The following is a 123464-nucleotide window of genomic DNA, read 5'->3' as shown; positions in this document are numbered from 1 at the left end:
GGACATAAAATTTTAAAACTAAAAAGATATTAATTTAGTTATTTTTTTAAAAAAAATTGGATGTAACTTTTTGTTAATTTTTGAAATAAAAAACTTGACATGCATTGTAAGTGAGTAGCAAATCATTTTTTCGTAATTATATGTATATCATATGAACTTAAAGTATGTGTAGTATCAATATAAATATTTTATATAAAATAAGAGATGTAAACTAAAAATATAAGGTTAATTATACATATGTTCGGTTATCTTCGGATATCCATTCGGGTTCGGGTATTATCCGTTCGGGTTCGGGTATCCAATCTCTCCTTATTCAATATCCGTTAGGATATTTTGCTATTTCGGTTCGGATTTCGATTCGGATTTTTCGGATCGGGTTCGGGTGCCACTTCGGATATCGGGTAAAGTGTCCACCCCTAGTAGGAAAGTGGGAGTGACAGGTTGGACTCCCAACTAAAAAGGCGACGGTTGGATTATTGTACCCACATATTTGAATTAGAAAAAGTTAATTTACGAAAATATAATATATGTTAATACATATAAATATATTTTCAACAGTTTAGCAAAAATATAGATGCATATGATCAGTTATGGAGTTAATTGAGAAAAGTATTCATAGATAATATTACAAAGGCAGGACTCTGGAGTGATGGCATTTTAATCGTTTTCTTGCTATTATATTATGTTATATATAAAAGTTGTAACCCTACAAACACTGTTCTTATCATATGTCTGTTGATGGGATATTTGTGCTTCAACATTAATAATGATGTCTTATTTCCCTAAATTCTATGCTTAATCATGCTTTTCGGTAGATAATTGATGGATTAACTAATATCACATAATGATTATACCATATTTGACCTCCCTATCTTTCACTTTTTCATTTATTTAATCTAATTGTAATCGAGTTGAATGTGAAGTTTCACCTCGTAATTTGTTCCTACACTAGTATTGAGCTGCCAATTTGGTCACTGTCTTTTGTTAAATCACTTCCCATGTTCACATGTATGTTTTTATTGAAAAAAGAGTTTAGAAATAGTTTACAGTTACATGGTTATTAAATTGCAATAAGGATAAATAAACTAAATATCCATGTTAGACCAAAAAAAGCTAAATATCCATGATAATGCTAAAGCTTTAACATTAGTATTGACAACAACAAAAAGAAGAAGGTCAATGTTGGTTCTGGTTGTCGTTTAACCGGTTTGGTTCACGTGATCGCTGTCTGACTTGGAAAAAAAAAGAAAAGAAAAGAAGTGTGCTCCTGAAACAAAATAAGTTCAAGCCAGTTTGATTTTCAATCATGGACGATCACTGTAGTCTGTGAATACTTTAAATAACAAGAATATTCGGCTCTTCCACGTATGGGAGTATTATAAATTACTCCATATCCAGTTGATTTATACAATTAAATTAAACTAGGTAATAATCTGCGCCATGTGCAGGACGAAGTAATTATTTGAAACTATATATTATATATTTGTTAAAATTATACATTACATATGCATATATTAAAAGAAAGGTTATTTTTCTTTAACATACCACAATTCTTCCATTGTTTTTTACCATCAATTATATCAAATATACGATTGATAGAAGATGAAATTTGAGCTTAACGCTCCAATATAAATTTTTTCCCTAATTTGATATATCTAAAAAAAATAAAATACAGTTTGAGCTAATAAAAAAAGGCTGAAACATTTGTATGGTACCGTACGTAATGGACAAGACATGTTTAAGGCAAACATTTACTAATTATTATCACTAAACTAGTGGTACATTAGACATTTATAATTTCCTCAAAACAAACTCGATTCAAATATAGGGGCCACATATATATAAAACAGTAAATCACTGTAATAAATCGATGGCTATAATTAAGAAATTTGCATATCTATCTATTTTTAATTCACCCATTGACATAGCAAAATAATACATGGAAAGAACAATTAATAAGATGAATCTTTTTGATATTAGCTTAGACACCACAAACACGAAAGTCAATCATTCCGAAAATATTTGATTGACTCAAATTTTATTAATCTTTTGAATTGGAGCATTCAATATTTGACACCGAGATTTACTCCATTAAGAAAATACAGCTTAATCAAGATCCAATGACAGCGTTTTTTTTCCAATTCACTTAAAATTATCATGGATTATATATTTTATTTTCCAGTGATATCTTCATATTGTATCTAAGTATTTATAATCAGAATAAAAATATGATTATATTGTTGATGTGATCGAGTATACACAACTATTATGCTAACATATTACTAGTAATAACTAACTAATATACAACAACATAGAGACAAACCGCACAATATTCTACTTGTTTCTGGTTTATTCAGCATAGTATATTATATAATATACATTTGAAAAATTATATAATATGATGGTCAATGACATAATATTATCTCGAGTTGATATGGATGTTAAAAAATATTGATATAACTTAACATGGCATATAAATTATATTATCCACATAGTTTACATTTTATACAATAGTATTGTGACATGGTTGTATAAAAAATTTCAATATTCTAAATTTAGTAAACACGTTCATGAAATGAGACTATATGTTTTTGGCAAGATGCTTAGAATAAATGCTTAGAATCAAGATGCATAAAATGAAACATATACTATATGTTTTTGGCAATGACATGACATGTAATTAGTCTATGCCAAAAAGAATTATTTAAAAAAGGTTATAAGGTGGAATGTGGTGTTGACACCTAGGAAATGACAAAGTTGTGAATCACACATGAGATAAAGGTTCATTTATAAAAGTTCTCCTCAGATAATAAGAAGAGGATGTAATGAACTTATGGTTATAATTGCATTTGGTGCGAGTGGTGAGCCAAAAAGTGAGACCTATATACTGTCCATTTAAATAAGGTTTTGAAAAGAAATTAGTGCTTAATTAATTGATTAGCCAAAGGCCCATAGTCAATAGTTAATAAGTGAAACTGCATTGTTGGTCTGGTGAAGCATAGGGAAATTTGCATGTCAAGCAATTCCAACAAGAGCATGTTGTCATGTACCATTACTCACACTGACGTAATTAACCACTTTCTGATTTATTGGAGTTACGTAGTTATTGGATATTTTTATATACATATCATGCACACTACGCGCCATGGATAAAAATAGCATTTTTATGATACAAACCCGTTATCCAACAAAATAAGACTACACGAGGGAATGGAAAGACACATCTAGACAAATCTAATTTATAGGGACGAAAAAAAAGAACATGAATCTGTTTTTTTTTTTTTTTTTTTGCATTAAGTTTTAGATGCACTTGGTTGGAGAATGAAAAGTATGATATGTCGTTTTATTTGTCATATTTTTGAATCGGATTGCAAAAACGTGTTTCTTACCTATGATTGAGGTACCACAAGGTAGAAACACTACAAGATTTCAGTCATTCAAGATTTTCCACAATCTTCGGGCTCATAATGCAGTTGCTTATTCATTAGGTAGAACTGTACAATCTTTTCATAGAAATCTTTGTGTGTTGGTTGTTCTGTTTCGGTTTGGCTTTCCAGACCACCTCTTGTTTCAGTGATATAATTTTTTTTATGTCGAAAAAGACTATACATGGAATATTTTGCATCTTCTATTTGAATAGAAAGAGACCTCCACATGTAGTTTCAATGTATGATTTATGAGTAATCAAATTATTTGGTTTGGATTGGATTGGATTGGATTGATATTAATGTTTTGTTGCTAGTTAAACTCGGATTTTTTTAAACGCTATGTAATGTAATCGACTGGAATAATAATAATTACTGAAATAATAACTTTTAAGAAATATCGTAAATTAAATTTATACTCTTTATCGAATTAATATTTTTGGCCATAAAACAATTTTTTTAAAATTTTTTTGTAAATTAAATAATTTGTTTACTCATGAGCTGATCTCATTTTTAAAACTATTTTAGGTCAAAAAATCACTTATCGCATAAGAAGTTAACGTTTAGGCCAAAAAATCTCAGGCCTACTATTTGGTTACAATGAAACTATGCCAACTCAGTCTTATATCATGATTTAGCAATTTAAAAGTTAATTATTGTTATAAGAAGTTTACGTTCACGTGTCAATTCTATCTATCTTCAATATTTTTCTCATTTTTGTGTCGTTTTTTTTATTTTGGTTATTGCTCAATATAAATATTTATTTTTGAGTTTATTCTCATTTTGTTATTTTTTTTTGGCCTGAGATTTAGAAAATATTTAAATTTTAAATTTATTAAAAAGATACATACTTAGGTTAAGATCCTCTTTTTTTGCATAATAAATATTTTTTATTTTTCTGCATATTATGAAATAATAAAATAATAATTATATATTAAATAACTAAGAAATCAATTACTATTATGTAATAAATTGAGAAGGTTACATAAAAAGACACATTTCGTCATTTCTTTGCAGTGAAAAACACATTATGGTTTTAGCACACTTTACTTGTACGGCTTGGTAGATTCGAGACCAAAATGCCCCTCTCTAAAAATTTAGAAGAAAGCAACGATTAAATTAGTTATTTTTTTTATATTAATAAATTAAACGGTGCGTTTTGCTAGGATATGGTGATTACAAAGTCGTGGATAGGAAATAGTGGTTACACATGTATGTTAGAAGGTATTGTTATTGTTGTTGACGTGATTGTTGTGGTTAGGGTACAAAATATACAAAGTTTCTAGCACATATAGTATGGATGTGATACAGTGAATATTTCAAATATCTTAACTTGATAAACATACATAATGTTTGATAATATAACAGACCTAGAAACCGCATATATTACAAAAGCATACATAATGTTTGGGAAGGAGATGTATGGACAAGCGTGATGTTTCCAAGTCAGTAACCACAAAATTCATATCCATAACCATACAACCTCATTTACGGTATCTATTGTCACCATAGTCTCCACCTTTGTATCCACTTTCGTATCCATCGCCTCTGTATCCATAACCACCATAACCTCCACTCCGGTGTCAACCACCATCTCCTCATCTCAAGCAACCACCTTAGTATCCACCATCTTCATATCCATAACCACCTTCCTAAGTCATCATAATTAATCTCATCGGAACTCAGATCTCCTCAGCGACTCAACCACAATCCCAGATCTCCGCTGAAGCTTCAAAAGCTCACTACTCTCAACTTCAGTCTCAATTCGAATCTTCTTGACAGATTAATTGCCTTAGTCACCGGAGTTGGATTTTGGAATTCACTCTCCTCTGTGACTTCATTAAACTCTCCAAATCTCCTCTGTTCAAGTCCATAAAGCTTGAATCTGCTTCTAGTAATAGCCATGGTATCTTATCCACGGTAAATCCCAAACTTATCACAATCGATTTATTTACAAGGTTTGTTTCATCACACTCATCAATTTGGATTAGGATCTGAACATTTGAGAAAGTAAAATGGAATGAGGAGAGAGGGTTACAAAAACAAAATTAGGAGAGATGATGAACTTTTGTAATGAATTAGAAAAGAAGAGAAAAGAAAAAGTAAAATTTGGTCTAAGGGTATTAGAGTCTTTAGACACATATAATGTGTGTAGAAAGTTCAATGTGTCTCCAAGTGTAATTGGAAACTCATAAAGTGTCCTTGGGTTGTAAAATTTTCTAATAAATTGGTGTGCGCATATAAATCAAACGACTGCTCTTGTTTATTCACAATCATTTTAGTGTAAATAAATCAAAATAATCAATCTTATTTATCGTATATGATATATAATTAAATTTAAATGATATTAACATAAATATATAGTATACTTTTAATATGGATATTTATTAAATGAGGTTTCTACTCATATGATTTTATGATTATTTGCATATTTGTGTAACAAATTTTACACCAACAATTTTTTTTAATGTGGAATATTTAGTGGTTTCAATAATTTATAATCATCTAAAAAAACAATCAAGATTCCAAAATTAAAATATTAAATTTCAAATATATGTTCAACGATATATCAAAATATAAGTATGTATTTTTATGTGATGCATAGTTTAATTTAAATGATATAATATATATTAACGTAAACACATATATATATATATATATATTTACATAAACACCTATTAAAATAAAATTATTTATCCATATGATTTTATAACCATTGTATCTTATTGTAGAAAATAAATTAAATCTTGATCATAAATGTTAATGTGAGGCTTTTAATAGTTTTAGTAATTTATACTCGTTTTGAAAAATTTAAAATATAACATATACAAGAAAAAATTAAATTTTTATTATATGATTAATTAATTTGTATAATTTATTTTAATAATAAATAATTAAACAAAAATGATAGAAAGTATACATATTGTTAGCAAATTTTTATTATTTAAAATCATTAATTGCTATATATATATATTAATCACATTAGGTAATTCCGTAGGTTTTATTTAAGGAAGGAATATATAATAATTTAAATTTGATAAATGAATGGTCCATAATGGACATACTATATAATATAACATTCTCTAGCAATTTAGTTTTGGACTAAAAAAATTATTAATTGATTCTCAAGCCGTCACATAAGTAAAATTAGCATTCTAATTAGGTGACAACTCAACATGGCAATTTTTAAATTAGTACAAACTACAGGTTATAACCTTTTAAATGTTTCTCTATTAATAAATAAGGGATTCTCTAGCAATTTAGTTTTGGACTAAGAAAATTCTCTATTAATTCTCAAGCCGCCACGTAAGCAAAATTAGCATTCTAATTAGGTGACAACTCAGCATAACATTTTTTTAATTAGTACAAACTACCAGTTATAATTTTTTAAATGTTTCTCTATTAATATATAGGGGATAAGTAATCAACTCATCATGCATGATAGGGTTAAATCCATCTTAATGAAACCAGCGGCTGATCAGTATGGAATGATCCATGGCTCCCATCCACTCTCCCGAGACCAGCTAACAAAAACCTTCATAATAGTTACCCGGAGCTCACAGTGGATTCTCTCATTAATTCGCCCGCACATGGAATTTACAGGCAATTAGGGATTTGGTGGATCCACACGATGCAAAAATAATCGAAAGTATACCATTGTGAAGAAATCGGATGGAAGATAGGAATGGATGGCATTTCACCAAGAATGGAAAATATACAGTACAATCAGGGTACAAAGTGGAAAGGATTTATCCTGATAAGGAAAAGCCACCAGAATTTTATGAGCCCAATGTTGATATACTTAAAGCTTCCTGCTGGAAAATGAGGTGTCCTCCAAAGTTAAAGCATTTTTTATGGCAGTTGATATCAGGGTGTATGGCAGTAACGAAAAATCTAAGGGCAAGAGGAATACAAAGAGATACGTGCTGTGCACGGTGTGGTGATCCTGAAGAATCAATAAACCATGTGTTTTTTGAATGTCCCCCAGCTCGTCAAGTCTGGGCACTATCTAAAATTCCATCAAATCCGAATATTTTTCCTATTGGCTCTCTTTTTGCTAATATGGACCATCTATTTTGGAGAGTTAATCCAAAGATGGAGGATCATCAGTTTGCATGGATACTATGGTACATTTGGAAGGGTCGAAACAATAAAGTATTCAGTAATCTTGATATTGATCCGAGGGAAACACTTCGATTAGCAGAAGTAGAATCAACACTGTGGACTGAGGCACAGGTTAGTAACAACAGGTGTGCACAAGAAGTACAAGTTAGGCCTAACGTAGGAACCACAGGAAGATGGTGTTTCACAGATGGTTCTTGGAAAGATAACGACCTATTTTCAGGACAAGGTTGGCTCAGTACATTATCAGAGTTTGATGGTTTACTAGGAGCAAGGAATGTAAGGGCTTGTCTTTTACCGCTTCATTCGGAGATGGAGGCATTAATTTGGGCAATGGAATGCATGAGAAACTTAAGACAGTTTCATGTTACGTTTGCAACGGATTGTTTTCAATTGATGAAGATGGTTTCGGAACCAGAGGAATGACCAGCATTTGAAAGCTACCTGGAAGATATTAAGCTGTTGAGAAGAAGTTTCATCAACTCAGATATTGTTCATGTACCTAGGACGGAGAATACAAGGGCGGATAGTTTGGCACGTAGTGCTCGGCAACAACCATCTTTCGTCGTACACATGGATTCAGAGTTACCACTTTGGTTTACAGAATCTATATGAGTCTGTAATATTTTTGCTGTCAAAAAAAAAAAGAAAAAAAAGAAACCAGCGGCTAAAATCACTCGAAAACATATCTTTCGTCGGATAGTACCTAGGACGGAGAATACAAGGGCGGATAGTTTGGCACGTAGTGCTCGGCAACAACCATCTTTCGTCGTACACATGGATTCAGAGTTACCACTTTGGTTTACAGGATCTATATGAGTCTGTAATATTTTTGCTGTCAAAAAAAAAAAAGAAAAAAAAGAAACCAGCGGCTAAAATCACTCGAAAACATATCATCTACGAAAATGAGCCAAAATATTGAGAGAATAACTTTGCATACGCCAAGTCAATTTATACAACAATACTTCGCAACAAACTTCAAGTAATTCTTCTCAGAAAATCAATGAAGCGATTTTTGCTCGGAAAAGAATTTATAAAAAACAATATTTTCTTAAAAGTATTTAACAAAAACACTAATAATTTTTACGAAACATCTTTCGTAAAATGAAACTAAATAGTTTTTAACAAAATAAACTTTAGTAAAAACAACTTTGGCAAATATTATGGAACATTTTCTTAAAACGAAACTAAATTATTTTACGAAACAAACTTATGTAAAACTAATTTTGACAATTTTTACGGAAGATCTTCCATAAAACAAAACTGAACAGTTTGTATGAAACAAACTTCTTAAAACTAACTTCAATAAGTCTTATTAACATCTTTTCTAAAAAGAAACTAAACATTTTTACGAAATAAACCTCCATAAAACTAATTTTAACATTTTTGTAAAATGACTTTCGTAAAACAACACAAAACAATCTTTGTTTCAACCATCCCCGAATGAATAATTACCCCTAACACGCCTTGAAGGCTCTTCAACTAAAAGAGCACCGTCACGGGATCACAGGTGGTAGAATCCTGCTTTGTTCACCACATGGGCAAAATAGTAGGAGTAAAGGATCTCATGAACTCCGACAGAGAATCCATGAAATTCTCCGAGCACTGGGACCGCCATTAAAGTCCTCCAGGTTAAGGGAGTAAGTTGAGAGGGACAGAAACCAAAGTAAGAGGACACCTCAGTTATAAGGGAAGGGTACTGCCCCGGAAGCCCGCCTCTAAATATGCCTAGTAGACAGCCACCTCATTCGCTCCCCTTCTGGGGCACACTCGAACTCTGAAGGACTCCTCATCCCCACTGAAGGATGAATCACTTACTTCCTCCAAATATCAGCAAGATCTCCCTTCTGGATCTCGGAACGAGGACCGTCATCAAAGAAACAGGAGCGAAGCTGTCTCAGGGGCCCCATTGGGACCGCTTCACTATCAATCTCCGGAACATCTCCCCAAGAAGGAATAGAAAGGGTTTATACACCAATCTATTGTAGTCTCTACTCTATGATTTAATAAAAATGTCTCTTCAAGTCTATTTCTCTATAATTCTCATAAAATACCAGGCTTGTCTATCGTTCCGTAGTACTCACAAATATCCTACACAAAAATCCCCTAACAACCAGCAGCGCTGCAATGAGAGGCATGGTCACAGCTCTTCTCCTGAAGAGAAACGACCAAGACAAGCTCACGAGTTTTCTCTCCTAACATGTGCAATCTAAACAACGAGAAATATTGCAATAATCCAATGCGGAACCACCAGAATTCAAGGTGTGAGTAGACTCGATTTCATGACTTCCCTAGACGGATTTTAAAGACGGAAAAACTTGTTGAAACAAAATCCCGACAAATTTACTTCGACTCTATGCAGCAAGACACTGACGAGCCCTACGTATCAATTGGAAGAGGGGGGAGGGGGGGGGGGGAGACTGATGCTGAACATATCAACTTGGAAATCAGCAACCAGTTCGACATCTTGAAGAATGTGCTGTCACTGACAACGAAAATCCAAGTAGAATGAGAAGCTGTTCAACTCGACTAAACTCCTCACTCACTCGATCCATGAAAAAAGAAGAAGAAAACATATATTGGGTGGAGCAGGAACAACTTTCCGAAGAGAAACAAATGACTCTTCGTAGCGCAAGACAGTAACCTTGGAAATTCAGTCCCGGAGAACTTGATGAAATTTACGATCTCTGTGTCTCTCTCGCTAAATATGCAGTGGAAGTGAAAGCTGTAAAGTTTTATATTCACCATGAGAGTACTGCAGCGCCCGAAATAGATTGACCACTGAAAGAAGTGCAAAAGACTCCTTTTACCGCTCGCATCACCCAAAAAAGGATCTCAGATCCTGGAAAATTTAAGATCCCATCATACAAACAACTGATCCCAAAGCGGAATTGTAATCATTTCGAATCGCAATGGGATGGGTCAGATTGAAAAAACATGGCCCACAATGATAGGCTCAAATCTTGGATATGATGAAAAATCAGAGAAAAATAGAAAGATAATAAAAATGAATCTATGGAAAATGGTCAAACTAAGGTGTTGTATACAAAAAATGCGAAACAGAAAGGGAGACAAAAACATTGCTACTGAAATTCTCTTCAAAAACTTAGGCTCTACTTTTCGTTAGTTTATGTACGAGCTGTGACTCACATTGGGTTTTTAGGCTGAGGTGGTAAGTCTAGAAAACTCATAGAGATCTACTACCTCTGCGTATTATTCTGATATAATCTCGTTTTCATAAAAACCTCGTTTACGGTTTGTCTCTTGAACGCTCATGTGTAAATCTTTTGTCTCATTCATCCCTTATCTTACCATATTTTTAACCACACATTTTTTCTTATTGCTTCTCGTTGGCTATCGTAGAAAATATAGTTCTCCAAAAAGTTATATTTTTCACTATAAATTTGGATTGTTGAGTTTTGGCTCCCACAACTCAATTCTCCCCATTTCGTTCTAAAAATGGAAGAATTTCTTCTTTTGCAGTAGCACCATCGGCGCAAACATAGAAGAAACGATTGGACCATGACCGGTCATTTTCCCTGAAATCCGCTATTATTCCACAAATATTTTTGGCTCAACATATCACATCAGGGCATTCGGCTTCCTATGGATGGTCTAAAACATCTGAAGATGGTGCAGGTCCAGTTCAATGTTGGATTCATAACAAGAAACCATGATCTTGACCAAGTGGCACAATTGTAAATCCATGTTTGCTCTGATAATGAACAAATAATGACAGTCAGAAACCACATAAATAAAGAAGAAAAATTAGGTTTCGAAAACATAAAGTAACACGATCCTCGATCCACGAAATCTTGAAAATAACTTACTCGGGAACATCGTAAAAAGCATGAGCGTTGTTAATCTATCTTGAGAAGTCCTAGTTAAGCCTCTCCGGATCGAAACGCATGCCCTTGACATCCTAGATATTTGTGAGAAATGAGGAGGCCTCATGACACCAGTCCTTCTCTCCCAATATTCGCTAGCCTCTCCAGGATCGACGTGCTCCAACCTTTTCAATTACATCGTGTGTGGACACTGATACTCTCATTGGTTCGACCAACATGCCTTGAAGCTGAGAGAGTAGTGGAACAACCCGATTCAAATCTCCTGCAAAACGTGGTTCATGAAACACTTCCATTTGAATAGCTCGAATCACTCGAAGAGAATGGAATAAACTTCTGAAATTAAGAAGAGAGCAAGTAAGTTTATTTTCCATAAGAAAATTCTTGAGAGATAAAAAAGTGTTACGAATGAGGGAAGCTCACACCTATTATAAGGGAGAAAAAAGTATGCACCATGTGTGACCACTCAAACTCTCCTAACTCAGCATGTTTCAGTCTTAGAATTAGTCGCAGAAACTGTCCAAGATCGGAAGGTGAAATTGAGCCATTGATAACATTTTAACGCTTATCTTCACCTCGTCAGAATCACATATAATTCTATCAGCCCGCTTTAAACTATATAAAATTTACCGAAACACAAAACAGCCCGCTTTAAACCATAAAAAAATAAGCTCAAATCAATTATTCATTATAGTACTTAAGGATCGAATCCCTAGGGACTAGGGATCACACAATATACTTTAGTTTCAAGCTAAGCTAAGCCATAAATATGAAAATAAGTAAATTAAGCAATAAAAAGATGCTTGTAAGCAATGGGTAAAAGCGCTAGATTTAGATATCAAACAGGCAATTAGAACTGAAATCAATAGATGATAAGGGTTTTAATAGGAACAATCCTAAAACTCGAATTCAATAATAAGTTATCCAACTCTCGCTGCGATAAACTATTAGCTGCTTAACTCTAATCAAATACACTCAAACAAACAGTCATTAATTTCCAGTTTGATCTTTTTTACTAAATTCTTAGACCAACAATCGCTGTAAATATATATTTAGCTCAACATGATTTAGTTCAGGTAATTGATTACACTCTTGTATTTTAAAACTATCCTAGGATCAAGTTTCTAGTTGGCAATTCTATAAAAAAAACAATAATAGCAATCCTGGTGAAGGATATAATAAGATTACCATATCAAATCTATCAATTAACAGTTCGTCAGAAACATTAGAAAATCCCTAAATATAACAAGTAGATTACTCAGACATGATCATGCAAAACCTAGTAATAATCTCAATAAACTACATAAATGAAACAAATAAGAAATATTGGAGTTCCACTCAATCTCTGAAAGAGTTTCTGATCTTCTCTCCAAATCTTTCTAAGTGTAAAAGAAAGCATACCTAAACAGTGACAAAAAAAAAAACTAAATATAGGTTAAAACATGTTTGTGGGCTTCTTTACAAATACTGGAAAATGCTTGGCCAAAGTTTAATTCTTGAGACTTGTGTCAGCTTGCTCGAACAGCATAAGTGTCAAGCAACACCAAAGGTAATGTCGTTCGACACTCCCTCCATAATAACGACTCCAACTTCAAAATTCGGCTTCAGTTTTTCAAATGCTCCAAATAGCTTATAATCTCACAATGCTCTAAAATGTACTTGAGCCTGTAAAGACCTTAAAACATACTCGAAACATAATATAAAGACTCAAAGTGGACTTATACCATGATTAAAATTCTTAAAAACCAAATGATGTCATTTATTTACTTGGAGAAGAATAACAAAGAAAGGCAAGCAAGAAAACTTCTGAACAAGATAGGCTCGAATCTTGGAAAAAAATTTGGAAGGAGGATAAATATGAATCTGCGAAAAATGGGAAGATAACCGGCCAAAGGAGGAGTGTATAAACAACGGTTGATACAGAACAAAGGACCAAAATTCTATGCAGTTTGAACATTAGTCTTTGTTTTTTGTCCGTTTACATAAGAGGTGCAACTCACATATGAACTTTAAGCTTAGGTGGTTATTCTAGCAAAACTAGATAGATTCACTACCTTTGCTTATTCAGTTGCGTTGTAGTCTCGCTTCTAGGTGAGCCTCATATACGGTCTTGTTTCTGGAATGCGCTTGCAAAAAAAATTCGAGCAAAGTCTTATTCGTTTTTTCATTCACTTTTATTAACATATTTTACCTGACATCTTTTTCTGATTACTTGTCTTTGACTAATGCTTAAAATCCGGTTCCCCGAAAAATTAAGGTTTTTCATTATAACTTTTGATTTTGCAAGTTTTGGTTCCCACCGGAAGGCACAAGATCATTCGAGTTTAATCAAATTAACTAATAACTGAGCACAAATAATGGTTTATATCATCGGACTACTGATGATATTCATAAATTTATGATAAAAAAATAACTGATACAAATAGAAGTGTTTGTTGATAATATAATAGTAACCTTGGGAAGATACGTAGAATCATTTCTTGAGAAATTTAGAGATTTGGAGAACACAACGAAGAGATTTTCCATCGCGAAGCAGCTGAAACGCATCGTTTATCTTCTCAAATGGAAGCTCATTCGTAATAAAAGGTTCTAATTTCACAACCTACAAATCAAAAAATCAAATTAATCTAGAAAGCAAAATTAATTCGATTTAAAGAATGTTATATAGTATATGGAATCTTTAGATGAAACTCAGACCCCTTTCATGCATTGTTGAGCAAAATTTGGAAGCTGAGATTTGGGCTTGAAACCACCGAATATAGAACCGGTGATTGTGCGGCCGTCGAAAAGTTCCATTGGATGAAGAGGCAATGTTTTTGGTGTCGGATAAATTCCTACAAGTACCGTCGATCCCCAACCCTATCAACGTATTAATTTGTCACATTTACTTGTTTCTTAAGTAACTAATTTAATTTTATCAAGTAAACAAATTAACTCGTTGATCTCAAGCGCTAGTATTTGTAAGGGAGTTACTGCTTGAGTGGATAAAAAGGCTTCGCGAAGAACATCGACGTTTCCTGTACATTCGAAGCTATAGTCCACGCCTCCACTCATTAGCTCTCGAATCCTCTTTTGTTTTCGGTATATATATTGATCCCATCACAATAGTTAAATTCATTTAATAATTAATACTAAGTTAATTTGTATCATTGATGATTTGTTGTAATATGAAATTTGATTGTACCTCATGTACTGGCTTTGTTAAGTCTTTAGGGTACGAAGTCTGTTATACCCATAAGTTTACCTGTAATAATGAATTGGAGTAATATGTTGGCTACGTTCATTACTACTGTAAACCGCATATAAAGTTAAAATTTATTGCAATGACGGCTTTAAAAAATGTAAAACTTATAACGAATAGCAACTTTAATATTTATTAATTTGGAGAGATATTATTTTATCGAAAATTATTAAGATTCCGAACTGGGAAATTCTGTTAATATATCGAAATCCAGTATTAATTAATTCATAAAGTTATAATGCATTTGCTTTACTTCGAGATCCATGTTGATTTTCTTCCGTCAAAACCAAAAATTAAAAATATATGTTAAAACGATTGAAACTAATTAATAATTTAATCCAGCATTGAATTGGACATTCCAATTGGACTTCAAACAATTCGTATGAAATCAAATTAAGGGACATTTGCTAAAACCAACCCAAATATTCAAGTCAAATGTAAAAGTGTACCCCACTTTCAGTCAAATGCAAAACCAACCTAAAGGAGTAGTAAAAGTACTATTTCACCCTTATGACCAAACAAAAAACATAAATGTATTTTACGTTTCTATCCTTTGGAAGTCTACACGTAATAAAAGAAGTCTACATATATATAGACTTCCTACGAAGTCTACTTTATAGACTTGTTTTGTAGTCTACACTCTAATTTGGTCTACTAATTTAATTTTGAAAATGTATAAAAATAATTATTGTGATATTTTTAATTAATCATCAATATAATGGAAAATATGAAGTAAATAAATTAAAATTTCATATAATCGAACAATTTTGAAGAATATATACTAATTTGGTTATCATGTGCTAGACTATGTTCATAGTTTAGAAACAAAAGGTTCTAACATGTTATGTCTTTTAGTAGTTGATTTCATAGGGTTAGATTTTAGATTTTGTTTTTTTTTTTGTTTTATTAACTTAAATCTGCATATTAATGTTTAGTAGTTTATATTTTGTATAAATGAGACTTTTTGATTATCAAGCAAAACATTTAGGGTTTGATATTTGTGGTTTAGGGTTTCGTAGACCTACAATAAAGTCTATTTATCTGAAGACGTCTTTTTCAGTCTATATTTTTCAATTTGTTTTACAAAAAATCATTATATTTAAACTAAGTTAAGTTCCTTAAGAATAAAAAAGTGAAATCATATACTATAACTATTAAAAAATAAAGAAATAAATTTAATAAATCATATATTAAAATTATTAAAATAATAAAGAATAAACAACAATAATTAAATTATTATAGTAGACTTCCAAAAAGGTCTACTATGTTATAGTAAGATCTACTCCAAAATTTTAATTTTAGTAGACTTCAAACGAAGTCTACAGTATCGTAAATTTTAACCTAGTTACATTTTTGTCTCCCTATATAAACAAAATTTATTCAATTTCTCTCTAAAGTGGCTGCACAAGTTCTTAAAACTCTCTCCCTTCTCTCTAAAACTTTCTCTCTTCTCTCTAAAATTCTCTCAATTGTTTCTAAATCTCTCTCATTATCTTCTTTCTATCTAAAATTTTCTCAAGTCTTTCTCACAATATTATCTTGTCATTTTAGATATTATGATTCATGGTTTTCATCTTCTCCTTTAAAAAATGTAAGTTTTAGATCTATAGATTTTAAATGTGTATTTTATGTTTATTTCTCACAATATTATCTTTTTTTGGTAGGTATTATCACTCATGGATTTCATCATCTCCTCTAAAAATGTAAGTTTTAGATTAATAGATTTTAAATATGTATTTACATGTTTATATTCAAATAAATTTATAGATCAAGCTCTATACATTAATTTGCTACTAGTTTACCTTATAAATTATATTATGTAAAGTATTTTCAGATTTAAAATTATTTTCACATTTCAAAATATATAGATTTTTTCAGATCTGAAAATTATCAGACAGTGTAGACTTCTAAAGAAGTTTACTAAAGCTTGCAGACTTCATATGAAGTTTACTAAACCATAAAGTTTAAGCAGACTTCATTGGAAGTCTACAAAAATATGACTTTAATTTTTTTCTATGTTTTTTAATAATTTTATCTTATTTTGCAGGTATTTTCTTCCATAGTTATTCTCTTCTCCTCCTAGAAATGTAAGGTTTACATCTATAGATTTAAAATATGTGTTCTAGTATTTATATTCAAATAAAGTTACATATTAAAATTCATATTAATATGTCTTTAATTTATAACTATTTTGTCAATTAAATCATATTTTTAAAAGTTTTTTAGATTTAAACTTATTTCATATTTTTAATGTATTATTTTTCAGATCTATTTTTTTTTATAGAGTAGACTTCATTTGAAATCTACTTAAAACTTACGGCTGGTAGACTTCAAATGAAGTCTACTAGCCTTGAATTTTAAGCAAATTTCATTAGAAGTTTACTCAAATATGATTTTAATTTTTATCTTATTTTTTAAAATTTTATTTTATTTTGCAGGTATTCTCTTCCAATATTTTCAAATCATCTTCCCAAAAATGTAAGCTTTCCATATATTCATTATAAGATATTTTGTGTTTATAATGAACTAAATTTATAGATTCATACATTATCTTTTTGCTTTGTTACAAGGATGACAAAAAACCATTTTTGAAATATTTTCCAGAACAAAGTATTTTCAAATTTTCTAAATGCACACTTTTAAATATGAAAATTTTCCATTAGTGTAGACTTCAACTAAAGTCTACTAAACAATAACTTTACGTAGACTTAATAAAAAGTCTACTAAAATATGATTTTATTTTTTATCTTATGTTTTTCTCATAATCTATCTTATTTGGCAGGTACTTTTTCCAAGACTTTATTTGAAGCATCAAGATTATGAAAAATCAAACATACTCAAGAATACTTTTTAATATATTGCTCTGTAATAACTTTCATAATAAAATATTAATTTTTAAATAATTTTTTAATGCATAATCTATAAACATTGTATTCATTTTTAGTTGTTTTCACTTGTATGATATTATTAATTTTTTGTTAGATATCAATTTTTTCACAAGATCTAACCAACCAAACAAGTAAAACCACCATAAGCTAAAATAATAACTAACACACATGTGAGAAGAAGAAAATCTATACAAAATTTTCCCAAAAATTTTCAAGAATAATACTAATCAAAACAATTTGCAATAAGTATCAAGTGTATAATTATAACACATTAAATTGTGAAATTCATCCAAGACCATTAAAATTTTACTAACATACACTGTAAAATAATTAAATCATGAAAAAATATGATGAATAATACACAAATACACTTTTAATAGAATTTACGACGTAGACTTCAACTGCAGTCTACATTTGTAGATTTACAAAAACGTCTACACTTATTATTTAACATATAGTCAATCCAATTTTTTTTAGTGTATTGGCGCAGGCTTGATACACAAAGGCGTACAAAGTGTGTCTTAGATAACTCGATCAAGTTTCGTACTTGTCGATTATTCGTGACAGGCATAAGAGGAGTATATTCCTATTCGGAGTCATTTGTTTTAAATGATGTTTGGTAAGGAATAGGTTAGCACCATCTTCTCAATTTTGTTGTCCAGATCATAATCTTCTTGTGTCATTTCAAGAAGTTTACCATGTGTACAGCCATCATGCACAAGGAACATTCTTCAACCTTTCCGATTCTTCATCTTTTTCGAATATTTTGTCACCCAAAATATCTTTGGCCCATACTTCACACTCGCTCTAAGTTTTCAACCACATCCTTGAACACGACACTTAGCCACATACGGAGTTTTTGTTGTCTTATATGCTGAAAATGTAAAATTATATTCCACAGTCACCGACTTCAGCTTTGAAACAAGCTCAGCCTTACTAGCAAAACTATAAACGAAGACTTAGAAATACGTCTACAATTATTAGCTAACAACATTGTCAAATCAAATGAATTATACCTTCATAATTATAAAAAAAAATTATTTTCAAAATCACTCAAACCCATTAGGATTAACTAACACACACTGTCAAACAAAAAAACTAGAAAAAATTTAATGAATAATACACAAATTCACATTTTTATAGATTTTTCTATGAAGACTTAATATTTAGTCTCTGAAGATGTTGACGTTCTTTTCAGTTTACAGACGTAGACTGTCAAATAGGTCTACTCTTTGGGTTGGTTTTTGCAATTGACCATTTGACGGGTTGCTTTCTATAGTTGAATAAAAGTTGTAATTTTGTACATGTAGACTTTCATTTCAGTCTACAATTTAAAAAGGTTACTTTTTGCAATTGACCAGAATTCATCCAAGATTTGACTTTGAGAACTAGACTTCATATGCAGTCTACATGTTTGAATTTTTTTGAAAGAGGTTAGTTTTGCAATTGACCAAGTTTGACTTCAAATCAGTAGATTAAAATGAACGTCTACGGGTGTGTAGACTTCTTGTGAAGTCTACTCTCAAATCCGACGGGTTGGTTTTGCATTTGACCAAAATAAAAAAGTAGACTTTATACGCAGTCTACATTTTTTTTTTTAAGATAAGAAGACTGCATATGAAGTCTACAATTTAATAAATTTTTGATTGCTTTTTAAACTTTTTGGTCAAACACAAAACTAACCTATTCCACGAAGTCAAAGTTTTGGTCAAATGCAAAACTGACCTTTTATAGACTTTGTTGGCAGTCTACATTTTGTAGACTTCCGTTGAAGTCTATTTTGAAAAGTCAAAAGTTCGGTCAAATGAAAAACTAACCTCTTTTAGGTAGACGTCTTAGTAAGTCTACCGAAAGTTTTATTTTTGTTGTCAAAGGTAAAGACGGAGACTACTGGGGAAGTCTGCGTTAGAAAAAAAATTTGTCTGCTCAATTGCAAAACTAACCCGTGCGTTGACAAATAGACTGCATCGTAAGTCTCCACGGAGGCGTAGACATACAAAACAGTCTACCGTCGCGACACAGATCTGAAAAAGAACGAAAACCATGTAAATAGTTACATTTTTCATGTGTAAAGCTTGTTTCCAACCTTTTCAACCGTCCAAACTCCAAATATGAGCAAAAAGAAGCATCTTTAACGATTCACTAATGAAGAAACTCGAAAATATGAAGTTTGTGATTATGAAAATGATAGTTATGAGAGTTTTTTAGATGGAAATGTAGAGGAGATGAGAGAAAATGAAGTTTTTTGGGTTATAATGAGAAAAAAAGTGGTTGAAAATTGAATTCTAGAGCTTTAGAGCTCAAAAATGGTGGTTCATGGTGGTTGGAAAAATTGATGATGATGGCATTTTTGTAAATAAGAAGAAATGGTTAGGGTGTATTTGATTTTTTGTTAATTTCGAAATTAATAAAAAAATAAATAAAAATGGCAATTTTGTGAATAATTCAAAAACATAAGGATAGTATGAAAATTTTATTGATGAATAGTATGGACAAAAAAAAAAGGGTTGGTTTTGGATTTGACTTGAAAATATGGGTTGGTTTTGAAAAACACCCTCAAATTAATGACATTTCAATCTTATTTAGTAGTTTATAAACCAAGAAAAAAGCATAATAAAACTGATTTAAAAGGATTCGAATAGAAAGTATACACCTTTCTCAAATTTGGAAGCATTAGCGTCAACACCAATGATCCTAGAAGCTCCTCTTGCTCTTGCACCTTCAGCAGCCTTCAGTTTGCATTCATAGAATTTATTTATAAATACATTATTTTGACTTTATACATATATGTATTGAAAATGAATAGGGTGCTTGAATGGATTTGTTAAATTAATCTTACAGCGAGACCAACAGAACCCAATCCAAAGACAGCAGTGGTTGTTCCTTCCTTCACATTGGCAGTGTTCCAAGCTGCTCCCACACCTACCTTATTTGAAAGAGACAACGAGAAATAAATGGTTTTTCTGAAAGAAAGGTCCTATCTCCTCTTGTGTTCCCTAGCTACTCCCAAAGCTCACTATATATATTAGATCCCTAATCGGAGATAATAATGACATTTGTATTAAAAAATCCCAAAAAGAAAATAAAAGAATCATCAATGCTTAAGAACATATGGACCCAATCCATGCTTCTAGTTTGCTATTTAAGAGATATAACTAACCAGTGGACACCCCACAGCTCAAGAGGCTCATTTGCTTGAGAGGAGCATTAGGATCGATCTTGACGACGCAAGCCGAGTCCAAGACGGTGTATTCAGTGAACGTGGATGTGTTAAGGAAGTGATAAACGCGTTGCTTCTGGCTCGAACCACCGTCTTTGTTTGTGGTGGTTGAGAATCTCGTCCCTCCATCGTTAACCATCAGTCTTTTCATTGGATCCACTTTATATCTCTCACAGAGATTACTTACTCCATTCGTACACACTCTACATTCACCACATTCTCCATTGAAAGTGGGAATCACATAGTCTCCTTCTTTCACATCTTTCACTCCTCCTACACTTTCAACTATCCTATTATACTCCCAAAACAAAACAAAACAAAAATTAGCGTCACGGGTAAGTTTTAAATACGACTGATATATCACGATTTGGATTGGCTATATACCGGACAGCTTCATGGCCAAGAATCCTTGGAAATGCTCGTTCACCTTCATTCTTAAATTAAAAAAAATGGTATTCTAATTAGATTACAATGTTAATCAAGAAGCATGATTTGAATCTAGGTGCATGCATTACCACTCCGGTCCAAGCTCCGAGATCGGTGTGACAAATGGAGGAGTAAAGGATTTTAACACGAACTTCCATTTTCTGAGGAGGATCTACGCATATTTCTTGTATTACAAGCGGCTCTTTTGGACCCCATGCCACAGCAGCTACATACATGCATCATTCTACCATAATCATCATCGTCATCACCATATCATAAGAAACAGTCACATTGGTGAGTACTTTACTTACCTTTGCAAGTGATGACCTTTCCTTGAGTCTCTGCCATGTTCTTGCTGTTATTTATTTGTTACTAAAGTTGTGTTTCTAGGATGCTTGTATCCATACTTTGTGATCTATATTTGTCTAAATATAGTGAGGATTGTATAAATATCCAAACCGAGTCAATAATCCCGAGAGGGGTGGGCTTAATCTCAATCCACATAATCTTTTGGGTAATTCTGGACCAGCTTTCTCTATTTTGTTTATGTTCCAACTAACTTTTATATATCATGCAAAAGTTTCAAAATTTATCTTCACATAAGATTTGTGAACTCGTTTTTCTTCCTTTACAAGTTACAACACCAAGCCTTAAACATTGATGACCGATTTGGTACGCCTCTTAATCAGCGTCATGTCAAATTAATTTACATTGTCATGTCTATTAATATATTAATAGACTTTCTGTGTGAAACCAAGAAAACAGGTGAATAAAATTGAGAGATAAAAGGGTTTCTGAGTGGAACAACGCATTTGTCGTGTGGTGCTTCTAACTAACTGTAGAGTAACGAAAATAATATGAGCTTCGGTTTCATGAGGGAAGCTGGGACTTTGTGGAATTCTAAAGACTATTAGTTTAAATCTGAATGATTTAAAAGGCAGAACCACTCCTCTAGATTTTGAGTACATTTTAGATTTTCAACACTCTACCTGTTTTTTTCATTACCAGATGTTGTCGGACTGAATAAATAAATTTAAAAATATTGATTTTTAACTATCTAAATAAAAATTTAAAAATATCTAGTTAAACGATTTAACTAATAATAAAACAGGCTTTTTTAATGAAGTATATCTTATATATTAAAAGACGAGCATTGCAATTAATGCGCTCACACCAATATTGACACGTGTCGTTTATAGAAACACTCTCACATATTTGTTTACTTATTTTCCATCTTTTGGAACATCTTGGCTTTTTTTTTGTGTGTAATCTTCTTAACGAGCTTTTAATTATAAACTAGCATGAGGATTGAAACACTTTCTAAATAGTTTGTGCTCTTTTTCACACCTTCGAGGTTTCAACATATCTCATCAGACATCAGGTGATGACAATTTTTATAGACAAAAAGAATTATAAATTGCAAACTGAGATGAAAAGAACTGTGTTTTAAGATAAAATAGAGAAATCCAACACATCCGTTAGTCTACTGAACATAGAAGTCTCCTCTTCCTTCTTCGCATGGCCTACACGACGATCCATCTAGGTTATTCTCGGCGAGGTTCTTGAGATGGGGACTTTAGTCGTGGACAAGCTTCATGCAAACTGAGATGAAAAGAACTGTGTTTCTCGATCGAACCTGCGAGAAATCCAACGCATCCGTTAGTCCATTGTTGAAGTCTTGAAGAGGAGAAGAGAACCTATAAGTTTTTGTTCATTAGATCGGCTTTGTGAGGCGACTTCTTTTGCATCTTTGTGCGTAGCTGTTGATTATTACTATCAAAAAGAGAACTCTTCTCCCATTGTTTCGTCAAGCTTAGAATTATCGTTATTACAAACTACTGCAGCTCACGAACTCTTCTCCCCTTTTTTCGTCAAGCTCACGAACACAAATGATAACATTTTTACATTGCCAATGATAATACTTTTACGTTTGCATGGCTGGCTAGCACACTCTTACCTACCATACGTTCTTTTAAGCATACTATTTATTCTTTATTATCACGTACAAATTAATGGAGGCGGTGCATTCGAAGGCAAAAATGGTCGAAGTCTTATGAGATCATGGAGATTCTGCAACAGAGTTGATAATAAGTACAGAATCTATAGGATAAATCCACAACTTTCAAGCTAAACTAGAAAAGTCTCTTTTTCTTTTTTTTCTTGTGTTGTGGAGTTTGATGTAGATGAAAGGCTAAGAGAGACACATAAAAACCAAAAAAAAGTTATATTCATACGCGACTGTTATTAGTTCCAAGTTGGAACTTCTGATTGTGGGTTTACCGAATCGAACCAATCGGTTCCGAGTTGGAACGTCTATTGAAATCAACGAAGATAAACCACACTTCATTTCGGTTATTTCAAGTTTACTATATGACGGTTGCCTATTTTGCTAATATGCGTGATTGAGTTAATTATGAATAGGGGATTTGCATATATTTCAAAAACTTAGTTTACGGCAATAGATTTAAATCATATTATCAGTTTTATCTTTATGCATCTTAATAAAATTGAGCTTTTTATTTATAAGACTTCTTCTACAATATTCTTCACCGTTAACCTCCAGCACTTTTGTGAATTCTCCAAACCAAAATAAATAAGACTTTTATATTTCAATGGAGTAAAATACAATAAAATCTAACATACAATCAAACCGATGTCTACATTTAACAGACTTTCTGTCTTTTTATCTTATAAATACCAAAAATCATAATCTCATTCGCGCAAAGCACGGGTTATCACCTAGTTTAATTTATTGATCAACTCTGAGGGTGGCCCTTTAGTTCCGTATACAAAACTGACCATTCTAAAGTGCATTGATTTATTTTTAACTTATTACTAGAGTTTGACCCGCGCACCCACGCTGATGTTTATTTTTATTTTTATAAATAATTATTTATTTGTATAAGCGATAATCTATATTTTAAAATTTGTCTGTTTAAATAATTGTCTAATATGACCTTGCTAAACATAATAATTTTATAGTTTATAATTTTATTTTATCTTATAAACCATCAATTGTATCAGTAGTATTTTTCGAATATGATCCGTATATCCGTACAAATGTATTTTTTTATGGATAAAATTTACTTTTATTTTTTAAAATATATGGTGCTATATATTTTATACTTCCAGCATTTATCATACTAAATTTACATTGGAATATTATTTATATGAAAATATATGTAACATAATATATTTATATATTGATCTATATATTATATAAATGGTTCTTTTTATGTGACTTTTATTTTAGTTATTACTTATATATAATAAAAATATAATTATATAGCTTTTTTAAAAATATTGTTCATTAACTATTTAAAGCTATGTAGATAATTAAAAGAAAAAAACCTAAAAGGTAAGTTAATTAATATGTATTTAATTATGATATATATATATATATAATTAATTATTTCCAAACACATATATATATATATATAATAAAATAGGAAACAAATAATACTAAAAGTTAGATTTATTAATTATTGTTTCTATGATTTTTTAGTTAGAAGTTGATTTTAGAAATGCATTAATTAAAGAAGAAAAGACAAAGAATCCTAAAAGGTAGGTTAATTAATAATTTCAGTGGCATGCCATTGTAAATAACTTGCAAAACTAAGGGGTAGTTTCAATTTGTACTCCTCTTTTAATAGATTAGATATTCTAATCCTTATCATTTTATTTATCTGTAAAGTACTTAACATAATTAAAATTATCAAGTTAACCATATTTATAATTTCAAAATTTAAAATTATTTTTATAATATGGTGATATCGAGTAAAAAAGCTTTACCAAAACCAAATGTTTGAAATTAAGTTAGGCTAACGCCTATACTCTCAAATAAAATTTCTAAGCTCAGAATAACAAAACTCAAAACCTGATTTTTGAGTCTGATTTTAAATCCAATTTGGATCAAATCCCCATGGTATTAAATTTGATTTGATTATAACATAAATATAATGATATTTATTTTTAGTTATGTGGATTAAAATTTAATGACTATATTTTAAAGAAAATCCTATAAAATTAAAATTGAGTGGTATCTCTTGTAAATAATACGTATGAGTAAGATTCTTTATAATTAATGCTCATGTTTTAGCAATGTAGATTAAATACTTTAATAACTAAATTAGTTAATATTATTGTATTTGATAAATAACTAAATTTCTGCTAAATAATTAAAGTAATCAATAATCTTTCTAATTATAATATTTAAATTTATTTAAAATCTGGACAAAAAATGAAAATTGTATTTCTCAAATTAAAAAAATATAAATAGGATAAATTTTATTATTTAAATTATTTAAGGCATATTAACAAAAAATAAGAATTATAAGGACTAAATTACAATAATTTAAAATAAAAAGTAGTCTAATTTGGCATGTAAGTGTAACTAGTTATATGTATGTTATGGCTATTTATGATGAGTTTAACTATTCAAATTCTTGTTTGGTTTACGAATGTTTTGGCACGTTAATTTTGTTTACATATGTATCTTCCCCGTCTTTGTAGTGTGGGCATGAATAAGCCGTTTTCATGTCTAAAGGGAGGAACCATTGTTTGTGCTCAGTTATAAATTTATCATAAATTTATCTATGTCATCAAAAGTCTGATGATAAACCATAATACATGCTCAGTTATAAATTTACCATAAATTTATGTATATCATCAAAAGTCTGATGATAAACCATAATACATGCTCAGTTATAATATAATTTGATTAAACTCAAATGATCTCGTTCATTGTGAGAACCGAGAAACTTGCATAACCAAAATTCGTAATGAAAAACAGTAATTTTTTAAGCTGAATTTTCTGCGATAGCTAACGACAAATAATTAGAAAAAGATGTCTTGTAAAATATGTTAATAAAAAGTGTGTAAAAACGAATAGACTTTAATCCAAACTAGATTTTGACCCGCGCTTTTGAAGCGCGGGATTTTTTGGATTACAAACAGATTTTTCATATGAGTTAGTATTTTGGGGTTGATGTACGTTATTATGTTACAAAGCCGTATTATGTCTAGGTAGGAATTTATTTAAAAAGTTATATAATTTATGAGTTAGTTTATTTGAGATTTTGTATGTACAGTCTTATTTAACTCTCTGTTGGGTCTGGACATTTTACTCGGATCTAAAAAATCAACCCGAAAATATATGATTGGTTCGGGTCTGAGTTCAGAAAAAATACTTATTAGGTGATTTCTTGGACCTACGGATCTTGTTTCGAGTCCGGATCCTACCCGAGACCCAATCATATATCCAAAGAAACTAAAATATTTTGTGATTATGTATATTTATTTCAGATATGTTTTCATTTTTACAAACATATTTCAAATTATGGGATTGTGTTTTTGGTTATAGTTTTGAGTTTTGGATAAAAAATTAAATTTTTGATGAAATTTTGGTTATTTTTTTTTTGTTTTTCGGGTCAAATTTTAAGTAAAATTTTGAGAGCTTTTAGGTATTTGAATATGTTCGGTTAATTGTTTTGGTTTTGGTATTTTTCATGTTCATTATTTTTTGGATTCTTCGATTTAGGTAAAATCATAACATAATTCATAGTTGAATTTAAACATTGCAGAACAATGATGTAGTTTGTAGTTTGTTCTTAACATAATTATTTCATATATTTATTTCATAGCTTTTCGTGAATGGAGATGATGAGATTGTAAACTATTTGTCGCTGTAAAATTATGCAAGTTTTGTTAACATCAATCTATTATAACAATAATCTCATGGTGCGCTTCATACAATATAAATTCTAATAATGATAGGTCGATGCTAAAAGCATAATTGTGTTTGAGGTTAAGGGCCCACCATATAGATTGTTGGACAAAAATCAGTTAGATCATTTTACGGGATTTATATAGTTTTTTTTTTGGTAGGAAGATGGGAGGAAGCCTCCCAATTTTATTTAAACTAAAACTTCAAATTACAATCGAACTTGTCGTGGCTGTAACAGTCCATCGACATCCTCTCGTATCAAACTAACAAACTCAAGCGGAACAACATCAAAGCGATGAAACCCAAAAGGAAGAGAAAACGCAAGGTTAGCTAACCCATCAGCTAATCGGTTAGCTTCCCTATACACATGAACAATTCAGACCAACCAGTCCCTCGTCAAGAAGCCATGGCACAATCGTACCAGGAAAGACAGTGGATGAGTATCTTCAATCCCTGTCGTAAGAAAACCCACCACCATTTTGGAATCAACTTCCACCTCCAGCCTCCTGATACCTTTCTCCCAAGCAATCACAAGACCATAATAGACTCCCCACAATTCCGCCAGAGGCGCCGAGCACCTCCCTATGTTGAGCGCAAATCCACCGCACCACTCACCCTCTCCATCACGCAACACCCCTCCAGCCGACGCCAGTCCCGGATTACCATGTGATGCTCCATCAGTATTCAGTTTCATCCACCCCCCTCGAGGAGGCGTCCATCCTACCATTATCTCCACCCGTTGGACACGAGCCCTGCTTTCCTCCTCTGTCTTCTTAGCACGCATCACTTCTCTAGCCAAGTTACGTAGAAATTTAACTCTATCCCTCCAAAGCCTATTATCTCCAAACACATTCCCACACCTCCACTTCCATCCCCACCACACGCCCAGAGCAAAAGTCGTGGCCCAAGGAATCTCATTTTGAGCATCATTATCATACAGGTTTCTGTATAGCCACTCAAGCAATGGCATCGAGAAGAAGGCCTGTCTCTTCGTACTTGGTACGAATCTACTCCAAATTCCCTCCATTGCAGGGCAGTCTCTAAGCACATGTAAGATCGTCTCAACCCCTCCTTTGCATACTTGGCACACATCAGTTCCACTGAGATGTCTCCTATATCTCTCTGCATTTGTCATTATTGCCTGATTCCCAACTAGCCAAAGGAACACTCTAACTCTCTCTGGAGCCACCACACGCCACATACTTTTAAACAAGTTTTCCATCTGCTGTCTTGGAGTATTATCCCTTGTTATTAAGTCATACGCCGTTTTAACTGTAAACTGTCCATTTGGAACTTCTCCCCACGCTAACCGATCTTTCACTCCACTCACAGTGTCCACAACAACTGCCACACGCTCAAGCCTTCTCTCGTCAGGTATATAGGGAGATATTCTGGAGAGATCCCACCCCCCACCATCAAGCCACAACTCCCTAGCTGTTATGTTTTCATATCCCTCTGGAAGATCTCCAAGCACTTCTCCCATAAGAGGTTGCCGTGAAAGCCACTTATCTGTCCAAAACTTGATTTCTCTTCCATTCCCAATAACCCAACTATGTCCCTTTGCAACCACCTCCCTGATTCCCATTACTACACTTCTCCATGTAGAAGACACGTTACTACCCGCAACCATCCAAGAAGAGTCGTGCATATCACCCACTGAGTACTTGCTTCGTAATACCCTAGCCCATAATCCCTCTTTATCATTCAGTAGACGCCATCCTACTTTCGCTAGCAACGCTTTATTCATATCTCTCGACACACGAATCCCAAGACCACCATCAGCTTTCGGTCGGCAGACTCTATCCCAAGAGATCAAATGTTGGCCACTACCCCATACAAAGCTTCTTGATAAGCTATCCAACTTGTCCAATGTACTCACTGGCATATGTATCGTGCTCATGGAGTGCACTGGTATGGATGATAAGACGGCTTTGGTCATGGTTACCCTTCCTGCTAAGCTTAGAGTTTGTTTCTTCCATCCTGATAAACGTGATGCTACCTTCTCTAGGACCTCTCCAAATGTCTCCTTGTTGATCCTTTTCTGTAAAATTGGCATCCCCAGGTACTTCCCCAGTTCCCTTGTTGATGAAATACCACTCTCTCGGCTTATTAATTCTCCTCTCTCTCGAGTAACGTTACCAGAGAAGAAGATTTTCGACTTTGGGAGACTGACTTTTTGACCTGAGGCTCTACAGAATGTCTCCAACACATCTCTTATCACTCGGACCTGCGACACTGAAGCCTCTGCAAAGAGGATTAAGTCATCTGCAAAACAGATATGAGTAAGTTGCGGTCCACCTCTAGACAACTTTATGGGTTTCCATTTTTTATCCATCACCGCTCTATCTATCATGTGACAGAGCCGCCCCATACACAGCACGAGCAAATACGGAGACAAAGGATCTCCCTGTCGAAGTCCTCGTGAGGGCTTGAACGAATCTGTTTTCTCACCATTCCACAATATGCTCATCGAGGGACCAGATACGCACTCCATAATCCTTCCAACCCAACCCTCAGGCAAGCCTGCTGCACGTAACGTATCCTCCAAGAAATCCCACCGCAACCTGTCATAAGCTTTCTCCAAATCCAGCTTGAGCAACATCCAACCTTTTTGACCCTTCTTCTTTCTCATCGAGTGAACAGCCTCTTGAACAACCACAATGTTATCTGCACTCAATCTGCCTGGGATGAAACTCGATTGAGCAGGACCTATCAGCTTTTTCATAACTCCCTTTAGTCTCCCAACCATAGCTTTCGTTATAATTTTAAACAACACATTGCAGAGGCTAATAGGACGAAATTGTGTAATACTTTCCGGTTTACTCACCTTCGGTATCAACACTACAAGAGCATCATTCGTATTTTCCGGCAACTTGTAACGCCCCCAATCCTGGAAAGGATTGTTGGGACAGCCATGGTTCGAGGAAACGTACTAGCCAGTCTTAGGACATCAAGGCAAGCGTTCCATGGTCGAGAAAGAAGGTTAAGGACATAAGGAAACTTAGACTTAACCTTATAAGAGCAAAGAGACAGCTAAGACGAGTAAGACGGTAGCTGGACGAGATAGAGAAGTAGCTCGACCAGCTTAACGAAGCTAAGTTGAGTTCACTCCAGCTCAGCCACTACTAAGTCAGCTCCACTAGCTGGACTACTAGCTCACTCAGCTGAGGCAGCTGGGAGTCAGCTCATCTCAGCTAGACGGACTGTTCGGGTTTTAGGCCGATGGTCCGGGTCCGGGTCAGTGGCGGGCTGTGAGGTCCGACCATGAGGCCATGGGCTGTTGGGTCCTTGGACAAGGCCGTGGGCTAAGTCCAGGAGTCTTGGGGCGTGGGTTGGGCTTATGACCGACCCCAAACCTAATCAGAAAGGGCGAAGGGATGCAAGTGGCCGAAAGGGGACAACCCTTGGCCGATGGTGCCCGTTCGCTAGCAAGTCGTGCCTGTTCGTGGGGCAAGACTTACCCCCTCGTTTTCTATAAATATGGGGCCTCTCCTGTCGATTTCATTATCCATTTCCAGAGTAAAATACTCAGAGAAAAACGTAGAGAGAAAGAAAGAGAGAAAGAGAGAGTTCCGGTCAAGAGAAAGGCCGATTGTGGTGGTGTTGTGTTCCGGCGACTCTGATCGTTTGAGAACTAACCCCGGTCAAGAATGGGAGATCATGACAAGGAGAAGAGCATGGAGAATCCAGACGTGGTTCACAAGGTATGTGATGGGCCGTGGCTCCATCAGACCGAACGGACGGTCCATGCGACTGCACCGCGGCTCTGGTCGGTTCCTAAGTCCCATCCGGCTCTCCTGATCTATTTCAATTCGCTTCTCTTCTCTTCTCTCTGGTTAAACACGAAGGGTTGTGTTGGTTGAGTCCAAGGGACACGTCCCTAGGCTTTGGCCGAACATAACTAGACCGCTAACCTTGACACGGGTCGGTTAGACGGATGATCCGATCGCACCAAGACTGGGCGGTTAGGACGAACGGTTGGAACATCTGAATGGGTGCGAGTTGCCAAGGGTCATGACTTGCCAAGAGGTACGTATGTCCAAAGGGTACTAGTTCCCAAAGGGTGTGAGTTCCAAACGGTGCCATTGGTTCAAGGCTTAGGCCGAACCAAGTGGACAGTCCGCGGCTGCATAGTCAAACGGACAGACGGTTAGTTAAACCGGAGTGTTGTGTCGCAAGGTCTGATTGGTTGCAAGGCAATCCGGTTTAGTCTTGGGCCTTACTCTGTGGTATGGATCCAGGCTTTGGGTCGGATCAGGTAAGAAGATCCGTGAGCCTTTGGGCCGGACTTATAACTGGCCGATCGCACCTAGATCTTAATCAGACGGTTAGACGGGACTATGGACAATCCGGCTATGGTTGGATGGTTCTAGCCGCAAAGGCTAAGTAGGATATCTTACAATCATCCTCGGGTTGGTGAGTAGGATAGGCGCCATATGCCTTATGTAGGGCGTAGACCCACATGATGGCAATGGAAGGCCGGTCATATCAGTGCATGCTAAGTGGACGATGGCTTATCAAGTCTAGTGGTCGGATCATGTTTCATGACGATGGTTCGATGGCCGAACACTAGTATGGATAGTCATGTTGCTGGAGTAAGAGTATTGGTGTGATGCTTCTAGATATCAACCTTGGTGTTGATAACTTCGAGATTGGCTAAGAGTCATGACGAAGAGTATGGCTAGTACTATGTGTCGTAGACCATAAGTATTGAGCCTAAGTGTGATTGTTCAAGGAAGGCCGTGTAAGATCTGATCATGGTTGAGTATGGACGACCTGACCTCTGAATGATGGCTCAAGGTGTCGGTCCTAACCTGATTAATGAATGCATCGGTTGGTATGAACAAATCATATATGTTGTCTGGGTTAAGTCCCAAGGCCGGTCAGGCCAGATGATGACTCATCAGTTCCAAGTCATGTGAGGATGGTTGGTTTAATGACTTAGGATCTAATGAGCTTTGTCAGTCCAGAAGATGGACTTGGTACTATTGCCTATAAGGTAAAAGGATTTCGGATTGTGCATGAGCCGAGAAAGGCCAGATGCAAACCCTTATCCTTTCAAGGACTTCTCAAAGGTTACTTATGTCTGTGGGGATGGTTGGTTGAATGACTAAGTACCTAGGGGAGCTGTTTGATGCAGGAGTCAAGATAAGGACCTTAAGTAAGATCATTGAGTGATCGTGGTCCAGCTGTTAAGCAAGAGCGATTCGAGTCAATGGAGGACCGATGAGCTAATAAGCTCCGTAGATGTGGCAAAGGTACGATCTAGCATTTACTTATGTAGATCTAGATAGAATGGTTAGGGGAATGGAACCTCAGAATCGTATGGCTTGGTTTGGGTTTAGGATTGACCTTTAAGCTAATTGGTAGTTGAGTAAACTGGCCAAGGCTAAGGTGATTCGACCGGACAAGTGTTAGATTGGTTTTAGACCAATGGTTAACTAGAGAATAATCCGCTGCGTATCTGTTGAAAGGATCTACGCTATTAATGACTAGGGAAGTCTATAGCTAAGATCTAAGTTAGCCCTCGCCTTTAGGCGATATTATTAATAAAGGGCAAAAGTTAAGAGGTTCGGCCAGGAAGTGGACCGAGCGACGTGAGGCATCGACCGCGGCCTAGACGGCCGGGATCGGGTCTTACAAGTTGGTATCAGAGCATGCTTGATCCTGTTTAGGACAACACTCTAAGATGTTGAGTTCCAAACCGAATTTATTTCCAAAAACTATGATGACTATGGAACCTTAGTTGGGGTGAGCCGAGAAAGAGTTGAGGTAAGCTAGGGTATCATGCTTGTGAATGTGAAAGTTCTAAGATGAACCGGCTTAGCCAAGATTCATTCTCCAAGGGCAAGATCCTAAAAACAGAAAGGTTGGTCGATCTAGTTATTAAGAAGTAATAGACGGGTTGGAAGGGATGGAAGCAATGCAAAACTTCTTTATGGATTACCTGGACAAGGGAAGTAACATGGACCAGAGAGTGGCTTAAGTTGAAATAAACGTGCAGCACTCTACTGAAGTTAAGTGTTATCCCTTGATGGCCGTTCATAATAAGTAAAGCATATGCAATGTTAAATCTGACTCAAAGGAGACACTACATGACCAGTACACGAGTGGACTTGTGATCAGATGGATCAGCTAGGACTCGGTATAGGTCAAGGTAGGTTTCCTTAGATCTAGTTGGATGGAATGAATCAATTCCAATCTGAATCCGTCCAAAGAAAGAATTGAGGAAACTCAGGGTATTCGTTCCAATCATTGGAAGAACATGATGTTAAGTATCTTAGTATGATGGGGATTGAGGTATATTATAATTTCTGTTGTGAATGGTGTCAGCATTCGCAATAGTAAGACGCTTTGGAGAATGGTATGGGACATTTTCCAAATGTGTGATTAAACCGAAATGCTACTCATCTAGGTACCCACTGGAAGTGAAACGGGTGGCTTTGTTGGAGTCTAACTTGGCTGAAGAAGCTAAGCTTAAGGCTAAGCCACAGTCTGGCCCATCGGGCAAGACTAATGATAAAAAGAGAAAATGGGACCAGGTGGACGGAGGTAAGACCTCTGGTTGCCAACCTGCATGTTCCAAATGTGGGCGGAACCATACCGGTGAGTGCTGGAAGGCCAAGGGGGCTTGTGTTCGTTGTGGCAGCATGGACCATGGAGTTCAGAACTGTCCTCGACAGAACCCATCTGGTAGAAGCGGCCATATGACTTGTTTCCATTGTGGCCAGCAAGGACATTTCCAATCGAAGTGTCCCAAGCTGCAAGGAAGTCAGGGGAAGGGCCGTGGAGACACAGGCAAGGCGTCCCAAGGCAAACCAACCACAACACCAAGGGTGTATGAACTGTCACGAGACGATGGAGCTTTCGGATCTTTTGATTCGATCTCTAGCAATCTCTAAATTTATCTTTTTACATTCAAGTAGTAATGCTTGGTCTGGAACCTAGAATTGTCTAGGGGATTCTGATGGGGGTCTCTGATAGGAACCCTCATGATTGGTGGTGTAAAAACCCACGTACTTTCCGACGCAGGGCTACACATAGGTTTTGTGAGTCCGGGACTGGTCGGAAAGGGTCTGTTCTGTCTGTACGCTGGTGATAATTTTGGGATAGTGAGGGCAGCCGGTGGGCAAGCCAGGAACTCACTAGGTCTCATGTCGAATATCCCAGTGCAGATCCAGGGAAAGGTCTTCCCTGTGAATCTGGTCTGTGTCCACCTAAAGAATCACGAGATGATCCTAGGTATGGACTGGTTGGGAAAGTATCGGGCCACTCTCGATTGCCATAGAGGTCGTGTGCAATTGGAGACTGGGCTTCGACCGATCCAGTACCAATGTCTGTGTCCGGCTCAAGAGAAAGTAGTGGTTTCAGCAGTTCGAGCGATTCGGATGTTGGAACAGGGTTGTCAGTCCTTTTTGGCTACAATTACAACTACAGAGCCGGGCAGTTCTGTCTGTCTGAAAGACCTTTCAGAGGATTCGTTGGTGTCGAAATTCCGAGATGTGTTCCAGGTACCTCAGGGTGTCCTCCCTGATAGGTCGGATCCATTTATGATTGAACTAGAGCCAGGGACAGCTCCGCTGTCCTAGAGTCCGTTTCTGTCGGCTCCGGCCGAGATGGCAGGGCCGAAATTGACCATGTCCGAGAAAGGACCATGGTCGCAGTACAACCAAGTCGGAGTTTGACCTAAGGTTGAGAATGATCAAGTCTAGTAATGGACGAGGATCAGGCCACGACCTATTCGGAGATGGACCTATGGTCGGGGTGAAACGGTCGAGTCCCTGCGTGGACCATGACCGGAATATGATCACGTCCGTAAATGGACCAGGATCGAATTATGACAAAGTCCAGTGAAGGACATAAGTCAAGTCTGAGGCGTTTTTAGTCTGGAGGGACTAAGATCGCAATGTGGCCAAGCCTGAAAAGGTTGTGGCCGGTTAAGAGATGATCCATTACGTTGTGGCTGAGGTCATGAACCTTATTGTCCATGAAGGACAAAAGAACCATAACAATCTGTTAGGACTTGTTGTAGGACGAGCAGCCTAAAGATTGGAACAAGTTCGTGAGGACTTGACTGGTACATCGAAGTGGTCATTTGGTGGTTTTGAATCAAGCTTGTTCTATTCTCTGATCAAGACTAGAATAAGTTCGGTTGGAATATTTTGTCTTGGGACAAGGTATAATCATCACCGGATTCGAGGACGAATCCATTACAAGTGGGGGAGACTTGTAACGCCCCCAATCCTGGAAAGGATTGTTGGGACAGCCATGGTTCGAGGAAACGTACTAGCCAGTCTTAGGACATCAAGGCAAGTGTTCCATGGTCGAGAAAGAAGGTTAAGGACATAAGGAAACTTAGACTTAACCTTATAAGAGCAAAGAGACAGCTAAGACGAGTAAGACGGTAGCTGGACGAGATAGAGAAGTAGCTCGACCAGCTTAACGAAGCTAAGTTGAGTTCACTCCAGCTCAGCCACTACTAAGTCAGCTCCACTAGCTGGACTACTAGCTCACTCAGCTGAGGCAGCTGGGAGTCAGCTCATCTCAGCTAGACGGACTGTTCGGGTTTTAGGCCGATGGTCCGGGTCCGGGTCAGTGGCGGGCTGTGAGGTCCGACCATGAGGCCATGGGCTGTTGGGTCCTTGGACAAGGCCGTGGGCTAAGTCCAGGAGTCTTGGGGCGTGGGTTGGGCTTATGACCGACCCCAAACCTAATCAGAAAGGGCGAAGGGGTGCAAGTGGCCGAAAGGGGACAACCCTTGGCCGATGGTGCCCGTTCGCTAGCAAGTCGTGCCTGTTCGTGGGGCAAGACTTACCCCCTCGTTTTCTATAAATATGGGGCCTCTCCTGTCGATTTCATTATCCATTTCCAGAGTAAAATACTCAGAGAAAAACGTAGAGAGAAAGAAAGAGAGAAAGAGAGAGTTCCGGCCAAGAGAAAGGCCGATTGTGGTGGTGTTGTGTTCCGGCGACTCTGATCGTTTGAGAACTAACCCCGGTCAAGAATGGGAGATCAAGACAAGGAGAAGAGCATGGAGAATCCAGACGTGGTTCACAAGGTATGTGATGGGCCGTGGCTCCATCAGACCGAACGGACGGTCCATGCGACTGCACCGCGGCTCTGGTCGGTTCCTAAGTCCCATCCGGCTCTCCTGATCTATTTCAATTCGCTTCTCTTCTCTTCTCTCTGGTTAAACACGAAGGGTTGTGTTGGTTGAGTCCAAGGGACACGTCCCTAGGCTTTGGCCGAACATAACTAGACCGCTAACCTTGACACGGGTCGGTTAGACGGATGATCCGATCGCACCAAGACTGGGCGGTTAGGACGAACGGTTGGAACATCTGAATGGGTGCGAGTTGCCAAGGGTCATGACTTGCCAAGAGGTACGTATGTCCAAAGGGTACTAGTTCCCAAAGGGTGTGAGTTCCAAACGGTGCCATTGGTTCAAGGCTTAGGCCGAACCAAGTGGACAGTCCGCGGCTGCATAGTCAAACGGACAGACGGTTAGTTAAACCGGAGTGTTGTGTCGCAAGGTCTGATTGGTTGCAAGGCAATCCGGTTTAGTCTTGGGCCTTACTCTGTGGTATGGATCCAGGCTTTGGGTCGGATCAGGTAAGAAGATCCGTGAGCCTTTGGGCCGGACTTATAACTGGCCGATCGCACCTAGATCTTAATCAGACGGTTAGACGGGACTATGGACAATCCGGCTATGGTTGGATGGTTCTAGCCGCAAAGGCTAAGTAGGATATCTTACAATCATCCTCGGGTTGGTGAGTAGGATAGGCGCCATATGCCTTATGTAGGGCGTAGACCCACATGATGGCAATGGAAGGCCGGTCATATCAGTGCATGCTAAGTGGACGATGGCTTATCAAGTCTAGTGGTCGGATCATGTTTCATGACGATGGTTCGATGGCCGAACACTAGTATGGATAGTCATGTTGCTGGAGTAAGAGTATTGGTGTGATGCTTCTAGATATCAACCTTGGTGTTGATAACTTCGAGATTGGCTAAGAGTCATGACGAAGAGTATGGCTAGTACTATGTGTCGTAGACCATAAGTATTGAGCCTAAGTGTGATTGTTCAAGGAAGGCCGTGTAAGATCTGATCATGGTTGAGTATGGACGACCTGACCTCTGAATGATGGCTCAAGGTGTCGGTCCTAACCTGATTAATGAATGCATCGGTTGGTATGAACAAATCATATATGTTGTCTGGGTTAAGTCCCAAGGCCGGTCAGGCCAGATGATGACTCATCAGTTCCAAGTCATGTGAGGATGGTTGGTTTAATGACTTAGGATCTAATGAGCTTTGTCAGTCCAGAAGATGGACTTGGTACTATTGCCTATAAGGTAAAAGGATTTCGGATTGTGCATGAGCCGAGAAAGGCCAGATGCAAACCCTTATCCTTTCAAGGACTTCTCAAAGGTTACTTATGTCGGTGGGGATGGTTGGTTGAATGACTAAGTACCTAGGGGAGCTGTTTGATGCAGGAGTCAAGATAAGGACCTTAAGTAAGATCATTGAGTGATCGTGGTCCAGCTGTTAAGCAAGAGCGATTCGAGTCAATGGAGGACCGATGAGCTAATAAGCTCCGTAGATGTGGCAAAGGTATGATCTAGCATTTACTTATGTAGATCTAGATAGAATGGTTTAGGGGAATGGAACCTCAGAATCGTATGGCTTGGTTTGGGTTTAGGATTGACCTTTAAGCTAATTGGTAGTTGAGTAAACTGGCCAAGGCTAAGGTGATTCGACCGGACAAGTGTTAGATTGGTTTTAGACCAATGGTTAACTAGAGAATAATCCGCTGCGTATCTGTTGAAATGATCTACGCTATTAATGACTAGGGAAGTCTATAGCTAAGATCTAAGTTAGCCCTCGCCTTTAGGCGATATTATAAATAAAGGGCAAAAATTAGGAGGTTCGGCCAGGAAGTGGACCGAGCGACGTGAGGATCGACCGCGGCCTAGGCGGCCGGGATCGGGTCTTACAACTTCCCAACCTCAAAAAATCGAAGAATAAAACTAATCACCGAAGGTCCCACAGTCTCCCAGCACCTTTGATAAAACACTGGTTGAAAACCATCAGGTCCTGGGGCCTTGAAACTACCCATCTTCCTTACAGCTATCTCCACTTCTTCTGCAGAGAAAGGTCTGTTCAAAGAAGTATGCTCCTGACTCGTAAGCCGCACAAAACCGCTCATCGGTAGACTCTGTACTTCAGTATCCACATTCTCCAAAGAGTATAAGGTTTTGAAGTAGTTCACTGCAAGTTTCTCCAGCTCCTTTGCGTCTGTTAACCATTGATTAGCATCATTTCTCAACATCTCCACTCGATTTCTTCTCCTTCTTATGACTGTGGACATGTGAAAGAACTTAGTATTCTTATCTCCATGAGCAACCCATTTCTTCCGAGATTTCTGAAACCAAATCACTTCTTCTTGCTCCAGAACTATTTCAAATTCCTTGAGTAGCTCACCCTCTTTCACCAACAGTTCATCACTTAGGTCCTCCTCAATTTTCTCCTGTATTTCTTTTATCTCCGTAACTAACTTCTCTTTTCTCTGCTGAACATTTCCAAACACCTCTTTGTTCCACTTCTTGAGTTTCAATCCCAGCCTCACTAGAGCTTCTCTGGTATCAATGTCCCTGTCCCAAGAAACTGTTAATAATTCTTGAAACTCACTATGCTGCAGCCATGCCGCTTCAAAACGAAACGGACGTCGACATGCGTTCCCTTGGACCTCCGGTGTCAACTGTAAATATAATGGAGCATGATCTGACGCCAAGAACGGCAGATGTGTTACTCTTGCCTCCTGCCATTTGAGTCTCGACTGGGCGCAGCATAAAACCCTATCCAACCTCTTTGCCACAAATGTACTCGCTGATTTTCCTCTCTTCCAAGTAAACTGATTCCCACTAAAACCCATGTCTATGAGCGACATATCATTGATCCAGTCACCAAAAGTTAATGAGTCCTGAGACAATCTCCCATTTCCTCCACTCCTCTCATCCAATCTCACAATTGTGTTAAAATCACCACCAAGAATAACCGGTCCAATGGCCGTTCTGATAACTTCCTCCAACTCCTGCCATAGACCACCCCGCCGACTCGGAGAAGGGGCTATACAACGATCAAATTAATCACTTCTGTTCCACTTCCCACTCTAGCAAAAATGAACTGATCAGATGACTTTATCACCTCCAGCACTCCTATTTCCGACCTCCATAGTAACCACAGGCCTCCACTCTGACCACAAGCATCAACTCTAAATGAATTCTCGAAACCCAGCCCCTGACAAATTCGACCTCCAGCGACTCCACCAGCGTGCATTTCGAATACAGCAAGAACATCTGTCTTGAATCTCTTCACCAGATATCGAATCGATCTGCGAAACTGAGGTTTATTTGCCCCCCGGCAATTCCAAAGAATGCACTTCATCCAATATTCCTTATCAACTAACAGAATCACCGGGGCAAATCGTTATGCCTCCACACCCTCCGAGCTTTCCCCCTCACCAAGCTCTGATCCATCTGTAATCAGGTTTTCCGTCGAAACCAACTGCTCCGGTATGTTTCTCTGATCACTACCGTGCTCTAGTTTCTTCTCGCTCCCATCTCCTCCTCCATCTCCGGCGAAAACACCTCCTCGTCCTCCGATGTTCTCTTTTTCAACTCTCAATCTCTTTCCACTTAACGATAAGTTCATCTCCCCTCTAGCTGGCCCATAAACAAGGCCTCGCGTGGGCCCTGCAGGTTTGGGTTTCGGCCTTTGAAGATTTAGACTTCTCAAATTATTTGCCTTCTTCTCCTTAAGGCCTGGTTGGGCTTTCGACTGGTTCCCTTTGACCCCAGTTGCAGCAAACGCCATTACCTTCTCAAACACTCTACTTGAACCTCCGACTTTTAGGTTAACGTTGTTCTCATTCTCTTTATTTTCTCCCTCTCTCCCAACATCATCTCGTAGCTCCTCCAACTCCCCACTTCCTATTAAGCTCCCAAACCGATTCGACACATTAATCTTCTCAACGGAACCACCATTACGTACTTCCTTCATCTTCTTCCCCATCATGTCTCTCCCATCATTCCTCTGCGTAGTCCCTCCTGACTGTCTTTGTGGGTCAGTCTTTTTCCTCATATGTCTTACTTGCGTAAACTCTGTTTCCATTCCCACTGGTACAGTGTTCACATGTGTCGTGACCACTGGAGTAGGCACAGCAACCATAGCTCGCTCCGTACTACTCCGTGGACATGTGTATACGAGATGCCCATACATACCACACTTCGAACATATAGCAGATATTCCTTCATAAGATACAAAATATCTCTCTCCATTAATCAGCACTGACCCTTTCAAAGGCTTGTTCAGATTCACCTCCACACAAATTCTCGCGAACCTAGCTCTTTCAAACTTCAGAGTTGTCAAGTCGACTTTAATCGGTCTTCCTAGCCCCTTAGCAATTCCCATCAGTATCGTCTTATGATAAAAATTCACCGGGATATGGGAGAGACGAACCCAAACGGGCGTCGTATCTATCTCATCCTTCAGCGGATCAAACTCCGGAGTCCAAGCTTGCACCATAAGATAGCTCCCAAACGCCCTCCACGGACCATCAGCTAGCGCAGTCATATACTCCTCCTCCTTCTCAAAACGCACCATAAAGAACTGCCTAGGTAGATCCATGACATACATCGATCCTTTAGGTTTCCACAACTCCTTCAACTTTCGGGTTAAACTGAGAATAGGAACATTCCTTCCCAAAACCCTAACGATCACGCATCTCTTCCACAAACTATTCATGGTCGTCAGTACCTCCTCTCCTATCGTGATCTCCGGCTCTCCGTCCTCCCCATTCGGAAACTCCAACGTCAATCTCGATTCCACAAACTCTTCAGCCACAACTTCCTCCGGAACTGGCATTCCTCCCTCACTACACCCTACGACTTTCCTTACCCTCGAGCCTGGGACATCCGGCGGATCTCCCGGCGGTCTCTCCTTCCCCCCTATATCTTCCATAGTAGCATCTTGCACTTCCTCCCCCAAAACCCTAAAATCGCCTCCTAAAACCCTAGCCTCCATTTTTCACCCCGAGAACTTCCTTAAGTTATTACGGGATTTATATAGTTAGATTAATTGTTTGTATGACTAAAAATAATAAATAATAGATAGGTTCAATGACTTTTTGTAAGTAGATTTATTAAAACTCTTTCCTTTTTAATAGTATTGATTATCTGGAAGTGAGACTAAGACGGAACTGAATAAGAAAAGGTACTGAAATCTATCTAAGTTCATACGTGAGTCGCAGTCGTATGCAGACATACAAAAAATAAAGACTAATGTTCTAAAGTGCATAGAATTTTGGTCATTTATTCTGTGTCGGCCTTTGTTTAAATACTCCTCTTTAGGTCAGCCATTTTCTCATTTTTTTGTAGATTCAAGTTTATCCTCTTTCCATTTTCTCCGATCTTTCATTCTCTCCAAGTTTCGAGCTTATCTTGTTCAGGAATTTTCATTTTCTTGTATATATTCCTTATTCTTCTCCAAATAAGTAAACATTCACTGATTTCAAACGTCTTACGGTATAAAGCGGGATGTTTTGTGTTTTAGGCTGTTTCGGACTATTTACTAATTTAGGTTGTTTTATGATTTTTCCCAAAACTCTCGTTGTTATATTTCGAGATTGTTTTTTTTCTGGCTATTAGGAATATATGCAAATATACGATATACCATATCTATTTAGGATAAATTCCAAGTCGGTTTAGTATATTTCCTATTCTCTTGTTGTCGAGTTTGTATATATACATTGTAAAGCACGTTCATTATCAATAAGAAAGTCTTCTCTAAATCATTGAGACCTAGATTTACATGGTATCAGAGCACAAAATTCTGTGACCTAGTTCTCAGTTTTATTACTTGTTCTTAAAGTTTCGAAGTTCGAAATCCAAAGTTGAGTCAGTGGCTCTTGTGTCTGAGACTCGTAGTACGTAGTCTCGTTGAAGAAGTTTGGTTGTGACCGGTTGTGTAACACATCGCAAACATGGTTAATGATGATGTTGGAGACTCGGCTGTGTCCAAAAGCGGAGATTCTCAAACAAAAAGTGCTGGAAACCTAACTCCATATTCTCTTCATGCCTCCGACAATCCAGGAGCAATGATTACGTCAGTGACGTTAACAGGAGAGAATTACAACGAATGGTCTAGTGAGATGACCAACGCACTGCGAGCGAAACGGAAGCTAGGATTTGTCGAGGGTACCATACCGAAGCCTTTGGCAACGGATTCAAATCTGGAACTCTGGCTCTCCGTCAACTCCATGATAGTAGGGTGGATTCGGACCTCAATCGAACCACGCGTCCGTTCTACCGTCACCTTTGTTCAAGATGCACATAAGCTGTGGGAGAACCTTAGAAAACGGTTTTCTGTGGGCAACAAGGTTCGTGTGCATCACTTGAAAGAACAGATCGCAGTGTGTCGACAAGATGGTGCGTCTGTGATCGAGTACTATGGACGTTTGTCCAAGATTTGGGAGGAGCTGGATATGTACAAGCCCCTGCCTTCGTGTTCGTGTTCTGCTATGGCAGAGTTTGAAAGAGATAGAGAAGAAGAAAAGGTCCACCAGTTTGTAATGGGATTGGATCAAGCTCGTTTTGGAGGAGTGTGTCAAGGTATAATATCCTCTGATTCTACACTGGATATTGGAGAAATCTATGCTAAGGTGATTCGAGAAGAGCAGCGCCTCAACTCAGTCAAAGAGAGAGAGATGCAACAGAATGCTGTTGGGTTTACAGTTAAGAAAGAAGCGGGCGCAGCAAGTTCTGATCAAGCAACCTCACGTACTGACTCTGGAAGCAGGAATCGCGTCCCTCAATGCTCAAACTGCGGTCGTAGTGGGCATGAGAAGGCAAACTGCTGGCAGTTAGTCGGTTTTCCTGACTGGTGGGAAGAACGTTCAGCAAACAGAAGTGGAGGAGGAAACAGAGGAGCTTACAGAGGTGGTCGTGGTCGTGGAAATTATGGGTCTGATCGATCCAGAGGCAGTGGAGCAAAGGCACACGCGACTACATCCAACTCGTCTAGCTTCCCTGAGCTAACGTCAGAACAGTGGCGAACGTTGACTCAGATGATCAACGAGAAAGCCTGCTCTCCCACCGATAAGTTGAATGGTAAGAGTAAACTGGGTGATTTGATACTAGACACGGGAGCTTCCCATCACATGACAGGAGACATCTCGTTTCTTGTCAACACAACGAGTATTTTGCCATGTCCAGTTGGCTTTGCAGATGGAAACAAAGCATATGCCACACATACGGGAACATTTCCTTTAACTGATCGAATCACTCTTGATCATGTCTTGTTTGTGCCAAATTTGAACTGTTCCTTGATATCAGTCTCAAAACTGTTAAAGCAAACTAATTGTTTCGCATTACTAACAGATACGATTTGTCTCTTACAGGATCGTTTCACGAGGACCCTGATTGGAGCCGGTAAGGAACGAGATGGGGTGTATTACTTCACAGATGTCATGGCTGCTAGAGTTCACCGTGTCTCAGCTCCTGTTGTTAAGTCCGCTGATCAACTTCGTTGGCACCAGAGGCTTGGGCATCCATCATCTTCAGTTTTATCTAATTTACCTATGTTTTCGTCTACTAAACTAGCTGCCCTAAGTCCTTGCGACACATGTTTTAGGGCTAAGCAAACTAGAGAAGTGTTTTATGATAGTATCAATAAATCAAATGAGTGTTTTGCGTTGATTCATTGTGATGTTTGGGGTCCATACAGAACTCGTGCTTCTTCTGGTGCTGTATATTTTTTAACGATCGTGGACGATCATTCAAGAGCTGTGTGGACGTATCTCATGCTTGAGAAATCCGAAGTTCGTACGATCTTGACTAATTTTTGTAGCATGGCCTCTACTCAGTTCAGTAAAACAGTTAAGACAGTGAGGTCCGATAATGGAACAGAGTTTATGTGTTTGGCAAGGTTCTTTCGAGAAAGTGGGATTATTCATCAGACGTCATGTGTAGACACGCCTCAACAGAATGGACGTGTCGAAAGGAAACACCGGCATATACTTAATGTGGCCCGCGCCATACTATTTCAAGGAAGTTTACCGGTGAGGTTCTGGGGTGAAGCCATCATGACAGCAACTCATCTTATAAACCGTACTCCCACACAAGTTCTTCGAGGTGCGTCACCATATGAAGTCCTGTATGGTGAGAAGCCAAATTATGATCATCTTAGGGTCTTTGGAAGTCTGTGTTACACACATTTGAGAGCCCGCGACAAAGACAAATTTGGCTCTCGAAGTCGTAAGTGTATATTTATGGGTTATCCTTTTGGACAAAAGGGTTGGAAGGTGTTTGATCTCGACAAGGAACAGTTCTTCATCTCTCGAGACGTCATATTTTACGAGGACACGTTTCCTATGTCATCTATTTCAGAACAGTCGTCGGTTCAGGGAATTGTGTCTCCGGCTCCACCTACTAATGCACCCGACTACTCTGACTCAGATTGGTTATTTGAGTCTGTCCCCAGCTCACTCGACAGGGGGAGTAGCGATGGCATTGGCAATACAGATATTACTGTGGTAGTTGAACCAATAACATCTGAGACACAGAGCCCACAGGCTCCGGAATCTCGTTCTGCATTACCAGCTGATAGGTCTACAACTCCTGCAGAAGTCGTTACAAGTACTGAAACACGTACTGATCAGAGGTCTGAGCCAGTACAAGATATCTCCATGAATGATCCGGGTGTGTTGGGCAGAGGACAACGAGTGCGTCTTCCCTCTGTCAAACTTAAAGACTACGTCAACTACAACGTCCTGTGTCATGAAGATATCCATCTCGTTCCATTCTGCGCTTCATCGTCGTCCTCGGAAAACGCTCCAGGTATGACACAATCTCCTTTAGCTACATATATCTCTGTTGATGCCTTCTCAAGTGCGCATCAAGCTTTCTTAGCAGCTGTAATCTCAGGAGTTGAACCTAAGCGATATCATGACGCCATTAAACATAAGGTTTGGTGCGACTCTATGAAAGAAGAAGTCACTGCTCATGAGGAGCAAGGCACGTGGGATATTGCTTCGCTTCCGCCTGGCAAGACTGCCGTGAGTTCTCAATGGGTTTATAAGATCAAGTACAATCCTGATGGTACAATTCGGCGACACAAATCTCGTCTGGTTGCCAACGGAAATAAACAAGTCCAAGGCAAAGATTTTGAGGAAACATTTGCCCCAGTTATTAAAATGGGCACGGTTCGTATGCTTCTCCGTATTGCCGCAGCTAAGAAGTGGGAAGTTCACCAAATGGACGTTCATAACGCATTTCTTCATGGTGATCTTGAGGAAGAAGTGTATATGCGCTTACCTCCAGGCTTTACTCACTCTGATCCAACAAAAGTATGTCGCCTCAGGAAATCTATTTATGGCCTTCGACAGGCTCCACGGTGTTGGTTCTCCAAGTTATCTAAAGCTCTCCTGCAATTCGGTTTTGTTCAGTCTTACTCCGACTATTCATTGTTCTTATACACTAAAGGATCAGTTGAGATTCGAGTTTTGGTCTATGTCGACGATTTAGTGATCGCCAGTAATAGTCTCGACAAACTCACCAAGTTTAAAGAGTATTTGGGACAACAGTTTCACATGAAGGATCTTGGTAAGCTCAAATACTTTCTTGGTATAGAAGTAGCACGCACTGAAGAAGGGATCTTCTTGTCTCAGCGCAAATATATCATGGATATCATTGATGATATGGATCTCCAGGATGCTCGTCCAGCATGCACACCAGTCGAGCAGAATCACAAGATCGCCTCCGATCAGTCACCTCTACTTTCTGATCCAAAGATCTATCGTCGCCTTGTGGGCCGTCTTGTATATCTTTCCATGACTCGCCCTGAACTTTGTTACTCTATTCATCTTCTGTCTCAGTTTATGAAGTCACCTCGTGAAGGACATTTGGAGGCTGCATTGCGCGTTGTTCGATATCTCAAAGGTTCTCTCGATCAAGGAATACTCATGAGCTCCGATAAAAATCTTGACCTCTCCATATACTGTGACGCGGACTGGAGTTCTTGCCCTGTTAGTCGTCGATCTTTGAGCTCATTTGTAGTCCTTCTCGGTGATTCTCCAGTTACGTGGAAGACCAAGAAACAAGATACCGTTGCTCACTCGTCAGCTGAAGCCGAATACAGGGCTATGGCTAAAGCTACTCGTGAAATGAAGTGGATTGTTCCTTTAGTTAAGGATCTCGGTATTCCAGTTCCCAAACCTGTCTCGTTCTTTTGTGACAATCAAGCGGCAATATACATTGCAGCCAATCCAGTGTTTCACGAAAGAACAAAACACATAGAACGAGACTGTCATAGTGTTCGAGATGCGGTCCTTGCTGGTTTGATCGCCACTAAACATGTTCGTACTAAGGATCAGCTCGCTGACATCTTGACGAAAGCTCTTGGTAAACCACAGTTTGAAGTGCTACTGTCCAAGTTGGGTGTCAAGAGACTTCACACTCCAACTTGAGGGGGAGTATTAGGAATATATGCAAATATACGATATACCATATCTATTTAGGATAAATTCCAAGTCGGTTTAGTATATTTCCTATTCTCTTGTTGTCGAGTTTGTATATATACATTGTAAAGCACGTTCATTATCAATAAGAAAGTCTTCTCTAAATCATTGAGACCTAGATTTACACTGGCCGTTGGTTTATGAAATAAATAAGATCACTTCTTTTCATCGAAATCATATTCAGTGTTAATGTTTAACTATTTTCTACTCAGGGTTTGGCTATTTTAACGGAAATAAAGGATTTACAACTTCTTATAATAAAATCTCTCAAAGGAAACTCTATTACGACGAAAAAGATATCTTGGACGAGATAAGGGTGAGGATAAGCTTGGTAGAGTTGTGGGCGATGACTCTCAAAGAAAGATATCTAGTTCTAGTAATCGATTGTGAAAACACTCAAATAATAAGAATATGTCTCTTAATCTCTTAAGAAAGATATCTAGTTCTAGTAATCGATTGTGAAACACTCAAATAATAAGAACTAGGATAAGACATGCGCCTAACGCAAGGTGAATTTATATGAAAATTATTTAAGAAATTTCGTATGAAAAATTAAAACTTATATTCTTGATCGAAATAATATTTTTGGCCCTTAAAGAATTTTTTTAAAACTTTTTTGTTAAATACATAATTTGTTTACTCATGAGCTGATCTTATTTAAAAAAATATTTTAAGTCAAAAAATCACTTATTGCATAAGAAACTAACGTTTAGGCCGAAAAATCTCAGGCTTACTATTTGGTTACAATAAAACTATGTTAGCTCGGTTTTATATTATGATTTAGCAATTTAAAAGTTAATTATGCTTATGAAAAGTTTACGTTCATGTGTCAATCTTATATATCTTCAATATTTTTCTCATTTTTGTGTCAATTTTTTCATTTTGGTTATTGCTTGATATAAATATTGACTTTTGAGTTTATTCTCATTTCGTTAGCTTGTTTTGGTTTGAGATTTAGAAAATGTTTAAGATTTAAAATTATTAAAGAGATACATATTTAGGTTAAGATCCGCTCCTTGTGCAATGTTTTTCTGCATATTATGAAATATTAAAATAATAATTATATATTAAATAACTAAGAAATCAGTTACTATTATGTAATAAATTGGCATGTGCATATAAATCAAACGACCGCTCTTGTTTATTCGCAATCATTTTAGAGTAAATAAATCAAAATAATCAATCTTATCTATCGTATATGATATATAATTATATTTAAATGATATTAATATAGATATATAGTATACTTTTAATAAGAATATTTATTAAATGAGGTTTCTACTCATATGATTTTATGATTGTTTCCATATTTGTGTGACAAAATTTTACACCAACGATTTTTATTAATGTGAAATTTTTAGTAGTTTCAATAATTTATAATCATTTAAAAAAACAATGAAGATTTCAAAATTAAAATATTAACTTTTCAATAAATGTTCAACGAAGATATCAAAATATAAGTATGTATTTTCATATGATGTATAGTTTAATTTAAACGATATGAAATATATATATATATATATATATATTAACATAAACACCTATTAAAATAAAATTATGTATTCATATGATTTTATAATCATTGTATCTTATTATAGAAAAAAAAACTAAACCTTGATCACAAATATTTATGTGAGACTTTTAACAGTTTTAGTAATATATACTCATTTAAAAAAATTCAAAATACAACATATAAAAAAATCTAAATTTTTATTATATGATTAATATAATTGTGTAATTTATTTTAATAATAAATAATTAAACAAAATGATAGAAAGTATACAGATTGTTAGCAAATCTTTATTAATTAAAATCATTAGTTATCATATATATCCTTATCACATTAGATAATTCCGTAGGTTTTATTTAAGGAAAAAAATATAATAATTTTAATTTGATAAATGAATGGTCCATAACGAACATACTATATAATATAACATTCTCTAACAATTTAATTTTGGACTAACAAAGTTAGAATTTTAATTACATGACAACTCAACAGGGTACTTTTTTAATTAATAATCGGGGTTGCTCTTCCGGATTGGGGAGCTACCCCTCGGAGCCTTTCAACCATGAACTGCATGGCGTTGAGCCTCTTGGAGAACATCTGCTCAGGTAAGCAACCATGGGAGACTCCGTCTTTGCTGCTCCCTCGGGTGCTTCCTTGTCGTGTTCCAGCTCAGATTCGCTGTCTTCTACGTCGTACGTTTGAGAACCCTTAGCCTTTTCCCGTGTTTCTGCGTCTCCTTGCGACGTCGTAGGCGGGATAGTTGTGCATGTTCTGGAGTTAGGTGTCTCCAGAGTCGGCATGGGTCGGATCCGAGTCCGGAATCGACGCTTTTTGTTACTTGCCGTATTGAGGGCTTGGTTCTCGCCTCGGAGGTTTAGATTCTTCGATTCGAGCTGGCTGAGCTTTTTGGCGCTCTGCTCCAGTTGCTTGGAGTGTTCGTCGAGCTTCTCCTTCAAGCTCTGGACTTTTGAGGAGAGCTAGGGATTCTCTGCAACTTCTATCTGAGCTCTATTTAGCTCGGTTACTTGGCTTTGTATACCGTCGAGTTACCTTTGGAGCTCTGCTTTTCTTGGAGTAGCTTCGGGTCGCTCGTTCTGCACATCCACCGCCATTATCACGCAGTTTAGAGTACTCCTCTCCTTCTAGCGCCAAACTGTTAAGGGATTTTTGTGTATGATCTTTGTGCGTACTACGGAACGATGGACAAGGCTGGTATTCGTATAGATTTAGAGAGAAATAGACTTGAAGAGATGTTTTGTTAGATAGAACAAGCTGGAACTACAATGTATTGAGTAAGAACCCTAGTTCTAGCCGCCTATCCTTAATCTCTGAGTCTTGAAGCATCGATCCCTTGCTCCAGGGTTTAGGCTCCCCTTATATAGTTGTTTTTAGGTCGGCCTTAGTCGGTTTGAGTAGGTTAAAGTCTTCTTTATTCGAAAATATGGAAGGTTCTCCTTATCGGAAGTTTTCCTTTTCCCGGAGGAAGGGGGTGGTCCCTGGGACTGGACCCGGAATACTTTCTAGCGGGGACCTGGGGTGTCTCCTAGACGGTGTCTTGCCTGGGATCTGGAGGAATTCAATACCTGAGTATTTGTTTCCCCAACAATTGTCAAGTAGTTTAGAATACTCCCCTCCTTCTAGCGCCAAACTGTTAGGGGATTTTTGTGTAGGATCTAAGTGAGTACCATAGAATGATGGACAAGCTTTGATTTCATAAAGATTGAAGAGAAATAGACTTGAAGAGATGTTTTATTGAGTAAACAAGCTGGAACTACAATGTATTGAGTATGAACCCTAGTTCTAGCCGTCAAGCTCAAATCTCTAAGTCTTCAAGTGTCGATCCCCTGTTCTAGGGTTTGGGCTTCCATTATATAGTTGTCTTAAAGTCAGCTGAATCGGTTTGAGTAGGTTAAACTCTTTAATATTCGGAAATATGGAAGGTTCTCCATATCGGAATTTTTCTATTTCCCGGAGGAAGGGGTGGTCCGTGGGACCGGACCTGGAGTGCTTCCTAGAGGGGAGCCGGGGCGTCTCCTAGCGGGGACCCGGAGGCCGGTGTCCTGCCTGGGGTCTGGAAGAATGCAATACCTGAATATTTTTCCCCAACATATATATATTAAATTATTACATTTAGAAATGGGCGTCGATCGACGTTTACACATCGGTGTCGATCGACTGTCTCTGTCGAGTCACTGACCTATTAAATTCGACACTTCATCGAACTCACCCTAAAATCGCAAAAACACTCTGAAACCTCCACCCATTGATTTCTATCATTTCTGAGCCGATTTTGGCCGTTCTTGAGCCTACCCCATTCGATTTTAACATCTTTATCTGTTTAGTTCACTCAATCAACCGATCTACAAGGTATACCGTCGAAATCATCAAAATTTAAGGTTTTCTAGGGTTGACACTTGAGATGAATTAGAACTCGGAATTATAGCTCTATTTAACAATATTATGACTGCTAGACCAATGGGAAACGAGTTTTGTACTGAATTGTGTGACCATTGTGTTATATGAAATTGAATTGTGGTGGTTAGATTTTTGCAGGGACTGCACCATCGATCGACAACACGACATCTCCGTCGATCGACGATTCACTCAGGCTAACGATCGATGTCGACATACGTGTGTCGATCGACATCGATCATCGTTTCATCATCCTTGCTAATTTCACAACCTCATGTGTTTTTTGTTTGCAGATGACCGACAGAGAGAGAAAGACGTTTCGATCGCCCTAGCAGCTCCAACGCACCACCACCTCCAGAAATGGTCCACAATCCTTGGCCGAGGGTAAGGAAGGAGAACCCCTTGAGACTTTTGAGCATTTTGCTGATCCTCACGAAGCCGTCAAGAACATCAAATGCACCCACTGTGAAATCTGAGAAGCATGGGATGACTATGAAAGCTTGTTCTACAATGAGTGGCTGAAGGTCACCATCGAGCCCACACGCTTCATCGACTAGGCGACTATACGGAGACTTGGGCTCGAGACGGACTTAGAGGAGCTGATCCGCGAGTTGGGTTTGGGAACCATTGCTACACGCTCTTATGACTTGTACCTCGAGCTAGTGAGACAATTCATGGCTACAATGCAGGTCTATTACTCCAACGAGAGGGTGAAGATGGTGCACGAGGGCACACTGACTTTCTTCATCCGAGGCATCAGACACAGGATTCCTCTCTTCACACTTTGTGACATCTATCGGTTCAGTAGCAAGCTCACACGTTGCGTCGTCCCGCCTTTCTTGGACAGTCAAGAGTTCTGGGGACACTTTCCTAACAAAACTTAGACTAAATAACACTGGGATCAGTGTTGTTTAAGTCTGGGGGAGGTAGTTACTAACATTTCATTCTATCTTGAGCTTTTAACATATATATAAAAAAAAGAGTTTTAAAATTTGGTTTTATTAAGTCAAGAAAGGGACTATGATCTAATACTATTTGACTGCTGCTCTAACCACTTTCTAGCACCATCTAGATTTACTAACTACATGATGTATTAGATAGAAACACCGCAGAGTATCACGTGATGCTCACATCCACACTTGCTAAGAATACCTGAAGAAACCAAAGCTGACATCTAACCTTAAATTATTCTCCTTGCTTGTCTTGGAGCTTGGAATACATAGGATCAAAGTCCACTTGTAAGTCTGGACGATATTAAACTTAGTGTCCCTATTTCTCTCTCCACCTCTCTTTAGCATCAATAGTTACAAAAGATTGAGATTATTTCTTGTGGTTTAGAGGGGTAGGAGTGTCTCATGCGACCCCATTATTCTACTCTAATAGAATGATCACACATTGTTTGGAAGCGAGGGGTAGATACATTATCAATGACCCCACTATTTGCCTACAACTTTGCCATCAAAAAAAAAAATTGATTCAAAAAAGAGAGAAGAGAGAGGGAGAATTAGAAAGGTTTACCTATAAATCCAGATACTTGTTTGAGTTGATTTTATGTGTTCAGTGATTGATATGCAGAAATGAGGTCAGTAGAGGGGTATGTCAAGAGCTATTAGTTGAGTTGTGTGATTATATGGTATAGTGACTAAGCTAGTGTGCAGTACATTGAAAGCATCTAAGGTTAATAATGACTCACTTCCATCTATCATAAATTTCAGAAGTGAGAGTAGTTATTCTAAGTCATGTGAGTCCCTGCTGTTTTCAAACAATTCTCACACAATAGTTCTATATATTACTTGAGGACAAGAAAAAAGATAACTCTGGGGATGTTGATATATCATGGATTTTACCCACTTTTTGACCATGTTTATATATGTTTTTAGAGTCTTCTATATGCATTCGGAGTCTTTTCAGAGCTTTTATAAGTTTAGGGACTCATTTGAGGAAAATGATGTTTTGGAGTATTTTGGAACCTTTTTGAAGAGTTATGCTGAAATCACTAAGGCAGATCGATTATTGAGAATAAACATCGATCGACAGATCACTTCTAACATCGGTCGACGGATCACCATCGATGTCGATCGACGGCAAACCATCCGCGAGAATCAGCATTTAAGGAAATCACAAGTTTTACCCAAAACTCCAAGTTATTGCACCATAAGTCATTGGCCGCATGTTAGGCTATTTATTAGGGTTTTGTATCATTTTGGAGGTAGACCTTCTTAAGACTTCTACCACCATTGTCACACACTTGAAGATGAGGCACACTTGATAACTTGGAGAGCTTAGGATATGCGAGAGATATATGAACTTCATAACAGAGAAGATCTTGAACTCTTATATTTCTTTGCTTTGTCTTGTTATTTTTCACATTCATTACATTTAAGTATTATTCAGAACATCCTGACTATGTATCTTATGAATATGTCTGAGTAGTCCTACTGTTAGATTAGGGTTCTTCAAAGGGTGATCTATGAATTGCTAATATGAACTGATTGTTAGGATGTTTAAAATAGTTCTTCATCTAGTTACTCTTAATGCTAAGTCTAGGATTGATCACCCTAAACTTAGATCTTAGGTTTAACTGGTGCCAGCGGAAGCTCGGTTGATTGCCTGAAACTAAACTAGAATGATCTAATTAACTAGATACACACGAAAGTTGGTCTAGGAGATTAGAGAACTTATCAGACCTGTTTGCAAAGCGTGCTAGAAAGAACATCGATCGACAACTTAATAGTTGCATCGATCGACAAGCTGTAAGGTGTATCGATCGACATTCATATAGAATCATCGATCGACACTTTCTCAAGATCAATAAGCGACAACTTAGATCTTAGATCTAGACATTAAATAATAAAAACAAACGAATGTTGATAGATTATACTGAAGCTTGAGTTCAAGAACATATAATTTATAATTCCTAAATAAATTAATTAAGTTTGCATAGTTGTCACACCTGAGAATTATCCCAAATCTAGCTCTTCCACATACAGTTTACAACCAAAAACCATTCAATCGAACAACTACTTTGTTCAACTGATTTACTGCTTTAATAATAATTGTCTAGCTTTATTTCGAAAACTACAAATCTATTGTATAATCTTCCTCTGTGGATTCAATTCCTAAGTATTACAACTGAACCTCTAACTTGAGAGAGTACAAATCACTCCTTAGGGTAATTTGAGTGATATTAGGTGGAGACACGGTCGGCCAACTCGCGCTTTTTTCAGTTTCCCGCTGGTAAGCCTTGATGGACGATACCGTGAAATGGCAGTACTACGACCCACCGATGATCATGCTCACTCTCTGAAGATTATTGTCGTTTATTTTATCGTCATGACTTCTTCCGCGCTTTTTGCCTGACTGATTCCCTTGAGAAGAATTCTCTGAGGTTTTATCATTTTTTGGCGGGTGATTGGAATCGCGGATGAGATCCTTGATACCGGCGACTTCGGAGATTTCTTCTGCGAGTAATTTCGCGGCAAGCCTCGCGCCAAGGGCTTTGCAGTTCACGGTCTAGTGACCTCGCGTCTGGTGGAAATCGCAGAAGACGGAGTCATCGTAACCTGAATTTTGAGTCCACATATTTCTCGACATCCTTCATTGTTCGGATTTTATGGCATAGTTATGTGCCCCTAGAGTTATTCCCTCTCGTGATGGATATACTTGTCGTTACGAGAGTTCTTCTTTTTAGACTTTTGGTCTTATGCTGCATCTTTCGAGGATGTTTTTGTCGACTTATGTTTTTACGATAAAACTTTCATCTCTTATTCGATGGTGATGTAACTCGTAGCCCTAAGGAGAGCATCTTGGATTAACTGCGGCTTGCCGAAAGTTATCCACATTCTGAACTTCAACTTTTACCAGAGCGTCTTTCTGAACGCGTCTATTGCCACTTTGTCGCTTATCCCGCTAACTCTCGCCATGACGAGCGTGAATCTATTCAAAAAGTCACAGAGAGGTTCGTCTTCTTTCTGGGCCAGGCTCCAGAGATCGACTTCGAAAGTTTCTCTATCTATGAACATAGAGTATTGTTTGAGAAATTATGAAGCGAGTTGGCGGAAACTTCTGATCGAGCGTTTGCGGCTAAGAGTTAGATAGATCTGTACCTCCCATCATTCTAGCGCCGAACTGTGGGAACCAAAATTCACACCGTCATTTTCCGTAAAATTAGGAAAGTTATGAAACTCTAAATATCCCAGAGGTCCCATATTTCTGCTAAGCCAAACCTCAAGCAATCATATAACGTAAACAGACGAAAACAATAACTTGAATAAAACGAAAAGGGAGCTAAGAAGGTCTTATTCGAATCTGCGTATGAGCGTTTACAACGGGTAAAGCCTTGGCCTTAAGAGCTGTCGGCGAGTTTATCTTCTCGCGAAAATAATTAATTTTCTCTTGATCTTTATGATTATCCCTTGAAACTTGACATTTATCTTCAAACTTGACATTTATCTCTTCTCGCGAATATTCAATAAACTGTCATAGTGACTTCGGGCCTGATTCTCGTAAAACCCCGTAAGTGGGCTCTTCCCGCGCTTTAGACCCTTTGGGCCGTTTTTCGACTAAAACGTTTTTACGATTTTTTTCAGAAGAATTACCTTTCGTGACGTCGGTTTTACGAATATAGCCGAAATTAATCGTATAGCCGAGATAACCATGTTGTTAAGTTAACCATTACGTTTTATACGATTGATCCAAACTTATACGAGAAAATAAGTCTTTGTCGTTTCTATCGTAAAGTTTCAACGTTAACTCTGATCAAGACGAAACAAGAGACAGTTTGACCAAGACCCAAAAGGGGGAGGGGAGCTCCGGAGACGAGGGTGCATGGTGCTCGACTGATCCAACTCACCTAATGGTGAACTGGACGAGGCTGATCCAACTCGCCATGGGGAGAGTTGGAAGTGGTTCATCCAACTCGCCTAATGGAGAGTTGGATTGGTCGATCCAACTCGCCATTGGGAGAGTTGGACTTGGCTTATGAAACTTGCCCGATGGCGGGTCGGACGATGTTGGTTCAGTTTTTTCGATGCTTCGTAATCGTCTGTTCGAGAGGTTGAATGATCCTTTGCTAGGAGCTTGTCGCGTAATAGTCTAAAAATATGAAGTTTCAGTTTTTTCGTATTCTTAATCTTTATTTAGAAAGATTTCTTGGGAACTTTCAGTTGATATTTTCATTACCGATTTTGACCCCAACAGTCTCGAAGATGGAAGAAGCGCCTTTTAGATAAACAGAAGGTTAGTAGTGATGCAATTGTTGGATCATTCATCTTTTTGTTTGTTTGATGATTTAATATCCGTATTTTTCTGTTGTAGGGTTTAGTTTGGCTGTTCACACTATTCTTCCACAAGCTGAACATAGACAGTGTGCTCGAAACATAATGGAGAAATGGAAAAGAGATACTCATGATCATGAACCACAACTCCTGGTTTGGAAGATAGCTCGCAGCTACACAATAGGAGAGTTTACCGACAATTCAGAAGCACTAAACAGGTTCAATCATCATGCTTATAATTCTTTACAAAACACTGATCCCAAATCATCGTCTATAGCATTTTTTAGGATTGGAACATGCTGCCATAACAATCTCAATAATCTCAATGAGTCTTTTAATAAGACAATTCAGAAAGAAAGGAAAAATCTCTTCTAGATTTGCTAGAGGATATTAGGAAACAATGTATGGTACGTAATGCAAAGAAGTCCATTATTGCAGAAAGATTGAAGATAAGGTTCACAAAAAGAGCACATGCCGAGATAGAAAGGGTGATAAAACTATCATAACATTGCGTCCGTTACATGGACAGAAATAATTTGCATGAGATAGAGATCAATGGTGTTAACTATGTGGTTTATGAATGGGAAGACTTGTTGTTGCATAAAATTGCAGATGGTTGGAATCCCTTGTGTTCATGCCGCAAGTGTTCATGCCGCAAGCTTATGTGAATGAGTATTACATAACAAAGATGTGGCGAGAAACATATAAGGATGGTAATAAGCATGTACAAGAGATGATGGGGTGGCCTAGATTGAATACGCTAGCTGTTTTGCCACCACCATGGAGAAGAGGCAATCCGGAAAGACCAAGTAATTATGCTAGAAGGAAAAGAAGGAATGAATCTGGATCAAGTAAGAGCACATTGACACGCCATATAAGAATTCTGACAGGCTAAGTGTGGGGAAGATGGACACAATAAACAAGGCTGTAAAAATTTGTGTGGGGAGTCAACCTAAAAGGCCAAGAGAACGACCAAAAAAACAGGTTTGTATGTTGTTGAGATTTTCATTTGAATTTGATAAATTTTATTTTTGTTTGTCTCATACATTTTCTTTTATTTTTGAATTAGGGAGAAGTTTCACAAGCACAAGGCTAATCACAAGGACAAGATTTTCCACTAGAAATTGAGTGTTGAAATTGATTTGTATTCTATTGTGTAATGACTGTGTAATGATTTGTTGGGTTATCACTCTTTCTGAACTCGTTTTGGATCATGTAATGGTTAGGTAGTATGCTTTGTTATGGTTTTTTGTTATCACTGGTTCACGTTTAATATCAATCAAGTTATTGCTAAAATATACCATAAAGAAAGACAAAACTAATGAAATAGAAAAGAATTATTTCATTAACTTAACACTGATTAATTAAGTAACGTCTAATTAATAGTTTTTAAAAGAGAAATGGAGAAACGACATACAAGAGATCTGCAGCATGGCGCAAGGAGTACCGTCAAGCATGGATCCGCTAGGGCGGCTCAGGTGATACAGTCAGACGTGAATCTTCATAAGGCAGGTAGAATTGTCGGCTGTAGAATCGTCTTGTAATATTTCTCAGAATTTGTAATAGCATAATATATTCAGCGTTAAAAAAATTAATATTTTTTAAAGTCCAGTTAACTAATCTGACGATATGCCTAATTTGGTAGTCAACGAAAGTTTGTGATTTAAAAGAAAAGTCGATAAAAACTTTGATGTTTTAATTTGTTATAGAAGAATTCATTAATTTAATAGCCATAATTTGAAATTTTGCGATTTTAATGAACATTTTCCCAAAGAAAAATGCCTATAAAGAATTATTTAAGTTTGATATAAATATTGTTATTTTACTTATAGTTTCAACCACATCATCAGCAGTAAGCACCATAATCATCTATACTATACTAAAAGGAGAATAAGATGAGTGGTGAGAGTGTCCACGTCCTCACTTTAAATCAGCCAATGGGATTGGTTCTTTTCTCCACGTGTTACTCTCCAATTTCTTCATCTCACGTTTACAAAACTCTCGCTCTCTAGATTATTAACAATTTGCAAAAGGCCTTTAACTAGCCCAAAACATTTCCCGAAAATCTGTACAGCCACGTCCTTCCATCTTCTTCTACTCGCGAAACCCCAAATTTCCTGCCGCTCCGGATTTCTGGTGTAACTTTCTGCCTGAATAATTAAGCTTCATCAAATCTATGTTAATGGCTTCTGCAATCAAAACCTACTTGCCGATAGAATTTCCATGCCTTCGCCCTATATATATATCACTCTGTTACAGTCTACAAAAAAATCCTTCACTTCCATGACCAACAAATCAGCAATATCATCCTCCACATTCACTACGCTATGTTCTTCAGTTATGTTCTTCTCGGCTTGGTAGAGGCAAAGCTTCTATTTAGGATCATCCATTTTTGGGATCCCAGAGCACAGCGAGAGGATACATGCTTATTGGTCTGGATATAAGGAGAGGAGGCGGATTCAAAATGCATGTTCTTTCGACTACTGCAAAGAGATTTCGTTTGTGAGATTATCAATACCAAACTACTGATTTGTAATTTGGTCATTTGTGATTCGTTGAACCAAACTATTCGTTTTCTTTCAATCTCTGTCTCTTTCTAAGCCAAAACCTTATTTTTGGCATTTTTCAGATTTATAGGAACTTCTAGCCGAAACATGGAAGACCTTGAAAGTATATCGAAGGCTTGGTTCGATTTTTGGAAAGAACGCTGAGGTGGAAACATCTAGCTCCCATTTCACAAACAACACCCGGTGAGTGAGAGTACACTTTCCCTTGCATATTTTACCTTTTTGGGACTAAGCCCTCAAGAAAAATGAAAAAGTACAAAATGAAACTCATTGGTTTAATTCACTTTCGTACAGAATTTTTCCAATTTCTATGGATTCAAAGTTTTTTTTTTGTTGAGCCAAGAACCTGATCATAGCTTCGTTTTGGTTCTTTAGCAATGATACGACGGTTGACGCTTTCGACAGTTTTGTCTGCAAAAATGGAGCCGGAAACCATATTCTGGGAGCTGTCTTTGTTGATCTCGAGACCATTGTCATCTATGAAATCTACCGGGACTTACTAGCAGCTTTTCAATCATGAGTAACTTATCTCTGGGAACAACTTCGCCAATGGTGAGAGAAAATTTTATTTTTCTCTTCTTCTTACTGATTATTCAAATGGTGATTAGAAGTTATATAGTTGCAGTTGGAAAGGAGATTGTGGACCTTTGTCTTAACAGTGTCAGAGATCTTGCCGACAACTATACATGCTTGCAAGGGGTTATTGGTCTTTAATGCTGGTGGTGGAGTAACTGGTTCTGGTTTGGGATATCTGTTGTTAGAACCTTTGTCTGTAGATTAAGGAAATAAGTCGAAACTTGGATCCACCATATATCCTTCTCCTCAGGTACTTTTCCAGAAAAATAAAACATTACAAATTACATTGAAATTGGAGTCCTCCCAAAAGCTTGGTTTGATGCATTACCTTTTGATCTCAGGTTTGTACTGCTGTTATAGGTACCTTACAACGGTGTTCTCTTGCTGCCTTCGCTACTTTAAAAATCTCTCATATTTCCTAAATTTTGCAAGCTCGGTGTTGCGGTTGTAGTGCATTGAAGTTTGAGCTAATGATCTCCCTCAAATGTCGGCAAAGATTTTGACAGGGATTCATGTGGGCGAGAAAGTCTTATTCCTAAGGATTCAGTTATTCGCAAATGACAATATGCATCCGTTCATATTCCAAAAGAGGCAATACCACCAATAAGAGTATGTTATGCACAGGTTGCCCTCAATCTCCCAAGACCAGTTTGTAGGCATGGTCAGTTGTTTGTGGCTCTCTCACGACTCACAAAGCCTGTGAGAATAAAAATACTTGATAATACGGAAGCTACAAGTAAGATTTCACTTTCTAACAATATAACTTAATATATCAGCCTGGCTTTTTAACATACATTGCAGGAAACAGCTTGGATAGGAGTCCAGTTTCATAACAACGACGAGCAAAACTACTCATTGGGAAGACACCGAAACAGTCAAACACATTGTTAGGAATAGCTATGTCTGAGACGCTTTGAAATGTTATAGAGAACTTGCATATTTTAGTTTATTTACGATAACGAAACAGAGCCACAAGTACGTGGTGATGCATTTTTTATTAAGGATAAGAAGGATTAAAATATTAGACAGCTTAATGAATGGACTCATATCCTTAAAAACATAGAATATATGCATGAAATTCTACTAAATATTTATCCGAAAAATTTCCTTAAAATCGTCAAGTAACAAACAGTTATGGTGCAGTTACGAACAATTGTCTCTCCATTTTCTTATATCAACACTCATCATAGTAATTGTCAACACCCCCATACTATTAGATATCAATAGACAAACTCCATAAGCTAACACATTCTGAGAAAGTAGAGCAAGCAAGGCTTAATCATCGATAAGCTAGCTCAAATATATTATATGATCTTCTTCCAAAAACTTCTCTGCTTTATTCTGACAAAAACCATATAACCCACGCTCCAATAACACAACTAAAATAAACCAAGTTTCTAAAGTCACCCTTCACAAAAAATAAGCTCAAATAACAATATTGCAAGTTTTCATTAACAGTAAGATCAACAAGTCTTTAAGTTACAAATACATATTCCTTAGCAGTACAAGCCAAATGGTAAGCCCAAGCCAAAGTTCACAAACAACTTAATGTCTTCCTACAATGTGTAAAATAAGTACCCACTTATACTAACTCACAGTTATTATCCACTAAATGTAAACAAAATGATGTTAAAAATGTAAACAAATAAACAGCCATTGAAACATTCATAGCTATTATTAACATTAAGAGCTCAAATAATCGTTCGTACAGACACTACTGTATTAATTTGATATGATAGGGTAGTGTATGAAACTCAAGTAAAATTCTACTAGAAATGTAATACTTTACTAATTTATAACATTATCTATAAAAATATTTTCAAGCAACATGCGTGAAATTTCCAATAAATAAGTTTTTATAAAAAAATTCAACAATCGCTAAAATAATTTACAAAACATAGTTAGAAAATCACTAAAAATTAAAGAAAATATCATTATGAATTGAAAATCAAATATAAAATTGTTACATAATATAAGCTAATTATTATTTTGTGATATTTTTTGAAATCAATTGTAAATTATTTTAAAATGTTTTTTTTATAATTTTAACACATTACATTTTATTTAGTTGATTTAGCTTGGAGGTGGATGTGGTAATTTATTATCGTGAAAAAATTAGTTATTGTAATAATATTAAAATCTGATACCCGTATAAAAATATACTAATTATTCTTACTTTAAATTTTCTTCAAATATATCAAATTGAAATATAAATCAAATAGAAAAATATAAATCATTAAATGTTCATTAACTTTAATTTATTAATTTTGTTTTCTCAGAAAAAAATGTTATTGATCTTTATAATTAAAACCAAAAAATTTTAATAAAAGTTATGATATGATCTTAGAATAAAAAGAAATAAAAATAGATTGTATTTATTATTTTAATATAAAGTAAATATTCAAATATTTTATAAAATTAAAATATATTCTAATATGAAATAGTTTAGTGTAATTCACCCGCCCGTAGGGCGGACCAACCTCTAGTACTAATAAAAGAGACTATTTGAGGCTCTATGGAATGTTCATCTCAACATAAAATCCTTCTTCCAAAAGATGCCACACGACATTAATACATTATAAAAACAAAGTAAATATACAATAAAAGAAACAAAAATATTACATTAAACATCTATTGTAATATTACTATTTGATATAAAAGGAAGAAAATTAAAATAAGTAAATACACAATATAAGAAATGGAAATACTACATTAAACATCTATTTAAAAATGTATAGTTTTACATTTTTATATTAAATTATAAGAAAACATAAAAAGATGTAAATATACAATAGAAGAAAAATAAATATTACATTAAACATCTATCATAATATTACCATTTGATGAAAGGCAAAATAATTAAAATAAATAAATATATAATATAAGAAAAATAAATAATAATTAAATGTACAATATAAGAAATGGAATATTACATTAAACATCTATCTGAAAAATTTATAGTTATACATTTTTATCATTTCCATTATTATATTACAGCAAAAAATAAAGAATAAGTAAATATACAATAGAAGAAACATAAATATTACATTAAACATCTATCGTAATATTACCATTTGATATAAAAACAAAAAAAATAAAATAAGTAAATATATAATTAAGGAAAAAACAAATAATAAGTATATACACAATATAAGAAATAAAAATACTACATTAAACATCTATCTTAAAAAAGTGTACACATATTGGTAAAAGAATCTGACTCCCAAGAATCATTTTATCTCCAATAGTCTCAAACCACCCATTCATTCTTAAGAGAAGACAATTTCCAATAAAAGTATGTTATGCAATGACCATAAACAAAAAAAAAAAAAAAATTTACCTACCCATCATTCAATCTTGCGGTTATTGCGTTTGCAAGTGCAAAGGAATATTACCATGCACATAATTGTTTTCAGTTCTTTCAGCTCATCACATAAATGAGCAATAATCATTCTTCCCTAAGAACAAAAAGAAAAAAAAAAATATAACGAGTTACAATTTTTCGAAATGAAATACAACTAAGAAACCAAGTCCAGTCCAAAATCGCAATCCGAACGCAAACAATAGTAGGACACAACCAAATCTATCATAAACAACTGCAACACAAGGATTCAGGGACACAACCAAATGTATCATAAACAACACACCAGCCATAAACACAGAGCATGATTTCAAAAGCAACCAGCTGTGTCATTGCCAAAACAGATGAAAAGGAGCCCACTGCCACAAACCAGAATTAAAAAAGTTACAAAAAACATGATGCTAACAAAGAGCAAAGGTGATAACCGCAAAAGATGTCATAGATGGAGCAGACAGAGAAATTTACCATTAGAACCACACTTTTTATTTACCTAAAAATATTATAATAAAATTTTAATTTAAACAAAGTTATAATTGTGTAAAAATCTTATAAAAATTAAAACTAAATACGGTTGATTTTCAACTGTCATAAATAAAACGTACTTGTTGTAAAATAAAAATAGAATTTTTTGAAAATATTCATTTTTAGAAGTAAGAATAGAAGAATACATTGGAGAGAAACACATCTCTATTTTAGAATTATTCTATTTTCTGATCCAGGTTTTGACCCATCATGACGCATTTCAATGATGTGGGAAGACTATAAGAGTTTTTAAATGAACTATTTTATAAATTCCTTAACTAATAATTAAATCTAGAATTCAAATTACATAAAATAGTTTTTAAACTAACATATAAAATCTAAAAGACCTTAAATAGGTATTTTGACCCAAATATCACACAAAAATAGATTTCATTAAAGAGGTAAAAGACATTTTTAACCTTGCTTTATAAATGTAAATAAATATTTGAATAAACAATTTTCTTTATTTTTAAAAATACCTTTTTTTAATTCCAACTGTTTTTTTTATTTTTACTTTTTATTGTTTAAATCTGAAAATTCATTTTGAAACTATTTTAATTTTTTAAAAAAGTTCCTAAACCGTAATCTCTTGTGAAACTCCATCCTTCAAATATAAACACTAAATATAAATTAATTAATTTTAAATAATAAGTATCTTTTTGCCTCTTTAATTAAACTCTTTGATCATTTTGACTTTGTACGATATATTTATGGACAATTCTCTCAAATAGTCACTTTTGAATTTTTATCGCAAAAATAGTCTTCAAAAAATAAAATGACCAAAATAGCTTTTTTATTTTGAAAATTTTAATTTTAATTTTTTTTAAATTTGAAACCCTATCTCCAAAACTCCACCCCTTAATTATAAGTCATTTAATAAAATATTTTTTGGTCATTTTTCTCATTGGAATCTCTTTTGTGAAAATAAACTAAAAATAGCTACTAAGGGAATTTCTCTTCTACTTATGTTTAAATATTTTGGTCCAAAAATGAAAAAGTCTTAACAATTAGAATTGCGAAGAGAAAAAATTAAACAGATATATATATATATGTATTAATATAAAGAATAGAAAAAGAAACGAAAAATTGGCGCTTGGGGATTGGCCGTTGTTTCTGTTAAGGGGGAGAAGAGGAAAGGGGTCTCTGGTCTGTCTTCTTCTAGATACAACTGTACGTTGACCTTGCGTGCATCTTAACACGACGAAGATGGAAACGCATGTTCCGTGCACTCTCGAGGAAGAAAGACGTATTGTGACGGAGCTGATTAGCGAAGCCGGAGATAATCTGAAAGAGGGCAACTTGTATTTCGTCATCTCTAACAGGTCTCCCCTCCATGCAAATTGTGCACCTCATCGGACTCATGATCTTGGGTTCTTGTTTGAAAAATTTTGAAGATCTTAAGCTTCTTGTACAAGTTACATTCTTGATGTTAATGCAGGTGGTATACAAGCTGGCAGAGATCTAGTAGAGAGCCTACTAGGCCCGGTCCGATTGACAATCATGATATTATCGATACCCAAAGTGACGCTAGTGATCCGCAGCTTTGTAGGAGGCTTGAGGAAGGCGTCGACTACGTTCTTGTTCCTCAACAAGTTTGGAAAAAACTCGTGGAATGGTTATTGTTTCCTCTGATACTACTGGGTCTACTTTTTCAAAGGGCTCATCTGTTTCTATGTCTTTCAGGTATAAAGGAGGTCCTACTATACAGCGAAAGTTAATCTGTCAAAGGTTTCAGAGCTACAGTGTGGAGGTTTATCCACTCTGCCTTAAGCTGACAGACAGTAGAGACAAGAGCAGTGCAACCATAAGGTTGAGCAAACAGGTATGAAGTTTTTGTGGAAAGTGAAACACTTTGTGCTTTGTTCCCTTCTGATATATATGGATTATGGTGATGTATCAGGCTTCTGTAGGTCTACTATATGAGTTGGTTTGTTCTGCAAGAGGTGTCTCAAAAGAAAAGGTGTCTGCTCTTAACCTTTGTTCTCTTCATTCTTCCTTGTAATGGTTGCTCCGTGTTTGATTGATTATATGTATAACTAGGCTCGCATCTGGGATTACTTCGAGAAGAAGAAAAGCGTACTCTTGGATCCTTCATCTGAAAGAACCTTGGAGGAATCGTGCCTTCAAGTAGACCATGATGTAAGTGTCTGACAGCTTTTGATGGTTAAAAGGCCACGCTGAAGAGTTTGTATCCTATGCAGATTCTTCTTGAAGTTGATGAGAATGCGTCTTCTAAGTATGACATGAGCTCGGCGGGCAATGAGTTAGCTCTTGTACCTGTAGGGCCTACGAGATCAGATGCTACCAATACTACGCCTGGTGCTAATGGTCACTCCTCGAGTGGTTTTGGGGAAAGAGAAAAGAGAGGCTTAAGAGGATTGCATAATTTGGGAAACACGTGTTTTATGAATAGCACTCTTCAGTGTTTAGCTCATACGCCTCCTTTCGTTGACTATTTCTTGAAAGATTACAGCGATGACATAAATGAAGATAATCCTTTGGGAATGCGAGTAAGTAACTTGAATTGGTTTGTTTATATTTCCTTCCCCCGTGTGAAAATTTATTTATAGAATCGGTCGGTATGCAGGGTGAGCTTGCGACTGCGGTTGGTGAGCTTCTGAGGAAGCTGTGGTCTTCTGGAAAAAATGCAGTTGCGCCACGCTTTTTTAAGACAAAACTTGATAGATTTGCACCTCAATTTAGTGGTTATAATCAGCATGATTGTCAAGTAAGTCATGTACTCTCAAGTTGATAACTAAGAGAAAAATAGATTGTCTTACTAATAATGTTAACTCTTTGGTTTCCAGGAAGTCCTTTCTTTCCTATTGGATGGGCTTCATGAAGACTTGAACAAGGTTAAACAAAAAACTTACACTGAATCTAAAGATTCAGATGGTCGTCCAGATGATGAAGTAGCCGAAGAAATGTGGAAATATCACAAGGCTCGTAATGACTCCGTGATTGTTGATGTCTGCCAAGTACGCAATTCCTCCTGAATGAGCTTTGAAGTTTCTGCCACTTCTCTCTATGTTCTGACCGTTTCTTATGTGTTTTCACGTTTAGGGACAATACAAGTCAACACTTGTCTGCCCAGATTGTGGAAAATTCTCAATCACCTTTGATCCCTTCATGTACTTAACTTTGCCGTTGCCAACAAGTCTCACTCGGTCAATGACTGTTTCAGTGTTTTACGGCGACGGTAACCGTTTTCGGACGCCATACACAGTAACAGTTCCTAAAGATGGTTCATTGGGAGATCTAAGTAATGCAATAGGCGCCGCTTGCGGCTTGAAAGACGATGAAAGCCTTTTACTCGCAGATGTAATAATTTTGTCTGAGTCTTTTAGGTTGTTCATGTAAAAAGACTCAACTAAAATGTTGGATTTTCCCTTTCAGGTGTATGCTCACAAGGTCTATAAATATCTTGAGACTCCACTGCTGTCTCTGAGTGAGATAAGAGACAACGACCGTATTGTCGCATATAGGTTCAACCAGATGCACAGAGGACCAGGAAAAGCCAAACTAGAGATTCTTCACTCGGAGCAGAAACAGTAAGCATTCGAGAATTCTTTAGGTTCTGTCTATCTTTCAAATCTCACAGGTCTGATTTTGGCAGAGACGCAGAGATTTCTGGAAAGTTATTTGGAATTCCCCTTGTTACTTATGTCAACTCAGAACGACATAGTGGAAGTGACATTGATGCAATTATTTCTGGATTGCTATCACCGCTACACCGGACTCATTCATCATCTGGAAGCTTAGAGGATACTACAGTTGGTGAAAAAGAGTTTTCTTTCAGCGTCTTCTGGTTAGATCGTTATTCTTCCAGTCTCAAGCCACTTGAGTCCGATTTTGTTCCGAATCCTCTTAGTGCTACAAGGCTCGTAGTCAAGTGGGACGAGAAAGAGCATGAAAAATATGATTCAAGCAGCTACTTGAATGATCTACCTGAGGTTTATAAAGCAACTTCCTCGGTGGCGGAAAAGGTTTCTTTGTTTTCATGCTTGGAAGCCTTTCTAGCAGAAGAGCCTCTCGGACCAGATGATATGTGGTGTTGTCCTGCTTGCAAAGAACACAGGCAAGCGAACAAGAAGCTGAACTTGTGGAAGTTGCCAGAGATTCTTGTGTTCCACCTAAAACGGTTCGCCTATACCAGATTTTTAAAGAGTAAGATTGATACGTTCGTGGATTTTCCGATTCATGACTTAGATTTAAGCAAGTACGTGAAGAATAAAGAGGGTGAGTCGTATCTTTACGAACTGTATGCGATTAGCAATCATTACGGTGGTATGGGAGGTGGTCACTACACTGCTTATGCTAAGGTTTTGTACCATCTAACTTGATCTTTTGTTATTTGTGCATGCCTAATGAGTGTAATGACAAATGTGTGGGGCTATTTCCTTTTTGCAGTTGATGGACGAGAACAAGTGGTACGAGTTTGATGACAGCCGTGTTTCACCTATAGATGAGCCTAAGATCAAGAGTCCGGCCGCATATGTTTTGTTCTATCGAAGAGTGAGAAGTGAGTCAGAGGCATCGAGTATGGATGAGGATTAGTTCGGAAAATACCCTTTGCGTTCTTCAGGACTCATGGCAAAGTTTGCTGATTTGCTCAAGGTTCATTCATTGATTCTAAAGATTGTTTGATTAGGGCTTTTACCTTGGTCCCAGCGAGGGAAATTTTTGGGGGAAACAGATTATAGAGTATCTAGGTGGGCGGGAGAAAAATTGGCATATTGTTGTTCTTCTTACATTTGCAAAGTGACGGTGGTTAACTAATTACGTACAAGTTAATGCTGCAACAGATTATTTGGTCTTAGCGGCATGTTTACTGATTTGAGACAGGAGAAAAACCTTTCAAGGAAGACAATCATTTTGAAAACAAAAATTTTGGTCCAGTATCGAATAACTCTAAGTTGATTATTCTCTAGCACACATTTTGAGTTTCTTTTACATTCATAAACACTTTTTATATATGACATTTTTTTGTGGCTTCGACTGGTTTTTTGGATAACTATACCGTTAAAAGGAAAGAGAATGTTGGCTTTTTTATTATTTTTCTTATTCTTCTTTATGTTTTACTTACTTTTGTATTAAAATCTAAAATATATTAAACAAAAATAATTGTCATAATAAACTATATATAAAATTCTCTATCTTTTAATATCCATTTTCGTATATATATGTTAAATTGTAAACAAAATTAATTGTGAACGTGGACACCAAAGTATGGATAGTAGAGTAATACACTAGTTATGGACATGGACGCCTTAACACAAAGGTCGTTGGCTGATACCTTTAAAACCTTGTTCTTCGCTAAAGTCTCCAGGAAAGAAAAAACCCACATAACCAAGTTTCTACCGTTACTCCCACCATCACCGGCACCACTGACACCTTCACCACAATCGAGTTTCGGTTCTAACTCGTTATAGGTCTCATCTTTCGATCCGATGTACACCGATCTGCTGGAGACTTCTCTCGTAACCACATCCAATCCAACGCAACTAGCTCTCAATCTCTGATAAGACAGCTCGATCATAGCTGTCTTATCAAAGATCTGATGTTATATACATATTATTTTTACTTATTATTATTTGTTTAACATTTTTCATATTATGAAATAAATTAAGAAATATATATTGAATAATTTATAAATTATAAAAATTTTACATGTAAAATTAAATTGAGACATATACATTAATTAAAGAAATCACTTTTGTTTATTTACAATCATTTTGTGGTAAATACATTAAAACAATTATTTTATTCTATTTGTATTGTATGTAATTAAATTTAAATAATATTTACGTAGATATATAATATATTTTCAATAGGAGTATCTACTAAATGAAATTTCCTAATCATATGATTTTATGATTATTTGTATCTTTAACAAAAATGTTAAACCATTAATAACAAAACTTTTAGTGTGGGACTTTTAAAATTTTAATAATTTAATCCTTCTTGAAAATTCAATTCAAATTTTGAAATTAAAATATTAAGTTCCCAATTTCAAAAATTTGAAACTATTGATCACAAAATTTTCATTGTGAGACTTTTAACAGTTTTTGTAATTTATAGTTGTTTTAAAAAATTCAAAAATATAACATATACGAAAATAATCTAAATTATGGATATGTAAATTGAGGATATTTAAATTGTTATCAAATATTTATTATGAAAATAATTAATTGTCAAGTATATATTCTATTCACTTTTGGTAATTCCGTAGCTTTAATTTAAGGAAAGAATGAAACATATTAATTGTAGATTGTTAATTAATTTATGGTTAGTTTAACAAAAAGTATCTAATATATGTTAAGTGAACCAACATATGTTTCTATAAACTTTAAGAACCAACATATGTTTCTATATAGGGGATTCATTTAGAACAATCATAATCATTTAGTACGTTTAGAATATAATTGTTTTTATTTTCATTTACTCTTTCACATTAAATAAGGAATAGCATGTTTAAAAATATAGTTTAAATAATATTTTTACATTTTAAAAAGAAAAAGAAAAAACTTTGCAACTGATATCCTATCCTGCAAAACCTTATTCACTCAAACCTGATTTTAGGCAACTCTCCTTAGCTGTCAATTTGTATGCTGCTCTGAATCTCTTTGTTCACCAGTGAGACTAATCTCCACTTCAACCCTTGTTCCTCCTCTCTTTACCAAGTTTCACCACTCCTCCTTCCCTTTTCCTTCTCATCGGTTTATTTGTCATCTATCTCTTTCGGTTTTTTCATCTTTGAAAATCAGAGTTAATCAATGGTGAAAAATCACTTTTCGTTGCCGGTGATGACCAGTATCCCATTTCCCTTCTCCTGTTTTTCTTCTTCCACTGCCATTCTTCCTTATCAGTAATTTACGGTTATGGTTTTCTCGAACCTTTTTTTTTCTTGTTAGATTGACGTAATGTTCATGTGTAGATATATGAAATTGTATAAGACATCTATGTGAATTTGAGAGAGACCAGTTTAGGATATATAAACTTTTTGTTGTGATTTGGTCAGGTTTGATAGTGTTTGATTGCCGATTGTAATATGAAGTATGTGATTTTCTTTGTGTTGAATTACATGAATTGTTAATTTTTGATTGTCTAATTATATTTTAATGTTTTTTCATTTTTTATAAGTATGGATTCGAGTTGCCAAAATCGAAAAGAATACTGAAACAGAAATTCAGAAGATAAACAACACATGCAAACTGGCAATTCCAAAGATAGTGAAGACAACTTTTCGGGATGAGTATAATAAAGTGATGAAAGACTTTGAATTAGTACAACACTAAATTGCGGCTATGAAATCCAGATTGGATGGCTTTCTTGAGCTCCTTGTTCAGTTTTCAAATCATAAAGACATGCTAATATTTTTGAAGGATAAAAATTCAAAGTATATTGTTTGTTACACCATTATAGCACTGGCGATCTGCCTTCACATGAAAGAACGAGACTAGTGTGAGACGTTGGCATATAAGTTCCGGTTTTTGTCCATGGTAACCACTGGCTCTCTTTGTGCATAAATTTTGTTACTTAAATAATTGAAGTCTTTAATTGTGCGGGAATATATCATAACAAGGACATGAAACCATTAACCATCCTCATCCTTTGGATTGTCAAAGCTGTGCAGTCACCGACTAACAGAATCATTTTGATATTCTAGATATCACACTATATTTAGTCATATGTGTGTTGATGCCCTTCCTAAACAAAACAAGAGCCGTAGTGATTGGGGAGTGTATACATTGGAATTCATTGAGTTCCACTTTCTAAGCTTAAATTTATTTTTGGTGAACGGCGACAAAGTTCTTAAAGACCAATATAAGACTTCATATAATCTATAAAAAACAGCAAATGATCATGTACTGACATTAAATATGTCAAAATACACATCTCGTTTCTGGCGACATTGTTCAATGGCGCACACGAAATCAGAGATAGAGATCCGATTTAAGATTATTGATGCTTGAATATGAGTTTGATTACTAATTAGAGGGATTCGAGATGAGAGATAGATGAATGAGATCATGAAGATCGTGGTTGGGGAAGGAAGTTTCGAATTCGAAAATGAGAGATTGGGAATTTAGGGTTAGCAAGTTGGGTCGGATCGGGTTGATGGGTTATGGTGGTTGGGTTTGTAAATAAACTGAAGTTCTTAGGTTTCATGGTCTTTTTTTTCTATTTTCGAATTATTTTTAATTCATTTTTTAAATAGAAAAACAAGAGGTCCATTCTATATTTTTTTTTACCCTTTCTGTTATCGGATTTCACTTTGCTAAGGCAATTTTTTTGTTGTGTTTCAATTTAAAATCAACAGGTCCACCACATGTCTCTTTCGTTTAACTTTGATTTTGAGTTGTGTTAATAAAACATTGATCTTCTAGATTGTCTTTTGAAGTCAGCGCTCTGAATTCTATTATTCTTCCCAGTCTACTTGTCAATCGAAGAATCTGCTGCGCGCTTTGGGGGGGTAATTACGTGCTTGCTCCAACCGTAATGGGACGGGGATCCAAGTCCTCCGTGTTGGGCCTCAGTATCTATAATATCATATGTAATGCGCATTGGGCTTTTAATGAAATTCAGTTGACAAAAAAAAAAGAGTCCGAACATTGTAACGTGACATTCAAATCCCGCATAGAAAACAAACGCATCACTAGATTTGAAAAAGATATGGTTGTCTATTGGGCAAAGGAACATATTCTCTTCCATTACCCTTGTTCGATTATCGATGTAGCTAGCTAGTTGTCGTCTTTACACTTTCACAGCTTCCCTCGGGGCTCCGGATGATTAAACGAACATGCACTTATTATTATTTTAGAATTGAAACATCTCCCGTATATATACATAACCACAGGTAACGTAACACATTAATTTTACTCGTGTCTTCCCTAGTCCTAGTTTCTTCCACCAAACACGGTTTTCCTCAAAACTCACATTCTCAAGGTGTCGCTACGTTCTCCTTCGCCAGAGGAGCTATTTCTTCACCTTCGACTCCAGCTTCACTTCCGGCAACATCTAGTGACAATAGTACCTTCTCCCACAGTCTCGCTGGTCCCTGCATCCATCAATAAACGTCAAATCAGTTTCCATTAGCGCAAACCAAGCAAAAAGATAAACGAATGAAACGGACCTTCCAGGAGAAGTCTTGGTCCATGCAGTTCTTGACCATCTCTTTCATAGCGGGTGTACCGTACACTGCAACAGCTCTAGCTACAGCCTTTGCTGTTGCAATCACATCATCTGGATCCACAACTTCACACTACAAACACACACACACACAGAGAAAAAAAACATTGTAAGACACAATTACTTGTAATGTCGGAAGAAACCGCAGCGTGTAAGTTTAGCTACCTTGACGTTGAATCTTCCAATGTGGAAACCTGTGAAGCCATCTTTAACAGTATCCACAAGCCCACCAGTAGATGCCACAATAGGGACGGTTCCATACCTCATGGCGTGCAGCTGAATGAGACCGCACGGCTCAAACCTGCTGGGGACAATGATGAAGTCAGCTCCTGCTGTGATCATATGAGCCAATGGCACGTTGAATTTCGCCACTCCAACCGCCTTCCCTGGGAACTTCTCTTCGAGTTCAAGAATCTGAGCCTCCATCTTCTTCTTACCGGTTCCCTGTCATAAAAACTTCATCAGACAAGATTCAAAAAGTTTGTGAACGCAAGTCCACTACTTACAAGGATCACCATCTGAACATTGAGGCCCATGAACTTGGAGATAGCTTCCACGAGAATATCAGAGCCCTTCTGCTCCTCCAATCTCCCAATGAAACCGATCACAGGGACATCCCTGTCCACTGGAAGTCCAACAGCGGCCTGAAGCGCTTCTTTGATCAGTGGCTTAGCTTCCGTTACAGTGGTAATGTCATATTTGATATCGATGTACTTGTCAGTAGCCGGGTTCCATTCTTGAACATCCATGCCGTTAATAATTCCAGAAACTGTTTTCATTCGAAGGTATGAATGCAGCTCCACGCCTCTATCGATCCCAGAGATGAGCTCTTGAGCATAGTATGGACTAACTGTTAAGACACGCCATGCTTCTAGAATCGCAGCCTTCATCCAGTTGATCTTCCTTCCTTTTACTGGCTTTTCGTAACTGTACACGGAACAAGAACACAGATATCAAGCTAAGGACAGAGAGAGTGTACTAATGTGTGTTTTTTTTTAAGGAATTAGTACCCGTCCATGAAGTCGAAAGAGCTCTTAAAGCTGTCAGGCAAATTGAGAAGAGAAAAGTCGTCAAAGGCAAATCTTCCTTGGTAGGCTATGTTGTGAATGCAGAACACAACCTGTTAGATCAGACGACTATAGATTAGTTGATGTTACTGTCTATGATTTTGGCAAACCAAGTATCTAGCTACCGTAACAAAGGAGTACAAAAAGTTCATTTACCTTTGCATTCATGTAGATTCCGCGTGACTGATACACAGACTTGAGGTAACAAGGAAGGAGAGCAGTGTGCCAATCATTGGCAACAAACACCACATCTTCCCCTATAATAACATCATAGATTGGTTTACAATCCCTTTTCTTTTCAGAATGCAGAGTGTTTTCAAAAGCTTTTACAAGAAATTGAAAACCATTCTCACCATATGGTCCAGAGAAATACTTGCTGCTGTTCAGGTTTAGAACCCGTGGTGCCTCAAGAGCAGCCTGCCAACGACCAAAAGTAAATCAAGTTATCATATGTTGTTCAAACACAGATTCTGAAGTAGCTATCTTCAAAAAACAGTTTTCTTTTTGGGCTTCAAGTTTCAGCCAAATGGAGTTTAACAAGATAGGTTGTAAGATTTGAGATGATTGGTTAGCCTAAGAAGGTAGGATTTAAATCTAAGTGATCATTCTCTAATATTCTCTCTAACTTGGCACTTGATAGAGAAAAAAAATCTCATAAAGATGGAAGGAGCTCGGTCTTGACACAGAAAACAAACCAAGATTGAGAAACAAGAAGGGAAAGAGTGTTTACCTGACACAACAAACTGAACCGGAGTTGGTTGTCAGTGTAGTCTACTCCAGTTATAGGACCATAGATTTTGGATCCAGTTTTGCCCACAACCTACCTTAGTATTCTCTGTGAGATCATAGCTTGAATGATCTTGTTGATTAGGTAAACAAGAAAACAAACCTTTGCAAGGAAGAGTGGATGGTCGACAAAGACACGATCAACTCCTCGTTTGTAGCAGTGAAAGAAACGCACGTCCTCAACTTTATCTCCAACTTTTATCTACATCATTATCAGCAGATAACATTACGAGATGCTTGATTGTTGTTGAAGGTCCATATAAGAGTAACAATGTACCTGAACCACTACACAGGTGTCCCAAGCATCTTTATATTGGTCATACCGAGGGCATACTGTCATCACACGGTGGCCTCTTGCCTAACAAAAAAAAGAAAAAACATAAACATAATGGTCCATCAAAGACGTCATGCATATATATATATTGAACTTACGGCGAGAGCTGGAGGAAGACCACCTAAGACATCACCAAGGCCACCGGTTTTGCTCCATGGACCAACCTCAGCACCAATAAAGATCATAGACATGCCTTTCTCACACACAATCTTACCCACACGTTTAGCTTTAGGAGCATTCTGCTGTAATCCCTTTGAGGATTTAGCAGAAACAGCTTTGGCTTGACATCTCCTCTGAAGCCTATCCACCATGTTGAAGGATCTTAGCCCACAGTGAGTCATGGATTGACACTTGAAGCTGATCTGAGACAGATTGGCGTTGGCCTCAGAGCCTGAAGCTCCTCCATGGTTGTTGTTGACAAGCGAGACAAAATGGGAAGCTGTCACATATGCCATCTTGCGAGAGAGAGAGACCCTTTTCACCTAAACATTGCAACAGGAAGAAGAACTCACAAATCGATGCTTTTTCAGCAGAAAGATAACATCTTTGCGAAGAAAACTTACAGATGAAGATGTGATCAGACAGCGAGAGAGGTGAGGAGAAAACGAGGAAGAAGGAGGTCCGTTTATGTAAAGAGGAGAGTGGAAGCTGGACTGACCAAATTTAACACGTGGCGTTATTACAGTAGTTGAGTTTGCCTATGGATGCGATTTCCATCACATGAGAGTGGGCAATGGCATTCTCCGAGAATATGCCTTCAATCCTGAGGCTCTTAAATTTCATCTGGGAAGAAGGACGTTTTCGTGCGTACGTTTCTTCCACTTGCTAAGAATCCACGGCTGAGATTTGCCTCTGAACATTGCCCAGTTTGTGGGTCCCGTGGTTATAGAAGTGTTTTGTTTGTCGTCGTGTACCTTGAACGTGTCTTTGGACGACATCTCTTCTTGGCCCATTTGTTTAATTGACGGTCGATATTTTTTTGTCATGTTTTTTTTTCTTCTTCTTATTGTCTCTGATAAGTTTTTATTTCTTTTTTTTTTGAACAATTTTAGTTTTTTTTTTATTTCTAAAGAGTAAAAGTATAGAGTAAAAGACAGTTACTCAATGACCAAAAAAAAAAAAAAAAAGACAGTTACTCTTAGGGCAATTGTCAATAATAGCACCTTTTGAAGTTTATGTCTCAAAAATAGCACTAGAAGGAGAAAGTCACAAAAATGACATTCATTAAAGGGTAAAATATCCATAATACCCTTGGTTTAAAATAAATAAATAAATAAATAAAATAAAAATACAAAAATGAAAAAAAAAAAATTTTATAGTTTCAGATTATATGTTTTCAGATTCGAAATTTTTATAAATTTTTTCTTGAATTTTTTTTCGAATTTTTTTTTATTTTTTTTTTAATTTTATTTTTATAATTTAAAAATACTTTTTGAAACTGTTTTTAAAATTTTATTTTTTATTTTAGTATTTATTTTTTATAAAATTTTAAACCTTAATTCCAAAACCACACCCCTTAACTCTAAACCCTAAGGTTTGGATTAATTAACCCAAGGGGTATAAGTATATATTTACCTCTTTAATGAAACCTATTTTTGTGAATTTGAGCCTTGAGTGCTACTTTGGGAACAAAAACTTAGTTTAGTGCTATCCTAGTCTTTTTCTCTTACTCTTATTACTTCTTTTTTTTTGCGCAATACTCTTATTACTTTTTTTTCTTAAATGGAAAACCAAATCTTACTCAAATGTTTCGTCTTTTCTTGTTTTATGGTATTACTTTACCTCCTTTCATTAAAGAGACACCTAAAGCAACAGAAAATAAATATATAATTATTAATATTTTTCCTTTTCTTTTTTCTTTCTTCTTTCTTCTTTACTTATTCTATGTTACTCTAATATATTACTTGACATTTCATTAATAAATTTTAATTTATTTCTGTGAAATAATCCTATTTGAATATATTGTTTAAGAAAGAAATCAGATATAGTGATTTTAGATCATAGTTCGTTGTATTTATTATCATTTTAACATATTAAATTTATTATGTGTATGCATAAAAATAGAATTAAGAAAAAAAGAAATCTAAAATATAAGTTTGGCAAAGATGGAATTTCATGGGTTAGTCATCTAATCCTTACTAATAAAAGCAACCTTTTGAGGCTCCATAGAGCGTCCACATCAGCAAAAAAAACTTCTCTCAAAAGATGACACGTGGCATAAAATATAATTTTACACTTTAATATTACTAATTTTCGCAAATTATAAATAATATGTAAACATACATCATAAAAAATAGAAAAATTATATTAAACATAAGTAAGATTACCATTTTTCACTTGAAAAAAGATGGCTTATCTCCATAATGTAACATTACCATTTTATAAAAAAAAACATTATATATAATTTCGAAAATAATAAATATATGTAAACATACAACATAAAAAATGGAAATACTACATTAAACATATGTAAGATTACCATTTTACATTTTTAATTTAAAAAAAAATAATATGTAAACATACAACATAAAAAATCCTTACTAATAAAAGGAACTTTTTGAGGCTCCATAGAGCGTCCACATCAGCAAAAAAAACTTTTCTCAAAAGATGACACGTGGCATAAAATATAGTTTTACACTTTAATATTACTAATTTTGCAAATTATAAATAATATGTAAACATACATCATAAAAAATAGAAAAACTACATTAAACATATGTAAGATTACCATTTTTCACTTGAAAAAAAGACGGCTTATCTCCATAATGTAACATTACCATTTTATAAAAAAAACAAAAAATATTATATATAATTTCGAAAATAATAAATATATGTAAACATACAACATAAAAAATGGAAATACTACATTAAACATATGTAAGATTACCATTTTACATTTTTAATTTAAAAAATAATAATATGTAAGCATACAACATAAAAAATAGAAAAACTACATTAAACATATGTAAGATTACCATTTTTCACTAAAAAGAGACGGTTTATCTCCATAATGTAAAATTACTATTTTGCAAAAAAAAACATTATATATAATTTCGAAAATAATAAATAATATGTAAACATACAACATAAAAAAAATGGAAATACTACATTAAACATATGTAAGATTACCATTTTATATTTAAAAATAACAATAATATGTAAACATACAACATAAAAAAATCGAAAAACTACATTAAACATATGTAAGATTTCCATTTTTCACTAAAAAAAGCGGCTTATCTCCATAATGTAACATTACCATTTTATAAAAAAAAAAAAAAACATAAATATAATATTTGACTATTTGTCCAAGTTCTTCTATTAAACATTGCCGTTTTACATTAAAAATGTAAAAATACATTAAGATTTAAACATCTATCTTAAAATATAAAATATAGATATTAACTAAATATAAAGTATAAGAAAGAGAAATACTCAATATATATAAAAATAAATAATAAGTAAATATTATAAATATATAAATATACGAATTATATATACAATAATAAGTACATGCACAATTTTTTAAAAATGGAAAGAGTACATTAAATATTAAACATCTATCTTAAAATGTAAAATATAGATATTAAGTAAATAAAAAGTATAAGAAAAAGAAATACACAACTCAAAAACAATAAAAAAGTATATTAAGATTTAAACATCTATCTTAAAATATAAAATATGGATATTACGCAAATAGAAAGTATAAGAAAAGGAAATACACAATTTAAAAAATGGAAAAAGTACATTAGTATTTAAACATCTATCTTAAAATGTAAATCTATCTTAAATTATAAAATTATTAGTAAATAGAAAGTATAAGAAATAGAAATACACAATATAAAGAAAAATAAATAATAAGTAAATATATATTATAAGAAAATACCCAATTTAAAAAATGGAAAATTACATTAAGATTTAAAAATATATCTTAAAATTTAAAATATAGATATTACGTAAATAGAAAGTATAACAAATGGAAATATACAATTAAAAAAAAAAAAAACGTACATTAAGATTTAAACATCTATCTTAAAATGTAAAATAGAGATATTAAGTAAATAAAAAGTACAAGAAATGGAAATACATATACAGGAAAATAAATAATAAGTAAATAATATAAATATATAATATATGAATTATATATATAATAATAAGTAAATACACAATTTTTTAAAAAAATGGAAAAAGTTCATTAAGCATTAAACATCTATCTTAAAATATAAAATATATGATAAAAGTAAATACACAATTTAAAAAAAAATGGAAAAAGTACATTAAGATTTAAATATCTATTTTAAAATATAAAATATAGATATTACGTAAATAAAAAATATAAGAAATGGAATTAAACATTTTAAAAAATGGAAAAAAAAGTACATTAAGATTTAAACATAGATCTTAAAATGTACAACTATCTTAAAATAGTAGTAAATTATATAAAAATGGAAATACCACATTTAACAAAAAAAATAAAAATGTATAGTTTTACATCAAGAAAGTCCCTATAAAACTCATTATTCCATCAACATCAACCTCACACTATCAAGGAAAATTTCAAAGCACTCGAGCAAAAAAATGGTTCCACCATTAACTCTTGCCGTCCCAAAAACCTTTAATGACCTTGAAAGAGATTTTTTATAACAACGAACTTTTTGTTAGGTGGATTCATTGTTGGGAAACCCGCAACTTTCAAAAACCAAACTTATTCATGGGAATTGAATTGCTTTTCATAGACTCCAAGGTATTCTTACAAATTTAAATTAATCAAATCCATAATTTTATTGTTAATATTCGTACTAACTCTTTCATGATCAAACCATTACAGTTAATAATCATTCAAGCGTTTATCCCGAAACACTTCCTTCCTCGCCAAATCAGGTATTGGTTCATGTTGGTTTAGTATTGTTTTTGGTTTATTAACCAGTTTAGGATGGTTCTATTGTAAATATAATTTAAGTTGGTTTAGCATATATTATGCTTAAAATAACTTAAATTAAATAATAGTAATATTATGCTTAAAATATAATTTTAGAGAGTTTTCAAATATAGTTTACAGAACATTATAGATGATGAATTTAATTTATTAAATTCGTTTATTACTTAAAACTAAGTTTTTTAAAAACATACTGAGTTATAAATATGAGTACAACATGAAGACAAAAATATAAATATTTTATTTTCAAGATAAGAAATTCAGCTTTTATTCAGTTACTCAATATATAATATTTTAATTTTTTTTTTAAATATACATAATTTATATATATAAATTAATCTTCCAAAATTAAACTAATATATTATATATGAATAATGTTTTTAAATAAAAATAATTTCTGATTTAAAAAAAATAAAAACAACAAATGGTTATTTTCAAATAATGGATGTAATTTACATTATACTATCATTTAACAAGTATTAGATACTTTTTGATATATCATTATTTTCTATTTCCAGAAAACAATAAATTGTTAAACATCAATATCATCTAGGTTAAGTATACGAACAACACAAATTCAAACATCACAAAAAATATTTACATAAACATTATAATACAATAATTTAATCAAAAAATACAATTAAAAAAAACAATATTCAAAAGAAAAGTTATATACTTAATATTTGAAAATCAAAGATATTTTGCTAAAATTTTACTTACCTGGCCAAGGAGATCGTCCATCTTTTTACGGATCAATAGATTGTTGAGCATATGGTCGAACCGTAATACTCTACAGTTTAATTAAATATCTAAAACATTTATTCAAATACTCAACAAATAGTTTTGCTAAATATGATAACTAGATAGCCAACAAAATTACAAAAAATATTTAAACAGTAAAAAATATGTTACTTTAACGTGTTAAAATTTAAAAATAAATTTTAATTATGACATGCATCTTAACATTTATATAAATATATATCATAACCTAAATATAAATAATTTAACAACTTAAATTAGAAAAAAATAAAAATCTCGGGCGTAGCCCGGGTTAATCCCTAGTCTTTTCAATGAGAACTACGTTACAAAAATATTTAGAGCAAGTCTATTGGTAAGAACCTCTAATGGATTCTTATGAATAAAGTAGTAGTTAATTTGGTGATTTGGGAAGTTAAGAACCTATGTTAGTTAAATTGATTTTTTCTTCCTCCAATGGGAGAACCTCATAGGGGTTCTTAATTTTTTTTTTTTTTAAAGTTGAATGATTTAAAATAAAAGCATACATAAATTTTTTTAAGAAAAATGACATAAAAGCATATTAGAAGAGGAAGAAGCCATTTAGAACAGAAATGTTTTTGGTGAAATGGTAAGAGAAACAGAAATATTTTGTGAAATTTTTGGTGAAATCATTTGTTGCAAATTTGCAATTGCGCTCAATTTTTGGTGAAATCGTTGTCTCATGGTGAAGAATTTGTGGCTGATGTTGTTCAAAGCAGGGAATTGCAATTTCGCTCAATTGCAGTAAAAACTCATATACATTTAGTCTCATCAGAGAGATGTGTGAATTAATGTGATGCTGACTTATGTCTATTACTAATTTCACAAAACTTTCTACGTAGTTTCATATATTGAATGCAACATTATAACAACCGAAACAAATCAACCAAAACTCGTACATTCTTCAGTTCTTTTCTTTTCAAACAAATCAACCAACACAACTTAATGTAAAGCAATCCTACCAACCTAATGACTGTCTAACGCCCAACCTAATCACTGTCTAACCAAGACAAGTTAATGCAAAGCACTCCTACCAGCTTTCCAATCTAACACACTAAAAGAAAACTCTACTAACCTCTTGCCAAATTAAATGAAGAAAAGATGCTTTGCCCAAGTTTGATCCGTCTCTGCCAGAGAGTGGGTGATGAACATTATCAGACCTTTGCGTTAACGTTTCCACCGGAGTGTTCTCTCTGCAAGAATAAAACAGATTGCATTTCAAGATTAAGCTATCTCTATACAAACAATTGAACAAATAAGAAGCTATCTCCTAACAAAATCAGAAGCTATCTCTATACAAACCATTGAACAAAATCAGAAGCTATCTCTATACACAATCAGAAGCTCTCTCTATACACACCATAGCTTTATCTCTAACCTCAAACCAAACGGAAAAAAAGTACTAACCTCAAACCCACCATAGCTTTATCTCTTATTACATCGATTTGGTTCCATGTTCTTCCTCTCTCCCGGGTCTCTCGAATACAACGAGTTTTGGAACCAAATCGATGGAACCAAGTCGTGTAAAGATAGACAAACAGAGGAGATGCACAGAGCCAAATCTATTCTCAAATCGATTTGTATCAACCCAATTCACTAGACGAGCTTCAAATCAATACAAGAAAATCAAAAAATTTGAACCTCAACGGTGATTCCATTGACGGAATTGGAGGAGGAGGCAGTGATCGATCGGTTTCGTGACATGCAAATAGAGAAGAAGGAAGAAGAACGAAAGAAGAAGGAAGAAGAACGAAGAAGAATCGACGAAGAGAGAGAGAGAGAGAGAGAATAATTTTTTCCCTTTTGTCTTTAATGATTAGCCTATACAAACTGGACACGTCAGGGGTTTTAATCAATTCTTAAAGTCCCTGCTTTGACAGCGGTTCTGTTGTGTGAATGCATTTTTGATTTATTTTTTTTAAGTTATGCTCTAGAACTCCTTAGTCAAAACCTCCGATGGAGGTGGTCTTAGTTGATGTGTAATTAACAAAAATGTAAATGAAAATAAAATTGTACTTCAACTTTTTTTGTCGAATACATTTAATCAAGGTTTTTAAACTCGTCCCGGATACTGAACTGGATAATTTTCCGGGTCACCGGATTATTTGGTCCACCACGTGCAAATCACATGCTAATTAACTAATTAATTTTTATATAATAATATATTGGCTATTAAAAATATAATATATACTTTATATTTTAAAAAAAAAATATTAGAAAATACTTTGCTTTACGTTCTTATTTTTATTTTATTTGATATACAAAATATCAAAAAATAATTTAGACTATTTAACAATTGTTGTAACAAGTTAGGAGTAATGTCATCTAATAAAAATATCAAGATTCAAAATCCATAAGTATTTAAAATGTGAATAATAAAATTATAATTTAAATCCAAAAGTGAAATATCAAATTATAATAGATTGTCGATGACAAAAATAAACTAATACAAAATCATATTCACTGTTTTGGTTCTCTATATTATCGTTAACTTCATTTTCTTCAAGTGTCATAGTTAAATCTTCATCAAAATCTAAAATTCACAAATAAATAGTTTAATCGTCACTATACATGATAAAAATTAACATGAATACAAAACAGATTCTAATAACATAAACTAAAAAATATTTAAGAAAGAAAAAGTAAAAGCTACCTACTGGTTCAACTGCCGCTGGATTCCAGGTTTTAATATTTTTTACAAGTTTTATTAGGTTTTTAAAATAGTTTCTTCATAAAATTTAAACCCGATTTTATATCGGGTCACTGGTTTACCGGTTCGATCGCATGTCCGGGTTGAGTTTCAAAACACTGCATTTAATCCATAAACTAGACTTTGATCCGCGCACATGCGCGGATGTTATTTTAGTTTCAAATATATACTCCCTATATTCCTAAAAGTAGGATGTTTTACTGGATTTTGATGTTCTAATATATAAGATGTTTTTAATTTTCTAGGTAACTTTTACTTTATTAAAAACTGTGAACTCAATCATATTTTAATAGTCTATTTTGTAATTGGTTGAACACCATTAATTTATAGTTTTAATGATACTTTATAGGCAAAAAGTAGTTTTTTTAATATGTGTGTTCCTACCAAAACATCTTATATTTAGGAATAGAGGGAGTAATATTTATAATTGTTTTCAATTAGTACATGTTTGACTTTGCACAATACCAAGGCGGACAACCTAGCACGCAGTGCAAGGAAGCAACCGTCTTTCGTCGTTCACATGGATGCAAATCTCCCAACATGGTTCACAGAGTCTATATGAGTCTGTATAAGTTGATGACAAAAAAAAAAATATATATATATATATATATATATATATATATATATATTAATCTATTGGCTATTAAAAATATGATATATACTTTTTGTTCTTTAAAAACTTTATGTTTTTTAAAAAAAATTGGAAATACTTTACTTTAGTTTCTTAGTTTTATTTTATTTGATATACAAAATATCAAAACATAATTTAGACTATTTAACAATTTTTGTAACAAGTTAGGAGTAATGGCATCTAATAAAAATATCAAGATTTAAAATCCATAAGTATTTAAAATGTGAATAATAAAATTATACTTTAAATCCAAAATAAAACAAAAGTAAAACATCAAATTATAATAGATTGTCGATAACAAAAATAAACTAATACAAAATCGTTAACTTCATTTTCTTCAAGTGGCATAGTTAAATCTTCATCAAAATCTAAAAATCGCAAAAAAATAGTTTAATCGTCAGCTATATATGATAAAAATTAACTTGAATACAAAATAGGTTCTAATAACATAAACTAAAAAAATCTAATAAAGAAAAAGTAAAAGTTACCTACTGGTTCAACCGTCGCCGGATTCCGGGTTTTAATACTTTACAAGTTTTATTAGGTTTTTAAAAATGGTTTCTTCATAAAACGCAAACCAGATTATATATTGGGTCACCGGGTATATGTAATTATGAATAATGTTATATGAAATAATGTTAAATGATAATGTTTAACATTATCTGATTGCAGTAATTTACTGTTTCAAATCTTCTACAGCTGATATCATATGAAAAAAGATACGTGGAAACTGATAGAACGGTCTCTTGGGAAATTCTGTGTAGCTGTACCTAGGCCTAGGCCTGGGACGGATCCAGATATCCGAGAAATTTAGGGTATCCAGATTTGGATCCGTCTGATCTGTCGAATTCGTGGTTTTTGGATATCTGGATTTCGGATATCCGTCTCGATATTCTATTATCCGGATCCGGATCCGTAAAAATAATATTTTTTTAAAAAAAATACTATTTTTTTAATATAATACATCAATTAAATATTTATATAAGATTTATAAATATATTTATATATGTCTACAATATTGTAAAAACTATAAGATAAGATTATAAGATAAGATTAATTCATGTATAAATATTAATATATCAAATATTAATATTAATGAAATTTAAAAATTAATGTGTTTTAAAAATACGGATCTGAATCCGGATATCCGGACCTAAAAATTAAGATATCCGGATCCGATTTAGACGGATCCAAGATTTTACTATCCGGATTCGGATCCGGGCACCCCGGATATTTTATTTTCGGAGCGGATCTCGGATCGAATCCGGATCTCGGATAATAAGTTCCAAGCCAACCCGGTTATCTAAAACGCGGTTTAGGCGGCCGCTTACGCAGTGCTTAGACGATATCCCTTATAATATCGTGGTAATTACCTTCTAAACGCATAAATAATTACATTATTGTAATAATAAGTAATTTATTATTTGTCAATTATATAATTATTATATTATATTATATATTTTATGAAAATAAAACAATATAAAATTTATCAGTAATAAATAATAATAATTAATACAAAATGTTATATATATTTAACATAATATTATAATTTATAAACACCTAGGGTGCATAATTAATTAGTGTTCGATTATTCGTTTTAGAGGCTAGGCATAGTATCACCGTCTGGTTAGCGCCTAGCACTTTTTTGAACACTGGCTGTAGCACATGCCCATTCCATTTCTGCAAACTATAAACTGAAACGGTTATTATAGAGACTTAACCACCCCACTATCTATCTTACTAAAACAAAAGTACAATTTAAAAAATGGAGAATTGATCAAATATGACTTAAAATTTCAATACAAATGCAAAATTAAACATCCTATTAAATCAATTACAAAGTAATCTAAGTAATTAGTATAATTACCATTATGTCCATATGACCAAATAACAAATCAAAATTTTATTTTACCATTTTATCATTTCAAAGTCTACACTTAACAAAAAAAATCTATTAGGAGGAGAGTTCTTAAGAAGTCAAAAATGAACAAAGGAGAAAACGGGTTCAATAAACAGAGAAAATGAAAAATATCAAATATCAGAGAAATGTATAAGAAAACCAACTTATAACATTTAAGAAGTAAACCCTTACACCAAAAAGACACAATAGCAACAAAAAAGGAACGCAAAAGGTCTAATCTCTCAAAAAAAAAAAAAAATGATTACCTGTTTCGGAACGATTCGGTTCCCAAGAAAGGAAAATCAAATCTTTTTATTTACATCAAATCTTAGTTCATATAACCAATTAACGCCATAAACCAGAATCTTAAACCAAATTTTAAGATTCACAAGCCATTGGTCTCAATTACATCACCTAGCTTGGAATCGATATCCGATTTGGCCAACGATATGAGACAGACTGGACTCCGAAGGTTATTATTGGAGGTGGGTTTCACCCAACTCTAAATCCGGTTTGAGAATCCAGTCCAACATTTCAAATGCCCTTCAACCATGAAGAACTAAAGTCCAACAGCACCGAGATGATACGGTCAATCCAAAACGTAAAAGAGATCAGGTCATTAAAGACAGTCTTGATGTATCGAGTTTTTATAGGTTAAAGAGGAAGGAGGTGGAGAGTTAAGTTGTGTTACCACTGATGAGTAATCAAGGATCTTTGAAGAGGGATTCTAATAGTCAATTCTGTTACACCGGAAAAGAGCAACAAGTTATCAATACATTAAAGCCGTCGACACTCGTTACAAATTAGTTCAAAGTAAAAAAAAATATAATGATATATTTGGACTAAATGGTTTATATATTTTCGGGCCAATAACAGGCCTAGTAACAACTTGCAATGGCATACAAGGTTTGTCACATGAGAAGTAACTCCCCACTTGCTCATTTAATTTGCAGATGTGGATAGGCTGAGTTTTGAGCATGAATCCCTTTTATATATTAAATTTTTTTGTTAATATTTCCTTTCAATATAATTATTCTTTTTTTTTAATTCACTCTATCCTAAGAAATAAACTTGTAGGAAAAGAAAGACCAGTAATAATAAATAAATTATTATTTTTTTCTTTAATTCACTCACTAGTGTGTTTGAGCGGGTTTTCGGGATTACTTGTTTTATATCTGGTGTCTGAGCTTGTTCCCATATGGTAGTTGCGTTCCTGGAAATCATTTTTCAAACTCAAATAATTAAACGTTCATCCCTTTCACTTTCATCTCTTTTTCGGCTTAGTTTAGCGTTTCTTTTCCTGCAGTTTATTGTGTTTCTCCACCATGCTCCTCCTAGAGCCGGCATAGGAGTGGAGGGGGGCAAGGGGGTGTTCACTCTAGGGCCTAAACTTTTTTTTTTGCATAAATAGTAATAAAATGATCTAATTTTTGTAAAAGAAAATTAAAAATAAGGTCCAAAAACATTTAAGTTACTGTAGACATATGTAAATAAATAAATTTAAAAACAATTTTGTCGACCTTGGCTTCACCTCAACTTTGACTTTTTCTTTTAGCCTAGTTTATGGGTTTAGTGTCTTTGCTAAACTTTGGCTCCGGATAGTGTGCATATCACCTTACCGGTTTATGACTCGAGAAAGATTGCAAACTTTTGTTGACTTTGTGTATACTCTTCTTAATATTAGATCAATAGATGACAAAAAAAAATTCTATAATACTCAGTAGGACAAACGATGTTTTGTTTCATTCAAGGAATATATCAATTTTATCTCTGAGGAGACTGCTAAGAACACGTTTAATGAAAGGTTCTTAAAATTAAATTCTTAGCGGAATATAAGAACGTGTCTCTTAACTTTTAACTAAAAAAAATTAAGAACCTGTTAAGCAAATTACTCTCTTCTTAACAAAGAAAGGTCTTCGACTCTTTGTAACATGACTGAATCAACATATATTTTACACGATTAATTGCATTGGCGCATACAGTCAAGACAGATAATAACATATGGAGTTTGTCTTGATGGCATGGCAAGCGTTTTGATCTGAAGCCAATACAAAGTCAATGCCTCATCACCAAAAAATATCTAATTGCTTCTTCAAAACTGAGAAGTTCTAAAACGGAATCTAAATGGAACCAAAATTCAATTTGAGTACCATTAACAATTTTTTCCCACCTACTAAAATGACATTTTTCTCTTTTTTTTTTTTTTTTTTGGTCAAAACTAAAATAACATTTTTCTAAACTTACTTATCAACTGTTAAAAGAAGTTGAATGGTATTTAATTAAACTAAACACAGACGTAGCGTATCACATCATCTTGTTCTTTTAAGATAAACTAATGCAAGATATTAAATAACAGAAAACCATATGGAAATATTACATGCCTACTAGTACGACTAATCATTTCGATTTGCGAACTTGCAATGAGACGTGTTATACTATTTACTTCTCATATATCCGATAAGTTCGTCGACGTAGCGAGAATTCTCATCCATGTTCCCAAACAAACCCATCATGAGCTTTGTTTTTGCCCTAATGGACTCGCCTGCATCATCAACCATTGCCAATCGAACCGAGTGAGCCACCGAGTCAGAATCAAACGAGCCTTTTTCCTCATCTCTAGGGATCTCAACACCAAGTCCCTTCCCCTCCAACAGCCTAGTGTTGAGCCCTTGCTCATTCAACACCGGGAACAAGATAGGTACTCGGCCGAACCCTAACCCTTCCACCAATGAGTTCCAGCCGCAGTGCGTCAAGAACCCGCCCACCGAGCTGTGACTCAGTATTTTGACCTGAGGAACCCAGCCAACATTAACCATGCCACGTCCAGCAACTCGTTCCACGTACCCATCTAGAATCTGTGACTCGTTTCTTATAACCCAAAAGAAAGGCACCTCTGATTTCTCCAACCCATGAGCCAGCTCGGTGAACTCTGCTGGAGGAAGGCTCGCCTCGGTACCTAGTGCCACGTAGACAACTGAGTTAATGCTCTGCTTGTCGAGCCACTTCTTTATACCAACCCATGTTTTATCTCCTTCGACTTCGTCTTCAGTATCGGTTGGCAAAAACCCTGTCGGAAACACGGGTTTTCGATACAGATCTTTTAGTAAACCAAGCCACTCTGGTTCAAATCCCGTCGAGGTATGGACGAAGACCGCATCAGACTCAGAGATCGAGTAGCCGAACCGTGCAGAATCAGAGACTCCATTCGTATCTTTCCCCCTCTTGTCACCGACCAAAGTCACTTCGTGATAACGATATGCCATGTTCGATTGGAACGGGATCCACGGCGGCACGACCGTGAAGTCTTCCGGCGTAGATCTGACCCCTTCTAACAACAACGATGGCGGTCCCAAGAAGCAGAGAGAGGCTGCGTTAAAGATGCTGAAGAAGGCCTTCGAGATTCCCAGCTCCGCCGCAACTGGAGGAAGCCAGTGAGCAGCGTAGTCATATATGACCCAGTCCGGAGACTCCTCTTGGAGAAACTCCGTCAAAGGTTTCTGGAGGAGATCGAAGGCGGATTTGAGAGACGGTTGCTTGCTGTAAGTCACGTCCATGGAGCATTCGGAGCCAGGAGTTGAGCCGGGGAAGGGAACGAGAGGGAAAGAGACAAAGGTGATGAAGGAAGAGAGGCTTGATGGTAAATTGGGAAGTCTCTCGATGTTTCTTGGTGTCGATATGAAGGAGACCTTGTGACCCTTTTGCGCAAGCAACTTGGACATACGGAAAAACGGAAGAAGATGACCCATAGCAAGCCATGGAAACATGGCTACATGCATAGCTCCTTCTCCCCTCTCCATTTTTGTGTGTTATCTCTGCATCTCCAATAAACAGTCTAACTATCACATATATATATTAGAACTGGTTTAAGTCTGTAACTATCGCTACGTGGTTTAACTAAAAGACAATTTGGAATATGCTTCTCTTTTGAAATAAATTAGCGTCAACAATTTAGAATTTAAAAGACAAAACGGAAAGTTAATTAGTCGGCTCCACGTTTACAAACTTATAATATGTTATAAAAAGACCGCCAGTGTAGTAAGTCAAGAAGTGGATAGCTCAATAGCCTCGTTTTCAATTTTATTAGAGTTGGACTGGAGTTTGGTGCAAACTGCAATGTTTAGTCTTCACAAATATTATAAGAAAATAGGTTTTTTTCAAACCACCACAATGGATGAACTACAAAAAAAAAATATGTTCTTTACTCGTTCGTTAATCACTTAAAACTCGTTTTTTATTTGATCTAACTACAGTATTTGTAAATTTGTAATGCATACATGCTAAATACAATTAAGGGTTCTACGGACTACGAATATACTATCGCTACAAGAAAGTTCGTTTAACGCGATCATTTAAATACTTTACATCCATTAAAAATCTGTTTTCGATGGCAATTCATGTGACATCATATGATAGATATATGGTAACCAATTATCTAAACAAGCATTTTGGAGTATCTTATCATTTTATTACTCCCTCTGTTTATATATATAACTTTTTGTTTGTTTCACTAAGTTGTTTTCAAAGTCCAATGCAAAAAATAATACCAAAAATAATATTTAAACAAAAATTTAAGGGTTTTTAGTAATTAAACCCATCAACTAAAGATGAATCGTAAAAGAAACTTTCAACTAAAAATCCTATGAAATAAATCATCAACTTTAATTTCGTTAACGTATGTTACCCTCCGTCTAAAAAACTGTGACGGTTGGTGACATACGTTAACGGTTTATATGTTGAGGGTTTATAATGTTAAAAACGTAGTTGAAGAGTTTTTTACTATTCCAAAATAGTTGAAAGGTTTTATCACTAAAATTCATTAAATGTTTTAAAATCATTATTATCGTTTAAACATTATTTTAGATTGATATAAGCCTTTAAAACAAATTTATAAATTTAAATACATTACTTTATGACCGATTTATAAAGCTTCATAATTATTTTAATACTTTGACATATGATTAATACAATTTCACAATGATTTTATAAGTTTTTACAATTTCTGCTACTTGCTAGACACTACTTAAGACTTAATATAACTTAGAAACATTAAATTATTTGATATTTGACAATGACGATATAAACACACAATTTTTCTTATATCATTATTGCCAAATATCAAATAATTTAATATTTTGTAGTTATATTAAGTTGTAATTAATGTATTAAAGTTTATAAATTAGTTTTAAAGGCTTATATCAATCTAATAAATATTTTAAAACATTTAATGAATTTTAGTCATAAAACCCCTCAACTATTTGAATCGTAAAAATCTCTTCAATTAAGTTTCCAACATTATAAACACTCAATTTATAAATCGTTAACGTATGTCACTTTCCATCATGGTTTTATAGACAGAGGGTAACATACGTTAAGGAAATTAAAGTTGAACGTTTATTTCACATGATTTTAGTTGAGGGTTTTTTTACGATTCATCTTTAGTTGAGGGGTTTAATTACTAAAAACCCAAAATTTAAAAGCAAAGTTAAAAATATGATTTGTTATTGGTTCTCTCCTATCACTTCAATTAAATGCTAAAGTTATAAATGTGTTTTTTCTAAAAACTTGTGATTTTAGACAAAACTACTTATAATTGGAAACAGAGGGAATATGTTTTAGAAACACCTTTAAAGCTCTTTGTTCACTCGAAGATTTTGTTGAAACTAAAAACCAAAGAATATACATAGACGTAACCAAAGTTGGTAAGTTCAAAAGCTTCCGGATACTAAAGTGAAGAATTGAATAACCGCAGATAAACAGTAACATATAAAAACAATAAAAACATATATTATTTTTATTTTAACTTTTTTAGTAAGTTAGTTAGTTTGAGTCAAGTTAAAACTACTTATAATCGTTTGTAGCTACAACTGTAAGATTAAGGGAATTAAATCTCTCTCTATCTCTATTCTCTCTTCTACATATTCTCTCAACAATCTCTTCATCTACTCTATTATTCTTTATTCTATTTAAGTTAATTTCATATTCTCACATGGACAATAGTTCATATTCTCTTTATCTCTTCCGAATTCAATCTATTATATTTTACTTTTTCTAAATCGGACCATGGAAAAATTAATGCAAGTTAGTTGTTCCAATCTCTCTTAAGGGGTTAACTATTTGTTGTGGTCTATGATAGTCATGGTTTATGGCGTCATGTAACTCAAGATAAATATCTAAAACAAACAATCCAACAAGATGGCATGGAGATTATCCTTGTGGAAGAAGGCAAGTGATTTCATAAAGACCGGCAAGTGTTATCTATCATCCAAAACTCCCTAGAAGGACAAATCTTGGAGGCTTACTCCTATTTTGAAACTACCAAGACGCTTTGGGAGACTCTTACAAAGGTCTATAGAAATACCACCAACTTGGGTTGGAACTTTGAAGCAAGGCCATCAATGATCTCAGCCAAGAAGATATGGAGTTCACCCAACACTTTGACAAGTTTAGATCTTTATGGGCTGAGCTTTGAGATGTTAAGGTCAAGTTCGGTTGATGTCTTCATTGAGAGGCATAAATAAGACGAAGTCTTTGGCCTCCTGATGATTCTTGTTTCATTATCTTGTAACTGCCAACAAAGGAGTTTTCAAGTTTGAAGAAACGAAGTTTGGGTGTGTGATCACTGTAAAAAAAAGGGTCATACCAAAGACAAATTCTGGATTCTTTACCTTCATTATATTTCAAAATTCAAACCAAGCAAGTTTAAGGAAACAAGAGCTAATCTCTATAACGAAGCAGCCAATTCTTCTACATGGTTCAATGAGAGAGAAGGCAAGTCATTAGTAACAACGACTCATGCTTTCTTATAACCACTCAGGATGAACTTATGTACATATATATATATATATAGCTACAGTAATATGCTAACATATTTTGTGTCTCGTTCTTAATTTCTACTAAAACTTGTGAACACAATTTGTGCATTTGTTTAATTTTTTTTTTACACGTGACTGCTTCTAAATCAATTGCAATATCATTTATAACTTCAACATGAACATTCCTGATAGTAGTACAACATTTCTTTTAGATATGCACTTTATGAACATGTATTACTAGGTGTTTTGCCCGTATATGCTGACATAATCTTTTTAATTTTTTTCTTAATTTTCATAGTAGAAAAATATTAGTTCCAGATAATAACACAATATATATATATATATATATATATATATATAAGAATTGTCTTTTTAAAAATATTTTTATTTTTGACAATTTATCTTTATACAAACTTTTGCTTAATTGATATTAAATTTGAATATTTTTATGTCTTAATTCTTTAACTTTCATATTAGAAAACATTACTTTCAGATAACAACAAAATATATAATTATAATAATTATCATTTTTTTAATATGTTTTATTTTGAAAATTTTATAATAATTAACAATTATCTAATATAACATATAAATCTAATATTATTAACATAAAATTCGATTTTAAAATTTGTAACTTTTATAGTTGAAAACATTATTTTCAGATAACAATACAATATATATAATAATTATATTTTTTTGAAAAACAATACGTTTTTATTTGACAAATTTATCATAATTTACAATTATCTAATATAACATATAAATATAATATTATTAACATAAAATTCATTCTTAACTATATATAAAAATTCATTAACGGTAGTATATATATTAACTGCTCTAACTTTCAACGTGAGAGATCGGATGCGGAAATTTATTTCGCAAATAATAGTATAGATATCAACATCTTGACTTTTTTTAACATCTTGACTTTAATTTTGTAGCATTCTTAAATTGAACCAATATTTCTAATAAAAACCAAAGTAGACAACTTCTTCTTTAAAAATATATAATGCCGGAAGAAACTTATTATTTTGACGAGAACATGTGTATATGTATTGTTCATAGGTAGTATAATATATATATATATATATATATTAAGATAGAGTTGGTTTAATATTACTAAACTAAAAATAAATATATATATTGATAATATTTTAATATTAATAAATTAACTATAATTTTATTATATAAAGTTTGGTTCTTCAAAGTTGATAATTAACATGATTATGACACATGACACTTAAAATTTTAAGATGGTGACATGTGTTAAAATATTTTATAATTAAATATATATATATATATATACTAAGAAAATAACAAATAAATTTTATTTAAAAATTAATTATAGATATTATTTAATAGTAATTTTCCAATTTTAAAATTCTAATAGTAATTTTCCATTTTTAAAATTCTAAACAAAAGATATTTGCAGAATATTATTGTTGTAAATTTCTTTTCGTATTGTGACATGTGTTAAAATATTTAATGATTAAAAATATATATACTAAGATAATAAAAATAGTTTTATAAAAGTAATTTTAAAAATTATTTAATAGTATATTAATAGAAGTTTGGAGAAATTTTACGTTCACTATTTTCATGGTACCATTTTGCATCTTTATCACTACTAAATAAACATTTTTAAAAATACCTTCATTAAGTGGCAAAAGACTGTTATACCCTTGTTATCTATATATATATAAATAATTATTTAAATAAATAAAAAATAAAAATATCTTTTTTTATGTTTTAGAATTATACATTTTCAAATTCGAACTTTTTTATACAATTTTTTTTTGAATTTGTTTTTCGAAAATTTTGTTTTTATTTTTTTTCAAAATTTCTTTTTGAAAATCGAAAATTATGTTTGAAACTATTTTTTTAATTTTTTAAATTCTATTAAAATTATTTAATAGTTTTTTCTATAGAATTTACTTTTTAAAAATCCTATACAAAAAAATGATTTGTAAAATAGTTGATTTAATGCTAATTTTCCTTTTCTAAATCCTAAAGAAAAGATAATTGTAACATATTATGTGATTGTAATTTTTCCTTTTAAAATTTTGACATATGTTAAAATATCTCATGATTAATAAAATATATAATAAGATAGTAAATATCGATTTTTTAAACAAAATACTTTAAATATTATTTAATATTATTTTTCTAAGATTTTTTGTTTTTAAAAAATATAGTTAATAAGATCTGTAAAATAATTTATTTAATACCCATTTCATTTTTCTACAATCATAAAGATTTAATTATTTGATAGTATTTGTCCTTTTCTAAAATCTTAAACATATTTTAAAAGAGTGTTTAATATTAGATTTCCTTTCTTCAAATCCTAAACAATAAAGATTTTTAGAATAATCATTTCAAACATTTCTATGAATAATAAACATCTGTAGAAGGTAAATGTTTTTAGTTCTTTTTATTTTAGAAAAATCTTATCCGTTTTTATAATTAAAATTAATTTGTTTTTACAGGCGTTTGGCATTGTTATTGATTTGATTGGCTTGATGCAATTTTAATTTTTTTTTTTTGTATTTTTTCTACTTTTCTTTCTCGGATTAGGTTCGATTTAGATATGAAAGCATGGATATTTTGTCTAAGCCTAGGTACAAGGTAGCTAATAACTCGCATATGCACCTTGATTATTTAAATATAAAATGAATCAAAACTTACATGACAAATAAATTTTTATTTATAAAATAATTCTCACATATAATATATCCAAAAATTCATAAATTTATGATTAAAGCATGGATATTTTCATAAATTAAAATATCAAGCAGAATTCCTGCAACGCAAAGGCCCATATCTAGTATAATATAAATATAACTATGAGATTTTCATTAGAATATTTAAATTATTCTAAAGATAATGATAAATTATCAGCTAAATCACTAAAATTATTTATTAAAACGAAAAATTGAGAGTAAAATATAAAAATATGAGTAAGCCTAAAATCAAGAACATGACAAATCAGAAAATTCACTTGTCATATATATATATATATATATATATATATATATATACTTAATATATATGATATGATATTATCGTTATAATTTGTTTTTGAAGATAATGATAAATTGTTATCAAAATCACTAATTAAAAATAATAATTGAGCATAAAATATGACTAAACCTAAAATCATGGTATGACAAATCAGCAAATTCGCTTCTCAAATAATAGTATAGATCCCTATATAATTCAATATGATACTAACATTTGTAACTTACAAGTTATGCGTACCATTCCTAGTTATTAGTTCTCAAAAATAAAACATCAGTTGAATTTTTTGGAAATATTATACACTAATAAAATTAATCTGAAAATTGCCTAAAGATATCAACCTTGACCACATTTGACATAAAAGAGTTGAGAGTTATCTAGAGGTTCAGATTGAGGGATACAAGAAACCTGCATTGGTGGGTTTGGTGATCTAGGAAACTTAACCAGATGTTTTGTATTTATCTCAAAATATTAGTTCATGAGATTGGTAATGGCTTAGGGTTAAAAGTAACACTAACGCTGTTAAAAGTAAGTATAGTGTGTGTAGGAACAACGAATGAGATATAAAAAAAGGCATTTGATACAGAGCACCTCGTCATACGCTTACCATGCCAAATAATAAAGAAGGGCTATTATCTGGTAAGGTACTTGTTTGTTGAAGGCAAAGACCAGTAGAAGCTCATCATAATGCTCAGAGAAACGAACGCCACCATCTGAAAATTAGCGAGGAAAAAAAACGAAATGATTTACTAACTTGTCTATTGAAAGCACAGAGGTCACAAGAGCTACAAAAAAATTGCATTTCATCATAATGATCTTCTCGAGACCATCTAAGCCTTCCCTTCGCAGCTTCACCAATGGTGGAAGATCATACTCTTATTACATGATTAAGAAAAGCCAAAAATTAAGGAAACACGAATCAAAATCAGGAGGAGATATCAACCTGCATAATTGTGGACTGAGCACAAGCTGGAAGAGCGAAATAAGTTTGATCACTACAAACATAAAAGTGTTATCCGACCAAGGGATAATAGGGCTGAAATGGCATGAGAATACTCACCAACAGAACCTGAGACAAATCTAAGGTAATTATGAGGTACTAATCTTCTGTCGAATCCAGGTAAAGGGAAGAAAAATCAACAACCGCTAAAGTACAAGCAATATATAGCCGTTACCAATTAAATATATAAAAAAATACATAGCCGTTACCAACAACCTCCTATTTTTATCTTGCTCTTGAAGAATCTTGACGATTATACAGTGATTTTGATAGATATGATACATGTGATTTTTAATTGAAATATCAGCGTAGCCTTCCGAGTGATAATGGAAGCGGCACACGAACAGAGCCATTCAATTTGGTTGAGGCTTCAGCTACATGGAACGTGGACAGAAGACTACTTGTTGAAGAAATTTTGGAGTAAAAAACGGATCACTGTTTTTAATAGAGGCTATTATAGTAGTATATTGTCTCTGAGGTTCAGGGTTGGTGAAAACATGTTAATATTTGAAAGTGTTATTATCGTGTTGCAGTTAGAAAATTAAGTTGAAAGAATGTAAACACAGAAGGTTCAGTGAGAAAGTTAGTATTTGTATTTAAAAGAAGGATATGACAAATATATACATCAGTAGTTGAACAATTTCTTTACGAATGTTTCACTGTTGTGCATTCCTTGACAATCTAGGTGCGACCGGCACTACAAAGTAGCCACGGGGAGATGGATAATGAGCATACATGATCGGTCTAGGTGGATGGACTGGTCCATAACATCTTCTTGGCACACATCTGCGCATAAGAATCTCTTGTTCCATCACTTGCTGCATAAAAAGATGTTGTTGCAATCGGTCATGTTCCCGCCTTATCATCACAATCTCTCGTTCATGTTCTCGCTTCCGCTTTAGGTCACGAGAGAAAGTGAGATTTGACGTTGCAAATAAAAAGAGTGGTCCGATGATTTGAAACGCTGCGTTTTGACTGAGGCGAAATTTTAGGCGATTCTGACTGCGATACGAGTCGAAAGTTTCCGATGATTCCGGCTCCGTCGCCGGGCTCATCTGGTCCGTCGGAGAGTAATAAAGAGGTTCGCGAAGGTGAGATACGTGAGGAAAAACATCTGACAGGAGATCTGAAGGAAGGGGGTTTGAAATGGGTGGAGGCGGCTCAGGATAAACGAAGCTTGAAGAAATACGATGTTGTGGTTAAATCGATTGAGGGGAAGCATCGGGTGGTAATTCCTGAGGAGGTGCTATCTGATGCTACTCCATTGTGGGAGGATTTCGTTGTAGGGAAGTTTCTGGATATAGCTCCCCACATAGCAAAGGTTCACATGGTGGTTAACAAGATCTGGAAATATGGTGATCCGTCATCTAAAGTGGAGGTATATGATGTCAATGCTACTACTATGCGATTTAAGATCAAGGATAAGAAGGCTCGTGAGAAAATAATCAAGAGAGGGATGTGGAATATAGCTGGAGTTCCTAGGATTGTGAAGAAATGGACTCCAAAGACGGAGGAAGAGAAGCAAGAGGAGGAGGTCATCCCGATGTGGGTTCATTTGAGCAAGGTGCCTCTGCATCTGTTTTCTTGGGAAGTTCTGAGTTTTATGACGAGTACGGTGGGGTTTCCTGTGTATCTGCATCCAGAAACATTAGCTTGCTCAAATTTTGAGGAGGCGAAGGTGTTTGTGAATGTGGATGTGTCAAAGCCATTACCAAAGGAGATTGATTTTGTGATTGAAGGAAAGGAGTTTACAGCCCAATTTTACTATCCTTGGTTGCCTTCTAGATGTAACAACTGTGCGAAATGGGGTCATAGTGAGAAGGTATGTGTGATGAAGAAAAGAGACAAGAAGCAGGGAGGGGTTAAAGTGGGCTCGCCAGCAAGCCGTATTCCCACTGAGACTGTTGATGTTGGCATTATGGAAGTAAAGCAGGCTGAGAGGGGTGATAAGGAGGGGAGTGAAGATATAGCTCTAAAGGAGGTTATAGAAGGATCTGGTAGTGAGTCAGTACAGGAGAAGGAATGGTTGAATGTTTCACCTGATAAAGTGGGAAGAGCTTCGTTGAAAACGCCTAGAACTGAGACTGTTGCGGTCATCTCGGCTTCAAAGTTTTCAGTTTTGAGTGTGGATGAAATTGAGGAAGGTGAAATGCTGAAGGAAGACTTGACAGAACTGGAGGATGGTAATAATGAGGAGGATGAAGAGTTAGAAGCTAGAGAGGAAGATATGATAGAGGATGAGTTACTGGACCAAAAATCGAGAGAGAAAGAGAAAGCAGGAATGCAAAAAGGGGGAAAGCGTGTGCAGAAGCCTAAAGCTCCGGATGTAAATCTTAAGAGCAAAAGGGTTTCTCGCCGTAGATTCTAAAACATGGCGTGTTTCTCATGGAATGTGCGTGGGTTTAACAAAGAGTTGAAGCATTCCGTGGTCAGAGAGTGGATAAATAATAGGGAGTTCAAGTTTGGTTGTATCTTGGAAACTAGGGTAAAGGAGAGAAAAGCAGAAAAGATTCTGAGTACTATGTTCAGTGATTGGTCCTCTATTACCAATTATGAAGATAGTCAAGGAGGTAGAATATGGTTTTTGTGGAGGGATTCGGTCAGAATTACTCCTGTATATAAGACGGATCAGTTAGTAACGGTAAGGGTTGAGATGGAAAATGAAGAGGGGTTTTTTTGTACTAGCATTTATGCTAGTAATCAAGTAGAAGAGAGGAAGGTTTTGTGGATGGATCTAGTTCATCATCATGATTCGCCTATATTTCAGAAGAAAGCTTGGATGGTGTTGGGTGATTTTAATGAGATATTGGAAGGGGAAGAAAGCTCGACGTTCGAGAATGGTGGTAGAATTTCTTGTGGTATGAGGGATTTTCAATCTTTAGTTCTCAGATGTCGCCTCACTGATATGGCTTACCAGGGTCCTCGGTACACATGGTGTAATAAGAGAGGTGAAGGCATTATATGCAAGAAATTGGATAGAGTCTTGCTAAATGAAGAAGCTCTTCACAGGTTTGGTAATGCGTATTCAGTGTTTGAATCTGGTGGATGCTCTGATCATATGAGGTGCCAGGTCCAGTTATTTCCTCCCAAAGAGAAAATAAAGAGACCATTCAAGTATGTTAATGCTATGGGTAGTATTCCTTCCTTTCTTCCTATGGTTAGTGAGTTTTGGGAGGGAACAGAGCGTATTTTTCTTTCTACCTCAGCAATGTTTCGCTTTTCAAAGAAACTAAAGAGTTTGAAGCCGTTGATTAGAGAAATGGGTAGAGATAAGCTGGGGGATTTATCTAAAAGAGCTAAGGAGGCATTTGATTCGCTTTGCGCAAAGCAGAACTACACGTTAGCAAATCCTAGTGAAGAAGCTAGTAAGGAAGAAGCTGATGCTTATGGAAGATGGTTACATGTTGCGACATTGGAGGAGGATTTCCTAAAGCAACGGGCAAAGCTTCACTGGTTGGATGTGGGGGATCAAAACAATAAGACGTTTCATAGAGCTATCAAATCTAGGCAGGCTCAGAACATGATTCGTGAAATCAGATGTAAGAATGGTAATGTGGTGAATACTCATGAGGAGATTAAACAGGAGGCAGTCAGTTATTTCTCAGAGTTTCTGAATCGCATACCAGAGAATTTTCAGGGAGCAAGTGTAGAAGAGTTGAAGAATTTGCTTGATTTTCAGTGCTCGGAGGAAGATTGCAGAATGCTTGAGGAAGAAGTTACAGCTGAGGAAATCCGCAAAGTTTTATTTGCCATGCCTAATAATAAATCACCTGGTCCCGATGGTTATCCTGCAGAATTCTTTAAGACTACTTGGTCAGTGATTGCGCATGATTTCACCATTGCGGTGCAGTCTGTGTTTAAGTTTGGTTTCCTCCCTAAGGGTATTAATTCAACAGTCTTGGCCTTAATCCCGAAGAAGCTGGACTCACTAGAGATGAGGGATTACAGGCCAATAGCATGCTGTAACGTGCTATATAAAGTTGTCTCTAAGATTGTGGCGAATAGGATTAAGAAGCTGCTACCTCAGATCATCACGGAGAATCAATCGGCGTTCATTAAAGGTCGCCTGTTGATGGAAAATGTTCTGCTAGCCTCGGAACTCGTAAAAGATTATCATAAAGATGAAGTGTCTCCAAGGTGTCTTATGAAAATTGACATCTCCAAAGCATTCGATTCAGTGCAATGGATGTTTGTCTTGCGGAGTTTAAGTGCACTGGGGTTTCCTAATAAATTCATCCATTGGATTGAACTATGCATCACGAGTCCTTCGTTCTCGGTGCAAGTCAACGGGGATCTTGCAGGATACTTTCAAAGCTCTAAGGGACTTCGTCAGGGTTGCTCATTATCACCTTATCTGTTTGTGTTGTGCATGAATGTTCTGTCAAAGAAAATTGACAGTGGGATATTGGAGAGAAGGTTCAAATATCATCCAGGGTGTCAAGAGCTTTTGATCACTCATCTGTGCTTTGCAGACGATCTGATGGTGTTTGTGGAGGGTTCAAAGCAGTCTATCCAAGGTGTATTATCTGTGTTTGATGAGTTTGAGGTGTGGTCGGGATTGAGTATTAGTGTGGAGAAATCTACTATCTATATGGCGGGAACTTCAGAGATTGAGAAGCAGAGTATTTTGAGAAACTTCAAATTTGATGATGGTGAACTTCCTGTGAGATATCTTGGGCTTCCCCTCTTGACGCAAAGGATGAAGAAGCAAGACTATAGTCCTCTTTTGGAGAAGATAAGAGGTAAAATAAGCACCTGGATTTGTAGGTTTCTGTCGTATGCTGGAAGACTCCAATTGGTAACTTCTGTTCTTACCAGTATAGTTAACTTTTGGGCAACAGTGTTTCGACTGCCCTGTAGTTGTATTAAGGAAGTTGAACAAATATGCTCAGCTTTTCTTTGGACCGGGCCAATGCTTAAATCTACAAATGCCAAGGTTGCTTGGACAGACGTATGTTGTCCCAAGAGAGAAGGAGGTTTGGGGATCAGAAGTTTGAGAGTAGTTAATAAAGTTTATGGTCTAAAGCTGATATGGAGAATGCTAACAGGATCATCTCTTTGGGGGAAGTGGATTAGAGCAAAATTGCTAAAAGGTAGAAGTTTTTGGGAAGTTAACGTGAGGATGCAGACGGGCTCTTGGATGTGGCACAAGATGCTTAAACTGAGAAGTGTTGCAAAGCTGTTTTATAAGGTTGAAGTAGGTAATGGGAGGCATATTTCTTTCTGGTATGATAATTGGTCTAGACAAGGAGTTCTTATGGACTTATTGGGTGCTAGAGGAATTATTGATATGGGGGGTGGGGAAGAATGCGACGGTAGAGGATGCTGTGCTATATGGTCGAAGAAGAAGAAGGCATAGATTAAGCATTCTAAATGATATAGAAGATGAGTTGGCTATCATTAGAAGTAATTCAAGTCTTGAAGAGGTTGATAGGAGTTTATGGAGAAGAGACTCGGGTTATAAGTTGGAGTTCTCTACTCAGGAAACTTGGCAGATATTGAGAGATAAGAAACCGTTATGTAACTGGGCGCATGGTATCTGGTTTACACAGGCGACTCCGAAGTTTGCGTTTATGGCGTGGCTCTCTGTTCGTGATAGAATGTCGACCATGGACAGAGTCGTGAAGTGGAGTAGGGGGAGTAATGATATGTGTGTTCTCTGTTATAATGTTCCGGAATCGAGGAACCATTTGTTCTTTGAGTGTGATATATCAGCTGAGGTATGGGAGTTCATAGCTAAAGGATTGTTGCGCCAAGATTTCACTGTTGATTGGTCTGAGATAATATCCATTATTTCTGACAAGGCTAGAGAGAAGAAGAGTTTACTCTGTACCAGATATGCCTTCCAAGCTGTGTTATATGCCTTATGGAGAGAAAGAAATAAGCTGAAGCATGGAGAGAAGATGATGCCTTTACCGGTTTTGAAAAAGGTAATTGAGAAGGGGATCAGAAACAGAATCACATTGGTGCAGAAGAAAGGAGGGAGAGGAATGGAGATGCTAATGCAATTTTGGTTTCAAACAAGAATGTAATTAGCTTATGGTCTTATCTTTTTTGAGGAGTAGTATGCAAATAACTTTGCAACAAAGTATGCACTAGTTGTAATAAGGCTTTTTTTGGTGAATAAATTTAACATTCATTCAAAAAAAAAAAAAAAAAAAAAAGTGAGATTTATGTTAGCGAACACACGAGCCGTCAGTTGGCTGTCGGAGCCAGCGTGATGGGCTTCTCCGACACGTCTGATGCCAAGCTCGTCGGCTAATCTTTGCAACCCGAAACGGCTGTTGAGTCCTTTGCACTGTCCCGCAAGTTTCTTCACGTCGAAAGTTAACCCTAAGAGTTTCTGAACCGTGTCGTTAAACCCAAGTGACGTGTCGGGAAGCCTTTCTCGCCCGGTCATGCTTTGAATTATATAACCTAAATCGTACGATCCATCAAAAGTAACCCAATTAATAATCTTCTTGTCTTCTTCATCTTTAACCATCCGAGTAAACTCTGTGAAGAAATCTTTGATGCCAACTCCTTCCTCTCTGATTCTCTTGAAATCGAGCCCGTTGCGCTTGAGGAAGGCGATGGACTTCTCGTTGCAAAGATCCTCTGTCTCGTCGAAGTCGGAGAAATTGACCTCCCAGGTTCCGCTGATTGCTCCTTCACTGTCGAATAAGGAGAAACCCAGTTGAATTGGTTTGGTTTTGTCCACATTGAACCTCAGGTTTTGGTAACGAGTCTCCTCGCTAGCTTCCATGACGGTCTCTTTCAGGCACCCGGGAAATTCTGTGTCCACAGAGATGTAATTGCAGCTTCTAAGAGATTCCCGCACCAAATTCATCTCTTCTGCCTTGTTCCAAGACCAGATCTCGCGGATGGTCGTCATCTCCCACAAGAAGAAGCACTCTAGTCTGTATCTGCGATTTGTTTCTTTTTAGGTTATTCAGAAAACGAAAAGTGCAGTGAGTATTGTTGTGTGTGATTGATTATATATATATATACTGTATATGTTTATGATTTTCCTTTTTTCCCCACCCAAACTTTTCCTTTTCTTAACAAGCCGAATGTTTACGTTGACCGTTTGGCCTCAGATTTCCTTTTCTTGAACACAAATTTCCTTTTTGTTTTTGGAGCAAATACAAATTTCCTTTTCTAAACATAGATTTTCTTTTATTGGTTTTTCAAATTAAAAGACACTAGAATCTGAAGGGAGAGAAGTATACCAACAAAATTAAACCGACATCAAATATCTAATTCAATTGTTTTGTTCCTATTTTTTCGTTGATAAAATGTAAATATTATATTAGAATATGTTTAGTTATATGCGTTAACTAAGTTGGAAATTTCAAATGGAAAATATTAATAAAAAGTCTATTGATAAAAAGCAATGAGAAGAGCTTAAAATAAATCGTTTAGTTTATGATTAAAGCATGGATATTTTCATAAATTAAAATATCAAGCAGAATTCCTGCAACGCAAAGGCCCATATCTAGTATAATATAAATATAACTATGAGATTTTCATTAGAATATTTAAATTATTCTAAAGATAATGATAAATTATCAGCTAAATCACTAAAATTATTTATTAAAACGAAAAATTGAGAGTAAAATATAAAAATATGAGTAAGCCTAAAATCAAGAACATGACAAATCAGAAAATTCACTTGTCATATATATATATATATATATACTATATATATATGATATGATATTATCGTTATAATTTGTTTTTGAAGATAATGATAAATTGTTATCAAAATCACTAATTAAAAATAATAATTGAGCATAAAATATGACTAAACCTAAAATCATGGTATGACAAATCAGCAAATTCGCTTCTCAAATAATAGTATAGATCCCTATATAATTCAATATGATATGATATTATCGTTATAATTTGTTTTTGAAGATAATTCAAAATTTCTTTTTGAAAATCAAAAATTATGTTTGAAACTATTTTTTTAATTTTTTAAATTCTATTAAAATTATTTAATAGTTTTTTCTATAGAATTTACTTTTTAAAAATCCTAAACAAAAAAATGATTTGTAAAATAGTTGATTTAATGCTAATTTTCCTTTTCTAAATCCTAAAGAAAAGATAATTGTAACATATTATGTGATTGTAATTTTTCCTTTTAAAATTTTGACATATGTTAAAATATCTCATGATTAATAAAATATATAATAAGATAGTAAATATCGATTTTTTAAACAAAATACTTTAAATATTATTTAATATTATTTTTCTAAGATTTTTTGTTTTTAAAAAATATAGTTAATAAGATCTGTAAAATAATTTATTTAATACCCATTTCATTTTTCTACAATCATAAAGATTTAATTATTTGATAGTATTTGTCCTTTTCTAAAATCTTAAACATATTTTAAAAGAGTGTTTAATATTAGATTTCCTTTCTTCAAATCCTAAACAATAAAGATTTTTAGAATAATCATTTCAAACATTTCTATGAATAATAAACATCTGTAGAAGGTAAATGTTTTTAGTTCTTTTTATTTTAGAAAAATCTTATCCGTTTTTATAATTAAAATTAATTTGTTTTTACAGGCGTTTGGCGTTGTTATTGATTTGATTGGCTTGATGCAATTTTAATTTTTTTTTTTGTATTTTTTCTACTTTTCTTTCTCGGATTAGGTTCGATTTAGATATGAAAGCATGGATATTTTGTCTAAGCCTAGGTACAAGGTAGCTAATAACTCGCATATGCACCTTGATTATTTAAATATAAAATGAATCAAAACTTACATGACAAATAAATTTTTATTTATAAAATAATTCTCACATATAATATATCCAAAAATTCATAAATTTATGATTAAAGCATGGATATTTTCATAAATTAAAATATCAAGCAGAATTCCTGCAACGCAAAGGCCCATATCTAGTATAATATAAATATAACTATGAGATTTTCATTAGAATATTTAAATTATTCTAAAGATAATGATAAATTATCAGCTAAATCACTAAAATTATTTATTAAAACGAAAAATTGAGAGTAAAATATAAAAATATGAGTAAGCCTAAAATCAAGAACATGACAAATCAGAAAATTCACTTGTCATATATATATATATATATATATACTTAATATATATGATATGATATTATCGTTATAATTTGTTTTTGAAGATAATGATAAATTGTTATCAAAATCACTAATTAAAAATAATAATTGAGCATAAAATATGACTAAACCTAAAATCATGGTATGACAAATCAGCAAATTCGCTTCTCAAATAATAGTATAGATCCCTATATAATTCAATATGATACTAACATTTGTAACTTACAAGTTATGCGTACCATTCCTAGTTATTAGTTCTCAAAAATAAAACATCAGTTGAATTTTTTGGAAATATTATACACTAATAAAATTAATCTGAAAATTGCCTAAAGATATCAACCTTGACCACATTTGACATAAAAGAGTTGAGAGTTATCTAGAGGTTCAGATTGAGGGATACAAGAAACCTGCATTGGTGGGTTTGGTGATCTAGGAAACTTAACCAGATGTTTTGTATTTATCTCAAAATATTAGTTCATGAGATTGGTAATGGCTTAGGGTTAAAAGTAACACTAACGCTGTTAAAAGTAAGTATAGTGTGTGTAGGAACAACGAATGAGATATAAAAAAAGGCATTTGATACAGAGCACCTCGTCATACGCTTACCATGCCAAATAATAAAGAAGGGCTATTATCTGGTAAGGTACTTGTTTGTTGAAGTCAAAGACCAGTAGAAACTCATCATAATGCTCAGAGAAACGAACGCCACCATCTGAAAATTAGCGAGGAAAAAAACGAAATGATTTACTAACTTGTCTATTGAAAGCACAGAGGTCACAAGAGCTACAAAAAAATTGCATTTCATCATAATGATCTTCTCGAGACCATCTAAGCCTTCCCTTCGCAGCTTCACCAATGGTGGAAGATCATACTTGTAGGAGATGGATCTAACCATCCCACAAGGCCCAAGGAATAGAAGGCCTGGCCCGGACCAAGGGAAGCAACGGCTCGGATAGTCGGCTTAATAGGTCAGTCTCTCGGCTCGCCTCTGAAGTACCTTGAGTCGATCGTTGTCGACTAAGAGGCATCCGGCTCGGCGACCGCTCGAATGAATACGGGCCTTTCGGCCCAATAAGGAAAGCCCGCGAAGACGACATAAGCTAGGTCAAGAACGACACATCAGAGGACTATATAAGGAGAAGGAAGAGGAACGAGAAAGGGATCCGAAATCATCTGACTAACACTTGGCGGCTAGATTAGGGTTTTCACCTTTGATTCATCTTGCCGTTATTTGTACTTTTCCGGTAGCTCCCCGAGTTACCGGCTTCTTCTCTGTCGCACTTTCTTACCTCTCTTGTAACCGACTGATTGTCTCTTCCGACCATAATAAAACGTCTTTGTTAAACCCACGTCTTCTTTATTACCGTTTTCCGATCAAACAGTTGGCGCCCACCGTGGGGCATTTTTACCAAAGTAACGTTAGTACTATGGTTGTCAGCAACGACAGTTCTTCGTCAGGCGAGGAGCGCGAAGCTCTCGAGGTGATGTCGGCTCCCGAGGTAACACCTACGCCTACACCAGTAACTCCGCTCCCCCCTCCTGCGTCTATGGAAACCATCTTGGCACGCCTCGCCCTGCAAGAAGCGGCGCAGAAGGCGGCGGTCGACCAAATCACAGCGATAGCAAAAATACTCGCCCCTTCGCTGCAAACGCCGAAGCTTCAACGGCGCAGTACCGTCGACACCTGTTCGCCACTGAACGAACCACCAACGTAGCACCTGCGCGGGATAACAACAACCAGAGCGCTGGTAACAACAACCAGAGCGCCGGTAACGACATCAACGCAGACACCGCAAGCGAGCTAGCCGCGTTGAAACAGTCGGTCCTCGACATCAACTCAAAGATCCACCAGGTGACGACCTCGGCGCCCCAAATCGAGCACGTACTCGCGGAATCTCTTCGCACACCCTTCACGCAAAGGGTCACCGGCGTACGGCTCCAGAAGATGGAGAAACTTCGTCTTCCAACCTTCAAGGGTCTCTCCGACCCTTCTACTCATGTCACGTCCTTCAACATAGCGATGCGACGCGCAAATCTGACCGACGAAGACAAAGACGCCGGCTTTTGCCAACTCTTTGTCGAAACCCTAGAAGGACCGGCTCTTACTTGGTTCACAGGCCTCAGAGAAAACTCCGTCGATTGTTTCCACGACCTCTCGACGGCCTTCCTGAAGAATTATATCATGTTCACCAACCAAGAAACGACCGTGTCCGACTTGTGGAACCTCACTCATACCAGCGGCCAAAGCCTCCGCGACTTCATGGAGAAATTCAAGGCTATCGTCTCGAAAGTTGATATTCCTGATCCTATCGCTGTCGAGTCTCTGATGAACACTTTGCACGTTGACTCCACGTTCCGTCAGGATCTTTACCGATACCCGACGAAATCTGTGTCTGACGCCATCGCTCGCTCGAACAACTTCATCCGCATGGAAGAAGACACAAGAGCAAAGTTTGCAAAAGAAGCAGCAGCGAAGCAGCGACCCGCCCGAACAAACGACACCCGCCCTGAGCCCCGCCAGCACTCATCCGGTGGGAACACCACTCAGAAGCGAGGCTACGTTAGCTCGGTCGACGACGAGGAATCGCCAAAAACAGCAGCCGTCACGCGAGAGAAAGCCTGGAACCACTGGGATCGAGACTCCGCCTCGAAGCAATCAAAGTCGTCCGAACCAACGAGTTCAAACTCCGAGGAGCCAAAGAAATGGTGCCTCTACCACAAAAGGGATTCCCATGATACGAAAGAGTGCAAAGTCCTCATCGGGCAATTTTTCGACGGGATCACTAACGGGACAATTCAAATGCCCACCTCTCCAACGACACCGAAAAACACCAAAAGTTGGAGTAAGAACAAGGAGAAGAAGGCACAGAAGTCTCAACAGAACACGGCCCCCAGCGAGGAAAGAGCGAGCCCTGAGCGCACTCCTGTCAACAACGTCGGCCCCGCCAACGATTCATCCGAAGACGAACATCCGCGTCGCCGGCGACGAGTGGAAGTCATACTCTCTCACCCTTTTGACTCCTCTGACGACGACTCCTCGACAATGCAACCAGATTTACGCGATAAACTGAACAGCAAAGTCGAGCAATCTCTCACTTCCCCGACAACAGACAAAGATCTGCGCACCCTATTGAAGCGAAAGAACGCTACGAACGAACACGTAGGAAGCGCCGACCTCCGCGCGACCATCTCAAAATCCAGCGCCAGGAGAATAGGTCAAAACGGCGACCTTCGCGACCAGCTCAATTCAAAGGCCGATGACCTGAGAATCCAACTCAACCGTTCAAAAGGGTCCGATCTGCGACGACGTCTCGAATCAAAAAAGAAAAAGCCCGCAAAAACTCTTCAATTCGAGAACACAACCGATGACTTAAGGAAGCAACTCGAATCAATGCGAGCTACCCGCAATCCGCACATTAGCGTAATCATGGGAGGATCACCTCCTTGCGGCGACTCAGTTCGAGCTGTCAAAGACTACAAACGACAAGCCACCACCTCCAAGAAGTGGCCGCCTCCAGTCGAAAATGATCACCAGATCACTTTTTCGGCACTGGATACCAAGGGCGTCCATACGCCACACAACGATCCTCTCCTCGTCGACCTCGACATCGGAGAATGCCTAGTCGCAAAAGTCCTTATCGACACCGGCAGCTCAGTCGATCTCATCTTTCGCGACACACTCGACAAAATGGGAGTCGATTTGAGAGATATGAAGCCTTCCTCTCGCACGCTCACTGGCTTCAACGGGGCCTCGGAGCAAATGATCGGAACAATTCGTCTTCCAGTATACGCAGGTGGTATAACCCGTACCGTCAAGTTCTCCGTCATCCGAGCCAAAGCACCCTACAATGCCATCCTCGGAACACCATGGTTGCATTCCATGAAAGCCGTTCCCTCGACGTACCATCAATGCGTCAAGTTTCCCGGCAAAGACGGAAAAACACAGACGATTCGGGGAGATCAACAAGCCGCGAGAGAACTGCTGATTGCAACCGTAAAGATGCAGCAACAGGCTTCCCTCGTCAACTCCGTCAGTAAACCACTCAGCAAGATATACCCCCAGAAGGAGGAAGTTCGCGAAGTCGCAATCGATGAATCCGACCCAACGAAAATCATCCGAGTTGGCGTCTACCTGTCCGACGACATATGTTCAAAGATCATCTCTTTCATCAAAGACAACGCTTCAACGTTCGCCTGGAAGACCTCGGACATGAAGGGGATCGACCCCGCAGTTACCTCCCATGAACTGCACGTCGACCCGACTTTCAAACCCATCCGACAGAAGCGACGCAAACTCGGTCCAGAAAGATCTAAGGCAGTGAACGACGAAGTCGACCGGCTCCTCGACGCGGGTTTTATTACCGAAGTTCGATACCCTGAATGGTTAGCCAACCCGGTCGTCGTCAAGAAGAAGAACGGCAAATGGCGCATATGCGTCGATTTCACGGACCTCAACAAGGCATGCCCAAAGGATAGTTACCCACTCCCTCACATCGATCGTCTCGTCGAATCAACCGCTGGTAACGAACTCCTAACCTTCATGGACGCTTTCTCGGGCTACAACCAGATCTTGATGCATCCCGATGATCGCGAGAAGACAGCATTCATCACCGACAGAGGGACTTATTGCTACAAGGTGATGCCCTTCGGGCTAAAAAACGCCGGTGCGACTTATCAGCGACTCGTTAACCGAATGTTCGCTGATCAGCTTGGCAACACCATGGAAGTGTACATCGACGATATGTTGGTCGAATCGCTCAAGGCCGACGACCACCTAAATAACTTACGCGACTGCTTCAAGATCTTGAACGACTATGGGATGAAACTCAACCCGACCAAATGTACCTTCGGTGTCACCTCTGGGGAATTCCTCGGCTACATCGTCACTCAGCAAGGAATCGAAGCTAACCCCAAGCAGATCTCGGCGATTCTCGACCTTCCAAGCCCGAAAAACAGCCGCGAAGTGCAGCGACTAACCGGACGCATAGCAGCTCTCAACAGGTTCATCTCGCGATCGACCGACAAGTGTCTTCCCTTCTACGAGCTACTAAGGGGAAACAAGAGGTTCGTCTGGGATGAAAAATGCGAAGAGGCATTCAATCAACTCAAGCATTATCTCACGACCCCACCCGTGCTATCGAAGCCAGAAGCCGGCGACACACTATCTCTCTACATCGCCGTCACATCCTCCGCCGTCAGCAGCGTATTGATTCGAGAAGATAGGGGAGAACAGAAACCAATCTTTTACACAAGTAAAAGAATGACGGAGCCTGAGACGAGATATCCAACACTCGAAAAGATGGCCCTAGCTGTCGTCACCTCGGCAAGAAAACTGCGACCCTACTTCCAGTCGCACACGATCGAAGTACTGTCCAACCAACCACTCAGAACGGTTATGCAAAATACTAACCAATCGGGGCGGTTGACCAAATGGGCGATGGAGCTGAGCGAACATGACATCGTATACAAGAATCGCACAGCAGCAAAGTCACAAGTCCTTGCCGACTTCTTGATCGAGTTGACGCCAGAGCTGGAGCAAGACCTCATCCTACCAAGTGTAAACTGGATCCTCCACGTCGACGGTTCATCCACGAGTAAAGGATCAGGAGCAGGAGTGCAATTGCAATCACCAACAGGAGAACTCATTCGGCAGTCATTCAGTTTCGGTTTCGCGGCATCAAACAACGAAGCCGAGTACGAATCCCTCATCGCGGGGCTCCGTCTCGCCAAGGCGGTGAAAGCCAAACGAATCAGCGCTTACTGCGACTCTCAACTCGTCGTAAGCCAATACCTCGGTGATTACGACGTCCGCAACGAAAGGATGGACGCCTACCTCAAACTCGTCCAGGACCTTACGCGAGACTTCGAGTTCTTCGAACTCACGAAGGTTCCTCGCGGAGAAAATGTTTGTGCCGACGCCCTCGCCGCTCTGGGAAGCAAGCTACACGACCAGGTCAAAAGGACAATCCCGATCCACAAAATCGAGAAACCAAGCATTGACACGAAGGCAGAACAGGCCGCGATTATAGCAGCGATCAACGACGCGATGGACATTGACGAAGTGGAATCTCCCTCGCCAGATGATCACCCAACAGATTGGCGTAAGGAACTCATCGATTACCTCGCGGAAGGTTTACTGCCCGTCGAAAAATGGGACGCCCGGCGACTGAAACGACGCAGCGCATACTACGTCGTCATGGACGGGGAACTACACCGATGGACTGCAACAAAGGTACTACTCAAGTGTATCGCCGGCGAAGAAACGAGACTCGTCATGGCCGAAACACACGAAGGAGCAGCAGGCAACCACTCGGGCGGGCGAGCTCTCGCACTAAAAGTTAAAAACCTCGGATTCTACTGGCCAACCATGAACGCCGACTGCGAGACATACGCGCGCAAATGCGATAAATGCCAGCGTCACGCCAAAACCATACACAGCCCAACGGAGTTTCTCCACACCTTGACTGCTCCATACCCATTTATGCGATGGGGAATGGACATCATTGGTCCGATGCCGGCATCCCGACAAAAGAAGTTCATCCTGGTCCTCACCGATTACTTCACCAAATGGGTTGAAGCCGAAGCCTACGCCAGCATAACCGACAAGGAGGTACAAAACTTCGTCTGGAAGAACATAATCTGCCGACACGGGCTCCCATACGAGATAATCACGGACAACGGTTCGCAATTCATCTCGCATCATTTCAAGGGCTTCTGCGACAGATGGTGCATTCGACTCAACATGTCGACACCGAGAAACCCGCAAAGTAATGGTCAAGCCGAATCGACGAACAAGACCATCATAGACGGTCTGAAGAAACGACTCGACTTAAAGAAAGGTTGCTGGGCAGACGAACTAGATGGTGTCCTGTGGTCTCACAGAACCACTCCTCGCGGAGCGACGAAGACTACACCCTTCTCAATGGCCTACGGCGTCGAGGCAATGGCTCCCGCAGAAGTGAACGTGACGAGTCTGCGCCGATCGCGAATGCCACAGAACGCTGAACTCAACCGCGATATGCTCCTCGACGCACTCGACGACATCGAGGAAAAGCGCGACCAAGCGTTACTCCGTATCCAGAATTACCAGCATCAAATCGAGAGCTATTACAACAAAAAGGTCAAGTCGCGTCCTCTCGAAATGGGCAACCTTGTCTTAAGAAAGGTCTTCGAAAACACTAAGGAGTGGAAAGCCGGCAAGCTCGGAGCCAACTGGGAAGGACCATACAAGATAGTCGAAGTCATCAAGCCCGGAGTATACCGCCTCGAGACTTCAACAGGCGAAGCAGTACCGAGAGCCTGGAACTCCAAACATCTCCGCCTCTTCCATCCTTAGTCAAGAAAAACACCAACCCGAGTAAATGCGCCACAAAGGCCACTTTTACTCGCAATCTATTGATCGAGTAAATGCGCCACAAAAAAAAAAAAAAAAAGAGTAAATGCGCCCCAAAGGCCACTTTTACTCGCAAAAAAAAAAAAAAAAAAAAACGAGTAAATGCATCACAAAGGCCACTTTTACTCGCAATCTAAGAACTACGAATGGCTTGATTCCCGCAAAGGGATACGTAGGCAGCCCAAAGAAAAAGGGTCCAGCCGAAATAAAAAAAAATAAAATAAACCCTCCCCGAGGAATCGATCTCCGAAGCAGACGATCACTTAAGCGATGCCTACACGAGCACGCCCCGGCTCCTCGAACAAATGTATCGGCACTCGCATCCCACGTTGAATACGTCCTGATCAGACACATATTCACGGGAATCGACCGCGTTGCGACCTAAACCAACATGGCCGAGACAATGACTCCAACTCATCCTATAATTAACTAAGTAAGGTCTGGCCAACCAAACGCTTGAAAATTACATTAGGATCGACTTGGAACCGTCAAAGTCGAAAACTCTCAATTGACGACTAAAACTCAAAGTGGCAAACGGTCACAACTCAAAGAGATCGACCGAGACAAAGTCATAACGAGCTTAAAGCTATAATGATTCGACGTCTCGAACAGCATCTACACCGAACAAATAGAGTTACTTCGAATCTCGAGAAATCATGCATTTGATAAGACAAGTCTAAGTTAAATAAAACGGCTTATGTGATCCAAACAGTTCGAAATAACGAGCACAAGAACGAAAGCCCCAGAAGGCAGAATCCTAGAAAAGAAAAAACAACAACAAAAGTCCTCCGGGACTCAAAAGAGAACAACATACAAGAGACCCTAATCCTCTCGGTCGCTCTCACGATCGTTGAGGGCAGAAAGCTCCGAAGCCCTAACACTCGACTCACGAGCAGCCGGAGAGACGTGCATTTCATCTGATCTCGGGATCTCTTCAAACACCCCCACATTCTCTTCTTCATTGCCTCGACGGGACCCTTCAGCCGAAGTGTCCGAAAGTACGAGCAGGGGGGCGTTATCTTCAGCAGCAAGGTTCCCTCGGTTAGGCGTCTCTCCCTCGAATGCAGTCGAAGGACCCTCAACGAGGGGCGTCGGGACTGCATGCTGCACTTCCGTCGAATGAGTGAGCGGAGTGTGAAGAGTCAGCGCGGTCTCGGGATCGATCAAGCCAGCGTTGGACCCATACGGGTCGAGACTCGCCAAGATTCGAGCATCCACGAACTGAGAGTCCAGCACGAGAGGAGAGAGTGCGAGATCTCCCGCGGGAATCTCGCCCACTTTGAGCTTCTCGGCCTCTTGCTCGTATTTCCTCTCTTGCTCCGCGAAAATCTCAATGGTAGCTTGCGAGATGTCGCTCCCAGCCCTCCTCAAGGCTTCGAGACATTTCCTGGTTCCAAAAGCTTGGCTATGGAGTAACCGAGCTTCATCATAGAGGCCTCGTCGCTCTTCTCGGGAACGAATCCTCGCGAAACGACGGTTAGCCTTCGCGGCCATCTTGGTCTCGACTCTTGCCCTTTCCTTAGTGACCTCTAGGACCCTGGAGTCTCTAAGGCGTTTCATCTCCCTTTCATGAGCCGCAGTAAGTGAGACCTTCTCGCTCTCAAGATCAGCATTCTTCTGTTCAAGCTCACGGACGATACCTCGGGACGCCTCCAATTCAGCCTTCAGCTCGTCTCTCCGAGTTATGGTGCGAGTCATCATACCATTGAGCTTCTCGAGATTGCTCCTTTTCTCGCTTAGCTGGCGAGCAAGGACCTCCTCCTTCTCAGCAAACTCCTTCTTAGCCAGCTCTAGTTCACCCAAAGCTCCCTTCAGCGCAGTGTCGTACTTGTCAATCAAGACATTCATCGCGCTGTCCCCCTAAAGACGCGAGGCAACGAAAACCGTGAGGAATTAGCACTAGGGTAATGGAGCAAGAAAAAGATAAGAAGAAGTTGAATTATTTACCAGCAATTTGGCCCTCGCGGCTTCCTCGTACTCTCCCCCGAAGATAAGGTCCTTCACGGCGGGCAAAGGTTTCGCCCTTCCCCTAAACTGACGAAGGAGCTCCCCGCATTTCTCTGGAACGTACGCCAATGGAGCCGGCCCCTCGTAGTGGAAGTCGACTTTGTCAGGAAAGCTAACTCCGGGCACCCTCCTCAAGATGGCATCACCACGAGAAGAGGTACCAGTCTGGACGGCCCCGATATTGGGACGGGCCGGAACCTCTACATAAGGAGATATCGGAGCAGGAAATTGCCCCTCGCCATCTGCCTCGTCGTCACGCCTTCTTATCAGAAGAGGCGACCCCTCAGATTCCTCTTCAAGGTTATCTGAGCCCGCATCTCCGAGAGAAGCCTCGGGCTCCTGCCCGTCGACGGCCTCCTCCTCGTCGTCTTCTTCTCCAAGGGCCCCAGCTGCGAGAGCCTCCTCCTCGGGATGAAGTCCTTCTTCTTTGACATCTCCCCCCTCAGTTTCGGTCGGTCCCTCGAGATTCCCCGACTCCTCGCTAACGGACTTCTTCTTTGTCCTCTTCTTCTTCTTCTTCTTCTTCTGAGGTTCACCAGAAGGAGGGACATCACTCGCCTCCTCGGTACTCCTCTCAGCTCCCGAGCCGTCACCTCTCTTTCTTTTTTTGCCCTTCCCCGCGCCTCTGGCTTCGGAAGGGGGAACCTCGCCAGCACGAGGAACCGCCGTCGAAGGACCTTCCCCGCTGACCAGCCCCAGCTGGGCCGCTATCATTGCGCTCAGATCAGGAAGAGTGCCCATCTTCTTCGCTTCGGAAATTTGTTTCTGAATGTCTCTCGGGAAGATGTCTAGTCGCTTAGCGCGAATAGAAAGAACGGTCGGAAGGTCGGATCTCCACTCTCCTGAAAATATGCAGAAGAGTCAAGACGCGACAAAAGATCTTACGACTAAAATGACTTAATCTAAAGGTGCGAGAAAACATACTTCGAGCGATTCGATCTTTGAGCTCGTGGATCTTCTTGACGGTGATCTCGGACCAGCGATAGACTCGAAGCAGAGCGACGGCACGAACACTCCTCAAGAAATCTTCGGGATAAACGGGAGAAGTAGGATGGCCGACTGCACACAAAGCAAAAAGATATACATGATTAGAATCAACAAAGTTGCTTACGGATCGCGACAGAATATTCTACCGCAAGAACGGTTCCAAAGAACTCGATAATCATTTCGTGGAGGTTCCTCGAAGGCCGAACTGTCGGACTTGAGGAAGAAGTAGGAACGTTGCCAGTTCTGCGTCTTATTCGGATGACCGGCGCATACATTGCAGTTCGGTCGCATCTTCACCGAGTAGGTGCCATCCTTCATATCGGTTATTGAAGTCATCTCCTCGAACGATCTGACGCTCATCGGCATATCGATCTGCTCCGCCAAAACCGACAAAGTAACCGCTAGTCGCAGCGAGCCATTCAGCAGTTGACTAATCGCGAGATCTCGGCGCCTGGCGTATGCAGTAATCAGTCGCGGGATGGGGAACCAGCAGCGAGTGTCTCCCTGAAAGTAGGATTCATACACTGTCTGGTACCCAATCGGAGGAGACCAAGGCCTCTGCGTCTCCGTAGGCACAAGGAAGGTCACGCCCACGGCGCCAGCTGCCCGAAGAACCCTTTTCACACTTCTCGAAGTCGACTTTGTCTTCTCTACGCCTTCCCAGTCCTGACCGGCTAAGAAGGCGGAAAGCAATAAGTCGGTATGAAGTTGAGGAAGCTCTTCGAAAATCCCGTCAGGGTAGAAAATAGTCGGGAATAGTTCGGCTTCAGAATCGACACTTTCCGAGGAACCGCCCTCCACAGGTCGAGCCCTCAAGGTGATCGACTCAACAGGCATCGCCCCGCTCTGCCCGTCTCTCGCACATTCCGTCGCATCTCTCGCAACGACGTTCTCACTCCCTTCCCTCGCTAGTCTCGCGGCATCCGCGACCAGGAGCCTCTGAGAACGGGATAGGTTCGCCGTATCCATCATCGCCCCACGGTGAATCGCTTCTGGATCTCCGACACGATCCCCGTCGGGATTTCTTGCCGTATTCGACGCCGCTGCGACTGCCTTCCCTTTCTGCTGCCTCGATAACCTCTGACCCGACGACATCGCGGAGCGTAACGATGAAGAACGCTTCGAATGAATCTAACAACACTTAGAGAGATAAAGGGAAGAGAGAGAAAGTACCTTTGATCGCGGAGAAAAACTTGAAAAAATGAGAGAAGGACCACGTATTTATAAGGAAAAGAGAAGGGGGAAATTCGAGGTGTCATCATTAGGCCTATTCGGGCCTAAATGGGCCTCGAAATCTCCCCTAAAAACCCAGCGGACCCTCGCGACGATTCCGCTTCTCGACGTGTCGTGAAAAGAAGAGATGGGGGAAAATCAAGCGTCATCATTAAGTCTAAATGGGCCTAAATGGGCCTCGAAACTCTCCCTAAGATCCCGACGGTTCTCGCGACTTTCCGGCTTCTCGTCTTAATTAATCGACGGTTATCCTAAAATTGGTTAAACCGGCAATTAACCAAGACACGCCGACTAAAAATCTGGGAGCCGGCGATTCAACAGTTCCGAGAGAAAGCGTCATCACAGCTTTTTCCGCGACCCATCGCTTTAACCTCCCGACAGGACTTCTATTCCTTTGAACCTTCAAGTTCCAGAATCCATCATGAGCTAGGCGACTCCTCGCTCACTGATGGACCGGGGGGACTTACTGTAGGAGATGGATCTAACCATCCCACAAGGCCCAAGGAATAGAAGGCCTGGCCCGGACCAAGGGAAGCAACGGCTCGGATAGTCGGCTTAATAGGTCAGTCTCTCGGCTCGCCTCTGAAGTACCTTGAGTCGATCGTTGTCGACTAAGAGGCATCCGGCTCGGCGACCGCTCGAATGAATACGGGCCTTTCGGCCCAATAAGGAAAGCCCGCGAAGACGACATAAGCTAGGTCAAGAACGACACATCAGAGGACTATATAAGGAGAAGGAAGAGGAACGAGAAAAGGATCCGAAATCATCTGACTAACACTTGGCGGCTAGATTAGGGTTTTCACCTTTGCTTCATCTTGCCGTTATTTGTACTTTTCCGGTAGCTCCCCGAGTTACCGGCTTCTTCTCTGTCGCACTTTCTTACCTCTCTTGTAACCGACTGATTGTCTCTTCCGACCATAATAAAACGTCTTTGTTAAACCCACGTCTTCTTTATTACCGTTTTCCGATCAAACAATACTCTTATTACATGATTAAGAAAAGCCAAAAATTAAGGAAACACGAATCAAAATCAGGAGGAGATATCAACCTGCATAATTGTGGACTGAGCACAAGCTGGAAGAGCGAAATAAGTTTGATCACTACAAACATAAAGTGTTATCCGACCAAGGGATAATAGGGCTGAAATGGCATGAGAATACTCACCAACAGAACCTGAGACAAATCTAAGGTAATTATGAGGTACTAATCTTCTGTCGAATCCAGGTAAAGGGAAGAAAAATCAACAACCGCTAAAGTACAAGCAATATATAGCCGTTACCAATTAAATATATAAAAAAATACATAGCCGTTACCAACAACCTCCTATTTTTATCTTGCTCTTGAAGAATCTTGACGATTATACAGTGATTTTGATAGATATGATACATGTGATTTTTAATTGAAATATCAGCGTAGCCTTCCGAGTGATAATGGAAGCGGCACACGAACAGAGCCATTCAATTTGGTTGAGGCTTCAGCTACATGGAACGTGGACAGAAGACTACTTGTTGAAGAAATTTTGGAGTAAAAAACGGACCACTGTTTTTAATAGAGGCTATTATAGTAGTATATTGTCTGAGGTTCAGGGTTGGTGAAAACATGTTAATATTTGAAAGTGTTATTATCGTGTTGCAGTTAGAAAATTAAGTTGAAAGAATGTAAACACAGAAGGTTCAGTGAGAAAGTTAGTATTTGTATTTAAAAGAAGGATATGACAAATATATACATCAGTAGTTGAACAATTTCTTTACGAATGTTTCACTGTTGTGCATTCCTTGACAATCTAGGTGCGACCGGCACTACAAAGTAGCCACGGGGAGATGGATAATGAGCATACATGATCGGTCTAGGTGGATGGACTGGTCCATAACATCTTCTTGGCACACATCTGCGCATAAGAATCTCTTGTTCCATCACTTGCTGCATAAAAAGATGTTGTTGCAATCGGTCATGTTCCCGCCTTATCATCACAATCTCTCGTTCATGTTCTCGCTTCCGCTTTAGGTCACGAGAGAAAGTGAGATTTATGTTAGCGAACACACGAGCCGTCAGTTGGCTGTCGGAGCCAGCGTGATGGGCTTCTCCGACACGTCTGATGCCAAGCTCGTCGGCTAATCTTTGCAACCCGAAACGGCTGTTGAGTCCTTTGCACTGTCCCGCAAGTTTCTTCACGTCGAAAGTTAACCCTAAGAGTTTCTGAACCGTGTCGTTAAACCCAAGTGACGTGTCGGGAAGCCTTTCTCGCCCGGTCATGCTTTGAATTATATAACCTAAATCGTACGATCCATCAAAAGTAACCCAATTAATAATCTTCTTGTCTTCTTCATCTTTAACCATCCGAGTAAACTCTGTGAAGAAATCTTTGATGCCAACTCCTTCCTCTCTGATTCTCTTGAAATCGAGCCCGTTGCGCTTGAGGAAGGCGATGGACTTCTCGTTGCAAAGATCCTCTGTCTCGTCGAAGTCGGAGAAATTGACCTCCCAGGTTCCGCTGATTGCTCCTTCACTGTCGAATAAGGAGAAACCCAGTTGAATTGGTTTGGTTTTGTCCACATTGAACCTCAGGTTTTGGTAACGAGTCTCCTCGCTAGCTTCCATGACGGTCTCTTTCAGGCACCCGGGAAATTCTGTGTCCACAGAGATGTAATTGCAGCTTCTAAGAGATTCCCGCACCAAATTCATCTCTTCTGTCTTGTTCCAAGACCAGATCTCGCGGATGGTCGTCATCTCCCACAAGAAGAAGCACTCTAGTCTGTATCTGCGATTTGTTTCTTTTTAGGTTATTCAGAAAACGAAAAGTGCAGTGAGTATTGTTGTGTGTGATTGATTATATATATATATACTGTATATGTTTATGATTTTCCTTTTTTCCCCACCCAAACTTTCCTTTTCTTAACAAGCCGAATGTTTACGTTGACCGTTTGGCCTCAGATTTCCTTTTCTTGAACACAAATTTCCTTTTTGTTTTTGGAGCAAATACAAATTTCCTTTTCTAAACATAGATTTTCTTTTATTGGTTTTTCAATTAAAAGACACTAGAATCTGAAGGGAGAGAAGTATACCAACAAAATTAAACCGACATCAAATATCTAATTCAATTGTTTTGTTCCTATTTTTTCGTTGATAAAATGTAAATATTATATTAGAATATGTTTAGTTATATGCGTTAACTAAGTTGGAAATTTCAAATGGAAAATATTAATAAAAAGTCTATTGATAAAAAGCAATGAGAAGAGCTTAAAATAAATCGTTTAGTTTATGATTAAAGCATGGATATTTTCATATAAATTAAAATATCAAGCAGAATTCCTGCAACGCAAAGGCCCATATCTAGTATAATATAAATATAACTATGAGATTTTCATTAGAATATTTAAATTATTCTAAAGATAATGATAAATTATCAGCTAAATCACTAAAATTATTTATTAAAACGAAAAATTGAGAGTAAAATATAAAATATGAGTAAGCCTAAAATCAAGAACATGACAAATCAGAAAATTCACTTGTCATATATATAATATATATATATATATATATATAATAGATATATATCTATAATTATATATAATATATATATCTATATAGATATATATATCTATTATTTAATAGATAATGCTATATCGTATAATTTGTTTTTGAAGATAATGATCAATTGTTTATCAAAATCCTAATTAAAATAATAATTGAGCATAAAATCTGACTAAACCTAAAATCATGGTATGACAAATCAGCAAATTCGCTTCTCAAATAATAGTATAGATCCCTATATAATTCAATATGATATGATATTATCGTTATAATTTGTTTTTGAAGATAATTCAAAATTTCTTTTTGAAAATCAAAATTATGTTTGAAACTATTTTTTTAATTTTTTAAATTCTATTAAAATTATTTAATAGTTTTTTCTATAGAATTTACTTTTTAAAAAATCCTAACAAAAAAATGATTTGTAAAATAGTTGATTTAATGCTAATTTTCCTTTTCTAAATCCTAAAGAAAAGATAATTGTAACATATTATGTGATTGTAATTTTTCCTTTTAAAATTTTGACATATGTTAAAAATCTCATGATTATAAAATATATAATAAGATAGTAAATATCGATTTTTTAAACAAAATACTTTAAATATTATTTAATATTATTTTTCTAAGATTTTTTGTTTTTAAAAAATATAGTTAATAAGATCTGTAAAATAATTATTTAATACCCATTTCATTTTTCTACAATCTAAAGATTTAATTATTTGATAGTATTTGTCCTTTTCTAAAATCTTAAACATATTTTAAAAGAGTGTTTAATATTAGATTTCCTTTCTTCAAATCCTAAACAATAAAGATTTTTAGAATAATCATTTCAAACATTTCTATGAATAATAAACATCTGTAGAAGGTAAATGTTTTTAGTTCTTTTTATTTTAGAAAAATCTTATCCGTTTTTATAATTAAAATTAATTTGTTTTTACAGGCGTTTGGCGTTGTTATTGATTTGATTGGCTTGATGCAATTTTAATTTTTTTTTTTGTATTTTTTCTACTTTTCTTTCTCGGATTAGGTTCGATTTAGATATGAAAGCATGGATATTTTGTCTAAGCCTAGGTACAAGGTAGCTAATAACTCGCATATGCACCTTGATTATTTAAATATAAAATGAATCAAAACTTACATGACAAATAAATTTTTATTTATAAAATAATTCTCACATATAATATATCCAAAAATTCATAAATTTATGATTAAAGCATGGATATTTCATAAATTAAAATATCAAGCAGAATTCCTGCAACAACGCAAAGGCCCATATCTAGTATAATATAAATATAACTATGAGATTTTCATTAGAATATTTAAATTATTCTAAAGATAATGATAAATTATCAGCTAAATCACTAAAATTATTTATTAAAACGAAAAATTGAGAGTAAAATATAAAATATGAGTAAGCCTAAAATCAAGAACATGACAAATCAGAAAATTCACTTGTCATATATATATATATATATACTTAATATATATGATATGATATTATATTATCGTTATAATTTGTTTGAAGATATGATAAATTGTTATCAAAATCACTAATTAAAAATAATAATTGAGCATAAAATATGACTAAACCTAAAATCATGGTATGACAAATCAGCAAATTCGCTTCTCAAATAATAGTATAGATCCCTATATAATTCAATATGATACTAACATTTGTAACTTACAAGTTATGCGTACCATTCCTAGTTATTAGTTCTCAAAAATAAACATCAGTTGAATTTTTTGGAAATATTTACACTAATAAAATTATCTGAAAATTGCCTAAAGATATCAACCTTGACCACATTTGACATAAAAGAGTTGAGAGTTATCTAGAGGTTCAGATTGAGGGATACAAGAAACCTGCATTGGTGGGTTTGGTGATCTAGGAAACTTAACCAGATGTTTTGTATTATCTCAAAATATTAGTTCATGAGATTGGTAATGGCTTAGGGTTAAAAGTAACACTAACGCTGTTAAAAGTAAGTATAGTGTGTGTAGGAACAACGAATGAGATATAAAAAAGGCATTTGATACAGAGCACCTCGTCATACGCTTACCATGCCAAATAATAAAGAAGGGCTATTATCTGGTAAGGTACTTGTTTGTTGAAGTCAAACCAGTAGAAAACTCATCATAATGCTCAGAGAAACGAACGCCACCATCTGAAAATTAGCGAGGAAAAAAACGAAATGATTTACTAACTTGTCTATTGAAAGCACAGAGGTCACAAGAGCTACAAAAAAATTGCATTTCATCATAATGATCTTCTCGAGACCATCTAAGCCTTCCCTTCGCAGCTTCACCAATGGTGGAAGATCATACTTGTAGGAGATGGATCTAACCATCCCACAAGGCCCAAGGAATAGAAGGCCTGGCCCGGACCAAGGGAAGCAACGGCTCGGATAGTCGGCTTAATAGGTCAGTCTCTCGGCTCGCCTTTGAAGTACCTTGAGTCGATCGTTGTCGACTAAGAGGCATCCGGCTCGGCGACCGCTCGAATGAATACGGGCCTTTCGGCCAATAAGGAAAGCCCGCGAAGACGACATAAGCTAGGTCAAGAACGACACATCAGAGGACTATATAAGGAGAAGGAAGAGGAACGAGAAGGGATCCGAAATCATCTGACTAACACTGGCGGCTAGATTAGGGTTTTCACCTTTGTTCATCTTGCCGTTATTTGTACTTTTCCGGTAGCTCCCGAGTTACCGGCTTCTTCTCTGTCGCACTTTCTTACCTCTCTTGTAACCGACTGATTGTCTCTTCCGACCATAATAAAACGTCTTTGTTAAACCCACGTCTTCTTTATTACCGTTTTCCGATCAAACAGTTGGCGCCCACCGTGGGCATTTTTAGCAAAGTAACGTTAGTACTATGGTTGTCAGCAACGACAGTTCTTCGTCAGGCGAGGAGCGCGAAGCTCTCGAGGTGATGTCGGCTCCCGAGGTAACACCTACGCCTACACCCAGTAACCCGCTCCCCCCCTCCTGCGTCTATGGAAACCATCTTGCACGCCTCGCCCTGCAAGAAGCGGCGCAGAAGGCGGCGGTCGACCAAATCAATCACAGCGATAGCAAAATACTCGCCCTATCGCTGCAAACGCCGAAGCTTCAACGGCGCAGTACCGTCGACACCTGTTCGCCACTGAACGAACCACCAACGTAGCACCTGCGCGGGATAACAACAACCAGAGCGCTGGTAACAACAACCAGAGCGCCGGTAACGACATCAACGCAGACACCGCAAGCGAGCTAGCCGCCGTTGAAACAGTCGGTCCTCGACATCAACTCAAAGATCCACCAGGTGACGACCTCGGCGCCAAATCGAGCACGTACTCGCGGAATCTCTTCGCACACCCTTCACGCAAAGGGTCACCGGCGTACG

The 123464-nt window shown here is 36.5% G+C and overlaps 7 protein-coding genes, 1 long non-coding RNA gene and 1 pseudogene across 13 annotated transcripts; 2 read left to right on the top strand and 7 right to left on the bottom strand.

The window, feature by feature from the left end:
- Positions 1-2138: 2138 nt before the first annotated feature.
- Positions 2139-9827, bottom strand: LOC117134156. The gene is made up of 2 exons (XR_004458332.1): positions 8254-9827; positions 2139-8049 (listed from the first exon to the last, which is right to left on the bottom strand). It is a non-coding gene; the product is annotated as an uncharacterized LOC117134156 (long non-coding RNA).
- Positions 9828-13586: 3759 nt separating this feature from the next.
- On the bottom strand, positions 13587-22153 carry LOC103874765 (alcohol dehydrogenase-like 3). Its single transcript, XM_009153205.3, is given in 11 exon segments — positions 13587-13994; positions 14090-14251; positions 14366-14461; positions 14577-14607; positions 14609-14636; positions 20175-20250; positions 20361-20443; positions 20682-21031; positions 21126-21175; positions 21257-21393; positions 21479-22153. Coding segments are annotated over 11 exon segments (1179 nt in total). The 5' UTR covers positions 21516-22153; the 3' UTR covers positions 13587-13865.
- Positions 22154-26241: 4088 nt separating this feature from the next.
- On the bottom strand, positions 26242-41034 carry LOC103874766 (annotated as a pseudogene).
- A 7036-nt stretch (positions 41035-48070) lies between these two features.
- LOC103874770 (putative ubiquitin carboxyl-terminal hydrolase 11) lies at positions 48071-71441 on the top strand. 2 transcript variants are annotated; one of them, XM_033291333.1, is made up of 17 exons: positions 48071-58166; positions 58294-58414; positions 58607-58783; positions 58857-59057; positions 59149-59543; positions 59609-64012; positions 64129-64305; positions 64374-64512; positions 64591-64650; positions 64731-64829; positions 64892-65200; positions 65278-65418; positions 65498-65668; positions 65754-66011; positions 66087-66241; positions 66307-67012; positions 67101-71441. In XM_033291333.1, the coding sequence occupies exons 6-17, from the start codon at positions 63897-63899 to the stop codon at positions 67245-67247; spliced, it is 2478 nt and encodes an 825-aa protein (XP_033147224.1). In that variant the 5' UTR covers positions 48071-58166; positions 58294-58414; positions 58607-58783; positions 58857-59057; positions 59149-59543; positions 59609-63896; the 3' UTR covers positions 67248-71441. The 2 variants fall into 2 exon arrangements, with proteins under 2 accessions (XP_033147224.1, XP_033147223.1); XM_033291332.1 differs by having other exon boundaries at positions 59149-64012.
- Positions 71442-71480: 39 nt separating this feature from the next.
- On the bottom strand, positions 71481-75170 carry LOC103874772 (granule-bound starch synthase 1, chloroplastic/amyloplastic). Its single transcript, XM_009153210.2, has 12 exons — positions 74633-75170; positions 74168-74551; positions 74013-74093; positions 73839-73937; positions 73680-73769; positions 73303-73366; positions 73106-73206; positions 72893-73002; positions 72389-72809; positions 72048-72326; positions 71827-71955; positions 71481-71751 (listed from the first exon to the last, which is right to left on the bottom strand). The coding sequence occupies exons 2-12, from the start codon at positions 74522-74524 to the stop codon at positions 71635-71637; spliced, it is 1848 nt and encodes a 615-aa protein (XP_009151458.1). The 5' UTR covers positions 74525-74551; positions 74633-75170; the 3' UTR covers positions 71481-71634.
- A 581-nt stretch (positions 75171-75751) lies between these two features.
- Positions 75752-117540, bottom strand: LOC103874771 (UDP-glycosyltransferase 91C1-like). Of its 5 annotated transcripts, none has more exons than XM_033291564.1 (4): positions 117020-117540; positions 81190-95731; positions 80858-80975; positions 75752-75872 (listed from the first exon to the last, which is right to left on the bottom strand). In XM_033291564.1, exon 2 carries the CDS (start codon positions 88818-88820, stop codon positions 87459-87461), a length of 1362 nt encoding a protein of 453 aa, XP_033147455.1. In that variant the 5' UTR covers positions 88821-95731; positions 117020-117540; the 3' UTR covers positions 75752-75872; positions 80858-80975; positions 81190-87458. The 5 variants fall into 5 exon arrangements, with proteins under 5 accessions (XP_033147455.1, XP_033147458.1, XP_033147456.1 ...); XM_033291567.1 differs by having other exon boundaries at positions 81424-95731; XM_033291565.1 differs by lacking the exon at positions 75752-75872 and having other exon boundaries at positions 80600-80975; positions 81190-81344; positions 81424-95731.
- Positions 101957-105694, bottom strand: LOC117134059 (probable CCR4-associated factor 1 homolog 5). Its single transcript, XM_033291569.1, has one exon. It carries the CDS (start codon positions 102728-102730, stop codon positions 101993-101995), a length of 738 nt encoding a protein of 245 aa, XP_033147460.1. The 5' UTR covers positions 102731-105694; the 3' UTR covers positions 101957-101992.
- LOC117134367 lies at positions 105540-112365 on the top strand. The gene is made up of 2 exons (XM_033292658.1): positions 105540-105575; positions 106371-112365. The coding sequence occupies exons 1-2, from the start codon at positions 105540-105542 to the stop codon at positions 112266-112268; spliced, it is 5934 nt and encodes a 1977-aa protein (XP_033148549.1). The 3' UTR covers positions 112269-112365.
- Positions 117541-118260: 720 nt separating the features above from the next.
- LOC117134058 (probable CCR4-associated factor 1 homolog 5) lies at positions 118261-119436 on the bottom strand. Its single transcript, XM_033291568.1, has one exon. It carries the CDS (start codon positions 119277-119279, stop codon positions 118311-118313), a length of 969 nt encoding a protein of 322 aa, XP_033147459.1. The 5' UTR covers positions 119280-119436; the 3' UTR covers positions 118261-118310.
- Positions 119437-123464: the final 4028 nt, after the last annotated feature.

This window comes from Brassica rapa, chromosome A05, assembly GCF_000309985.2.
Source record: "Brassica rapa cultivar Chiifu-401-42 chromosome A05, CAAS_Brap_v3.01, whole genome shotgun sequence".
Classification (NCBI taxonomy): domain Eukaryota; kingdom Viridiplantae; phylum Streptophyta; class Magnoliopsida; order Brassicales; family Brassicaceae; genus Brassica; species Brassica rapa.
This window is presented reverse-complemented; position numbering and strand designations above follow the sequence as displayed.

Coding starts and splice junctions, on each gene's coding strand:
- LOC103874770 (XM_033291333.1), top strand. CDS start 63,897: ATGGAAACGCATGTTCCGTGCACTCTCGAGGAAGAAAGACGTATTGTG. Junction 64,306..64,373: donor TGGAAAAAACTCGTGGAATG/GTTATTGTTTCC, acceptor TATGTCTTTCAG/GTATAAAGGAGGTCCTACTA. Junction 65,201..65,277: donor ATAATCCTTTGGGAATGCGA/GTAAGTAACTTG, acceptor GTCGGTATGCAG/GGTGAGCTTGCGACTGCGGT.
- LOC103874772 (XM_009153210.2), bottom strand. CDS start 74,524: ATGGCATATGTGACAGCTTCCCATTTTGTCTCGCTTGTCAACAACAAC. Junction 73,367..73,679: donor GGTTCAGTTTGTTGTGTCAG/GTAAACACTCTT, acceptor GGTCGTTGGCAG/GCTGCTCTTGAGGCACCACG. Junction 73,003..73,105: donor GAATCTACATGAATGCAAAG/GTAAATGAACTT, acceptor CTGATCTAACAG/GTTGTGTTCTGCATTCACAA.
- LOC103874771 (XM_033291564.1), bottom strand. CDS start 88,820: ATGGAGAGGGGAGAAGGAGCTATGCATGTAGCCATGTTTCCATGGCTT.
- LOC117134059 (XM_033291569.1), bottom strand. CDS start 102,730: ATGACGACCATCCGCGAGATCTGGTCTTGGAACAAGGCAGAAGAGATG.
- LOC117134367 (XM_033292658.1), top strand. CDS start 105,540: ATGCCAAATAATAAAGAAGGGCTATTATCTGGTAAG. Junction 105,576..106,370: donor AAGGGCTATTATCTGGTAAG/GTACTTGTTTGT, acceptor TATGGTTGTCAG/CAACGACAGTTCTTCGTCAG.
- LOC117134058 (XM_033291568.1), bottom strand. CDS start 119,279: ATGACGACCATCCGCGAGATCTGGTCTTGGAACAAGACAGAAGAGATG.